The sequence below is a fragment of the Lepisosteus platostomus genome, chromosome 8, assembly GCF_059453375.1.
Source record: "Lepisosteus platostomus isolate fLepPlt1 chromosome 8, fLepPlt1.hap1, whole genome shotgun sequence".
NCBI lineage: Eukaryota > Metazoa > Chordata > Actinopteri > Semionotiformes > Lepisosteidae > Lepisosteus > Lepisosteus platostomus.
Window position 1 is genome coordinate 28641704 of NC_142618.1, and position 126147 is coordinate 28767850.

General features: G+C 37.7%; 2 protein-coding genes across 5 annotated transcripts; both read left to right on the forward strand.

The window, feature by feature from the left end:
* Positions 1–43673: 43673 nt before the first annotated feature.
* Positions 43674–107385, forward strand: gjc2 (gap junction protein gamma 2). Of its 4 annotated transcripts, XM_088643053.1 has the most exons (3): positions 43674–44096; positions 53845–53936; positions 101478–107385. In XM_088643053.1, the coding sequence occupies exon 3, from the start codon at positions 101498–101500 to the stop codon at positions 102746–102748; it is 1251 nt and encodes a 416-aa protein (XP_088499179.1). In that variant the 5' UTR covers positions 43674–44096; positions 53845–53936; positions 101478–101497; the 3' UTR covers positions 102749–107385. The 4 variants fall into 4 exon arrangements, with proteins under 4 accessions (XP_088499179.1, XP_088499181.1, XP_088499182.1 ...); XM_088643055.1 differs by lacking the exons at positions 43674–44096; positions 53845–53936 and adding an exon at positions 81764–81976; XM_088643056.1 differs by lacking the exons at positions 43674–44096; positions 53845–53936 and adding an exon at positions 95468–95512.
* Positions 107386–113771: 6386 nt separating this feature from the next.
* On the forward strand, positions 113772–115986 carry iba57 (iron-sulfur cluster assembly factor IBA57). Its single transcript, XM_088643057.1, has 3 exons — positions 113772–114270; positions 114859–115211; positions 115363–115986. The coding sequence occupies exons 1-3, from the start codon at positions 113918–113920 to the stop codon at positions 115755–115757; spliced, it is 1101 nt and encodes a 366-aa protein (XP_088499183.1). The 5' UTR covers positions 113772–113917; the 3' UTR covers positions 115758–115986.
* The last annotated feature ends 10161 nt before the right edge of the window (positions 115987–126147 follow it).

Below are 126147 nucleotides of genomic sequence, written 5' to 3' on the forward strand. Positions count from 1 at the left end.
TGAAAAATGAATAAGTGCCAATGAGAATCAAATCAGATGAAACAAAAACCAGCAGATACAGGGGATTTCCAGTACAAGGGCAGGATACCAGATACCAGTGGAACAGGGTTGCCATGCGATGCAGGATCTCTTTACTGATGTTTCTATAAGAGAGGTGATACATCCGATAGTCTTCATATTCTTAATTCTTAATAGTCTTAATTCTGATGATGTTTCTTTCCATCAGAGTTCATGTCATTTGAAATGGTGAGTTTACATCTCAGCAAATGCTCCTGAAATTGTCCAAAAAAAGTCTCTTTTGCCCATCTCTTCTAATTATTCCTCCAAAGGTTGCATAATAAATAAATACTGAAACAAAATTAGATATTACTTTAATTGAAGTGATAAATCAATCCAAAGATAATTAGATTGTGGGAGAAAAAATATGTTAAAGAGGAGAGGAGACCAAAAGGCCTTATCTCATTTATTATGAAGAGACTCTAGTTTCTTGATGCACGACTTTAAATACACTTTTGCAAGAGAGGTTAAACATACCCCCACATATCTGTGAGTCACAACCCCCTCACTCTACTTCTGAGTATTAAGGGGGACCTGCAACATTTTGGGGTTATAATGAATCGGGAATGATGAGTAGATTTCAAACCACAAAGAAACTACCATGTACACGGTAATGTGTACAACCTCCAATTTACATCACAAAACGGACAAAAGTTTCAATGTGTGTAGAGCCATTTTGCCGTCATTGTCTGGGATTCAGAATGAGGCAAAAAAAACTTTTCACCCTCAAGAAAGCGGCCCTTTTGCACCGTAAACATGTCTTAGACCTGAAGCTTAGAGTATTTTAATAAACCGATATAATAGTGTTTTATGTTTATGACAATATGTTTAGGATTTTATGTATATGATGTTAATAGTATTTAATATTTTCATGAACTAACACGTAATGTGCAAGGCATTGCAAAACAAGAGCAACCTGTCAGCCAACTAAAATACACTTTCACGTCACAATTCGCACATTCTTCTTTCACATTCACAATTCGCACCTCTTGCTCTGGCCCTTGGCGAGACCAATGATTTCTCATCTGCCTGTGACAATATAGTAACCATACAGTAGTTTCACAAAGTTAAAGATTTTACACTTTTTTTTGGTAAAATTGTGATACCATCAATTTATTTTTTCACAATTTGAGAAATTTGGACTGCAAGTCCACCTCCTTCTTAATCTCTTGCAACAGTTTCTCGACTCATTCCATGTACAGTATTTAGGGAGAACAGATTCCATTAGCCTCAGTCCTTCTGGACAAAGGCTAACAATGTACCTACAATTGCTCATTTAATTAAATACTCAATAACACGATAATTGCCTGAAGTTTCAGAACCTCTGTATAAAAGTGTGCTCTTCAAATCTGTCATTTAATTCCAAAACCTTTTTTTTTTACAGTAGGAGAATAACAGCGAAGCTGTACACTTTCAGGATGCCAATTTCAAATTGATATTATAAGTGTAAAATCCTGGGTTCGGTGAAATGTTTCAGGCATTCATGTGAAGGACAACAGAGCTTTCACTGGCCGATTATCAAACTTTATTGATAAAAACAAAAACAAAAACTAGCCGACCAAGCCAGAAGAAGACAAAGAATCCAAATAATGGACAGAGCCTGCATTCTCTCCCCAACCATCTACACCACGCTTTTCCCTGGGTCAGAGATTAAATAAAACTTCACTCGCACCAATCAAATTACCACACACTGAACACTGAACATGTTAACCCAAATATGTCTCACTTTAGACCTACTGTGGAAAAAGAAACGTCCTCATTTCTAAGTAACATTCCTATAAGTAAATAAAAACATAACTAAACTTTATAAAAAGTAACAAATACTAGAACAAACAAGTATTAGATGTAAGATCATTAAACAACATGAAACCACTGAAACACTTTGTGTACATTTTTGTTTAACTTTGTTTTACAATATAATCCCTGAAACGGGCTGGCAATTTAACAGGCCTGTGACCTGGCTGTCGTGATGACTGCTTGGGGTTATCAGGGGAGCAGGAGGTACTGTCCATTTGAGATGCTACCTGAGTTGCACTGTGATCTGATTCCCCTGGAAGGTGTTGGACGCGTTGTGCAGTAGACTGTTCATTAATTGTATGTCTGGCAGGATGGTGGCACTGCTTCACACCATAGAAAATGATGGAAGGCAACTCAGGGGTAGCACTAGATACCTGCACATCTGGGTTGTCCTGGGGTGGCACCCTTTGAGTCTGCTGAAGCTCGACAGGTGCAGTTGGAGGGAGACATTCTGTCTGTGGAAAAGCAGGTGTCAAATAAGCTTTCAGACGGTTGTGATGAACAACTTGGGTAGGCCAATCAGGGGAGTCTTTCTGTCTAATGACATACAGCACCCCATCTCCATCAGCAGGACGTATTAACTGTATGATACAGTATGGCCCTTTCCAACGTGGTGCCAGTTTACACTGTAAATGATCTGGATCGTTCAACCAAACTAAGTCTCCCACGTGGTAAGGTAAGTACTTTACTTTTTTGTCATACTGGGTCTTTTGTTGTAGATGTGCAGCTTCACAATGTTCCTGGCTTGACTGATAAATGTGCTGGAGTTTACAACAAACAGATGTAGCATATTTGGCTGGTGTTCCTGGAGATGCAGATGATAGTTCAGCCTTAGGCAAAAATAATCGATGAACTGGCAACCGAGCCTCACGACCATGCACCAGATAGAATGGTGTGTACCCAGTGCTAGCATGTAAACTTGTATTGTAGGCAAGCTGAATGGATCTCAGCAACATGTCCCAAGCTTCATGTGTTTGATATAAACATTTGGCCTGTTGGTCCTTTAGGAACCGGTTAAATCTTTCAATTAGCCCATTACCTGCTGGATGGTAGGAGGAAGTTCGGATTTTGGTCACTCCTAACTTAGAGCAGAGTTCTTTGACTAAATCTGACTCAAACTGTTGTAAGAAAACCGGTTCAGGGACGCCAAATATGTAATCATAGTGGCTCTCTGAAGGCACCAGTTCTGTTGGGTTTGGGCATTTACTGAGACAATTATTAATTGTAGCAGTAAATCACAAAGTTGATTCTTTTGATGGCTTTAGAATCCAACCATGCGACATAACTCAAACAACGCACACACACAGGTACTAATACACGAGGATACATTTATTAATACATAGAATATGCATGTAAAACTAACAGATCTTATCGAGAGGGTTATCAGAATACAAAAGGTATATTCAGTCAGTTACAAAGTGTTACACATATCAAGAGGACATACGTTCAGTATATCATTCATTTAGACCATTTCATAAATGAACTTGGTTATAACTTCTACATTAGATACTCAAACAAGTACATAACTCTTAGGAATTAAATTGATATCAACTGGTTTGGATAACAATTGAATTCTCGAGCTGTAATGCATTGAAGTTGAATACTCATCCAATCTCTGGGGATTCAGATCTCCTGCGGGCACAAAGAAACAGTTGCAGGCTGTTGCTTTCCAATCCGCGCTCTCTGGCTCCGTGCCAGGCTGTGCTGTGCGGCTTGCGACGGTGCGCTGCTGATGCTCACTGTTGGCTTTAACTAGCAAAGTTTGTGCACAGGAGAAAAGATGACTGTGGGTCCCAGCAAGTCAGGAAGAGGACCGGTTCGTTCCTGATGAAGAGCAAGTTCTGAATAGTGATTCAGCTGTCCACAGTTCTGACCTGTTCACGAGGCCTGCTGCTGGTGCTAACCTCGGGTGGATCCTCTGGTTACTCTCTGGCAACCCCCGCTCTCGACTCTTAGAACAAAGGAAAGTTCTGGCACTCGGACACACTGGCCGTTCCGTGGTTGTCCGGGCTGAGTCTCAGGATGGTCAGGAGGCGCGCTGCGAGAATGTCCTGCCCTTGGGAGCCTTCTGCTCCTGGGCCGTCCTGCCCTGGAATTCTCCTTTGAATTCCCTTTAGAACAGTCCACAGAATCCTCTCCAGAATCTTACTGAATCTTACTGAACCTTACTGAATCTCACTGAATCCCTTCTGAATCTTACTGAATCTCTCGAATCTTTCAGGCCCTCTGTGTTGCCTGTTTTTACCTGGAGGAACTTCAGCTCGTTGATTGGCTGAAAGTTCCATGGGCATCAGAGTCCCACGTGGGTTACTCGGCCCTACCAGTCCCTGATTGGTTGATCAAGGTGAGATATGAGTCACTTACTCCTGACATTTAGTAATGCAGTCCAGATGTCCAACTGGCACTCCCTAGACAGATAGGCGCCAATGGATGACCATTGATCATGATAGCCAGGCTTATCTAAGTGCATCCCCCTTTGGGAGCTGTCTTTTATCAAAGGAACCCTAAATCAGCCTGCATGGTTTCTCATGGGGCTGCACCACAGAGATGAACAGAGAAATGAGGCCTAATTTGGGAAAGCTCAGAAACACTTAATTCTGCCTTATTAATAAGCCTCACCGCTACACTGTCGACCTTGATCTGTGTGGAAATATTCTGGAACTCCATGCTCACTTATGTATTGTTTAAAAATAAAGTGAGCAACTGTGACTGCACGGTGGTCTTTCATGGGATACAGGTTCACATACTTAGTAAAATAGTCCTGTATAACAAGAACACACCTGTACCCACTGGGTGAGATAGGGAGTTCAGTTATGTCTGCAGCCACTTTCTGGAATGGTTGACTAGCTTCAATTGTCTGCAGGGGAGCAAGGTTATGGGGTACTGGCATAGCTCTGGATTGACATGCTACACAATGGTGACAATAGCTCTCAATGTCCCTCGCCATAAAAGGCCAGTAGAACTGCTCTCGAGCTTGATGAAGTGTCTTTCTGTGGCCAACTGTTTGGTTTCCATGTAGGAGCTGTAGTACTTCCGAAACAATCTTATCGGGAATTACAATATGAAGAGTAGGCTCCTCCCCTGGTTGCTTACATGAACAGCGATAAATCAGGACATTCACTAAATGCAATTTATAGAACTGTTGCCACAAAACTTTAAGTGGAGGTGAACATTTTTTCATTGCCCAAGCTGGAGGTCTCTTTCCTATAGCTAACCACGCTCACACTGTGCGCAGTGTAACATCATCCTTTTGATATTGGAACAAATCAAATGACAGAGCCTGTGACAAGTCAAGAACCGAGTTGACATTTACAGCAGGATGTATAGCTGGTTTTGTGCACTTTTCTTTGCAGGGTTCATTACAGTTTGTTCACTACAGGCCCTACTAGTGATGTCAGGTGGAGGGGACCATTTGTTTCCCTGCCCTTGGACCTCTGTGAAGTGTACATGACACACACGTGATGGTGTTGGACTGGGAGAACGTTGTCTGGAGTGCTCTTTACCTCTGTAGCTGTCTCTCTTATATCTGGAACTAGAGCTGGTTATGTCATCTGAATAATGCCTGTACCTCTGCTGAGACATTGCAGACTCTTTTTCAAAGCTGTCAGACCTCCCCCGCTGATGATGGCCTGACACCTGCCTGTTCCAGCATAAAGGCTTGTCATAACCGTGGTGTTGTTGGTATGACCTGGCACCAGGACTGGGGCTGCAAAAAGGTCGACTTTGACTGATGGAGCTGCGTGAAGGAGATCTGCCTCTGCTGTATTACTGACGAGCAGTAGAATCTGGTAGATGTCGACAGTCACAGCAAGGACTACAATGGCTATCCCAGGGCCCCTCTGGGGACTGTGGTCTCCTACGTGCAGCAGATGAAGACTGGACCTCTGGGGAATGAGAATGGGTACATGTCTGGGAGTCAGTGATGTTACAGCTGACTGCAATCTGTCTACTTGAAGTGTAAGTTTGTCTAGCTGGGCTGCTAGCTTGTCAGTACTGGTATTAGACAAGCTATGGACTGGGGTGGAGAGAGCAGGCGGTGGAGTAGTCATTGACACTCCAGCTGGAAAGATGCCATGGAATGTGGAACGTGCTCTCACACTGGCCAGCTACCTTAAGAGCTTCATCAAGAGTGGTAGCACCAAACTCATACAATTTTGCTTGTAACTTAAAGTCAAGTCCAGCAATGAAATGCCTCAGGATTTCTCCTGAAATGACAGTTTGCCCATAATCTGGGAAAGCTTCCAGTACAAGGCAATGCAACTCTGCTGCATACACCTCCAAAGGTTCATTAGGCTGAAGAGGCCGTGAATTCAGATACAGTATGTTTGAAATGTCCTGAGTTCCTATTTTTGTCCAAAAACGGATTGCATGTGCTTGCAATATTATCATAATCACATTTCACTGTATCTGGGAGACTATCCAAATAACTAAATGCAGCACCTGCCAATCTTGATGGAAGAATTTTAGCTATTTGTGTTTTATCCATACCTGAAGTCTTACAGCACACTTGAAGACGTCTAACCCACTGTGAAAAACTTTCGGTTCTTTCACCAGTGAAATTCGCCGGCAAAACGGCTTTGAAGTGCACCACAGCAGTGACTGTGTCATCGTCAGACATACTCAATTTCAAAACTGGGACTTTCTCCTAACGGATTCACTCCAAGAACTTCAGAAATATTATAGTGATTTTTACCGGACGAAACCCCCCCCCCAACAAATCCGTATGCAATCTAAAGTCCAGAATAACCGTGTCACAAAGCCAAAAAAAAGTAAAATATCCAAAATGCGATTGGAGATGGTAGTATTAAAGTTAAAAGTTCTTAACTTGAAGATTTTACTTGTGGCGAACAAGTAACGAATTGCAATACGCTTCGTTTCAAGGTAATATTGATAAAAACATATATCCTAAAGTTATAAAATTAATCAGTCAGATAATGATGCTCATCCTACTGAATACATGAAATGCCAAAGTAGTGTAGTAAACTCACGGTGCAGTCCCTTTGCGAACAGCGAATCATCCAAATGAAATGTCCAAACGGCAAGACACGGTGCTGAAGTTTTTGTCCGTGAAGACCACACACACAAAAAAAACTCGCTGCTGCCACCAAATATATGTAAAATCCTGGGTTCGGTGAAATGTTTTAGGCATTCATGTGAAGGACAACAGAGCTTTCACTGGCTGATTATCAAACTTTATTGATAAAAACAAAAACAAAAACTAGCCGACCAAGCCAGAAGAAGACAAAGAATCCAAATAACGGACACAGCGCGAGCCTGCATTCTCTTCTCAACCGTCCACACCACACTTTTCCCTGGGTCAGAGATTAAATAAAACTTCACTCGCACCAAACAAATTACCACACACTGAACACTGAACATGTTAACCCAAATATGTCTCACAGAAGTATTTTACTTTACAGTATATTTGTCTAAAATGTGGCAGTGTTAAAGAGTTACAAACAAATGAGTAGAGCTCAAAGTAGAGCTGAATTTCACCCTAAAAGTATAAAGAAAAAATGCTGTGGATCCTTTTTCAAGAATTTAGGGGAATGAGAGGAGGTACAGGAATAAACATAATAATAAAGTAATAATAATAATTGCTTACACTTATATAGTGCTTTTCTGGACACTCCACTCAAAGCGCTTTACAGGTAATGGGGACTCCCCTCCACCACCACCAATGTGCAGCATCCACCTGGATGATGCGACGGCAGCCATAGTGCGCCAGAACGCTCACCACACACCAGCTATCAGTGGAGAGGAGAGCAGAGTAATGAAGCCAATTCATAGAGGGGGATTATTAGGAGGCCATGATTGGTAAGGGCCAATGGAAAATTTGGCCAGAATGCCAGGGTTACACCCTACTCTTTTTGAGAAACGCCCTGGGATGACCACAGAGAGTCAGGACCTCATCCAAAGGACGGCACCTGTTTACAGTATAGTGTCCCCGTCACTATACTGGTGCATTAGGACCCACACAGACCACCACCCCCTGCTGGCCCCACTAACACCACTTCCAGCAGCAACCTTAGTTTTTCCCAGGAGGTCTCACATCCAGGTACTGACCAGGCTCACACCTGCTTAACTTCCGTGGGCTGCCAGTTGTGAGTTGCAGGGTGATATGGCTGCTGGCAGGACAATGTAAGGACAACATCAGAAACACAATGTGAGACTAGGTAAAAGGAAGTGAGAAATAGAGTCCAAAGATATAGAAATCTGGATGAATTCTAGAGGAAGATTATTTTTGGATAACTCAATTAATTTTGCAGAGGCTCTGTCAAGTTGGTTAGAGATTGTTGATGGAGAGAAGGTTTGAAGGATTGTCACAGAATTTTAGCAGATTCATATCAGGACATTCACTCTCTTCTTGTTAAGCAACTCCAGTGTGCTTTCAGTCTTGTTGAAAAGTGAATTTTCTTCTCAGTCTTTATGCAGTCTAAAGCATTTTACCTTTAAGATTTATTGTACTTTACTCCTTCTATTTTCCTCACAATCTTGGAAAGTTTTGTTGTGGTAAATCCTTCATCAAAGGTGCAGGACACAGTCTTGAGTGGATTCAGTTGTTTTATTGAGCTTGTCGTGGAATTTTATCGAAGAAGAGCCAGGAGAGGTATTCTCATTCACTCAGTAAGGTCTTTATTCATATTGCAATATGGGAAAAAGCCATCACCCATCTGTGCAGAGAAGTGAAAGCTGATTCAAAAGCAAGCAGGGAGAGCCCTTGTTTCATATCTTTTTTAAGCTGATGCAACACTTCAAGGACAGGCAAAGCAGTAATTTTCCATTCCTTACAGGTTTTTGCTTTAAGCAAAGAAGAGCAGTTATTCAAATAGTTTCTCATACTCCCTTCTTCAAGCAGCAGAGATAAACATTATTAAAACATCCTGTGCCCTTGACGAGTTGGGTGCAATCACACTTTGTGCAGCACAGCTCTGTCTGTAAACAACATTTTTAGGATAAAACACCTTTTCTCAGTAACTTTCCACTACAAGCTCAATAATTACATAAACACGTGTTGGGTCTGCCCTGCAGGACAGACAATCCTGCAAGGGTTTCCCAGTTCTTATATACAGTCAGGAGAAAGTTTGTTTCACAATTTGATTGCTTGTCCTGTTCTTTGATATGTAATAACTTCTTGTCGTCTTCTTTGATCTAGATTCTGTCCTTTGATATGCAGCAGACATTGGTCTGCTGTGTCCTGTTTGTGGGTGTCATTTCTGTCTTTTATTATGTAGCATTAAGCTACTGGGGCTGCTTAAGCAAGTCAGCTTTATGGCATCTTACTGTAAATTTTGTTTAAGGCCAAATAAACTGACCCCATCAACAGCTCTCACAATGTGCTTAAGTGGTGATACTTTGATGCTGGATAAGTGAGATATATACGTGTCCAACTTCAGTCCCTCCTGTTAACCACCTGACGATAGCCCCGGTAGGTTACCTATTACCCTTCACGTACACATCAGCAGAGCCCGTCGACTCATTTGACCTGACGTTTTGGGTAATTTGCACTCCTCTTACAGCCTTAGCCATTCCCTATTGGAAGGACCTGAGCTTGGGAGTTTTAGATTTGATTTCCTGAACTCTGTTGAAGAACTGGTGGTGTGGGTGAGGGGTCAGTGGTAAAACCCTAGTTTCTCTTATTTGACTAGAAGGCCAATTACTATTTCATGAATAGAACTCTCACAGTTTGGTAATAATTAATTATGCTAGTCACAGGAACTAGCACTGAGGCTCCTGATGTGGCAACTGCACAATGTCTCACCAATTGTGTGAAGAGCTATATACACACCACATCACAGAGTCTGCCAACCTCATCACTATTCGGTGATGTCCAGACTGACTTTTAATTTCCTCTTCTTGAATAATAATAATAATAATTGCTTACACTTATATAGCGCTTTTCTGGACACTCCACTCAAAGCGCTTTACAGGTAATGGGGACTCCCCTCCACCACCACCAATGTGCAGCATCCACCTGGATGATGCGACGGCAGCCATAGTGCGCCAGAACGCTCACTACACATCAGCTATTAGTGGGGAGGAGAGCAGAGTAATGTAGCCAATTCAAAGAGAGGGATTATTAGGAGACCATGATTGGTAAGGGCCAATGGGGAAATTTGGCCACGACGCCGGGGTTACACCCCTACTCTTTTTGGGAAACGCCCTGGGATTTTTAATGACCACAGAGAGTCAGGACCTCGGTTTTACGTCTCATCCGAAGGACGGCGCCTGTTTACAGTAAAGTGTCCCCGTCACTATACTGGGGCATTAGGACCCACATGGACCGCAGACTGAGCGCCCCCTGCTGGCCCCACTAGCACCTCTTCCTGCAGCAACCTTAGTTTTTCCCAGGAGGTCTCCCATCCAGGTACTGACCAGGCTCACACCTGCTTAACTTCAGTGGGTTGCCAGTTGTGAGTTGCAGGGTGATATGGCTGCTGGCTATGGCTATGAATGATTGTCCTGCCTGTTAATTACTGGACACTGCAGGCTAAACCACCTCTCCTAGTTCTCCATCTTCAGTCAGCTCTGCACTCCACCAGGGTTTAAATGACAATAACTCACTAGTGTGAAGGAGCCTGACACTTGTGGGCAGAACGTGGATTCCAGTGGCACCAGGCAGCACAGACTTTGCAGGCACACCATGCCTCAGTAACGTGAAAAACAGCACTGGGTTGGCGACATATGTACAGCCCTTAAAGAAGTAGTGATTAGCTCAGAACAGGTTATATCAGAACTGGTATTATTTAACATATAAACAGTGCCACAAGAGAATGTAATCTAATGGACTGACTCAGTGCATTACTTACTAAGTGATCACCGCTATTCCACAGACTATATTTTATAACCTCTATGGTCCTTGTGATAAACTCTGCTTTCCTGGATAAGCTTAATTACCAAAATATTACGCAGAGCTATCTGAGGAAGGGTTTATCAGTAAAGGATTCATAAACGTTTCCACATTTCCACAACATTGCACAAATCACCACCAATTCACTACTAAATTAATTAATTACCTTAAATTATCATGTTTAACTTAGTCCAATTGGTATCACACTCTCCGAATGCTTGACTTGTCATTGCTCAAATGCAATGTAAATAATCCAGTTACTTCGGAATTAATATAAAACTCAATTTCAGACACTAGACTTGACTAGACTTCAACATATAACACTTTCCATGGTATCTTATAACAAAGAATATCATCAGGCGCCTCTGCAATAACAGGATATTGCACAGGCCCCCAATGTGCACAAAATAAAATACAACACTTATACCTATACTGTACCTATATTTACATTTACCACCTGTCAGTTTATTCTCCCCCCCCCGCCCCCCTCATAGTTCAGTCCAGTTTCCCAGATAAATGGGGGATCTCTGTTCAACCTGAAGATTGGGATCCACAGTTCGGAAAAGAACAATAAATCCTTCATGTTAACTTGAGGTCGTTGGGGTGATAACTTGGTGATCCACTAGGTCAAGTCCATCTCGGAACCCAAAAGGCCAGGTTATTTTGTCAATCCAGTCCCTCCTGTTGGGAGTTGAACACACTTTCCCAAGCCTCAAGCAGATTAATTAGAGTTGTGTTTTACGACTGATAAGGTAACGGAAGCAAGGCCTTCACTCTTCGAGCGCTCAGATATTATAACATCTTTTTTTTCATCAGTTTTCCTCTCTACTTTCAACTTTTTCTCACAAGATGTCCAAACAAACACGGGTCATTATTCATTAAGACTTCATGTTGATCTGGGTAGAAATCCTTCCCAATGGACTAGACGCATGCTTTTCCCTTGGCTCCTATCTGAAGAAATTATGATTGGTCGCCATTTACCTTTCAGCTCTGATCAGCCAGGCCCTACTGCTTTGTGCTCCTTCCGTGAGGTCACAGGGCTCATGGCATCAAATTCCATCACTTAGTAAAAATCCCAGGGCGTTTCTCGAAAAGAGTAGGGCTGTAACCCCGGCGTCCTGGCCAAATTTCCCATTGGCCCTTACCAATCATTGCCTCCTAATAATCCCCATCTATGAATTGGCTTCATTACTCTGCTCTCCTCCCCACTGATAGCTGATGTGTGGTGAGGGTTCTGGCGCACTATGGCTGCCGTCGCGTCATCCAGGTGGATGCTGCACATTGGTGGTGGTGGAGGGGAGTCCCCATTAACTGTAAAGCGTTTTGAGTAGAGTGTCCCAAAAAGCGCTATATAAGTATAAGCAATTATTATTATTATTATCATCATCATCATCATCATCATCATCATCACTTAACAGGCCAGATTTTTATGACTCTGTCAACTCCTCAGAGTTCCTCTATCTTTCTGCTGAGAATCCCTCCAGATTCCCTTCTCTCCAGGTGTTACACCCTGCTGCTTTCATTCTGTTTCCTCTCTGAGTGAAGCTCTCTGTTGGATGTCTTGGATATTTAAATTTCTACTCTGTAAGGGCCTGAACCTAGCATCAGTGATCAAGTACTGAAGTCATGTGTTAGAAAACTATATTGCATCCCTGGCATCATGTCTAAAGGCCATCAGGTGTCGAAGACGATACTTTCATATTACTAAATCTCTCATATTTACAGATAGAAGGTAACAAGCCACATTCCAGACTTTATTTATAATATATATATACATATTACCTTTGACCAACAGATCACAAAGAGTGAGACCTAAAGGTGTTACAGATGCAGCCATTCAAAATGGGTGAGGTATTTCGCGGCATACCCCGGTGGGCGTGTCACAGTATCACGCGGTATCACGCATTTCACGTGTGTCACGTGACTAACTATCCGGCGTCGCCTTGTAAAACCGCCAGGGGGAGCTTAACCTCTCATGTACAGCATTTGAGCCTTTAATTTTGAACTGTGTATTACAGCATGTTAATCATCAGTCATTAAAATGTTGGTATATATTATGAAAGCAAGATTGCTCAGTTGGACAGAAGTACACAACCTACCTTTATCAGAAATATTTATGCATCAAAGCCTTTACTGAAGATATTACTAATAGTATTAATAATGGATGACTTTGGACAAGCTGTATACTCAAAGTATAATTTCTTTAGCACATTTGTACAAGCACTTGGAATCTGTCCAAGCCATACTTTGTCAGGCATTTTGTTTTACTTCAACGGGGCATAAAAACTTCCTTGCTTTTAACAGGGCGTTTCATAATTTCTAGCTACGAAAATGATTTAAAATGCGACACCTATCATTCAACTAGAGCTTAAAATATCACAAGGAAAAATACACACCGGTATTCCATTTCTCCCTAAACATTGTAAGCTTCGAAGTCTTTAACTAACGTGATACCGGAGTCAACAAGCATACTTTTAGAATTTGATTAAAAGGGAATATAATATGGAATCGCGTATCTAAAGAATTTAATAACGGTATGATTATATCCGTGTACTGCGGCAGGACTGTGTAAGGCTGTTTCGCCTACCTGAACATGCGAGCTGTCTTGTAGCCTACTGGTCTAGGTGCGTGACTTCCAACTGGTAGGTTGTGTGTTCGAATCCAGCTGGTGCTGGACTTTTATTTTAACAAACATTTCTTCGAAAAAATAGGTAAGCGATATTATGGACAATCAATTGACTTTTATATTTCAAAATATCGCAACATGATCGATATTTGCGATATTTTGAATATATCTTCCCTTCTGACAGTGGTTCCTGCTTCTATTGTGTGTGTGTGTGCAACAGTAAATTTTTATAGAGAAATGGAGGCGGGACAGTATGCGTTACAATATAAACATTTATATTGATTTAAATCGTGTTCTGATTTAAATCGCAAACGCGTGTTTAATTATGTGTTTTTTAATCATGATCAGGCTAATGCATTTCTACATTTTCTGTATGAACCAGCTTAGAGGTTCATACAGAAAGACAGCTTGTGTTTAAATTGAGTGTAAGGTAATTTATGCTTCTAAAGTCATGGTCAGTATTGTTGTACTGTGCTGTACTGTGTCACATTATTTTATAGCGTTTTTATTGCGTTATTAAATCCGGTGGCGCTGTGTTAGTTTCCTGACTCACATTATTTAAACTGCGACACTGATCATTCATCTCTAAATAAACTTTATTTTATATAGCATTTTAAGCGAATAGGTAATTAGATTGCTCATAAACCTAATCACTTTTTCTTCATAAACACAGCGTGATTGCTCTCTGAAAATGCTTTTCCTTTATTTTTAAAGTAGGCTCAGATTTCAACTATAGATCGTATTATTATAAACTTTCCTGGAAAAATGTATTTTATGTAAACCATGTTTGCTATTAATTCATTTAGGGCTAAAATACGTTCATTGTCTTCTAATCGAGTCGAGTTGACATTGGAAGCCTGCCACACCCGGACCGTTAACGCATTAGCACGTCAAAGCCCATTGAGCCAGTATTGGCTTTAGCATCCCCCCCTTCTCCCCTCAATTCAATTCAATTCAAGGTGTTTTATTTACATGACAGATGGGTACAAGCAGTGTTGGGTACTGTATGTATATTGTAACGCTTACGGCAGACAGGCACTGTGTAGGAGCCGACGCACCAGAGCAGCGCCTGCAATTTTTATATTTATAACTTAGTTTTTAAAATTAGTCAAGCAATACGAAGCATCTCCTTTTACTTAGTGCCTGAGCATACTGCAACGCGTGTGAAGCCCATAAACGATATTAATTTTGGAACTTAAACATACAGTATATGGCTGGTCTCGGTACTTTAAAGAAAACATACACACCAGTATTCCATTTCTCCCTAAACATTTTAAGCACCGAAGTCTTTAACTAACGCGATACCGGAGTCAACAAGCATACTTTTAGAATTTGATTAAAAGGGAATATAATATGGAATCGCGTATCTACAGAATTTAAAGACCAGACAATCGCAAACTCGTTTTCAATAAAATTATTTTATTCATTCAGCAGTTTGTGAGAGGGACATCCAGCAGGGAGAGACACACACACCGGTTTTCATTGACAACATTGTTTTTTTTTCAATTCCTCTTGTCTAACAGGAATGTTTTGTTTGTGGACAGACTGTTAGACAAGAGGAAAAGACTGCCTCCTCCTACGAAGCATTTCGTTGATCCGATCACGAATTCTTTTCCAGTCGTACGCAGCAAGGGTTGAGAATCTCCGATTCACCATCGTACTAATGGTTTCCCGGAGATTGGGTTAAAAAAAAACAAAAAACATACTAACAACTGTGCCATCCTACTCCTTAGTTAATACATTTTATTATTCATAAACAGTTAACATTGTTAGCAAAATATTTTGAATTATATTTAACCCTATTTTTTCTTTAGTTTTGTATTTAACTTATTATATGATAGTCAGACTTAATGTATATTTGAACAATGAAAATATATTTTTACAAGATTTTACATTAAGCACTTAAAATTAATATGGTTAATAATAGTAAACTGTAACATGCTGTAACAAGATCGGTTACAAGAAGAAAATGCTTTCAGAGAAAATGTTTCAACCAAACTTATTCCCACACACCCCGCCCCCACTACCATTAGAATATACACAAACATTTTAGCGTTTCATTCTGAGCAGAAGACCCTCACACCTGAAGAGTGCTGGCTGTGACGAATTAAACCGGTTTTACAGGTTTCAATCACAGACCATGTGACATGGGACTCAGTAAACTACAGTAACACCGTATTTGATAACGCTTTAAAAACGCTATAAAATAATGTGACTTGGCACAGAACAAGTTTACAACACAGTACAAAGATAAATGCTGACCATGACTTTAGAAGCATAAATTGCCTTACACTCAATTTAAACACAAGCTGTCTTTAGCCCTCTAAGCTGGTTCATACAGAAATGTAGAGATCTAGGCTCAGAACACACAGCTTCATTAGCGAATACATATGCAGGACAACTAGAGAAGACGTTTTACAGAGGGTGGATTTTTAGAAACATCCCATCAGACATCCCATCATATTCACAACGTGAAATCTAGAAAATAATATTACGTAACCAAAATCCGCAATATGGAAACAGAACCTGTGTAATTGTTGATAGATGATGTACTCGTAACATTTTTTCAAGACGAACTACAACATTTAAAAAATGACTTGTATGTACTTGATATCTCTAATCAATCCACGGGTCCCAGCACAAAACGAAAGTAAAACGCATACCGTTTCTCGCTTCTTATTGCTCAAAAGTAATTTGACCGTATGAAATGCATAATATAAACCTAGAAACATATACGTGAGCAGTACTTAAGCACTGTAGTATCGGTGTTAAGACATACCTCTCAAATACTGTAAATCAAGTTAAAAATATCTCAAGACCGATTCTGGTCGTAATGAAACCATGCAAGGGAGTTTTTATGTCCGTTGCAGTTCTTTTGCAACATGAATATAATTATATCGTTATTAATTTCTTGAGATACGCGATTCCATATTATATTCCCTTTTAATCAAATTCTAAAAGTATGCTTGTTGACTCCGGTATCACGTTAGTTAAAGACTTCGAAGCTTACAATGTTTAGGGAGAAATGGAATACCGGTGTGTATTTTTTTCTTTAAAGTACCGAGACCAGCCATATACTGTATGTTTATGTTAAGATTTCCCTTCAGTGGTAAAATTAGATATGAATATTCAATACTTAAACGGGCACAGTTAAGACATTAAATATACATGTACATATTGTATACAGTACAGTTTGCATACGGTAATATGTTTATGTTACGCGATTAAAAAATAAATAAATAAAACTGGAAGGTCCAGCACCACCATTATGTTTATATGGTTGTTTTTGTTGGTTGGTTGTTATTATGGTTATTAATAATTCGATCTATAGTTGTAATCTGAGCCTAAATAAAAAGAAAAAGCAAGTGATTAGGTTTATGAGCAATCTAATTACTTATTCGTTTAAAACGCTATATAAAATAAAGTTTATTATTAATTTGCTGGACAGAGCGGTGAACATTATTATGCATAAGACAAAGATAACGATCCTGATCAGTTTAGAAATCTGTGTACGCTGTAAGGTTTTTACTTCTTAAACTTTTAAAATACACGTTTAGAATTGAAAGAAATTCTCTTCCTGGTATAGCAAACCAGCACGTCTTTTTTCTCCAATCAGAGGGGTGTCAGATGGTGTCAGCCAATCACCATTCTGCGTTGGGTAGCAACGGGTGACTGTTCTCAGGCGGAAGATGTAAACAGCTTAATGTTCGTGTTAAATATTTTTTTTTAATTAAAATTCATTCTATACAGCAATCGCATATTTGGGTACCATTTCATAAAACTTTCATGCTTAAAATGTTTAGGGAGAAATGGAAGACTGGTGTGTATTTTTTCTTTAAACTACCAAGACCAGCCATACACAGTACAGTTTACATACATACAGTAATGTTTTAAATTAATATCGTTTATGACCTTCAGATGCGTTATGCTCCTCTTCTTTTTATGCTCAGCTACTAAAATTTCCCTTTAGTGGTAAAATCCATATAAATATTCAAAACTAAGCGGATTAAAATGTGCACAGTAAAGACATTAAATGATTCAATCTTTGCACTACCAACCAATGCACCACGAGTGCCCCTGTCGGTCATTTTGGCCAGCCAATCACTTGCCCTGCGGTATGCTCTGGTGCCCCGCGGTGGCTTGTGGGTAGGTTACCGTACCGCGGGTTTTTACCGCGCATTTTGAATGGCTGCATCTGTATATCAGAGCAGCTTTGTTCTCCCGCTGGATTGCCTTAGAGCTCTGTGTTGTCCCACACCCTATACATTCTGCATACAATCAACTGTAGAATCCCTTTTGAGAACACATTGTTAAATTTGCTGTGGCTCTGTCATTGTCAGTCTTCTCCTAAACATAGACGACTAAGGCTTTCAGACATCTAAGTCAAACATAAAGTGAGAAAGACCACATAGTTATAACTGCCAAGACCACCCTTTACACAGTGCTGCAAACACCCTTACTCATGGCTCCATCACACCTCAACTAGATTACTGTAATAAGTTTACAGTGGGTCTCTCTATTCACCTTCTAAATAAACCATATGGTTAAAATTCCACTGTGGGACTCCTAACACATTTAAGGCACTGTGGTCACATCGCCCCAACTGTGGCATTTCTGCACTGGCTCTCCATTATTCAGCACATTGACTTAAAATTTTTAACTTTTACCCTCTGCAGTCTTATACTCTGAACCCTGCAATTCTTTACATTTTAATTACTGTGAAAAAAGCAGGGCCTAACTCTCTGCTAAGGCACATCTTTTAATAGTTTCTTTAGTATTTTCAGGACGTGATTTTAGCCACCTTGTTCCACAGCTCTGAAGCTCACTAACTGTCAATCTGAGAACTATGAACTCTTTTGAGGTCTTACTTCTAAATTGAAGATGAGGGATCCTAATCTTATTTTTCACCTGTTCCTTTTTTTTTACTGCTTTATCTATCTCAGCTTTGCAGGGGATCTGGAGCTCATCCCTGTCTAACACCCTGAATGAGGCACCAGTCCACCACAAGGCAAACACGGATACAGGGCTTTGTACACACTCACACCTAGGTCAAACGTTTTCCTTTTTTTTTAGATACCATTTGACCCACCAGCATGTCTTTGGACTGTGGGAGGAATCCAGAGCGTAGGAACAGAACCACACAAATATAAGGGGAAGATATAGACTCAATGCACACGGCACCCCATTAATTGAACCCAAGGCTAAGCTGCATGAGGCACAAATGCTAATTACTGTGAGATTGTGCTCTCCTCATATATTTCAACTTTGTTTCAACTAAATTTATATAGCTAATTTTATACAAATACTATCTGGCTCATTTATATATCTGAGTCATTTAGGTCTACCTGAACTCTGTTAATATTTGTATTTATACATTTTAGATGTTCTTATATTTTTCTGTTCACGTGAGTTGCTTCTTGATTTACTTTAATCAAGTCTCTAATGTCTAGCCAGTCCGGCTAGCTAAACACACTCACATAGTCTTATTTTGAAACACGCAGTCACACACTGAGCTCTTTCACCTACACACACATGCGCACACACCTACACAGGCCGGCAGACAAATTAATAAAAACACACGTACACATCTATAGTGTTTTTGCATTAAATTTGGAAATTGTTGGATCATGTGTCGTATTTTACAAACATTTTAGTTACAATTTTTATTTATAGTTTTAGTGTAAACGCGGTATTCATTTTACTTTTACATGTATCTATTTGAACAGCTGTGTAACTTTAAAAACACAGCATCGTGTATTCATTTTTTTTTTCAACAAGCAATGTTTGTTACTTCCAATCGGGTTGATCCATTTTTTTTACTTATCGTACTTTTGAGCACACGTTCTGTGCTATTGTGTGCTATATTATTCTTTCTCGCCTCACCAGGGTTACGTGGTGGAAGGCGGAAGTTTATTCTTCACATTTATACTCCAATTTTTTATATCACATATCCAAACTTATACTTCTGTCCTCTCCACACCTCACATTCTTCGCCGTCATCGCTACCTCTCGCAGCCCGTCACTACCTTTTTTTTACCCGTTTTGTTCGTCGCACAACCCCTTCTTTTAACTTTGCTTTTTAAGATGTTTGACTTCTTTTCTTGACTTAGCAAAGTTAAACAACATTCTTATGAATTCCCTTTCCATATTCTCATAATTTAACAACACAACTATTGCCATTCTGTTTTATTTCAATCTTAATACACAACTTATTTTTCCATGTTCCAATTACCATCTTTTCTTTAGTCCTTATAATACTCCTCAAGTGGTCTAGAACCAACCCTGTTTTATCTGGACTAGAAACCATCTCCAGATCTATCAGTGCTGGCAGCGGAACTGCCGGCACACTTACAAGTACCCTTGTGAAGCAGTCAATTAGTTAATATGAGTCTGGTGTTAGCATACAGGACCAACTCCTCGCTTAACACTCAGCTCAGCAGTCACTGGTGATTAAACTGCTAGCACAACTGGTCTATAATCATATTATTAATATAATATTAACTTTAGCTTCCTTAGGGGGTGCCTGCCCAGACTCAGAGGGAATCTTGCTGGCACAATACCGTCGCTCAGCTCACCTTATTCCGTTTAGGGACTTTGCCTCGCCCCAGGTGGAAAGCGCCCTGGTTTAGAAACCTGCCCTGAGCTCAGAGGAGCCACGTCTTGTCTTGGTTTCGAAACCAAGCTCAGAGGAATCGTGTCTTGTCTCGGTTTAGGGATTTTTAAATTTATTTATTTATTTTTATTATATACTTGCTCGTTTCCCTTTAAACTATTCTTTTATTCTCCCTGTAATCCGGTCCTTCCCTTACAGCTACCTAATTGGGTGGTAAGAGTAGAAAATATACTCACCCTGTGTGCCGTCTGGGAATCATCATAGACTTTGGAGATCCTGTTCGACTACGCCAAATTGTTGTGGGAAATCCTTCATCAAAGGAGCAGGACACAGTCTTGCATGGATTCAGATGTTTTACTGAGCTCAATAATGACATCATAAGGACAGACAATCCTGCAAGGGTTTCCCAGCTCTTGGGTGGGTGTTGTTCCTGTCTTTTATTATGTAGTGTTAAGCCACTGGGGCTGCTAAAGCAAGTCAGCTTTATGGCATCTTACTGTAAATTTTGTTTGAGGCTAAATTAACAGACCCCATCAACAGCTCTCACAATGTGCTTAAGTGGTGATACTTTGATGCTGCATAAGTGAGATATATACATGTCCCACTTCAGTTTTCAAGCACCTACTGATAAGAAACAGCTCAGGAGATATTTTTAGCCAACGGATTCATTAAAGGCAATATCCAAATAAATCTCCCTTATGACATATAATAAAGTTCAGATTCCAATACTACTATTAGATGATAATAATGTCTGCTACTGTATTAATGCCATGGTCAATTCCTATTGTAGTGATTCATAACCGTTCAGGGACGCCAAATATGTAAGAAAACTGGCTCAGGGACGCCAAATATGTAATCATAGTGGCTCTCTGAAGGCACCAGTTCTGTAGGGTTTGGGCATTTACTGAGACAATTATTAATTGTAGCAGTAAATCACAAAGTTGATTCTTTTGATGGCTTTAGAATCCAACCATGCGACATAACTCAAACAACGCGCACACACAGGTACTAATACACGAGGATACATTTATTAATACATAGAATATGCATGTAAATCTAACCAATCTTATCGTGAGGGTTATCAGAATACAAAAGATATATATTCAATCAGTTACGAAGTGTTACATATATCAAGAGGACATACGTTCAGTATATCATTCATTAAGACCGTTTCATAAATGAACTTGGTTATAACTTCTACATTAGATACTCAAACAAGTACATAACTCTTAGGAATTAAATTCATATCAACTGGTTTGGATAACAATTGAATTCTCGAGCTGTAATGCATTGAAGTTGAATACTCATCCAATCTCTGGGGATTCAGATCTCCTGCGGACTCAAAGAAACAGTTGCAGGCTGTTGCTGTCCAATCCGTGCTCTCTGGCTCGGTGCCAGGCTGTGCTGTGCGGCTTGCGACGGTGCGCTGCTGATGCTCACTGACCGGCTAGTTAGTGTTGGCTTTAACTAGCAAAGTTTGTGCACAGGAGAAAAGATGACTGTGGGTCCCAGCAAGTCAGGAAGAGGACCGGTTCGTTCCTGATGAAGAGCTAGTTCTGAATAGTGATTCAGCTGTCCACAGTTCCGACCTGTTCACGAGGCCTGCTGCTGGTGCTAACCTCGGGCAACCTCCACTCAAGACTCTTAGAACAAAGGAAAGTTCTGGCACTCGGACACACTGGCCGTTCCGTGGTTGTCCGGGCTGAGTCTCAGGATGGTCAGGAGGCGCGCTGCGAGAATGTCCTGCCCTTGGGAGCCTTCTGCTCCTGGGCCGTCCTGCCCTGGAATTCTCCTTTGAATTCCCTTTAGAATTCTCCTCAGAATCTTACTGAATCTCTCTGAATCTTGTTGAATCTCTGTGTTGCCTGTTTTTACCTGGAGGAACTTCAGCTCATTGATTGGCTGAAAGTTCCATGGGCATCAGAGTCCCACGTGGGTTACTCGGCCCTACCAGTCCCTGATTGGTTGATCAAGGTGAGATATGAGTCACTTACTCCTGACACTAAGTAATGCAGTCCAGATGTCCAACTGGCACTCCCTAGACAGATAGGCGCCAATGGATGACCATTGATCATGATAGCCAGGCTTAGCTAAGTGCATCCCCCTTTGGGAGCTGTCCTAGGACCTTAAATCACCCTGGGAATAGTCTCTCTGTGGCTGCACCACAGAGATGAACAGAGAAATGGGGCCTCATTTGGGAAGCTCAGAAACACTTAATTCTGCCTTATTAATAAGCCTCGCCGCTACACTATGGACACAATATATTACATTAAGAACAACCCAGTCACTGTCTTCTCTGCATGAACAACAAAGTCTGAGTAATGAAATTCTTTTCATTATGTTGAAGATGGAAAGAACCTTTTCCTTGTGTTTCAGTCAGTGGGCTTTGTAGCTACAGTTTATTTCCAGTTCCAGAATGAGAAGGGAAAAAAACACTTAGTTCTCAAATCAAAATTAAATTCATTCCAAAAATCCCTGTAAACAGTCTGTGGGCTAAATGACTATGTGACAGAATAGTAACAAGTAATAGGTTTATTCCATGCTGAAAAAAAGAAGAAGGAAAACAACATTTCGGTCATGGAGCCTTCTTCGGGTGTGTTTCGGAAGGCTCCACGGCCAAAATGTTGTTTTTTCTGTCTTCTTTTTTTCAGCATGGAATAAACCTATTGCTTGTTCCTTTGCAGCCTACATCTTGTACCCACCTGAACTATGTGACAGATAGCCAATTGTACCAAATTAAGAACGCACTGGTTGTCAAACACACCTTAGGTACTGACGCATGGAGGAGTTGCAGGAAAGCAAACAAAGAAGAGATGGGGCATACTCACAGTTCTCAAATGGCCCAAGCATCATCCTGATAATGTACTGGGCACACCCACCCCTGACAGAGACAATGGAAAGCCCCCTGAGGGGTAATGGCTAATAGAAGGATAAAAAATATCTGAGCCTGGACAGAGGGGGCTGTCTCTCCTCTTCCCACGAGCCCCTAGATACTGTACAACACAGACAGCGCAAGGGAAGCCGCAGCCTATAAGACCACAGAGGAGAGGAACAATTGAACTTGGTCCAGAAACTGCATACCAAGGGAGACATTGGCAGTGGAACAGAGGCACTGTGCAGAGACCCTTAAGACCTGGAGGCAAGGAGCAAAGAAACCGACCAGATGAGCCGATACTGAACTGAGAGTAATGTAGTGCAGCCTGCAGGAGGACTTCCAATACAGCCCAAACTGGACTAGGTGGCTGTTCTTCTCCATACCATCGAAGACTTTTACAGATTAAGAAAAACACTTTTGTAGCACTCTCTCCTCATTCCCTAAAAGGACTGCTGACCTGCTGGAATCCATTGTGCCCCTTGGAGTTACCTTTTGTTGCTGCGGATCCTGTTTTTTTCTGCTTGCAGTAATTGTGAATGTTGAGGTATTTCGAAAATAAAAAGGGCACTTAGATTATACTGAAGAAAGTTCTGCGATTTAAAATAAACATTTTTTGCTAAAACACTTTTGTAGCACTCTCCTCATTCCTTAATGATGGGGCATATATCATATATGGCACCGTCTTAGTGGCAGCCTGCTACAGCAGCTCTGTGTCTCTTTGTTGTCTTTTTGTTTCTTTCAGTTAGTGCTAGTGTGTTATTTGAGATTTCAGATCACAACATGATGGATACTAGGAAGCTGAGATACTTTTTCTTGTTTTTTCCGATGCTCGGACGTCTGTTTCTATCGGGTTGGAATGCCGATAGCTACAGAGGCATTGTGTACATGTGGGACCAGCTGATTGCGCTAGCGCATCCTGAGGCTGTAGGGCTGGTGCGACGCGAAAGGCGAAGAGAAGGAGATTTAAACCCTACCTTCCTTCGATAATCATGGGAAATGTGAGGTCCTTAGCGAACAAGATGGACGAACTGGGAGCATTGGTGAGGAGCCAGAGGGAGTATAGAGAATGCAGTATCATGTGTTTCACCGAGACGCGGCTACAGGAACTTCCGGACTCGAATGTTACTATCGGCGGCTTTCAGACGGTGCGGGCAGACAGAAACACCGAAAGCGGTAAGAGGAAAGGAGGGGGGCTCGCGGTGCTTGTCAACAACAGATGGTGTAATCCTGGACATACTCATGTTAAGGAGCGCGTCTGTAACCCGGACATCGAACTGGTAGCCATAGGACTGCGTCCATACTATCTGCCGCGGGAGTTTACATGCGCCATCTTTGTTGTTGTTTACATTCAACCTATGACAAACGCAGAGGCAGCATGTGACGTCATAAACACAGTCACAGCCAGGCTACAAACAAAGCACCCTAGCGCTTTTATGGCTATTTCAGGGGACTTTAATCAGTTCTTTTGAGTAGACAATACCATCCCCACCAAAGACGTACACTGCTTTACCAATAACAAACCCTGGATCACCAGCCACCTGAAGGCTCTTCTGAATGACAAGAAGAGAGCCTTTAGGAGGGGGGATAAGGAAAAGGTCAAGCGTATACAGAGGGAACTATAGCAGAAGTTAAGAGAGAGCAAGGACGCCTACAGGAGGAAGGTAGAGGACAAGCTGCAAAGGAATAGGGTGAGAGATGTATCAAGCAGCATGAGAGAGATCACTGGTTTCAAACAGGCTGGGGGTGCAACGGAGGGGAACCTGGAGATGGCCAACGAGTTGAACCAGTTTTTTAACAGGTTTGATTCAGGGCCCTCTGTGGCTCAACACCCATCCCCCCACAGCCACACGCTCCCTAACCCTTCACAGCTGCGACTGCCCAACACCTCCTTCATCCCCTCACAATCATGGCCACCCACAGCTACGACCCCCAACAGCTCGGAGTCATGACGGTCTCTGAGCAACTTTTTAAATCGGCGTGTACTACAGGCAAACCGGGCTCCTTTGTTTACACCAGAGACCAGCTCTTCATGTTACGGAAGCCGGCAGTGTTCTCGGGTGAGCGATTGGAGATCCCCAGAGAACTAATTCAACAGAGTAGAAGCTGTAGATCCGGAGCAACGTATCGGGCTAAAAAAAGGAGGTACAAACCTTCTTTACCCTCCATCATAATGGGGAATGTACGATCTCTTGCCAACAAGATGGAGGAGCTAGCGGCGCTGACGAGGAGCCAGTGGGAATATCGTGAGTCCTCTATTATGTGCGTCACAGAGACTTGGTTGAATGAACTGGTTCCCGACGCTAACGCTACAATAGAGGGTTTTCAGATAGTGCGTGCGGATCGGAAAATCAAGGAGAGCGGTAAAAAGAGAGGAGGAGGGCTAGCAGTGTTTGTGAGTAACAGATGGCGTAACTGTAATCATATAACTGTAAAAGAACAGCTCTGCACCCCGGACATTGAGCTACTAGCAGTTAGCCTGCGGCCATATTACCTACCTAGGGAGTTCACGCAGGTTATTGTTGTGCTGGTATATGTCCCGCCCTCTGCCGACGCAGCCTCAGCGTGTGACGTCATTCACACTGTTACAGCCAGACTACAGACTCGTCACCCACAAGCCATGTTCTTGATAACTGGCGATTTTAATCATGTTTCGCTCTCCTCTACCCTGCCTACTTTTAGTCAGTTTTTTAAATGCCCTACTAGGGGATAACAAGACTTTGGACTTGCTGTATGCTAACGTCAAGAATGCCTACAGCTCCACATCACTCCCCCCCCTTGGCAGATCTGACCACAACCTTGTTCACCTCCTATCTCTGTACAAGCCTCTTGTACTACAGCAACCAGTAACCACCAGGACAGTGAAGAGATGGCCAGCTGAGGCTAATGATGCACTGATGGACTGTTTTGAAACAACGGACTGGGAGATTCTCTGTGAGCCTTATGGAGATGACATTGATGGTATTACCCACTGCATCACTGACTACATAAACTTCTGTGTTGACAGTGCAGTGCCCACCAGGAAAGTGTGCTGCTTCTCCAATAATAAACCCTGGGTCACCAGTGATCTGAAGGCCATCCTAAACAGGAAAAAGAGGGCTTTCCAGGCAGGTGACAAGGAGGAGCTGAAGCGAGCACAGAAAGAGCTGAAGGTGAGAGTTAGGGAGAGCAAGGTGGCTTATGGAAGGAAAATGGAGGACAGGCTGAGGGAGAGCAATGTGAGAGAAGTGTGGAATGGCATGAGGAAGATCTCCGGATACAAGTTGTCCGGCGGCCAACAGAGTGAGGGAGGCCTGGAGAGGGCCAATGAGATTAATCTTTTCTTCAACAGATTCGATACAGGGTCCACTGTCCATTCACCTCACAGGCCTTCACCCCAGACACCCTCTTCATGTCCTCAGTCACCCCATCATGTGATCCCTCCTTCTCCTACTCCTACTCCATCTTCCCCTGCCCTCCTTGGCCTATCCATCACAGCTGACCAGGTCAGAAGGGAGTTGAGGAGACTCAATGCAGGGAAAGCAGCGGGTCCTGACGGTGTCAGCTCCAGGGTGCTAAAGATCTGTGCGGACCAACTGGGTTCAGTGCTGCAGTACATCTTCAACCTCAGCCTGAGATTAGAAAAGGTACCGATGCTCTGGAAGACATCTTGCCTGATGCCAGTACCCAAAAAGGGGCACCCTAAAGTCTTGAATGACTACAGACCAGTGGCACTTACATCACACCTAATGAAAACTCTGGAAAGGCTTGTACTGGACCACCTCAGAACCCTGGTGAGTACAGCACTGGACCCCCTGCAGTTCGCCTACCGGTCACACCTGGGAGTGGGGGATGCAGTCATCTATCTGCTACACAGAGCTAACTCTCACCTGGAGAAGACAGGGAGCATTGTGAGAGTTATGTTCTTTGACTTCTCCAGTGCCTTTAACACCATCCATCCCCCTTTACTGAGAGATAAGCTAAGGGCGGCGCAGGTGGACACTCCCCTGCTGTCCTGGATTATAGACTATCTGACCTGCAGGCCACAGTATGTACGGCTACAGAGCTGTGTGTCCGAACAGATTGTTAGCAGTACTGGGGCTCCACAGGGGACTGTCCTTGCTCCATTCCTGTTCACCTTTTACACCTCTGACTTCAGCTACAACTCTGAGACATGTCATCTGCAGACGTTTTCGGATGACTCTGCAATTGGGGGGTGTATTAGAGAGGGGAGGGAGGAGGAATATAGGAGCTTGATTACCAATTTTGTGGAGTGGTATCATCTTAACCATCTCCAACTTAACACCAGCAAGACCAAATAAATGATTTTTGACTTTCGAAGGAATAAGTCTCCGCTGAACCCTGTCTCCATCCAGGGTGAGGACATAGAGGGCGTACATTCCTACAAGTACTTAGGGGTACACCTGGATGATAAGCTGGAGTGATCTGGTAACACTGATGCCCTGTACAAGAAAGGTCAGAGCCAACTCTATTTGTGTGGAACACTGCTACACATTTTTTATGAATCAGTGGTGGCGGCGGCCATCTTCTACGCTGTGGTGTGCTGGGGCAGCAGCATCATGACAAAAGATGCAAATAGGCTCAATAAACTCATCAAGAAGGCTGGTACTGTGCTGGGGATGAGCCTTAACCCCATGGAGGTGGTGGCTGAGAGGAGAATGCTGAACAAGCTCACAGCCATCATGAACAACACCTCTCATCCGCTTCATGGGACTGTTACTGGGCAGCGGAGCACTTTTAGCAATAGACTGCCCCAGCTACGGTGTTCAAGGGAACGTTTCCGCAGGTCTTTCCTCCCGGCGGCTGTCAGGGTGTATAACACTGCCCTAGGCTAGGACTGTTATCCCTTCATTTGCTCCTCTATGGACAGCATGTTTACTCCATTGTACTTTTTGGACAATCAGTCTGTATAAACCTATGCACATTTTGCACATATTTTATTGTTTTTACAGCGACTATGATCAGCACATTTTGCACACACCTATGTATTTATTTATTTTTATTTTTTTTGTCTTTTGTTTTATAACTATTCTGATGTCCGTTTTGCTTGTCTTGCTGTAACACATCAATTTCCCTATGGGATTAATAAAGTATTATCTATCTATCTAGCTACTCACCCCCCCATCCCCCACAGTTGCCATTCTCCAACACCTCCACCATTAACACCTACAGCATTGACAGCGCTATGAGCACCATCCCCCAGGCCAGGCTGTCCATCACGGCTGACCAGGTGAAGAAGGAGCTGAAGATGTTGCACCAGGGTAAGGCCACAGGACCAGATAATGTCTGTCCCAGAGTTCTGAGGGCCTGTGCTGATCAGCTGAGTGGAATGCTCCAGCGACTGTTCAACCTGAGCCTGCGCTTGGAGTGTGCTCTGGAAGACATCATGCCTGGTCCCGGTACCAAGGAAAGGGTGGTCCTCAACGACTACCGACCAGTTGCACTGACTTCTCACGTCTTGAAGACACTGGAGAGGCTGGTCTTATCCCACCTGAGACCCCTGGTTAGCTCATCACTGGACACCTACAGTTCGCCTACCAGCCCAATGTTGGTGTGGAGAATGCGATCATCTACATGCTGCAAAGGGCCTACTCACACCTGGACAGGGCTGGCAACACTGTAAGGATCATGTTTTTCGACTTCTCCAGTGCCTTCAATACCATCCAGCCCTTACTTCTAAGGAGGAAGCTGGAGGAGATGCAAGTCGATGCCTCCATGACCTCATGGATCACTGACTACCTGACAGGCAGACCACAGTCTGTGAGACTTCAGAACTGTGTGTCTGAACAGGTAGTGAGTAACACAGGGGCTCCTCAGGGGACGGTTCTTTCTCCATTCCTCTTCACCCTCTATACTTTGGACTTTAAGTACAACTCAAAGTCATGCCACCTGCAGAAGTTCTCAGATGACTCTGCAATTGTGGGATGTATCAAGGGTGGGCAGGAGGAGGAGTACAGAGGACTGGTCAGCAGCTTTGTGTAGTGGTGTGGGGAGAACCACTTGGAACTAAATGTACTGTAACAAAGACAAAGGAACTGGTGGTAGATTTCAGGAGGAAAAAGGTCAAACCTACTCCTGTCTACATCCATGGGAGTGGTGTGGAGATGGTGGACTCGTACCTGGGAGTGCACATCGACGATAGACTGGAATGGTCTAAGAATATCGAGGCCATCTATAAGAAGGGACAGAGCCAACTTTACTTCTTGAGGAGGCTCAGGTCCTTCAATGTATGTAGTAAGATGCTACATATGTTCTATCAGTCGGTGGTAGCGAGCACCATTTTCTACGCAGTGGTATGCTGGGGCCCTGGGATTAGAGCAGTGGATTCTAAAAGGCTGAACAAGCTCATCAGGAGAGCAAGCTCTGTCATTGGGTCACCCCTGGACCCCTTGGAGGTAGTGGCTGAGAGGAGAATGGTTTCCAAACTAGAGGCCATCATGGACAACGTCTCCCATCCCCTCTATGACAGACTTGTAGAAATGAAGAGCACGTTCAGCAATAGAATGATTCACCCACACTGCGACAGGGAGCGCTACAGGAGGTCATTCTTGCCTTCTGCCATAAGACTGTACAACGCATCCACCTTGCATCTGGGCAGAGGCAACATTGACAGTGACCTGTTTCTGGACTGAACAGTAAACTGCTACATCTGTTCTTTTTCTTTTCCCGTTAACAACTGTTTTTTGTGCAATATATGCCAGGGACCCATGCAATACATTTATATTTATATTTACATCTATATTTATATTCATATGTGCAATACAATTTTTCTGCGTACTGTTCTGTTCTAGTTTGTTCTTTGTGTGTCCTGGAATGCGAGTAATTCTTTTAGTGCACCCCTCACTGCACTGATTGTATTGTATGTATTGTATTATTATTATTATTATTATTATTATTATTATTATTATTATTATTATTATTGTATCATTCATTGCACTGTGGCTGTGTTGTCTGTGTTAAGCTGCTGTTGCACTGCAATTTCCCTCACGGGATCAATAAAGTATCTATCTTAAAAGGACTGCTGACCTGCTGGAATCCATTGTGCCCCTTAGAGTTACCTTTTGTTGCTGCAGATCCTGTTTTTTTTTTTTTTGCTTGCAGTAATTGTGAATGTTGAGGTATTTAGAAAATAAAAAGGGCACTTAAATGATATGAATCTTAAATGATGATGAAGAAATAAAAGGATGTTTTTTTATTTAAAATAAACATTTTTTGCTATAGCTTAGACCTGCTGCATCTTACTTTCACATAAGAACAAGTAATAGGTTTATTCCACGCTGTAAAGAGAAGGGAGAAAACACAACGTTTTCGTGATACTTTTACATAATTGGCTTTGCAACCAGAACATAAAAGTGAAATCTGTCTTTGTCAATAAGCCAAGAGACACGACTTAAGTTATAAAATGCTTGTTTGGCATATATGCCATCACCTTTCACTTGTACAAGGAAGTTCTGCTTGTACCTGTAGATTTGAGCAGTTTGTCATGTATCACCAGGCAAGTTCATTGAGACACAGCTATATGGGTGGTGCACTAAACAGCTTGCTTCACTAAACTTTGCATAAACTTTATGTAATATTGGAACAAGTAATAGGTTTTTCCCATGCTGAAAATAGAAGCTAGAAAACACAATTTTTCGGCTATGGAGCCTTTTTCGAGTGTAAGAAAGATAGGGCAGTCAGTTAAGATAATATAGCATGGGAAAACAAAAGCCAGGAGAGAGGAGGAGGCGGGAGCAGGGGAGAGGCAGAGTGGCAAAACAAGTGGTGCGAGGTTGAGAGAGGTGAGGAGAGGTGTGAAATGAAACCTACAAATGAATAGAGAGAATTAGAAGAAAACAAGTCTGTCGTTGAGAGAAGGGGGAAGGTGTGAACCAAGTTTCAGGATAATTTAAGTTTCTGATGTCTTTCTGCTATAGGAGTTAAGAACTGTTGGGGGGGTGTCACTATAGCTTGTTTGTTTGTTTCACTGTATAAAAGACCATCTTTTTTTACTTTTCTTTGAGTCTGGTTTGCAAGAGCTTGGCTTCCATATGTGTATGCAATAAAGAAGACATATGCTACACGGACACCCGAATTGCTGTCATTTTGTTTGGCATAACAATACTAATGTCTGTTGCTGGTCTGTGTCTGCATTGGCGATTCTGGGAGATGAACAGAACATGTGGTAAAGCTTAGGGAGCCTAGCACCCTGTCTGTATTTGGTACGTGGCGTAGTTGTACATGAGGCAGGAATAATACTTGTTTGAGAAGTACCTTACCGTGACAGCTGTTTGACTGCTGAAAGAAAGAAATGAACGATAATTTAGTTTTAGGTTTCTCACTTCTATACTTCCATAGTCGGATCACACCTCTCAATGCTTTTGTCCCTTTCGAATTCATATATTTTTTGTGCATTGCTTTTCACTTCACCACTTCATACCATACCCTGACTCTAACAGTCATGACCTTTTTAAACTCTTTAGAGACCTTATCTTATTTGTGCATTGTCAACTATTTAGTTAATTTGTCATTTAGAAAAACCTTATCTCTACTAAAAATTCCACAGATTCCAAAACCTGCCTATCTTGATAAACCTCATGACTAGTAGGATTATGTTCTGGAAGGAAACACTGTTGGGCAAGACTGAGAGCACACAACTCCAAAACATCTGATTTACTGGAATTTGATTATCGCTGTCCAAAGAATTCCTGAAATCAAAATATAACTACCAAATACCTGAGGCTCTCAGAAATGAAATAGCAAATGAGTTTAAATCATGCATATTATGTTACTAACCGGATCACTTTTTTCTAGAGCTGTTAAAATACCTACATATCTGCTATCAAGTATTCTTGATTTGTTGATGGGCCTTACAAGGAAAACTTGCCTTTCCTTTTTTAAGTATATATAATATTAAATTAATGTTGATTACTGATTATTTTAAAAAATGTATTGTAGATTGATACTGGATGACTGTCCTTTTTTTGTTGTAGCAGTTTTGTACTTAGCAAGCAATTATTTGATTATGTTAAGAAAGTATTTACCTAACAAGCTTATCAAACTAGTTTGAAAATAAAATGGATTCTCTATCATAGAAACCAAAATTTAAATTAGACAGCTGGTGAGTATTTTATAGTATCTCATCTGGTACATATTAGCGAGTGTTTTTAACTGGGTGTTCTGTTACAACAGCTTCCTTAAAAAAAAGTTTTCAGTGATTAGCTAGGCCTGAACCAACAACAGACAACTCCAACCCTGATCCCAGAAAACCCCAGTCCAACTGATTGTATGATTAACCAATTAATTAGCAATTTCTAAACACCTGGAACAACTAAATTGTGATCAATTGCAAGAGATATGTTGAAGTAGTTTAGACATCATTTGTAGCAGAACTTGGTAGCTATAAAGACTCAAACCTTAACCCGATTAAGCACATTATTGTTTCCTCTGTACTCAGGTGTTTCAGTTTAGCTGCATGAAGCTAGCAAGAATTGCTTCCAACAAAATGGAACTTCCTATCAACTTATTTTCTAAGTATTTTTAAAAGGAAGTCTTAAAAAATAAAAAATACATCTTAATCATGCCTTTAAATATCTATCTTTTGAACTAGTGAACAAACTAGTTATCTCATTTTATGAATGACCTTTTTTAAAAAACAAAGCTCAACATAGAAGTCAATGAACTTACGTCAACTCACCCAATAAATGCTAAGTCAACAGTTCCTATAAACATTTGAACTTTCAGAATTATTATAGGCAAAATACATCTGTGTTTTGTAAGCCTTGTTGAAATGTTTCTCTTTCCATATGTTTAAATTTTATTCTGTAAGAGACTGACAAAATCTCACAATATAGAATTAAATTTTAAATATAATTTGCTTGGATTTTCAATACATTTTTGAAGCTTTTATTTTGACTTAGAGGCAGTACCCTTAGAGGATGTGCCTTTCTGTTGCTAGAAATTGTTGCTAGCTTGTCACTGCTGTTCATTTGCACCCTCTAGTGGAATGAGTTTCCACTTTATTTGACCCAGGCACTGCGATATCCATCTACACAGTCCTGATATCTCTGAAAGTAGCTGCAGTTAAAATTTGGCAAAGCACCTCAAAAGAACATATCAAGAGTCTGGTGATACTGATGGGTCTCAGACTTGAAGCAGTCATTGCATGTAAGGGGTATGCGACAAAATACTAACTTTACACTAGCTTAATTTACTTGCTGATGTGAAATTGGAGTGGATTGAACACAAAAAAAATTCTAACATGGTTTAAAATATATGCACAAAATTACACAAGTATCTCCAGAACTAAAAGCTGAAGGTCTGTACTTTTGTCTCACTTTAATCTTTTGATCTGAAATACGAATTTCATTAGTACTCAGCAAAAATGACACATCTCATACCACTGTACCAATACTTACACTTTTTGCTGTAGATTGTCTGCAGTGCCACAATCTCTTAGACCAACATCAGATAATTCTGGTGCCTGCTGTTTTGTCTTCTCTCCTTTTAGCTTTTAAGGGAGCTCGTGCAGCTCTTTTTAAGGCTTCTGATCCAGGATGTTCTAGTTTCAAAAGTTGCCAGACATTTGGTGTTATCACTCAGTTCACTAAAAGAGCTACACAAATATGATAATAACTACCATCCACTGAAGATATACATTAAGATTAAGACAAATCTTAATCTTGACCATAGCATGAACTGTACAGCTAAACCTATGTAACTGTACATACCTATGTATGTAACATTTTCAAATAAGATGTTATTAACAAAGAAACACAGAAAGTCAGACAGCTACATAAAAAAACAAACACATTAAAACACTGTGTCCCACAATCCTTTCCCACAGACTTGGCACAAATTCAATCCCTAGTGCAAGCTCAAGTGGATGGTATGGACCATTTGCCTGTGTGTGCTCTTGAAAGCCTGGTCACATCCATATGGAAGCCCGTTTCCGCCAGGGAGTAAAAAAAAAACGCGCTATGGTATCTCAGAATTGCGACTTAGCAACTCAGAATTGCGACTTAGCAACTCACATTTGCGACTTCGAAATAGCAATATTTCATTGTCTGTCCTTTTTTTATTGTAACGGATTCGGGTTCTAGGGCTTGTGCCCTCGCCGCTCCCACCCTAGTTCGTGCCTCGCTGCACTGGCTCACTTTCTTTAAGAACACTTTCTTTAACCCCGGCGGCCAGCATCCCTGTTATGCGCAGGGGAGGGTGGTGTACTGCAACCAGATCGTACAACCTGTATGTCGGCCGTTCCGTTACACTATTTTCATGATTCGTACAGGATCATAGGATCTATAAGCCTGAAGACTTGTCCTGTACAGTGCCCTGATAAAAATCAAATTACACTAATTTTTATAGAATCCCATTTCCGCCAGTGAGGCTTTCATAGTACCCGGATGGAATAGTGCACGGTGGGCTTTTTAAAAATAGGTTTTATTTACGTAGACAGAATATGAAATAAGATACAGAAATAGGCACTTCACATCCAGAAGAATTCACAATTATAAAAGCTGAAACATACTTTTTACGTATTTCCATTGTATGTCCTTTTTTACTTAAAAAAGAAGGTCTTCTTTAGCTCAGCTGGCAAGACTCAGGTTCGAGCCAGTGCAGCGAGGCACGAACTAGGGTGGGAGCGGCGATGGCACAAGCCCTAGAACCCAAATCCGTTACAATAACAAAAGGACAGACAATGAAATATGGCTATTTCGAAGTCACAAATGTGAGATATAAAGTCGCAATTCTGAGTTGCCAAGTCGCAATTCTGAAATGCCAAGTCAGAATTCTGAGATACAAAGTCGGAATTCTGAGTTACTAAGTCGGAATTCTGAGATACCATAGCGCGTTTTTTTTTTTACTCCCTGGCGGAAACAGGCTTCCATACATCCAGTCAAGAAGTGCTGCAATATAATAAAATTAACTATTTTTTAAAAAAGTTACAGTTATAAAAAGATCCACTTAAGGTAACACTTACTATGCGTGCCTTTCAAGGTCATAGCAGGTCATTACATCAAGGAAATAATTTCCTTCAGGTTTATTATGCCTCTGAGAGTAGCTTTACGGAATAGTAGCTGTATAGAATAAATTGACTATGCATTTCTTCCCTGAATCTAAGTTTATTCTGAGCAACATCAAGATAATATTTATTTCATAAGCAAACATTTAACTGTGTTCAGTCAATACCTGTTAGATTTGATAGTTTATGCCCTTCTGTGTAAGTTAAGTGCTATTTTTAGTACGGGAGGAATGTTGTTTATATATAAATTGCTTGTCTTTTCAATGTTTCTGATCCTATGATGGTCTTATGACCACCCCTTTGACTCTGCCATACTTTGCTGAGACACAGCTGTGAAGGGGAGCAAACAATAGGCAGAATGGGGCCAGTGACTGGCTACCACAGTTGTGACAATGCCTGATATTGTGACATGATGTAACTAGGACAGATAAATTGACTTTTGTCACATTGCAAGTGCCAAGTTTTTTCACTATGTACAGAATCATAAGCAGGTTTATGAGATCCATCTATTACTATTTTAAGGGTTAGGTCATAATGTTCCTGGGAAAACTAGGTCTCCAAGTCTGGCTTGGATTTTAATCAGTTTTAAAATTGTGACCCATTTAAAATAAACCCATTTCCCTTTTAGGCTTCTTTTTATATAAATGTAGGATAAAGTTAAAATGTTTACTTAACTTTTACTGATTGCTGATGTAGATTTAGAATAATCCACCGAAGTTATAGCATGTTTAGCCATTTTTAAAATGTTATTGGTTTACTGGCAAACATTTAAAATTGGACTAGTATGATGTTGCTGATCAGAATTGATGAGGAGCTGAATCTGTTACAATGTGGGCAGGAATCAGCAAAAGGAGCATAGATGATCAACATGATAGCATACTGGCACTGTATGGTAGTCTATAATATTTGTATGTTACTAATGACTGTTAGTTGAATTGACAATGTGATCAAATTGTTAAGGGATGCATTGTGGCACAGAAGTTTGCATTGCTGCCTTGCAGCACTGGGGCCCTAGGTTCAATGCTGGATCTGTGATGTTAATGTAATGGTGTTCAGCTTTCCTCCTGCAGTCTGAAAACATACTGATAGGTTAATTGGCTTCTGGGAAAATTCATTCTTTTGTGAATGTCTGTGTTTGTACTCAGGACCTCAATGAGTACCTTGCTAAGTAACAACTGGAAAACTGGGTGAAATACATTATAAATTATATACTGTGTGTATATATATATACAGGTATTTAAGTGTATACTACCTGTATAAGCTTCTAGGACATGCTGTATATGCAGAGCCCTGAAATCATACTAATAAATCAAGGTCTACATGGACATATTATATCAGAAGTAGGGACAGCTGTTTCTATAATTCTTTTCAGTTCAATGCAACTGAGCACAATCGCATTTATTTCGGTTGGGCACCTTTATGTAACTTTATAAGGGAAGTAGGTCAGGTTACTGTTTTAGTTGCATCATATACTGTTTACATATCAAGTTATTTAAATATGCATTTCATAAAAATGATCATACAGTATGTCTAATATTTTGTACACATTTCCTTTAAAAAAAATCATACTTAGGAGAAACATTTCAGCATGGTAAATTTAGAGAGATGTTTTAGTTTTGTGATCACTGCTGTGAAAATGTTGTTAGACATTTTAGACACAAGCAGGAGGTATATAAATGTTATGAACAATGTGTTAAAAACCTCCACCTTTTCAACTAAAAAATATATTAATATAATTTAGTAAGGATGAGAGGAAACCAACAATTAATCTTTAATTCAAATGAAAAAAATTAAAAAGCAAGATCATAGCAACTCACAAGAGGTATATGAACATCCTATGGTATGTTGCAGTGTTGAGTGTCATGGAAGTTCATTATATTTACCACTCACATCTAACTGGTAGCTGTTACACATCATTAACGTCTTTTGTTGCTCTTAGCATAAATGTGGTAGAAGTAGGGAATATAAGACAAAAGAAAACACAGGAATGGGTAGGGGAGAGGAGAAAATTGAGGTAGAGAATTTGAAATCAGCCAGCAGCCATATCACCCTGCAACTCACAACTGGCAACCCACTGAAGCTAAGCAGGTGTGAGCCTGGTCAGTACCTGGATGGGAGACCTCCTGGGGAAAAACTAAGGTTGCTGCTGGAAGAGGTGTTAGTGGGGCCATGTGGGTCCTAATGCCCCAGTATAGTGACGGGGACACTTTACTGTAAACAGGCGCCGTCCTTCGGATGAGACGTAAAACCGAGGTCCTGACTCTCTGTGGTCATTAAAAATCCCAGGGCGTTTCCCAAAAAGAGTAGGGGTGTAACCCTGGCGTCCTGGCCAAATTTCCCCATTGGCTCTTACCAATCATGGTCTCCTAATAATCCCTCTCTTTGAATTGGCTACATTACTCTGCTCTCCTCCCCACTAATAGCTGATGTGTGGTGAGCGTTCTGGCGCACTATGGCTGCCGTTGCATCATCCAGGTGGATGCTGCACATTGGTGGTGGTGGAGGGGAGTCCCCATTACCTGTAAAGCGCTTTGAGTGGAGTGTCCAGAAAAGCGCTATATAAGTGTAAGCAATTATTATTATTATTATTAAATCAGGATCCCAAATTCCAGGAAGAAATTGAAAAATAAAATAAAAAGGTTTGAAAGACTGGACAATCGCTGAGTGCTGGGGTATACAGTAGGTTTCAAATTTTAAGCATAATTTTGGCTCTCTTTTTAGTATAGGATTGATTTTAAAACTAACCATTGAGGAAAAATGTGACAGAGGGATCAGCTTGGCTTTAAAATGTCAACGTGGAGTGGTGCATGCGCACATCTTCCGGTAAAGGAAGTACAATTTTTACAGGAGGTTAAAAATAAGTGAAATATATTCAGGGTTGGTGTTTTTTTTTGTACATTCTGTTTACACTATTCTTTAAAAGAAAGAAGGAATTCCCATGTTGGGGAAATTAGACTATCTGGGGTGAAATGCAGCTCCATAATTTTGTAACAGTGGTACAGTCCAAGGGGCAGGGCTATATGGTACCTATTTAGGAAGGGGGAAGAGATCTAAAGGGGGTTAGTTTCGCTATCGCTACAGTGTGGAGTTGATAGAACCTAAGTGTGCTAGAACTCCTGACCTCTTTCTTTAGAGAAAGAGTTTGTTTTTGTTTTTTTTTGTGTATGTGTACTAGTTCAACTTTGTTGTTTTTTTTTTTGCTATATATAAATAGTCTGTGGGGAGCATTGTCATAATATACCATCATCTTTGCACCTAAGTGCAATTGTGGCTGAGCCATCATTTAGTTTTAAAAGGACTCACTTGGGCACCCCTCCTGCCCTCCCTGTGACATTTGGTGGCAGCGGTGGGATGGCTAGCCGCAAGACAGTGCGTCCCTGGAAAAAACGTGCAGGCCTGCGTTCACAAGGAAAGGCACTGCCACAGCTCAAAGCAGATGAGCCTTGGGACACGGTCGCCTCATCAGAGGAAGAAGGATGCTGTGAAGAGCTGGGAGCTAGACCTAGAGTAACCTCTCAACAAGTAACAGGTGTGAGACATGCGTCCAAGACAGAACCTCAAGGGGAGATGGTGAGCCTGCTCCGAGGCTTTCTGTCTGGGCAACAAAAGAGAGAGAAGAGCGCCTTAGCTTCCTTGCAGGATATATTTGTTTGTTGAATTTTTTTTCTTTTTTCTTTTCTATTTTTTTTAAAAAGCATTCCTTACCGAATGTGTGCGTCTTGGCCGGAATTTTTTCCACTTGCAAGGCTTTGCATTTCTCCGTTTTGCATGATGTGTCTTGGAGGAAAAAAAGCCCTGTTTTGTGTGTTTGTGGAAATAAAGCGAGCTGGAATAGGAGGCGGGTGCCAGTTGCTGTTGTGGGCTGGACTGGCTGCGGAAGGAGCAGTCTACACTTAAGAAGTGTGGATTCTGTGAAGGCCACTATGCATCTTTACCGTCACTACACCTTGATGGAAAGTACCCAGTGACGGGCGGCATCTCATTGCAATTAAATACGTGTGTTGTTGGAGCTGAGATCTTTCTTTATTGTGTCCGACAGCTTCCTCTGGAAAGTTATAACTCTTTGTTTCCGAACTGGCTGGATGTTGCTTGTCAACCCCGCAAATGGATTCTGTCGTGAATCTTCCACTTTGAGACGTTCTTGAGGAGAGACTCCTGCTTTGGCTTCTGTTGGCTTTTCTGATGGTCGTCTGCTTCCTTGGGGTAAAGGAAGTACCATTTTTACAGGAGGTTAAAAATAAGTGAAATATATTCAGGGTTGGTGTTTTTTTTGTACATTCTGTTTACACTATTCTTTAAAAGAAAGAAGGAATTCCCATGTTAGGGAAATTAGTTTATCTGGGGTGAAATGCAGCTCCATAATTTTGTAACAGTGGTACAGTCCAAGGGGGCAGGGCTATATGGAACCTATTTAGGAAGGGGGGAGAGACCTAACGGGGTTTTAGTTTCGCTATCGCTACAGTGTGAAGCTGATAGAACCTAAGTGTGTTAGAACTCCTGACCTCTTTCTTAGAGAAAGAGTTTTTTTTGTGTCTGTGTACTAGTTCAACTTTGTTGTTTTTTTTGTTTTGCTATATATAAATAGTCTGTGGGGAGCATTGTCATAATATACCATCATCTTTGCACCTAAGTGCAATTGTGGCTGAGCCATCATTAAGTTTTAAAAGGACTCACTTGGGCACCCCTCCTGCCCTCCCTGTGACAATACAAAAAGAGATTTTTGAGGGACATTTTTATTCTAATAAACTTGACTGGCTATTTTTAAACATAACTGTTGGACTGTTTCTTTTACTGTAGTTGCACATTGAGTACCTGGATTCTGCCTAACACACTGTTGTAGAGAAAGGGATTGAAGACATCTAAAAATAACTTTTTTATTAAATGAGAATGCTGTGCCACTGCAAGCACGTTATACAAACTCCATTACTCATGAACTCCTCTTACCATGGCAACCTGTGAAAACAAATTGAACATGCTGTCATATCAGTACATGAACTGATGGCACCCCTGGAACACTAAGAACATACAGTACAAAATACCATGCCAACTTCTGTTAACTCATGTGATGGTTTTATAGTGTATCCTAATGCTCATTAAGCCCCAGGCTAGGGCCACCAGCATACTTTGGTATGGGACCCAAAATTAAATGCAAGTCCATGTCCATGGATGAAATCTTGCAGCAACTAGCCTCCTGATGATTCTATTTTCTATCCACTGTTTCATTTTAACATTGCTGAATGATGCCAGTTTTTTTATCATATGTACTGTACATAGAATGCAGAAATAAGAAACACACATTAGTTCAGAAGCTGTTATGGTCCAGTAGACCCTCCATCTGCAATGCTGTGTCTAGTATCCATCATATTAACATACATTTAGAAAATATATTATATATGTTTTGCACCTGCATCATGTATATTTAAATAGTCTGTTAATATAAAAATCAACCACTTTGCAGCTATCAGCCCTATGATGAACCACAACATGTATTCACAAATCAGTGTCAATATGTTAAATGTACAGTAAGATAAAAATATTATTTTTCAAAAGTTCACATGCATGCTTTTCATGTACCAGAAGGGAACAGTTCCAGAACATGATCTGGAAAATGTTGTCATATCAAAAACACACTCCTGTTTAATGTGTCAAGGAAATAATGTTGCAAAATAGAGTGTTTTTAAAAGTAATGAACCCTCGTGTTGATCAAGTGACCATCAGAAGAAAGTCTGAGGCTCTTCCTCTTGCAAACATGATCTCCTGTAGACCACTGCATAATATCTTAGGAAACAGTTTCAATTGTATGTTGCAGTAACTCATCTTTCCTTCTGTATTTTCCATGCATTACCACACTCTATTATTCAGAAATCTTAGGAAGCCTAAGAAGGCGAAGGAGTTAAAATACTAATGGCACTTGACTGCTATGAAAACAAATGATGGTTTGGGCAATAGTCTGTCATTTTGAATCTTCAAAGATTCCCAGAGAAGCTACTGGGCTTGTCACTTACCTAAGGAACTGTCTCTATTGCAGCATAACTGCCCAGCAGTCCATCTCTCTGCCCATCTCTTAGTTACCCATCACAATCCCCTACCAGGCAGTCCTGGAGCCCCCCTGACTCAGTGTCACTCATCAGCCCACTCTATGACAGTATGGCAGCACCACAGGGATTTCCTGACTTTTACTTGCATTCAGGAGAGAAATAAACTATAATGCCTATTTTCGGCAATGCATTGCAAACAATGTTTGCTGCTAGAATAGATCATACGTAATTTAACAGGGAATCATTTTTTTACTTGAATGCCCATTAATATCTTTTGACCTTGTCTAGTTGCAATAGCAATCGTCTGCCCTTGCAAAAAGCATTTCTAAGAAAAATAATCAACATACAGTAGCTCTTAAATAAGTCATAAATAAGAAATGAAATCATAAAGTTAATCATAGGTAATACCTATAATCTGGCTCAGCTCATGCTGAAAACTATTTAGCCACAGTGCCTTAAAGACATAGATTAATTTTATCTGAATATATCATAATTAACCAGCTGTGGTAGTGTGTTAGCAAAGGTATTTCAATTTTATTAAAGTTATTATTTTATTAAAATTATGTCTATTATCTTTAGCCAGGAGACTGCTTTACCATAGTGACAGAGCAGCATAGTTTAGGTATTAGGCTACTACACACACTTGCAAAAAAGTACTGTAATATAAAGCATAATTAAACAAAATACATAAGTAATGTAATCTGTTAAATCAGTTCTTCAATAAAATAACTGATTTAAACTAAGCATTTACCTCTTTTTGTATTGTTAGTTTTACTATATGCTAGAATGTAGTTTTCTGTCTTTTTTACCAACATACAACTGACAAACTGCACTCTGTATAAAGCAAGGGATTATTTTCATTGTCATTTGTGATATACCTACAAATGACTACTTAAGGAATTACAGTATATTTTAAATGTACCTCTTTAGAAAACATTATCACTTTTTTTGTTTGTAAACATTTTAAGTAGAAACCATGCAAAGTACATATACAGTGTAAAAATGAAAAAAGGGAAACAAAAAGAAAAAGTAAGTCCCGCTGTAGTCACAAACTTCAGTAATATTAAATTAAGCTCTTATGTGAAAAATGCTTTTTTTCCCCAAAGCAGCTTCTCCTTTTTCTGAGTTCAGATTATGCCCGAGTCTATTCTCTCTAAGTCTGACTGTAAACATCCCCTGGCAGCAAAGATATGTTGGAATTAATCTTGATCTCTGTTTGTTAGTTTTCTTTCTTTGTTAAAATCACTTCCATGCGCTAATCTTCTATAGCAATTCTACCACAGTTTACACAGTAAAGATTTATAAGGTGATTTGTCAGATATTAAAATAACTAAAATTTTAAATTCTTGACTATAGAATGTACAATTCTTTAACACATATACAGTATATGAAGATAATTTTAAAGGTTTGTGACTACACCAAACATTTCATTGCTTCTACTTTCTAATATTACCTTTCATGAAATGTATTATGCAAATGTTAAAAATCCTGTTGAAAATAATAAAAAGGCAACAAAAAACGAGGAGAAAAAGAGTCACCATTGTTTAAATGCTTGTTGGTCACATGAGGACCATCAGTTCTAGAAGATATCAAATTACTGCAAAGTTCCAGGCTGAAAATAAAGAAGAAACAATGTTTCAGCTGTTATACTGTACAGTATATGACTGGTATTTTCTTAACACGAATAATAAAAAATCCATATTTTGGCATAAAAAATCATTGTCATTACATTTGGTTTTTTGGTAAATCAATTATATCCTATATCCTGACCAAATACCCCCCCCCCCCCCCTCCAGAGACAAAGGCATCATCCCCTGTTGTCCCAGTTGATCAAGTTGCCACCAGAGCACCAGTTAGTTCCTCAAGAAAAGGAGATGCTCTTCACTATATGTGCCCTTGTAGAGGGGCCAGTATTAAATATTCTTTAAATGTTTTAAGAAAGTATTTTCATGACTTTTCAAAACAATGAAACAACATTTTTATATGGATTTTTATATGCATATTCTCTTATCTACTGCATTTTTGCGACTTTCTTAACTCAGAGGGTTTTAGAAATTGAATATGAATTTGCAATTTAAAGAGAATTCCGCCAATCAAGCTTGGTAGTGCATTGAACCATAGTAATGTAGCTTTTGAATTTAACAGGGTCTTTAATCAATAGCAAACCACATGTGTAATAGAGTTTGCAAAAAAAGTAATAGTTTTATAGCATAAAAGTTATATCCCAGCAAAATGTATAACACAAAAAGAAAAAAATACCACTCTACACCAGTACTTATGCTTCTCAAAGCAGCTAGTCATAGCTATTGAGGGATTAGGATATTTCTATACAAACCTTTTGGCTATTGTCCATAAATCCATTTTTTTAGTCCGTTTATGCAGTACTGTACAGGTATATCGAATGAGATCGATAGTATCATCGGTCCCCAGAAGAGGATAAACCGTGGACGTCAAAGACCCTGTGAAACAGTTCAAATCTGGGATTCTTGGTGTCTTTTGTTAACCCTGGGATAAAAAGCGCTATATAAATGACTAATTATATAAAGAGACAGTACATTAAAATGAGTTCCAAAAGGGAAAAATCCAAACACGAAATCCACATTTCCAAAAAGGTTTGACTATAAGAAATGTGACCTTATAGAATTAAACGGGATACTCTCGTAACTATTGTACAATACTGCAGAACTTCTCATTCGCTTTTATTCCGTTTTTACTACATTCAACTCCTCCCAGAGATTCCACACCGGGTTAAAGACCGCGAGAAAGACTTGTTAAAAGTGTTAAAAGAAAATGCCATTTGGTTTATGGAAAAGTAATCTACACCTTGGAAATTTTCTGGTTGCCTGTATGTTTGTGGCGACTGTTGTACAGATATGGTCTCCACATTGACATTAACGAATACACACACGCTTACTTCTGTCTGCTGATACCAGTGACATCACTGTTATTTGCTAGATGGTCTGGACGCATGGAGACTGCTATACTGTAGCCTTCACTAAAAGTGACAATTATTGTCACGAGAGGAAGGGATGCATTATTTTTCTAACAAAATAAAGAGGAATGTATGCATGGAGTTTACCTAATGCACGAGTGCGACGAAAAGCACTTTTGTCTCTTGCTTGTGTTAAGAAGCGCTTTTCTTGTTAAAGAACAGAAAAGGCTATCCTGCACACGTGCATTGTGGTATTTTATCATCAGACACGATAAATAATTTACCGCCGTGGGGGCAAATGGAGTTGTGAGTATATTAATTTGTTACATTCTATGTGAAGATTGTTAAAACCCGGTGAACACGCCATGCCATTTAAATGAATAAAATATGTAGCCTGAAAACTTTTCACGTTTAATAACCGGGAAGTTTAATGTGGGTGGTGTTTTGACTGTGCTTTTGCATTTTTGTTTTTATTATCAGTAAACAATCTTGTGTTAAGGAAAAGGCAAGTACTGTGTTTATTTTTTCGGATTTTGGGATTAGCGATTTATATCTTTAGTGTTAAGAGAATTCGTTTTTGATCAGACATCAGACCTTCCTATTAAACTTTTGTGTTTTAAAATTGCCCTTCACGCAAATTACGTGAATAATTGGAAGTAGAAAACATTTTTTATAAAACTGTTTCAATCATCTGTAAAAAGCGGCGATAACATACCATGTTTCCAATGTATTTCAAATTAATTATCTGTTGTTGCGTGGGTACTGTGTGTAATTTATCATTAGTATCGATAATAATAGGAGAAATAATAGATTAATATACCAATTGATCATATCAACACAGAAAAACAGTAGAGTGTTCAAATAATGGACTTGTAATTGATCAAGACCTCCAACTTGGCCAAGAAATAATTGAACATTTCTTTTTTGAGATTTGCATCCTAAACATTTTATATACAATTTATATTTATTTTTTGCATATTAACATTTTATGTTAATCCCATTTAGGAGTATTTTGTTAAAGGTCTAACAAGCTGTCACCTCTACTAAGGTGACAGCACCTCTACTAAAGCTGTGTAAAGCTTTTTAAGGATTACTCATTTATCGTCTTTTGCCAGGGGCTGCAGACACGGGAATGTCAGTCGTTGCGGTGGACCAATAACTGTTTAAACTTATTTTTAAAATATTATAAAATGTGTTACTAAAAAGGCTTACATTCTTGTTTTGGAAATATACTGTACCAGTATGTTTTCTACACAGTTCGGGAGGTACTCTTTAAAACCTGTGTGTTCATATTGAGTGGTTTCCCGGAAACTACACTCTATATAGTTCTGGTTTTCTTTAACATAATCACATTATACATTATACAATATACCATATTTACCGTTAACTCTTTGTTCTTCTAATATTATTTTTTTGCATTTTTAATGTATCCCTGTATCTGAATCTGAATTGTATCTGAATTGTGCCCCAAAAGGAACTTTGGCTTTTTATGTATCACTTCATGCGTTAACAGAACTTGAAATGTGTGTTTCATAACATTATGCAGAAAAGTAGCTGAAAAGAATAAGTAATTATATAAATCTTCGAAAGTAAAAAATGCGATCTTTAAGTACTGAATTGAAATTCCAGGGTTCTCATACTGATATTGAGAGAAGCTAAGTATGATGATTCTGCTGTGAGAGTTATTTTTACAGTTGCTTATCAAGACTTTATCCAGTTGAAGGTGATTCAATTGTAAACTTGTGGCATGTCAGTGCAAAAATAAAAATGTTAGTTCATTCTCAGAAATAAAAATGAAAGAAATGAAATAGTGCAAATCAAATCACACATGCTTTAGAATTTTGTTTCACTATACACATCTCAAATTGAACTGTATTTCATAAAGGATAAATTAATTGTGCTGTTCATTTATCAAAAGGCCCAGGGCCAAGGTACAGTAGGATACAGCATGAATGGGAAATCAGTTCATTGCATGACACACACACAGACATGGAAACTAATTTTCAGTACCAGTTGTCTTTGGACGGAGAGGAAACTGGAGCACCCAGAGGAAACCCATGTGAACAAGGGGAGGACATACAAACTCCACACAAGTAGCGCCCCAGGCCCAGAATTGAACCCACGGCCTCAATGCAGAAAAGCAGTAATACTAACCATTGCATCAGCTTGCTGCCCATTATAATTAATCATAAATGTAATATTATTAATTATTTTTCGTATTAATAATCATCTCAAAGAATCCCAAAGAGCTTCGACTCCACATTGCCCTCCATTGAAGCAGAACCCACACCTGGGAAATACACTGCAGCCATTTTGTGCTGGCAGCCCTACCACACAGCAGAGCTGGTGGAGAAAAGCAAAATTCCTTTATCAATTGAATTATGTTTGTGCAAGCATGAAATGGAATTTAATGTGGGCATCAGGGTTAACGCGCCTGCTAGAACAGTCAGGACCTCAGTTTAACGTGAAGGACAGCACCTCCTGCAGCACAGTGGTCCTGTCGTCATACTGGAGCATTTATTTGGAAACTCTGGTCCAAAGAGAATAATGATACTGATTGGTCTTCCAACTGGTAACAGCAATCTGGACTTTAGAGGCCTCCCATCCTCGTACTGACAAAACCTGGTCTTGCTTAGCTCCTGAGGTCTGAGAAGATCAGGTCACAGTTTTCCAGGTGGGTCAGTTAAGAACAAATTCACTTTGACAATTACAACCGGGAGATGTGCTTAGTGGAGATACTTAAGTGAAGCATGTTGCTCAAGGACATACTGCAGCATTTAACCTGGGATTTGAACTCATGGCTGTCCAGGCCAGAGGCTTAACCACTGTTAACATTGTGCCAGTTAGTTTAGTCTCCCTTCAGTGTGTCACAAAAAATGAAATATCAGGGTTTATTAATCAGAATTTTCTGTTTATTGTTGGACTATTTTTGTGTCCTCAAAACTTTATCATGTTCACAAATCATGTTCGTGTTCTTTTTTAAATGTTTAAATTTATCTTAATGTATTCATTTGTGTAAACACTAAAAACACAAATTGTTACAAAGCTTTGAAACTTGAATCATGAAACAAAGGAAAACCCTATTTGGAGTGTAAGCAATAGGTTCTTTGATTCTTACTTTGACTGGGAACTGAAATACTGAATTTCATTCCAGATGAGCTCTGAATGACCTTATTGGATCAATTCATTGCTTAAATAGGAGCTGACATGCTTTCCATATAGTATCTCTGTTTATTGACCATTTAATGCTGCCTACACAGAACTTTGGCTTTCTAGGATAAAGACAACAAACAAAAAAAATTACAATTTTCTAAGCAGGCATTAAACATTTCTCTGCAAAGATCTGCTTGTTTTTGAAAGGGATAAATTTCACTTGTAACTGCATTGATCTGAATAACTGCTCCGCAATGGGCTGGTTTCTCATCCAGGGTGTATCCTGCCTTGCATCTGTTGCTTGCTGGTATAGATTCCAGCTCCCCCAACCCTGAACTGGATTAACAGTTAGACAATTATATGTACTGTACAGTATATATGTCCAGTAAATAAGTAAACCATATGCAAAGAAGCAAATTCTGAAAGAATATTATTGTGCCAAGTATGATCCTTGCATATATGGGTCTAAGTACAGCCAACAGGATTTTAGTCAGCATATGTGGAGTATTTTGTATCCAAATTAATTTTACTAAATTCAGAATGTTTAATTGTTGACTAGTTAAAACAGTTTTGATGCCAATATGACAGTAGACTCAAGAAACTTTAATCAATTAACTAGTGGTTGCTTGGGTGGTTTTAGATGTATTGTTGTACTGTTACCTTAATTTTGTTTCAAGGAATGGTTTTATTTCTGTTAGTTAAACCAAACTGATGTTTAGAAGTTGCTAATCTACGAACAAAGCGACAAAAAGTAACAGAAACTTACATCAGATTTGTTATGTACTTTTAAACAGCACTGACATGAAATAAGGCTTCCATTTTTGTACTTTAGGAAACTCCCCAGTCAATATCATGCAGATTTAAACAAAACAGATTTAACATAACAGGTTAAACAGGTTAGCAGTGCTGTGTCAAACGTGTTCATTTCTAAATTTATGAATCCTGTTTTTACATCTTATCAATTACAACATACAGTACATCCCTAGCTAATGGTTCTAGACATTTTGCCAGTGAGGTAACATGCTGTACTTGTACAGTATGTATCTAGGAAAGATTTGAATCCCTGACAGAACTTTCCTACTCCTTGAGTGTGATTGTTTTTAAAGAATGTGTTTTATTTAAGATACTTTTTGATCTATAGAGTTTCTGTTTAACTCTTCGTTTGTTTTTAATTGTTTGTATTTTAACTTGATCAAGTGCCGAGCTGCACTGGTTAAAGCCCATTCATTTCAGTTTGTCTTGTACAAATTTACCGCTTTCTCATGGTTCCTGCATGTTGGTACATTTAAATTCATGATTTTAAAAGCACATTTCCTTCTTTATTAGAATACTTTTTTTCACAAATGATTCTGACTTTCCAAAGATATCTAGTGTATGCTATGAGTATTCCTGATGAGCTGGTACAGTAAATGTATAATTAAAAGCTGGGAGTACCTGAAGGAAGCACACAGTTTGAGTCAGAAGTGGTACATTCCTACCTGTGTACATAGTAGAGGTGTCTATGCCAATTAGACTGTGTGATACTGGGTCCAGGCTCAGACTGGCAACATTTGTGCTGTACAGCTTATCCTGCAGACTGTATAAGCAATGTTACTGGTTACACCATTTAGGAGCCTCCAAGCATCCATACATCTAGAAGTTGATTCAGATATTCTTGTGCTAAGCATGGCATTATTGTATTTGGAAGTACTTTTCTTTACAACCAGTTGATTTTGCATTAATACATACTGTATAAACCAGCCTTTGAACCACACAAGTAACTCTTAGATTTTACACAGTGCTCTAAAACTACATCTTTTAGTGCTATAAATGGCTTAAAACTGGCTTCCTGGCTACAGGTGGCATGCCCTCTTACACTGATCCCACCGACAACATTTCCATAATTTCTGTATGCAGCCAGCTACGGTTAGAAAGCGCTGTTGTAGTTTTTAGCAGATCATGACAAGTCAAGGCCACAGATAGTTGTAATGTATTGTGACAAGCACCAGATGTTTTAATGTAGTGTGTAACTTTCCACACTAGACCAAACCCACCTGTTTCCACTCAAACAATGAACTAGGAGAGATGTGCTTTGTTAAACAATTCTTCTAATGTTTTGACAGTCACAGTACATTCTAAACAGACAGTCATGCCTCGACCATTTCCTGTGGTTTCTGGGAAAAAAAAACACAGCAGAATCATTTGATGCATATTCTTAGATTGCATTTTAGCAAAATGAAAATAAAGAGAATGAGATATTAAAAGAATTTCAAATAGTTGATATTATATTTAGCTTGTTCCATTTTTCAAATGGAAATTTTGATACTTTTTAATTTTCAGTGTTTTAAGAATATGACATTTTGTTGCTTTAAATTAGCAAACAATAAAAATATTGTGTTATCATAGCAAATGATAGTTTTTTACCATAGCATTTTTTAAGCATTAAGCATTTTACCATTATATACAGTTTTATCTACTGTATTTGGGGTAATGATGTTTCTTGGATAAATAAACTAGCAACCAGTACTTATACATGTTCAGTTATAAACATAAGTAATGGTTACTTAACATCATCTGTAACTGTTAAGTAGAAAAAAATACTTTATATTATCATTTTAATTTAACACTATGTGAGCAGCTGTTTAATATGCTGTATACAGTTAAGACAAAAAAAGAATCACATGTATGCTGTTTCATATTCATGATTCATCCATTTTTAAACTTATTTTCAAATAGAAAAAAAGATAATAATTATTATGTTTTCTGTGTAAGCATATGTTATTTCATAGGAACAAGTAAAGGTTTATTCAATGCTAAAAAGAGAAGAAACAACATTTTGGCTGTAGAAGTTCAGGTGGGTAGCTGCGTCAGCATGCGTAGGCTGCAAAGGAACAAGTAATAGGTTTATTCCATGCTGAAAAAAAGAAGAAAGAGAACACAACGTGTCGGCCGTGGAGCCTCTTCACACCTGAAGAAGGCTCCACGGCCGAAACGTTGTGTTCTCTTTCTTCTTTTTTTTTCAGCATGGAATAAACCTATTACTTGTTCCTTTTTGGCTGTAGAGCCTTCTTTGGGTGTCAAATGTATGTTACTTCATGGAAGTCTATTGAATTCAGAGCCAGTAAATGCAAAATTAATATTCCAAGATACCTATCCCAAATACCTTTAAAAAGAAGTTGCACAGTTATGCTTTTAAAGTTAACTGATAGAGATTTTATGATAATGTGGTCACATTCATGTTTCACATTCATCTTTCAACCTATTTCATAATTTGTTCTCAATCAGTATCAAGGCATTTCCCCTTGATACTGATTGAGTAAGCCAAATACAGCATATTGCACTATTGCATGTATTGCACTAAATCCTCATGTCTAACAAACAAGTCTGGTCTAACAAACTCCATGCTCCCAAACAGTAAGAGATTATCACCTGATTTATAAATCCTTCTAATTAACCCCCTGTGCACATTCATATCCAAGATCTTTGTCAGGTAAAGGTACAGTACATGAAAAAGAAAGCCTCTTAGCTCCCCCTAGTGATAATCCCTTTGACGCTGCACCCATTGAATGGGCAATCTACCATATTTTGTAGACTGGAATCTGCACAAGGTTTAAAAAGAGTGAACCATCAAATCAGTGTGGCATGGTGGTACCGTACAGCTCTTAGATCCTGGGTTTGGTCTAACTTGGGGTGGCTTCTGTGTGGGGCTTGCATGTTCTTGCAGTGTTCATGAATGTTGTGTTGTATGTATGTGGCTAATTAGTGTCTTTAAATTGTCCCTGTGTGTATGTGTCTTGTCCGGGGTGTAGTTTTACCTTGCACTCTGTGTCTCAAGTTTGTCGTGATTCTCTGGTGGATGAAATGACTATGGGTGATGAATGATGAATTTGTAAACAGGCAAGATTCATGAGTTTATTGCATGTTTAAAATTCTGTCCTGAACCCAAAATATACAGCTGAGTCGTCTCATGTGTTGTGTTTTTGTTATGTAAAGTGTTTTATTATTTTATTATTCAAAATGCTAACAAAGTAGATGTTATAATTCATTTCAGAATGGAATTATTCATATTCTTTCTCCTTTATAACATCACTTTATTAACCTTATGCAATTTCTTGCATTAGGAATTTGTCTTTCCACATACCCCAGCTTGCCCAACGGAGTAGGATTCCCCTGCCGGCCGTGGGATTTGAACCCCCAAAACATTTTTTTGGTCTAGTCATCAGTATGGTAAACAAATGAACAAAAAGTCTGAAATTATTATGGATACTGGTCAACATCGTCTTACATTTCAGAAGTTGGCCAGTATTGCATCATTTATTGCAGAGGATACATTTCAGACCAATCATTGTCTGGGAATAAACTTTTATAAAGTCATTTATATTATGGGTTCAATGTTCTGTACTCAGGAGTTCTCAGGACAATCATTTTAGGACAAATTGTGAAATAATAAGCAGCTGAAAACCCAAACAATTAGCTGGCTAGCACCCAGGTCTTGCTCTGACTTCAAAGACAAGTAAGCTAATTCCAGAGGTAGTCATGCATACCCAGGTCAATGACTCCTGAGCTTTCACTGCAGGACAGAATGTTGAAGTGTTCAGAGGAAAAGTGTACTTACAGGGAGAATAAACAGCCAGATTAATATAATTTTCTGCTTATTTGCCAAATAACATATTTTAGTCAGTAATTTATTTTGTTTAGCTTTCAACAAGAGTAATTTATTCATTAATAATGTACATTTTACTTTGACTTATAATTTTCAAAGGCTAGTCAGTTTCTCAAGAGGTTCTGAAAAAGTTATTGTAAGCAGGACATCTGACAGCGTTTAAGCATCTGTAGAGAAACAGAAAAGCTATTTCTTATTTCCAAGAAAATATATTTGCTTGATCATGAGTAGTATAGATGTAATACTAAAAAAAAAATTGTGAAGGAACCCTAACATTCTGGCTACTATGCATCTGTGGTAACTACCACAAAATGAAAAAGTTAGTTCCAAGGAGAAGGAGCTAAAAGCACTCAAAAGGTCTCCAAAAGAAATGTCAAAACTACCTTTTGGGGAGGCATGCACCGCTTGACTGTCAGAAAAACAACCTGTACAAACAGACAGAGAATCTGTTCTCAGCTTCAAAAAAATAGCACTCAACATCACCAAATCAATTTGCTACTTTTCAGGATCTGGGCACTCAAGGCAGCAGCTCACAGGACATGACTATTGCCGACCCAAAATCTCAAACACTGGTCTCAACTACATTTACTGGCAGTTCTGCTAGGAAAGCAAAAAGAGAAGTGGCATTTTTTGGAGACTCTATTCTTCAGAACACAGCAATAAAGATCTGCACTGGGGGCCAGGAGACAGCAACTCCAAAATTAAGGCACATGTAGGCCCAAACAACCTTGTTATAAACTGCACACTTTCCATCCATTACAGGTACAACGAAATTGGAAGCAACAGGAGTAAATTAGTGGTTTTCTCATGAATTGAACAAGAACCTGGTCAAGCTGAACAACTACACACATTAAACCTTCACCACAACACATGAGGATGAGGACATCATGTGCTGAAGAAGTCTTCATTTTTCTCCTTCACTGAAAACCTTTCCATAGCAAAGATCATCTATATATTTGTGATATATTACATCTAAATGAGACAGGTACCATTCATCTTAGTAAAATAATCCACAAATCCAGAAACATTTAAACTGAAAGGGAAGTGTGGGAAAAAACCAAAGTAACTTCAAAGAAAAGTCACTCTGGAGGCAAAGACAAAGGGAGAACCAAGGAGAACACCAAATCAAAGACTAGATAATTAAGAGCTAATAATACCTAAGAAAGAAAGGTAGTTAACTTTATTGCCAAACCAACTCTCTGGTTGGGAATGTTTTGTGGTGCACTCAAAATGTCAGAGATACAAACAAAGAAAAAGCATAAATACCATACACACATCATAAACAAATTCTACACAGATCACAAACTAAAATTGAATAAAACAATACAATATAATTCTACATTACAGTGAAAGTAGAAATCAAAAATATCAATACATACTTTTATACCAGTATTGAGTTAAAAGACTGAATAGGACAGCTGTTTTTTTCACAACTGCTCTGGTCTAGCTTTGATCCATAAAATCTCAAACAAGAAGCTCAAACAGTGAAAAAGCTGGATGGAAGTGGTCACTGATAATCTTGAGAGTTTTCCCGATTTAAACGTGTTGCATATAGTATATGGAAGCAACTATTCTTATGATCTTATTTACTGTACCATGACAGATAGTTGGCTGCTGAATCATTAGCATATTACAGTGAATGCTACAGTTATTTTTGATAGAAAAGTAAAGCTAGCTAATTCTGTACTTACTTTATATTAGCTTGATACTAAGCTGCTGGGTCCCTGGGTTCAATTCCTGGGGTACTGTCTGCATGGAGTTTGCAAGGCACTGTACATACTGTACAAGGACGGTTCTGCACAAAATATTAAATACTGAACTACTTTAGAGCCTGTGATCTAACTCTGCCACTCAATGTAGTATTTCTTTGCCATCATACTTAAATAAATCCTTTTAACAAAGATAATGATTATTCTTATTAATACATTTAATTTCCACTTTTGATATTTTTGATTGGACTTTTGATTCCACTATTATATTTGCTTTTAATATTCTCCTTGGTTTGAAAGGATTTCATATGCTGCACTGTCATGTGGATCGGAATAATGATGAACACATTGGTAAAAGATCTGAATGAAATCTAACAAGACTTTGATTGATAAAATAAAAGTACTAGAGAAAAAGAGCCCTGCCCAATGTGAAACAATAAGGGTATTGGGAGAATGCTGGGTTCTTGTGTGTGCTGCCTGTACTTGGTGGTGAGAGGCTAATTGTACAATGCCTTCAGAATGAACCATTGTCTTCCTCTTCTTGTTTAAGGTATAGAACAGCTAACCAAGGTCTGGAACACATTAGAGGATGCTCTGAAGATACTGGAACTAAATCATCACCACTTTTCTCTTTATAGGAAGGTATGTACAACATTTTATTGGAAAAGGCCATTTAATTTAAGTGTTGAGAAGCGCCAGGACATTATGAAAAACAAGTCTTTTTTATTCAAAGGTTGGATAAAAGTTTAAGATTTAGGTATCATATTTGGTAGCTGAATCACTTTTTAAATAGCTGGCTGACTAATAATGTGACTTGTTTTTCCACTGTCGTTATAAATTAAAATATAACAAAGGTGACTCATTTTAATTAGAGCAGTGAATAGTTTTTTTTTTACAAAAAAGTAATTCTAAAATAACCAGAAGTGACAATGGATTGATATTATTTGTGCTACTCATTCTCATCATGAATGCGTTATCCTTTTATATTCCCATTTGAAGTCATTCCCACTTGCATTTGTGAATCTTTTGTCATGCTCGATTAACACAGTATAATCTCTGTATAGTCATCTTGTAGCTTCTTGAGCACAGGAATGGTATCTGTAATTTATTTTTCAGATATTCCAATGGGAATCAGTATGTAGAATCTTTCTGCATGTAAGTGTATCTTTGTCTGCTTGGATGAATGTGTGCACATGAAGATAGATTGAACATATAAATCAGTTAATTGCTTCCTGTTTTTTCTTTGGTACCTTTGGATAGCTGAAAATAATTTACATGCAAAACAGAACTTAACCTTCATTCTTACTAATTAGCTCATGCCTGTACACATCTCTAGCTAAAATCATTGAACATCGAACTGGAACACATCCCCATGGTTAACATACTGAGGAAAAGACCAGTGTCCTGAGGCAGATTGTCCCCATCATGTGATCTGAACACAGGGGTTGGCAAACATTCAGCTACAATCAATGCTGTGCTCTTACAGTGCAGTGCACTTGCACAATTGATGCTTAATATGCGTACTTTCAAGTTTTTCTTGAAAACATTACCTGTTTATCTGTTATTTGTAAGTAAATGAAAAGTGTTCAGCCTCATATGCTGTACATGCAGAAATGCTTTAGTGTACCTATCCTTTAGTACAGTAGTATCAGTTAAATTAAATATTGACAAACATTTATATTACTTATTATGATAAACCACTGAGTTTGTTTCAACAGTATAATATGAATGTAAATAAACTGGAAGTTTAGACTTTATTTGCGATCATTTTATACTAATATACATTAGTAAAACAGATAGTAATATAAGTAATTATAATAATACTATTTTTGTATTTTACTACATATTTGCACTAGTTATTTATTACTTTAACAAACACATTCAAATGTTGATTCAGATGTTGATTGCTTTTTTATTCCAGTTGACATTATCACCTTAATAACATTATTGAGGGACAACATTTTACAAAAAGCTATATACAACATATTAAGATATTATTAAAATATATAGGGATTTTTTATATCTTTAAAATCACACCATGTAGTTTTTATTTTAGATATTATTAATAGGTCAACATTCCTTAAAATAATCAGAAAAAAGTTACATAGTATACAATATAGAATAGCCTATTAATTGCAGTTCTGTGCTTTTATGCACATTTGCCCATTTACATTTTTTCTTTAAGCAATATACACATACAATGATATTGTGATAATATGATTTGATAAGGTTATCATATTATGATAAAATTATTTTCCCACCCCTAATTCAGAATATATAAATTGCACATGCATACAATATGAAGTAAGGCTATATTTTTCCATGTCAACAGATACAGTATTTGTAGCTGTCACTTCTTCAGTAAAATCTGTTACCTGCTGAGTGATGATGCCAAACTCAGTTGCCTTTTGTTCAGATGTATCAGACTTGTCAGAAAAGGCTAGTAAGTTAGGGCACTCATCTTTTATGGACTTGACACTGAAATACAACATTCACAATGACGAGACAATCAAAAGCAATTAACTGATGACAATATATAAGAACATAATTTCTATTATTTTTTAAAATGTTTTAATTATTTCATTATCTTGTAATTAAAGTACAATACTAGCATCCTCACTATAAAGAAGACCAGCTGTAGGAGAGGAAAGTTACTCCAACAACTAAGCTTCGGGGAGAATTGAGGAACCCCTGATTTTGTAAAGTATGTTTTATGCCGTGGGCGGCTCCTGTGCACTGTCACAGTTGTATTGAAAAGCTGAGATCTACACTGGTCTGGCTCTCAAGTTCAGATGGAACGGAAGTACTCGTGGGAATGCCATGGTTTCCCGTGGCAACCACAGGCAGCGAGCCTCTCCCAGCTTGGGCGTAACAGTCTAGAGTAAAACCTAGAAAGAACGCACTAGTTAAGATAAGATCACTTTATTGGCCATATACAATTTCTTGTATTAGGAATTTGTCTTTTCGCATACCCCAAGTTGCTCTCCATGAGACACGCAGACAGGGAGAGAAGCTTGGGGTCAGAGCGCAGGGTCAGCCATTTATACGGCACCCCGGGAGCAGTTGAGGTTAAGGGCCTTGCTCAGGGGCCCAACGGAGTAGGATTCCTCTGCCAGCCAAGGGATTCAAACCGGCAACCTTCCAGCCACAGGCGTAGAACCTTAGCCTCAGAGCCATTGCACCGCCCAGTTAGGACCTCTTCTTTTACTATACATACAGTACCATTGAATCTTTCATTCCAGTCTTTAATGACCAAATAGTAAGGACCTTAGTTTGGTAGCTCATTCACAGAACAACACCTCCTAGCAGTGTCATTAGTCATCATAGCAGAACATCGGTTTTGAAATTCTGGTCCAGTGGGTAGAGGGGAGGAGGGCCACCTGCTGGTCATGTTGTACCACTTACTGTAGCATTCTGGCTTTGTGTTCTCCTCCCATCCCAGTTTTACCAAAGCCCACCATTTACAGTTAATCTCTTGTTCACAGTACTTTGAAGATGATCAACTTTTGAAACCGTGTAAACAAGGTCCTATATGTATTCACTTTGTGTTTTGTATTTAATTTTAATGTTAGATTAAAAAAAAGTAGTTTGGATTGCAGTGAAGGCTGGTTTATGTTAGCACACTGGCTACATGCAATACAAGTGATAGTGCTTTCCATTGATGCAGTAATCTTTTCCTCTAAATCATGTAGTTATCAGGAAGATGGCGCACTTGCGTAAGATTTCTAAGGTTCATGAAGGGATAAATCAGTTGACATCTGTACGAAGTGTACAGTGATGCAAAGTGTTCCTCAGGCCAAACACCTGGTGCTCCTCAGATCGCTGTCTTTTATACAGCAGACATAAAAATATATATTTAATCAAAATGTATAAAAAGAAAAAAAAGCTGCCAAGACGTTGTTAAAAATGACACCCTGACTTCTTTCAAAAAGTGGCTACTACTACAGTATGTTGAAATTGTGCAGAAGGAAAACCCAGTTGTTCTGCTTTAATAGGTTTACTGTTCTTGGACAGTATATTACATGATGAAACATACCTGATTATTCAGCATAAATCATATTAAATATGATGTCTAGTTACTTTCATAAGTACAGTATATTCTTAAGTATTGTGCAATTGAAAAACTGTACAGTGTTTCCATATTTAACTGTCTGAGCCTTTTATATGAACACCTTCAGTAAGATTATTTATAAAAGTATAAAAAACAGTTTAGGAATAAATTCTCAAAGGTCCTATAAAATATTACAACTGATCTGATCTTCTGCCTGAACTACAAGATATTTACATAATGAAAGTGGAAGAAGATATCACATCACTGATGCATTAATATATTCAATGACAAAAACAGAGTGGTCTTGACAACAATGCAAAGGTATCCGTAAATTCATCCATCCATTTTCTAACTGCTTCTTCCAACTCGGGGTCACAGAGGAGCCAGAGCTGATCCCAGCAAGCGACAGGATGAAGGTGTGATCCACCCTTTGTGGGATGTCAGACCATCACAGGGCACACACAGACACAGACTCACCCTTAGGGCCAGTTTTCCCAGTAGCCACTTAACCTACCCATATGTTAATTGATTGTGAGAGAAAAACTGGAGCATCTGGAGGAAAGCCATGTGAATTTGGGGAGAACATACAAACTCCACACAGACAGCTCCCCAGGTTTGGAATTAAACCCAGGGCCCCAGGCTGTGAGGCAGCAATGCCCTCATGCCACGGTGCCGCAGTTGTCATTGTTTAAAAATAATAATAGTTAGTGAGAAATTAATGTTTCCAGTTACAGTATGCTGAACTAACAATGTCAAGGGAGGTCAGCCTGGGTCAAGAAGAACTAAAATCCAGGAAGTCTTTAGGTTTCTCTGAAATCTTGTGATACATTTTGATTATCAAGTTTTCATTAACTTGTAATTGGTACAACTACTGTAAATCAGGACCAGGTCATCCCTGGTATATATTTTTAAATGTAGAATGTATAGTAGATTATTTCAATAGGAGAACCAAGATGACTAATGTCACCTTCAACAACTGTATGTAGATGCTGTATTTTTTAAGCTTCTAATGTATCCTTTCAATATGTACTAATGATTCCCATTCTTAGGCGGAATTTAAATTGAGCTCTTAGTAAATAAGATCCCCGGATTATACATTAGTATTAATTATACATAACCTCTTTTCTTTCTGCATTACAATAGGGAAGAGAACACAGAGTAAAACATGTCTAGGTAAATGTTAAAAGTGATCAGACTGGTATTTATGCCTAAGGCATAGCTATAAGAACTTAAACAGATCAACATTTCAACTTCTGTTCTTTAAAAACAGAACCTCAAAAAATAGATGTGTTTTTTAGAAGGAGTGGGCTACCCGAGTTCAAAAAGTCATTCCCAAATGCAAAAGCAATATTTAGTAACTTTAATAAAATTGTATGCTTTTGATTGGAATAAAAAAGGAAAATAATATTTGTAGTTTATTAAGTGGAATTTCTTAATCAAAAGTATAAATCAAGGATGTGGGTATATTTCCATCATACTGTATAATATATAGTATATACAGTATATATTCCTTGAATGATCAATACTTATTTTTGAGACATTTCAAAATTCCTGTGACATGTCGTATTCTACTATTCCAGAACATGTGTTTTGTGCATTCACTTATTTTAATAATCAAACCTTAAGGCCCAATGTCATAAAAATCAAGTCTCAGTTTATGATCTTAAAGAACATGACATCCCCAGGCACATACAACACAAAGCTTTGTTTTTCTAATTATATTTTATCTCCCTGTGTAAAAAGCAAAGAAGCTGTGTAAAATATTAATTTTTCTAATTGTATTTTTTTCGGTTTTCATTTTTGTATTTTTAGTTAAACTCTTGGAATAAAAAAATAAGTTATTGTTGTGTATTTAAGAAATTAAAGATTTAAACATTTATAGGTTTTGGCTTTGTGGTTCAGTGGTTAGCATTTCTACGTTGCAGCACTGGGGCTCTGGGTTTAAGTGCAGACCTGGAGTGCTATCTGCAAAAAGTTTGTATGTTCTCCCCATGTTTGCTTGGGTATCCTCCAGGTGCTCTGGGTTCCTCCCACAGTTCAAAGACATACTGGTAGGCTAATTGGATTGTTGGAAAATTGTCTCTGGTGTTAATTGGTGTGTGTGTCTGTGTGTGCCCTGTGATGGACTGGCATTCCTTCCCAGCTGTATCCTGCTAGTGCCTTTTGCTTGCTGAGATAGGCTCTGATGAAGAATTGGATGAAGAGATTAGAAAATTGATGAGTAGATGCCATGCCAGTGCATAACTTCGGCCCCATTATCTCAACCTCCCTCATCCAAATGAGGGATAATAAGTGCTTTAGTGAACATTCATCTGTATTGAAACCTTATTGTACCATTGGGATGGTGCTCTGTCATTGAGCTGCTTTCTGACATTCAGCAGTGCTTTCTCAGTACTGGCCTACATCTGCAAACGTTTCACTCTGCCTGAATCTACCTGAAAACTTCCTAATCAGACCCAAACCTGATTTGCCAGAGAATATCATTCTCCTGCTCTACAATGGATGAGTGTCTCCATTTCTCCAGCTACATTCACTCATAGCAGCATAGTTTCCCAGTCCATTGCTGCCATGATGACTGCGTTCACCTTCTTTTTAGTCCTGAACCTCCTTCACTGGATATTTTCCTTCACTATCTCCATCCTTCCTCAGCCTTGCCTGACTTTTCTGACATCCTTTGAATTCCACCTCTTTGGAAATCTCCTCCAGCCTCTGGAGATCACCATCCTCCTAGCATTTGGATTCCAAGCCTGTCAGTAAGATGTGGGTGTCAGTATCAGGAAGCCATGCCATAAAAATAGTGAATTGTCACTAATTTACCTATTACTTTCTTTCTTATTAGCAAGCTTAAGATGGCAAACTTTGTGGTAGTTTTGCTGGTTTACACAGTTACTTACCCATGTTTTCTCATGCTGTGGGTGCACAAGTTGCAAGAACAAATTGGAGACAGAGGTAGGGTAAGGATACTGGATAACAATTAATACTTTAAAGCAGGTATAGAGGAAAGGTAGCAATATACCCCCACTTTAATTTGTATTGGTTTGCAAGCATGTTTACTAGGTTTAAGAGTGAAGAAACTGTTTTCAGGCCTAACTTCCAACTTCCTCCTAACGAACCCTAAGGAGAAAAAGGACCTACAGTATGCTTTTAGTAGGCCTCCTATATGCCTGTGGAGACGGCAGTGGGAATTTACCAATGCAAATGGGAGGGGGTTGAAGTGACACATAAAATGTGTATGTATTATGAAAGATTTGATGTACAGTATGTCTGTATTATACTGTGTTGTTGGTCTTTAATTAAGTGTGTAACAATCTAGATTGATTATGTATGTTTGATGTTTGTCTGTTTTATGATTCATGTTATTCCATTGATAATGGTATGGCTCAAACGTATACAAAGGGATGCTGCAAAATGTTTAGTCAGTAATAGTGACTCAGGAAGGAGAGTTCTAGAAATATTAAGCTAACTGGCTAATGTGTATGGTCTAGTTTTTTGTACTGTGTCTGCATTTCTGTTATCTTTTGTGTTTTGTTTATTGTGGTTGTTGTGGTCCCAGATGGGACACATTGCAAATAAATGAGTCAAGCTATTTTTTTAACCTAACTGTCAACTTGCCATTGTGAGACTCTTTCATTAACATTTTGATCAACATGCATTTTGGCGATAGCTAACCATACAGGATTGTGTTGACCATTCTAGTTAGTTTGCTTGCTAGTAAATAAGTGATTCAAGGCTCTCTTCCATCCATTTATTGAAACAAGCCATGGCATTAGCTTCAGCATATACAAATAAGTTACATTCTTAAATCTGTACAAAGTAAAGGAGCCAATAGTTCTCTCTCTGCCAACTGAACTTTGCCAAAAGCATAGGCAAAGATAAGTATTATTAATTATTTAGTCCTTTTTGGTTTTAACATTACAATTATTCAGTATTAACAAATATTGGAAACCAAAATAAAATGTCCATCTTGGCTGTTGGTTAATTGAATAATAATAGGTGTTTATTTTGTTATTATTTACATCAGTCAGTCAGTTACTGTAAGTATTACTTATTGTTTCTGCTTTAATAATTGTTTAAGCATAGCTGACATGAAACCTTATAAAAACATTTTCCCTTATTTTAAATAGGGGAAGAGTGTTTGCATTTTTATGCTGCTATATATGAATATGTACATATCAAAGCATTTTTTAGAACATTCAAACTTGATATAAAAAATAGCAAATGAAATAATAATTTAATTTAGTCTAACAATTTTAATACTTAAATTATTTTAGTACCTTGCACCTTCACAAAGTTGGAGCCCTGAAGCAAAGTTTTAATGGGAATCTGATCAACATTTATGGTTACCTTCAATGGAGTGGAATATGAGACAATTATGAATTAAATTATTTATAACCAACAGCAGATGGCTGTACACGATGGTAGCCCAAGAGTGAATTGAGGATATAATGTTTGGAAGGACCCTTCGTGACCCCTTTGACAGAGTACCCAGGAATTTGTCAGATAATATTTTTCTAGACACACAAAAGATCATCCCCAAAGGAGCACACTGTTATCATCTAGCATCTTACTATCATAGCCTGAAATATGTGACCCAGAAAAGATAGTGAAATCCTTTTTATACAGTGTAGCTTGCTCTGAGGAGAAATAATTTCCTTAAAGGAGTGCATCAGATAATGGTCACTAAGGTGACTTCTGCTGTTTTTTAGTAAGTGCTACTAATTTCCACAGTAGTACAGTGATTTTTTTGTGTGTGGGTGGGCATAATAGAAGTATGTTAAAATGTAACAATGTTTGTATGTTTTAATGAGGAATGATATAAATTCTTTGGGGTTTAATGTATTTGTTAGTATTTGATCTGTGAACTTGTGGACATTGTGAATATTTGTATTTTCTGGAGGATGGAATGCTGAGAGGAAGCACAATATGCAAAATGTCCAGAATTCAAATAAAATGATTGGTTAACACAACAAAACAATTTAATGAGTTGATTATATACTCTCAGTGATTACATTATGTACTTTATTATGGGTATATTGTGAAATTGTATATTTTGGGTCAGGATCATATATCTTCTGTTTTTTTGCTGAAGACTGATCACTTCCCTTCCCTCTCCAGATGTTCTGCTTTTCTTTCAACTTTTGCCTTTTCCCTCAAAGTGTTGTCTCTCTCACACACAGGACTCTTTCCCCTCTCAGCATTTCTATGCCTGAAGTGTTCTTCTTGATTTGTACAATGAAGCCTAGAGTTTGGTAGATTTTAGTTGTCCTTTTGGCAGCTTTTAAAGCAAAAGATGTTCATTTTAATTTACTTTAAGATGCCTACAGTCCAATCATATACAGCGAGAAGATGTGCAGCTGTATCCTATCTGGAGTCAGGCAAAGGAAGTTACCATGCAGTACATCTGTCTGATCCCTGTATATTACTATACCACCCCTTACAGTACAGTACAGTATTTCCTACCACACAATTTGCCAAGTTCTATAGGCCTGTTAGCCCAGCATGACCACCAGCTCCTTAGAATCTTTAGCACTGCACCTTTCTTCCTGTTCTTTCAGTTGTTTCTTACAATCACGCTCGTCCTGATCTATTAAACTTGATTATGATATATTTGATTTGGTTATGTATATTTTTGTAATATAAACAGGAACAGTAATGAGAATTTTTGATGTAAAATGTTTTTCAGCTTTCCAGCACAATTACTTGAAAAAAATCACTGGTAAATTAAAATTAAGTGACCTAGCTGTCATGGACAATACATTATTGTACCACGAGCAATGAGCATTGTACAATAGTTTTTCAGAAAATAGTCTATGAATGATACTTGTTCTTGTAAAAGCACAAAGACAAAAATGGGCAAGAGCCACAGGATAAACACAGATGAACATGGATACTATTTATGTTTCTCTTTGACTGTGAAAATATGACAAATATTGAAGTTACAAAAAAGCGATTACCAGAAACAGATTGATTTGGATAATCAATAATTACAAATACATAATCATAACCTCCCAAAGTAAAGATTTGACCAAGCATATACCTGAGTAGATGCTATACTTAGAGGCTTCTGTGTTCTCTGACACAGCTTTAGTTAAAAGAATACAAACAAAACAACACACAACATAAACATACAACATAGAAGTTACACTATTTACAAACAAGAAGTCTTGAAGTCTTGAAGGCTAACATCCTGACCAGAAAAACAAATATTAAATGATGCCTACCAGACCCAAAAATAGAGATATACCATCCTTCAGAAAACCAAAAGTTAAATACTGTATCTCTTTCCATAAATGTGGATGTTACAAAGTGAAAGGGAAACTTATGTTCCTTATACACAAACCATTATGTTTTTAACCTATGGATTCTCTGTATAGGAAATCTGAGTTTCCTAAAAACAACATAATGGTAAGTTCTCTTAAGAAGGTCCAAATACATAAATCAAATCTGGTCTTAAAAGCTGATTGGAACAAAGACCCCCACCTAGCTTCTCCTTTTCCATTATATCTTGCTTTCTCCTCTCCCTGCTCCTTCTCCCTCTCTCTCTACCTGCCTGTTTTTATCCTCTGTTACTCAACTGCTGATTGCTCTTAATCATTTACCCAGAACTTAATTAACCCAGACAAACCAGACATCCCTTTGATTGGTTTGTCTCAGACCCTCTTCCAGTCAGCCCAATCAGATACCAAACACTCCAGTTCCTTTCTTGCTTTGAAGTTCTCAAGAACCACAAATGTTGACAGTACTCAGGTGTTAGTTATTGTCTCTAGATTCTTAAGATATTTCAATAACCACTTCCAATAATGTAACAATATTTAAGTGGGTTTTCTCTTTAATTCAGCAGGTTTTATTGATGATGGTAGAAATAAAACATAGCCTTAGCTCCGAATTTGACATTTTCCAGGGGTTATTTATGCGACTGTATACTGTATATTACCTAAATCCATCCGTTATTAGAAACTTGCTTATTCCTCGTAAAGTTTATGGTTACATGGAGCATAACCTGGAGGCATATTGTACAAAACCATATATTATGTTAATTTTCAATAGCTTTCTAATTTCCGAGATTAGGATGATAAAGAATCATCCATATTCTCTATTTTTGCAGCATAGGCCCTGTGACAGTGTGAAAAGTTTTTCCACTGCACACCATTAGAGGGCCCTCCAGCTGTTCCCTCTCTAACCAGTTTTGCATGAGAATGGGTATTAACACCACCCGGATCCTCATTAGAGAACCCTATAAAACACAATTCCCCTTGTGTTCGCCTCAGAATCCCGGCATCAGCTGCAAGACAGCGGACATTCATATAACTTCGCAATCAGTGCCCAAGAGTCTCTCACTATTAGTTTAAATTTGACGGCTAACACATCTCAGAGACTGTGCTTCGGCTCTCTACTTCTACCAGAAGCCAGCGAAAGGCAGCCCAAAAACCCACTCTGTCACAGGTCATAAATGTAATGTCTAAAAGAAAATGGTAACCACAAGCTGGCAAATTTAACGTTTTCAAAATGTCTTTATTCTTGAATGACTCATTCTCCTATATAATGAACCCAAATTTCAGAAGGAAAATATTTGAATGGTACAATATTTAAGAACAAGATTTAAAAAGAAATATGCAGGTGATTTATCTTGTTCATGGTTTTGTTGCTATTTTAAGTACCCAGACTCTCTGTATGCACCCAGTACAGTATCTCAAATAGGTTCTGCCTATCACATCCATTCCTGATGAATTACTTTATAAATAAAAACCAGACACCATATACCAACATATACCCTAACTTAGAGTGACATTTTCACCTTTGAAAGCTACTGTCATGGATGTCGGAAAGGGCGAACCGTGGAATGACAGGAGAGCGAAAAGACCCTATGTGTAGTGGCGAGACGGGGGTTAGCCTGGGCTCAGCTGTTCAGGAAATGTCGTATAGAAACCTATGCCCTCAGGTAGCGGACATGGGGCGACCTAGTGCTAGGCGGGTCTCAGGACATCCGAATGTCAATGCTGAGCGAAGGCAAATGAAAGACCAAGAAATATATAGCCCCAAAGGGAGAGAAACACTGGAAGGACAGCAAAGCACCGGAAACAAGAGACAGGACATAGAAGGAGTGCCCTCTGGCTGCAGAGGGTGTGACAGTACCCCCCCCTTAATGGGCGGCTCCTGACGCCCAAACAAATAAATGAGCTGCACAGCACTGGGGGGAGGAAAGACCTCATTTAACTGAAAGGAAACCTCCGGGAGTCCACGGCTGAGAGCTGCCCCCTCCTCCAGGGTATAAACCTTTATTGGGTAGAGGAAGGCGGGGTTGAGTAGAGCTCCAGAGACTAAAAACAAAAAAGACAAGTACACAAGCACAAACCACAACAAACATAAACCTGGGAGACCAGGGTGACAAACAACAAAAACAGGTAGGAACCAGAAGTTCCGAGACACAGGGAGCAGGGGGGACCAAATAGGAGGGGAAGTGAAAAATCAAAACACCAGGCAAAAACAAGAATAAAAAAGAAAAAACCCTGGGAAAAATACAGCAGACTGGGCAATAGGCACGATCACATTCTAACACGGATATCGGAGTGGACAACCTGAGGAAAGCCAGACCGTAGTCCCCTCACAGGCACGGATGTCCGGAGAGATATCCAGCGAAAAGAATGGAGGAACGGGAAAAGGCTCACCAAACTAACGCTGATATCGGAGTGGACAGCCCGAGGAAAGCCAGGCACAGGACCCGCTCACAGACACGGAAGACCGGAGTGATATCCAGCAATAAGGATGGGAGAGCCAGCTCAACATTCAATCACGGATGCCGGGAGAGACGACCCGAGGAAAGCCAGGTATTCAGGAGTGTGTCAGGATGGCATAACACAGAATGACCTGCTTACAGACACGGGTCAGGAGTAGCATCCTGCGATTAGAATAGAAGAACTGAAAAAAAAAGCCCGGAGAAGAAAAAAGGCAGCGGAAAAAACAAAAGACGCCGCTTGCGGGGTTGAAAAAGGTTCAGCATTCTGTCACGGATGTCGGAAAGGGCGAACCGTGGAATGACAGGAGAGCGAAAAGACCCTATGCGTAGCGGCGAGACGGGGGTTAGCCCGGGCTCAGCTGTTCAGGAAATGCCATATAGAAACCTATGCCCTCCGGTAGTGGACGTGGAGCGACCTGGTGCTAGGCGGGTCTCAGGACATCTGAACGACAATGCTGAGCGAAGGCAAATGAAAGACCCAGAAATATATAGCCCCAGAGGGAGAGAAACACTGGAAGGACAGCAAAGCACCGGAAACAAGAGACAGGACATAGAAGGAGTGCCCTCTGGCTGCAGAGGGTGTGACAGCTATGTACTTACACTCACTAGAAAATCAAGGGGATTCTATGTATATTGTAAAGCCCAGAGTTGTTTTTGCCTTATTTTGCTACTTAACCTTAAATTAATATAAAATGCACTTTTATCAAACTATCTGCAGAATTTAGCAAAGGGTTATTTTATGGTAGACGTACAGTATGTTACTGTAATGAGGTAATACAGTTACCAGCAGTTTGGTACTTAGATGTTTAGAAACATTTTAGTAAACAGTAGTAAACAGTCAAATACGTAACTGGATTTTCCCATTGAGCAAAGTATGAGCAATCTGCCTACTTCACAGGAAATGTATGAGATAATCAGTTTGCCCTCAGGAAAATGGTTCCTGTGATACAATAACAATAATGCTGTTGACAGTTAAATAATATAAATTAAATAATGTGTTTTACCATAGCCATCACATCTTCATGTAGAATGTTATCCTTTTCTAAAATATCCAAAATCGGTTAAAATGGATCTATTAAAATCCTATTATCCTAATTTAAGGGACCATATCTGAACCTTTAGATTTTACAGTTTATATTCACAAATTATTTTTAATTATTTTCTGGTAAATTAGAAGAACATATGTTAAGACGATCATAATGTACAGTATATGATTTGACTTTTATTTAAGAAGGGCTGAGATGCCACTTTAACTATGCCAAAGGTTAGTATGAAGTACTCTTTCATGCAGTTGTAGCCATAATGCTTTTAGTAAACCACAGAATTAAGTGTTGCTGTGGATTTTTCAATGAGGCCCCTCTCCGTATTCTGAACCACAGAATAGCCTATTAATGCTTGCATGCTGGAATGCAAGCAAAGATCAGCTTTTTGATAAGGAGCATCTCTCAGGAACAGTGACAGAACCTAGGACAGTGGTTCCCATGATGGATGCCCACTCTTCGCTCCTGGATGTCTAGCAGAGAGTTATAGGAACATCTGGGCATTGGTCTTTAAGCCACAGATTGTGAGTCAATCATCCAAAAGATGACCAACCAATCAGGGACCTGTAGGGCATGGTGACCTTTCAACAACCGTATTTGTTGTATTTTAGGCCCTGGCTAGCTCTGCTGGTAGAGCCTGAGACTCATAATCTCAGGGTAGTGGGTTTGTTTCCCACGTCGGGCGCCAGGTCCTCCATGTTGGAGATTGGGCACAAGGCCACACGTAAGCAACTCACTTTCTTCCTTCAGAAGTGACTCACCTTGACCAACCATTCACCCTTGTGCATGAACTTTATCCTCATTTAGCTCAACACTAACCAAGAGGTCCTACTGAAGAGGACCAACTCCTCAGCATGAGGCTACAGCAAAACTTTGTCTCTCTCTCTCCTTAACATTCCAAGCAGCACTAGGACTGGTTGACATTGGGCCAGCAGAGCACAGATTGGACAGATTGGACCCCATCAGCTGTTCCTTCTGTGCTGGAGTTGAGGATCTGTATAATTCTTTATTTAACATTATCAATCTCAAGAATTCAATTGCTATCCTAATACATGTTTGATATCAATTTATTTTATCTAAGTAATAGTATTTAATTATGAGTTCTGAAATGATTAACAAGTTGGTATAATTGATGGTATACTATATCCATAATCCTTCTGTTTTTATTTCTTCATAATCTTGATTTTTATTATATCCTGGTAGCCCTCACATAAGAAATCTGGTGTTTCTATATAGGAAGACTGTTTCAAGTATTTGCTTTGTTTTTTTAAAATGTACGCATGTTATGTATTAATACATGCATTCAGTAGGTTTTGAATCTTTGTGACGTCTGCTTGTTAGCCGATTGATTCCTAATAGCCCAAAACAAAACTCACGCAATTTACTGGTACTATTAATAAATTGTGCCAGAAAATTCACACAAACACCCACACAGTATCATCATCTGAGGCAAAGTGTTGTCTTCACATATGTACATTAATATTGATTTTCTGTATATGCGGTTATTTAAATTAATGTATTTTACATGCTCTGTGGAATATTGCAATAATACTTTATACATTGTAGAAGACCTATAGATTCATCATATTTTATCAAGTGGGATGACTGATCCATAGATTACACGGCAGTTGCTGAAGGGAAGGGATCCTACTACAGGGACTCGGTGATCCTGGGCAGCTGACAGAGAAAGCAAAGGTGAAGGCACTCAGGACGCAATGAGGAATAGAGTTGTAGTTGAGCTTTGGCAGACAGAGGGAAGGAATTGGGGAACCTCCAAGCTGGCAGCTGTGGGAAAACAACCACTGGATTGGTGCTAGTATTCAGGACTTCAGGCATGTTTTGGGTGTTAGGTTCCAGATCTCAGGGTCTGAGTTTCCTGGTTTAAGATTTTTTGTGGATATTACCGTGTCCTTGGGCAACCAAGGATAGTGAGCTGCTGCCCACACAGGCATGACAATCATTATTATGTATACATTTTACTGTTGTTTTAATCCTAGGCAATGATATAATAATAATTAATAATTGCTTACACTTATATAGCGCTTTTCTAAACACTCCACTCAAAGCGCTTTAGAGGTCATGGGGACTCCCCTCCACCACCACCAATGTGCAGCATTCACATATGATTTCATTTTTATGTAATGGAACATTATGACCTCAGAGGTACCTGTATAATGGTTGTATACTACAAACGTATATATAGACTAGGAATTCCAGCCCTAGTCCTGTAGAAAAAACTGTGTCTGCAGGATTTGATTCCTACCGCAAGGTGAAAAAAATATAGCAATTGGTCACAAATAGAAAACTGAAATCAATTAGCCTGAGATTAAGAGTTTGGGTATAGCAAAAAACAGAAGATCTTCCAGGACCAAGGCTGGGAAGCACTGGTATAAACCAAGAGTAGGCAACCTTGGTACCCGTGTACCACGTGTTAATAGGTTTTTATTCTATCTATTAGGTGGTTAAGGAGACAAATCAACTGGATTTTCAAGGTTAAATAGGTTCTAATTGAAAGGCATATCTAAATTGTGCAGCAAGGACTAGGGTTGCTTACGAGTGAATGGTTACAGATGGTTAGAAACTCCCTTGTCTGGGAAATGAACAAAAAACCTAAAATACTTGTTTTTAATGTACTGAACATTTTCTGGATTGTGTTATTAAATTATTAACACTTCATATTAAACTATAGATTAAATAGCTCTGCCCATGCTTAATGATATTGACAGATTTATTGTAATAATAACGTCTTGCATATACATATGCTTTTTAACCCAAATCACAAGTTTATATAGCAATAAATCTTATGTACCTCCATTTATAACATTATTGCAATATTATTTTAAATTATGGAATAAATCAGTTTTTATGCTACAAGTGTATAATTTGCAGTCATTTGACATGAGTATTTCCATTCTTGTAGAATCTGAGCCTAAAATCACGTTTAGAGAGTAGCAACGTGTCCTATTACTTGATATTTGAATAAAATAATTTGCTTTTCAATTTTAAGAAACTATTTGCTAAGAATAAATCATTTGTACTTAACTAAGAGCCAAAGACACTCAACATTAAAACTTTACTATTACGAAATATCACGTGTTTGTTGCAAAATATTAAGCTACCCATCCCCCCCTTCACATGCAAAGATGCACACTCGCCAATCCTAGGACAGTGATAGTGTCTCATGCTCATCCTCAGGCTGAAACACTGAGATTCTGCTAAGATACAGGCTTTGTCTCAGAGGTGTCTCTTCATGTCTTCCACTGGTCAAAGAGCCAGGGAAGATTTTCTTCAGATCTGGCTTGCAGGTAAAAATAAATATATTTTAGTCCTTTGTGCATTGTGTTTGTGTTGATTTTTTTGTTTTGTTATTTATATCTGAAACTTAGAAACATGATTTGTTGTGAAGCAAATTATAATTGTGATTATAATTAGAATTTGGGTGCTACTACTGTACTTAAATGTAGAGAGAAAAAATGTATTCTAGATTTTGTTCTCTGCATGTTGATTATTGCAAATCCAACTTATATTGTTGTTTACCAGGCATGTGAAATATTGTAATATTTTAATATGGTATATTATTACTATGTATTTGTTTATTAGTTATTTCCATTTCCAGCATAAACTCTACGGAGGAAGGAGACCTCCACTCAATACTTTCAGTTAAGGATATTTGAGAAGTTTACTTTCCATATTAGTCATGTTTTAGTGATCATAACATAATTTGTTTTTATGTCTGTCAATGTGCATTGTTCAGCTAACTGACAGAAAGCCCGTCTTATTTAAATAACATTTGGCAGCTGACAGTTGAAACTAGTGTTGTGTCTGGTGGCAGACTGAAAAATACCAAAGGCATTAATACTGGTTAAGTATGAGGAGAGGGAACAGTTTGGGTACAGACTCTATTTGCTGTATGATCTGTACCCTGAAATTCAGGTATATCATCTACAAAATTGCTTATCCATAGGTATTATTCTGATGGTGGCAGTTATCACCATTTAGTGACGTAAAGACTCAACTTAAACATCCAGTGTAAAGTGTAAAGCCATTTTGGAAAGTTTGTAAATGTGAATAAAATGTGATGTAATCAAGTTGCTACGCATGTATAGTATACCTAAGTAATAATACAAAATAATAATAAAAAACCTTTTATTTTGTTTCAGTTTTGTATGTTTAAAAAAGGAGGATGTTTATGTTCTTATTAATTTTACATTTTCAATCTTGGTGTGTGGAACTCTTAATGATTAATTTGAAATATTGAAGTCTGAGGTTTCGTTTATAAAAAGAATATGCTTCTATGTCAAATAACAAGTTAAGAACCCTGTTCATGGGAAAAAAAAATCTCCTTAGAATGTTTTCTTCTAGAAATTACTTTAAAATTGCGTTTTATAATGTATTTCAGCAGTACCAGTTGTATTTATAATGTGAATTATCAGGAGTCAAATGCATTTTTCCTGTGGCTCTTTTCTTTTAATGTTTCAAAGAAGGTGTGATTAAAGATTTTTATTTGAAATACTTTTTGGCCTAAACAACCTTGATTATAATTCCAAACACTTTATGTCTTTAAATAAATATACCATATCATTTTGTGGTTGGCACCAGTGCATGTTTTACAGTTCATGTTACATTAGATCATAGTCCTAATGAAGTTAAAAATAAAGTAAATGCATACCAATTCCAACATGAAAATTGCACAATTAGACCATTTTCACCTGGTTTTTGGCAGATCAGGAGTGAAATTCCTAACTAGAAAACTGTAAGCATTTTTAAAGTTTACTAAGCAAATCCCTATTCTTTACTTTGTGAGTGAACAGTAAGCAAATGGAGCTCGCTGCCAGGTGAATTTTGAAGAAGAGCAGTTAGCAATACAGAGCTCATTTTGCCAAGCGGTTTAGTGTGATGAATCCTGCCAAATTTTAAGTACATTGGCTGGTTTTCAAAAAATGACAGGCAGACATCTTGGTATAAGCACGAGCCCTATTTTGAAGCATGTTGACTTAGTTGACCTAACAGTTTTTGGTAGGGGCAGTTAATAGTATGGGTAAGAGATACTGTTAGACTATGCATAACAGAATTAAGTGGTGGTCAAACAGCTGTCTTAGTTTAAGTAGGAATCCTATTTAAATGTATTGAATTTGCACTTTCTGTAAAATGATGCCTATAGTACAAGGTTTTCAGTAAATTAGCCAAACAGAATTTGTAGTAAAGGGGTTACCATTATGGGATTGTGTGGTCAAGCAACACAATGACTCAGTCTGAGTATATAAAGTATTGCTGCAGTCTGTGATGTCCAAAGTATGTCAGAGTGAAACTAGCCAGACTTTAAGTCATTTATTTATTTCTATATATATACAAAAACGCAGGCTCGCTGTGAATTAGTAGTTGTAACATTAACAACACCTTCATCCATGATTAGTACATGAGATGTAGATGTATTGTGGTAGGAGCACAATTTCAGTTGAATATTCCAACATACTGTATATCCCAGCACTGAATGAATAAAAATATTCCATAGTAACATTTCAATAATTAGATACTGCTACATTCAGAGCTTTCCCACAGTGATCCAGTGTTCCACTTAGTATGGTACTGAATTACTTTGTATATAGCAAGAGTTGTACAAACTTAGTTCTGTATCTTAGTAACCTCTAGAGGGCAGCAGCTGTTACTTTGGGATCATTGCAATTGAGAACATTTGGGAACTGATTTCAGCAGATGCATTAACTGCAACTGGTATTTACCTAGTGTGCTAGTTTAGTATGGAGCTGCATACTAACCAATATAGGTCATACTATATTGAAGGAACATGGAAAATTAAATTGAGGAATTGCTTACATGTGAAAGGATCCGGAGACTTCATCAGTAGTTAATCTGAATAAATGCACAAAATAGAGTGCAAATTTATTAGAACACCTCAAAATCTGTCCTTGCATATACCTTTGTACTTTCACTCAACACAACTCATATAGGGCTGTGCTCATTCACTAAAAAAATACTGTTTATGGCTTAGGCAAACATTTGAATTTCATTAAAAAAACTAAACAACACACTTCTTATAGGGACTCTTCTCCATCCTTCCAGTTTTTTTTTGCTATATATTTTTCCTGTATAAACCTATATGTAGAATACAGTGATGAATTAAAACTATGCAGATCCGTGAGTCCGTCTATTTCGTTTGCAAAGCCAAACCTTAAAGAATGAAGATATGAATACAATTTGAACGAAGTCTAAGCTCAGGATTTCAAAGTATTAATAAAATTGTCAAATAATGTTTATTATGAGAGTTTTGACAGGATTTTAATGTATCAATTTTGGATCTGGGGAGGCACAGCGGTGCGGTGATTGGCATTGCTGCTTCACAGTGTTGGGGCCCTGGGTTCAGTTCCTCATCTAGGGTGCTGTCTGCGTGGAGTTTGTATGTTCTCCCCTGGTTCATATGGGTTTCTTCTGATCGCTCCGTTTTCCTCCCACAGTCCAAAAACATAGAGTACTCATAGATTAATCGGTTTCTGGGATCGCCTGCTCTGTGATCGACTCGTGTCCCATCCAGGGTGTACCCTACCTTGCGCCTGTTGCTAGCAGAGATATGCTCTGGCTTCCCTGCAACCAGAACTGGAAAAAGCAGTTAGAAAATAGATGAATGGATTCCATTTACACATCAATAAAGATGTGTAAAAGATGTGATTGCATCAATAAAGATGCAATTAAGCTGCCTAATGATTGCACAATATACTGTATTTAATAAGAATATGGAAATAATATATATTAATTATTGTGATTGCATTTTGACTTGGTGGTTATTACTGCTGCCTTGAAGGTTTTGGGTACTAGGTTTGACTCCAAGCTGGCGTTCCTTCTTTATGGAGTTTGCATGTTTTCTCCATGCATACATAGAAGTTCTTTTTGCACACTAGTTTCCTCCCACATCTGAAGATGTGGTAATGGTAGAGTGTCAACCCATCCTGAGAGCAGCCGTGTGTTCAAGTCTTTCTATGCTTACTTTATTCTTAAAATACATGATTATATTTGCTATTATGTCCTAACCTAATCAATGATTAAACATTTGTATATAATACTCTTTGATAACTTTCTGAGCTCTTTTTCACTCATGCAAAACCCTGTTACAAATAAGTATTCTTAAATGCTTTTTTTTCTTATTTCTGAGAAATTTAACAAAATGAACATCGCAGCCTGTATCACATGATAAAGACTTTCAAATAGTTACACTCATGGCAAAATGCCCATCATCGATATTATCTTACAGTTATGATGTGAACAAGGCAGTGTCAGCTGAATTGCTCACCAGTCAAGCTGAAGTTCTCGGAGCCAGTCACAGATTATTATACGTGAATGCAGTTGTGAACCCAGTCTTCTGCTTCATTCTTCAAAGATCATCTGTGGGCATTTGCGGCAAATGCCTGCTGACTTTGTGACTTCAGCTTCCTGTGATAGACACTGCTGGAATGATATAAGTCTTGGCCTTGGGCTTAGTTCAAGTCAGCTCAGTGGATAGAGCCTCAATCAAGCTAGAATAAGGGCAGTAGTGCAGGGAAGGGGTAGGTCTTCTTTATAAAAATGCATGGTGGAGAATGAGTGTTGACTGAAATGCCTCCAAGTATTCCTCTAACACATGACCTCTGGTAAGACTGCTGTATAGCAGTGTATATATGGCTTGTTTTGGCCTTTGGGTCAATATACTGTATAGGCTCTTTTTTCAGTTTGCCTTTGGGTTACACATATAATCACATGGTGGTGCTTGAGCTATTATGTAAACTGAGATATTTTTTTCATCTTTGCCTAGAATTTGTAGTAATCTTTGAAGGTTCAAGGTTGGTTACATCAGATATTATTGAGATTTGCATGCATATAAAGATGTAAACATTTGAATTAATTAACATGTTTTTGATTTTGTTTAATAGTTAGGGTTTGGATAATAAAGAAATAAAAAGTAAAAAGGTACCAATAATACTAATCCAAGTCAGGGACCAGAGATAGTTCCTCTTTCTTATTTGCCTCAGTGCTTAAAGATGCTAAAACCTGGTTTATATGTGAGCAAGATTTGATACTGTATGTGACAGAAGGTATTTTAGACTAGAGCTTGTCAGATATGCAAGATAAGAGATATTAAGCAAGTAATACTGAATCCATATTATATCTATATGCACAAGTAGTACAGCAATTGTATGAAAAGAAAAGGTCAAATTTTGTAGCCTATTTCAGAAGACTGGGGCCTAAGGGCAAATGTCTGCTCTCACTCTGGAGAGGACATCAGTCCACAAGGCTGTATTACAAGGTTGTAAATATTTTATTCAATTAAATACTACCTACTCATTTATTACTGTGTATGTGGAGAGGAAGAGAATGCATTGCAAATAACTTAATGGTCACAGAAAACTTTCAAGCTAGACCATAGTAGCACAGCTCACTATTTTATTTAAGCTATGTCAAAGAAGACATCACTCTTATTGACCTGTACATTTTGTGACATCTCTACTACTTGAATATTTAAGTAAAACATGGTAATGCATTGCATGTTGATTTCAAATACCTGGCAATTGTTCCCTTGAGCATTCTACACAGTGCCCTCCAACATTATTCATACCCCTGAAGAAATAGAAACAATAAACAGCAAATAACAGACGTTTAACCAATTGGATAAAAAATGTTCTATAGTAACCTTAATATCATTGCACAGAGCAAGGTCATTTTTGTCATAAATATTTAAATCCCCAAATCATGAGGTTCATGTTTATTCACAGCCCTGTAGTTAGTATTTTGTAAATCTTTCTCTTGCAGGGCTTGAACTAAATACAGCCTGTAGTTGCTATGTGGTTCTGGCACTTCAGAGGGGAAATGTATGATCATTCCTCTATGAAGTATTTCTCAAAACTTTGTTTCAGGGAAACCGAGATGTCTAAATTGAGATGGAACATTAATTTTGTTTGCAGTTAACTGTTCCTTTGCTAATTTGAATATACGCTATAGATCACTGTTATGCTGGAAAGTTAATTTTTGGCCAGGTTTGAGGCTCTTAGCAGAAAGAACCAGGTGTCTAAATGTCCTGGTACATGTTGGAGTTCTCGCCTCAGAATAAAGTAACCATGGAACCCAAAATAATCCTATGTTAATGAAAGCTAGGAAATCTAGGGTGGGGGGGGGGGGCGAAGAAAAGCAATTTAATAAATTAAATGATACTGTATAGTAATGACTAAAATATAGCTAAAATCTATCTTTAAGAGAAATTATGTAATTTGTGTCCCTCAGGAAGATGGGGATTAGGGATCAATTAAGTGAACCCTTTCTGTCTGACCTCTGAATCTCCATATGTATGTCCTTGGTGTCATTGCACAGATATGAATAATATAGTTCAGGTGGGTAGTTGCGTCAGCTTGCGTAGGCTGCAAAGGAGCAAGCAATAGGTTTATTCCATGCTGAAAAGAGAAGAAAGAAAACACAACATTTCAGCCGTGGAGCCTTCTTCAGGTGTGAGAGGTGAAGAAGGCTCACACCTGAAGAACGCTCCACGACCGAAACGTTGTGTTTTCTTTCTTCTCTTTTTAGCATGGAATAAACCTATTGCTTGTTCCTATGAATAATATATTCAGTGAGCAACTGCTCTTAAACCCTTTAAGACATTGTGTTAAGAAAACAGTTGTTTTTTATGTTACAAAACCATCAATATCCTGCTGTAGAGAAACTTCTTTATTTAGTCTTGAATTCTAATAAATACTGTGAAATATTTTGTTTGCTTTTATTGTTTGCTTATCTAAATACAAAATAATGCATTGAAGTGACTAGAGTTTATTTGGAAAGCATGCTAGATGAAAAATAAATAATACTTTTATTCTAGGCAGCATTTCTTGTCTGGATTGTCTGGAAAGTTATTATTTGTACTTTAACTGCTTTAGCTATTAATATTATAATATTGTATTTTATGGTGTAAAGAGAGTCAGAGACAAAAAGTACCTTACAGAGGTCTCCATTGCTGATATTGAACTACGAGCAATTTACACCACAGCCACCTCAGGTGGTGCAGGACATTTCAGAGTACGCGAGGCTCCAGTATAGAGTGTGCTCTGTTTGAGAGCGACTTGGAGTCTCTCGAATTTATAGTTCCCATGTCTCCTGTCTCATGCTTGCTTTGGATTCTCTCAGATCACCCCTGTCCTTGTTCCTTTCTATGTTGTTTACTGTATCTCAGCTTAGACTCTGGCTTGCTTTGACCTCATCTCATGGGCAATCCCTTTGTGCTTCTGCAGTGTCGTCCCAGCTTCAATCCTCTCTAGTTTTTACCCTGAAATCTGTTTGCCTGCTTTGCTTGGATACCTAGCCTGCTGCCACACTATGCTGCTTGCAGCTTCCCTGTTTTATTTCTCTCTCATGTGGTTCACCTTACAAATCAAACCGCTGCTTAGTTCCACCTAATTTACACTACACTTTTAGTTCTTAGGTTAGGTTTAGTTAGGATAAATGGAGAAACTACTTGCTAACCACTCAGCAAACACAAACAAGCACTCTGTCCACCTGTTTTCGAATCAAATGACTTTCCAGAAAATTCTTTGCCATGCTCTTTCAGACTCTGTGAAAGACTCAACTGAAAACATTTGCTCCTCATAACATAGGGTTTAAGATAGCTGCTGTTTGTCAAGTTGCCTTCTGGGAAAAGTAGCATCGTCCTTAGTTAGAAGGACTACAAACTTTAGTGGGCAGGCCTACACAGGATTGAGGCTTCTTAACATCCTCAGTCCATCTTACACTACCTGTGGAACTAACACCTTCTTATATTTTGTTGCAAAATGAGTTATATTCTGCAATTAATGAGGTTTGTGTGAATTTCTTACTCACCGAAAACAGACTAATTTGATTTTTTTCCAGTTCCAGTGGTGCACCTCGTGTCTTGCACTGTTATTTCACTTGCATTGCTTGACTCAGATCAGTTGCCTTGCTTCAGGGACACATTCAGAGCCATTAAAACTTAAAATATGTAGGTCATATCCCAGGAGTGTGCAACAGACATGTTATGTACTCTTTGTTCCCTTTCCCCTTTTGGTTTCACCTAGAGAACCAAAATCCCATTGGCTTTTTGACAAAAAAATTCCAACATGTGCCTTTTCAATTTTGTGCTCATTGGAGTGTGGAAACTTACAGAATGTGACAATTTCTTTCAAATGTGGAAATTAAAACCTAATCTCCTCACACATTAAAGAAAGGTACTCTAGTATTTTACTTGCTTCTTTCGTATTCAATAAAAATGGGAACTGTGATCCAAACCTCAAAGCAATATTATTTTGTGATGTGTTTTAATAATGACCCTTTTCAGATCAATTGCAAAGCATGTGTATACAGTACGTGTTGTACAGTGCCTTGCGAAAGTATTTGGCCCCCTTGAACTTTTCAACCTTTTGCCACATTTCAGGCTTCAAACATAAAGATATAAATTTTTTATTTTATGTGAAGAATCACCAACAAGTGGGACACAATTGTGAAGTGGAACGAAATCTATTGGATTTTTGAAACTTTTTTAACTAATAAAAAAATGAAAAGTGGGGCGTGCAAAATTATTCGGCCCCCTTGCGTTAATACTTTGTAGAGCCACCTTTTGCTGCGATTACAGCTGCAAGTCGCTTGGGGTATGTCTCTATCAGTTTTGCACATCGAGAGACTGAAATTCTTGCCCATTCTTCCTTGCAAAACAGCTCGAGCTCAGTGAGGTTGGATGGAGAGCGTTTGTGAACAGCAGTTTTCAGCTCTTTCCACAGATTCTCGATTGGATTCAGGTCTGGACTTTGACTTGGCCATTCAAACACCTGGATACGTTTATTTGTGAACCATTCCTTTGTAGATTTTGCTGTATGTTTGGGATCATTGTCTTGTTGGAAGATAAATCTCCGTCCCAGTTTCAGGTCTTTTGCAGACTCCAACAGGTTTTCATCCAGAATGGTCCTGTATTTGGCTGCATCCATCTTCCCCTCAATTTTAACCATCTTCCCTGTCCCTGCTGAAGAAAAGCAGGCCCAAACCATGATGCTGCCACCACCATGTTTGACAGTGGGGATGGTGTGTTGAGGGTGATGAGCTGTGTTGCTTTTACGCCAAACATATCGTTTTGCATTTTGGCCAAAAAGTTCGATTTGGTTTCATCTGACCAGAGCACCTTCTTCCACATGTTTGGGGTGTCTCCCAGGTGGCTTGTGGCAAACTTTAGACGAGACTTTTTATGGATATCTTTGAGAAATGGCTTTCTTCTTGCCACTCTTCCATAAAGGCCAGATTTGTGCAGTGTAAGACTGATTGTTGTCCTATGGACAGACTCTCCCACCTCAGCTGTAGTTCTCTGCAGTTCATCCAGAGTGATCATGGGCCTCTTGGCTGCATCTCTGATCAGTCTTCTCCTTGTCTGAGCTGAAAGTTTAGAGGGACGGCCAGGTCTTGGTAGATTTGCAGTGGTCTGATACTCCTTCCATTTCAAGATGATCGCTTGCACAGTGCTCCTTGGGATGTTTGAAGCTTGGGAAATCTTTTTGTATCCAAATCCGGCTTTAAACTTCTCCACAACAGTATTACGGACCTGCCTGGTGTGTTCCTTGGTCTTCATGATGCTCTCTGCGCTTTCAACAGAACCTTGAGACTATCACAGAGCAGGTGCATTTATACAGAGACTTGATTACACACAGGTGGATTCTATTTATCACCATCAGTCATTTAGGACAACATTGGATCATTCAGAGATCCTCGCTGAACTTCTGGAGTGAGTTTGCTGCACTGAAAGTAAAGGGGCCGAATAATTTTGCACGCCCCACTTTTCATTTTTTTATTAGTTAAAAAAGTTTCAAAAATCCAATAGATTTCGTTCCACTTCACAATTGTGTCCCACTTGTTGGTGATTCTTCACATAAAATAAAAAATTTATATCTTTATGTTTGAAGCCTGAAATGTGGCAAAAGGTTGAAAAGTTCAAGGGGGCCGAATACTTTCGCAAGGCACTGTACATCCTTGTATTTTCAGAAATACAATCATGACATAAAGCAATGAAAGGAAACATGTTGTAAAGAATATAACATGTAAGATAAAAGATGTCGATTTTTTTTCTGGAAGAGTGACAGCTTTATCGCATAGTCTGACAATTTGAAGGAATTTGTAAACATAATGAAGAAAGCTGTTAATGTTGTTGTGTCTACTCATCAAGTCAAAAATAATAACAATAGCTGAGATTATTCTTGTTTTTTTGTTAAAAAATCAATTAGATGCTTACTTTGGGGGACGGAAGTGCTATTCGGGACTTCCTCAGAGTAAAGTTGCTTGAGGAGACTTCAAGGGCTGCCATCAGCAACTGGAATACATGTACCCCTGACATTCCAGGCACCTGACATTTTTCTATTTCTCAATCTTTAGATTAAATTGAGCTTCAGAATCCAATCAGGCAAACAAGTGGCACAAGATCTTTTCATGCTGCTAAGGAAAATGAGGGGTTGTTTTTTATATTTTAAAGTTTTATGAGATGATGCTGAGTTTTTTTATTATTGATCATGAGTTTTATTAAGTATGTGACCTGCCTGCACAGATCCCCGCCTTTTTTGTTGTCAGTGGCAATCCAAAGCATTTTTAAAAAAATAACTTTTTAAAAATGTAAGGCTCCAGGGAAATAGTTGTGTAGCTTCAAAGGTACCACTCACTGATATCCTGTAGAAGAGCTTTTCACATGTAAAAAAAAGTTTATATGTAATTTATAATGTTTATATGTTTATTTCCATCTCTAGTGTTATTGCCTACCATATACATATTTGTTGAATTTGTTTCTATGTACAATTATGGTTCTAGAATAAGAACTATATGCTTTGAATTGTATATGAAAATGTTTTGCATCATCTGTATGTTTCATGGATGTTTTGATGGATTTAATGCTTGAAACTTCACAAAGAATGCAGAGTGTAAACAACTTTGCTGTGAATGACTAGACAAAATGGAATAGACAGTACAGAGCCTGGCTGAGAGTATATGTCCTGGCTATGTGCCTGGACTGAACGTATAAATATTTTGACACTTGATATCACTCATTCTACCTGTTAAGTAAACATATATGTGCTTTTACTTTCAAATGTGCTTTTAAAGGCATGCCAAATATTCCTGTTCTTATTATAGTTTTCCTAGTTAATATGTATTGTGCATTTCTTTGGTTGCTTACCATGTTTTGCACACATTATAAGGCTTTTATGTTGACTGAGTACAAAAAAGGAATCACCCTCAAAATCAAATTACTGTATGCTACTACAGTACATACTACTGCTGATACTGTATGTGTGTGTACTCTTATGAAGGGGAACAACAGACATAATTCCCATACAAGTAACATATGGGACCACTGTGATGATGAGATACATTTCAACTCAGAAAATACTATAGGATGCAAAGTTTCTGTGCACTGGAAAATTAGTACAGTATGTTGTGTGGAATCAAAAATGATTTTAATGGATGGACTAACTAATTTACAGTGCTGGGATATTAATTAATTTTAGCAGCTAACTGTCCTTGTGTCTAACCATTGGATTGGGGTTATTTGCCAGTGGACATTTGTGTGTGTATGGGGGGGGCAGAATGATGGCGTAATAGAAACCTGACACTGTGCAGGATGTGAAGCATTTGTAAAGGAGGGAGACTTAGGAAAAGGAGAGAAAAGCAGGGAGCCTCTTTTATCCACTTTGACTCTTTGATTTTATACATTTCTGTCTGTGGAATTGATAGTGTAACGTTAGCATGAATCAGGTTTTAGAGTTGATCACCCTCACGTGAGAAACATCTTGTGGCTGGATATGTAAAGAAGCTGCTACATGGGTTGATGAGGAAGAAAGCATGGAGAGTTCAAGTAGGTGTCTCTTTTTACGTACTGTAGGTTACCAGCTTTTCACTGCTTGGAAGAAAAGTTTTTGCTTGGGGGGGAGGGGGGGTCAATTTCAAAAGCATTTTTCATAACAGATAATGAAAACAATGACTATCATGAAGATTTAACTAAGAATTATTGTACTGCTTCTGAAGTCACATATTTTGGTCCTAACAGCAACCCTACAAATAACTGTACTACTTATTTACCTTCATTGTATTATTTGGATTTTTTATGTGGTGGTGGTGGTTTTTTCTTTGAGGTACTAAATCTAGGTATTAAAATAGCCACAAAATTAAGAGTGTTAGAAGAATAAATCTCAGGATAGATTAGATAGTTATAAAATGTGATGCAGTCATGTTTGTTGTAATATTCTGATATACAGTATGCAGAAACATAAGCAAACAGTTTAATCTAAGATCTGAAACTCATACAGTATTTGTAGGGATCTGGATTTTGACAGAAAAGGTCACAGTTTTAAAGTGTATATGACTTTAAACATCTGTCAGGTTTAAACCATGATAACTATGACCCTAATCCTTTTAAGTTAGAAAAGTTATATTTTTGTTGCTATATTTTTGTTCAAAGGTCTTCTAAGTCTCAATATTTTAGTTTCATTTTAATGTTGATACTAATACAGTTATTTACAAATGTAATATGTGAATCAATTATTATTGTTATTGAAAATAGTCAATTTAGATATGCACTGATTGTTTTGAAATTATATATATATATGTACATATTATATATGTACATTAGTTTATGTTCTTGTATGAAAATATATTAAAGGCTAACAAAGCTTGATTTTGTTGTCTTAGGGTAAACATAAGTTTTCTTGAACTAAACTGTTACTAAAATATGAGTTCATGTATGTTTCTGATCCTTGTATTTTTCTATTGAAGATTATACATATATAGAAGCATTAAAAATTCAACATTTTTTATTGTTTACATTTTGATAAATATTATCAATGAACGCATATAATGTTACAAGTACTGTTAGGCCCCATTCAGTCTATGGAAGAAACAATGCTAAAAAATAACCATTTAGTGGAGATGATATTGTGATTCCTTTTATATATAAATAATTTGATTGTTAAAATAAACTGAGAGCATTACATAATATTGAAAATGATAAGTATTAATAATATTTATTTTCTTATATTATTATTTTACTTTTAAAACAGATGCTAGATAGACAATATGGCGTTTTTGTCCAATGTTTAAAGAACCCTTAGCAACAGAGCAATTTTAAAATATCTTGTAGCTTTGTAAGTATATAAAGAATTTCATTTTAAACTTTGCAATGACAAGAAAAATAAAAATATGTCAAACAGAGTAGACAGAAATAATCGTGAATGTTCTTTGCAGAAGAAAATGCGTACCTGGAAATTGAAAAGGGATTTCAGTAATGCAGAGCTGGCTATTTAAATTTGGTAGACAGTTGTCTGAAGAGACACTTTCCCTAAAATACTAAAATATGAGTTCATGTATGTTTCTGATCCTTGTATTTTTCTATTGAAGATTATACATATATAGAAGCATTAAAAATTCAACATTTTTTATTGTTTACATTTTGATTAATATTATCAATGAACGCATATAATGTTACAAGTACTGTTAGGCCCCATTCAGTCTATGGAAGAAACAATGCTAAAAAATAACCATTTAGTGGAGATGATATTGTGATTCCTTTTATATATAAATAATTTGATTGTTAAAATAAACTGAGAGCATTACATAATATTGAAAATGATAAGTATTAATAATATTTATTTTCTTATATTATTATTTTACTTTTAAAACAGATGCTAGATAGACAATATGGCGTTTTTGTCCAATGTTTAAAGAACCCTTAGCAACAGAGCAATTTTAAAATATCTTGTAGCTTTGTAAGTATATAAAGAATTTCATTTTAAACTTTGCAATGACAAGAAAAATAAAAATATGTCAAACAGAGTAGACAGAAATAATCGTGAATGTTCTTTGCAGAAGAAAATGCGTACCTGGAAATTGAAAAGGGATTTCAGTAATGCAGAGCTGGCTATTTAAATTTGGTAGACAGTTGTCTGAAGAGACACTTTCCCTTGTTTGTAGAGCCAATTGTAATTGCCTTCAGATGGCTTGACATGGAGGTGACCTCACTTTGTGAAGTATTCCTTGTATTCCTTGAACTATGACCCCTGTGGTCTACCGAATCTCTTAAAAAATTACATTTTTCAAGACAATAAACAGATCCATATGGAATCGACCTGGATATTGCAAATGCAATGATGAGACCAAATGAAGAGGTAATACAGTATTTCATCTGATATGAGGAACTTCCTTTCTCATAGCGTTGATACACTGTATTTAAGGATCTTCTCGATTTCATAACGTTTGTAACAGGGCAAACAAAAAGAGGTATTAAGAGATTGTCAATGTTTAATACTTACAGTAAGAGTGTGTATACTGTAATTTTAAAAGTTTTGATCCATGATGTATAAATATCTTCTGTCTATGGATTATGCAGATTGTAAAGTACCTCACTCGAGGGTACAACAGCAGAATCTGCAACATACCTGGCAGTTATGAGTTTCTACCCTCATTCAGGCTTAGCCAATTATGCACTACTGCTTGGGGAATGCCACTGACAGTGGGCTAGTCACATGACACAGGCTGATACTTGTAATACCTGTATCACACAGCTCATTCAACACTTTGGTGAGTAGTTTTACCCTTTGGTGATAATTATTATTATTATTATTATTATTATTATTATTATTATTATTATTAGGCTCCTAAAACAGTTCTAATTACTTGCAACAGTAAAGGTCAATGATGGTGAAAAGATTCCTACACTTATCTACACTGCTAAAGTGCTTTTCCAGTTCTGGATCCGGGGTGGGGTCTACATACAGTTTGGATGTTCTCCACGTTTTTGCCAGGTGCTCCGGTTTCCTCCCACACTCCAAAGATATACTGGGAGGTTAAATGGCTTCTGAGAAAATTGCTCCTGGTGTGAGCATGTGGTTGTGTCTGTGTGTGATCTACGATGGACTGGTGTCCCATCCAGGGTGTACAGTATGTCTTGTGCCCGTTGTTTGGCAAAAGGGTCCAGCTCCCCTGCGACCCTGGATTGAATGAAATGGTTCGAAAATGCATGGTAGGATGATTGTGTATCTACTTTTTGATAAACATAAATTTGAATACGGTAACTTTGGATTACAATATTTCAAATTCTCTGTTTTGGTTTGTATTTTTTTAAAATAAAAAAGTAACCTGATGAACAGTGGCAGTGGAGTAATAACACCTTCACAGCTGCTGCAGTCACACTCACATACTGTAAATAATAGAGCAAAGACCCACAGACATACACATTTAATAAAATAACCCTGTAGCCAGAGACTGTGGGTGTGCAGTCTTCTTTCCACAAATCGAGCAGTCATCTTAGTCCTACAAAAGCCTCTAGCCTGGCAGCTCTGTGCTTGTTCTGTGGGTGAAGACTGATAGTGAGTCTACTGGGAGCTCCTATTGTGCTAAAACCATCTGGAGCACATTCTTGCTTCCCTAACTGAAGTTAGTACATTAGGATTTAATTTACTTTAAAAGATAAAGAAATATCTCTTATTTGTGGTTGAGGTTTCATTCATTACTGTAGCATATGAAAGCTGCATTAAATATAAAACCCACAAATCCTTATTTCCAGTTCAGGCTTTATTTTAGACTATATTTAGAATTAATTGTACAGTATATAGTAACTTGTTTGTGGGGGAGGTGAATGCTGCAGTGTATAATTGTATTATAGAATAAGTTAAATCAAAATTCTTTTTTTTTAAGTTGACGTGTACTGTTGTACTGTTGTAAAGATTTATTATTTGAGCATGCAGACTACTTGTACTCTAACTCACTCCATTTTTTAAAGATCACTCTGTTAACCCTGTATACCCAGTCCTAGCTCTTTGGGGGCTCTAGGCAAAATTTTGGAATGCGGCCACAATTTGCACATACACTACTATTATCAGCTCCTACCTGAACTTTATTTTACTATTTAGAACAATTAAATAAATGAATTAAATAAATGAAAAGAACAATTACATAAATTAATTCATTAACCAGCTTTGAAGAACACGTAATAAATAACTTACAAATAAGAATAAGGAGCACTCATTTTACAAAAATAACGTATTTTAACATTGAAAGTAATAACGTGAAACATGAATCTGCGAACATCTAGTAAAACACTTCAAGTTGTCTATGTGTCTAGCTAGAAAATCTCTACATGGATTCAATAGTTCAATACTTACATGGATTGACAGATTCAAAACCAAATGGATTTCAAATGCACTATTACAGTGACTTGATGTGGTGTAGCTCTGTTTTGAAATCACTTGTCCTGCTCTTCTTTTCTGAGCTTCCTTCTTGAGGACATTATGCATTTATCAGTTGCAACTACTGTACATGATTTGAATTTTGAACCACTACAACATAGTTTAGAACACAAGTAAAAGGTCACTTGTATTGTTTAATTACATGCTTGATGTAATGGAAGATTAATAAAGATTAATAAAACTGACATTCACTACTTCCCAAAATTAAACAAATAGCATTTGGTGTAGTAGCTGCTGAAACTGCACTGATACTTTTAAGGTGAAAAGCGACAGTATGTCAACAGTGGAATAATAATAATAATAATAATAATAATAATTGCTTACATTTATATAGCGCTTTTCTGGACACTCCACTCAAAGCGCTTTACAGGTAATGGGGACTCCCCTCCACCAATGTGCAGCATCCACCTGGATAATAATAATTGCTTACACTTATATAGCGCTTTTCTGGACACTCCACTCAAAGCGCTTTACAGGTAAAGGGGACTCCCCTCCACCACACATCAGCTATCAGTGGGGAGGAGAGCAGAGTAATGTAGCCAATTCATAGATGGGGATTATTAGGAGGCATGATTGGTAAGGGCCAATGGAAAATTTGGCCAGGACGCCAGGGTTACACCCCTACTCTTTTCGAGAAACGCCCTGGGATTTTTAATGACCACAGAGAGTCAGGACCTTGGTTTTACATCTAATCTGAAGGATGGCACCTGTTTTCAGTATAGTGTCCCCGTCACTATACTGGGGCATTAGGACCCACATGAACCACAGGGTGAGCACCCCCTGCTGGCCCCACTAACACCTCTTCCAGCAGCAACCTTAGTTTTTCCCAGGAGGTCTCCCATCCAGGTACTGACCAGGCTCACACCTGCTTAGCTTCAGTGGGTTGCCAGTTGTGAGTTGCAGGGTGATATGGCTGCTGGATGATGCAATGGCAGCCATAGTGCACCAGAACACTCACCACACATCAGCTGTTAGTGGGGAGGAGAGCAGAGTAATGAAGCCAATTCAAAGATGGGGATTATTAGGAGGCAATGTGGGCTTCAGTGTAGCTTCAGTGGGCTGCCAGTTGTGAATTGCAGGGTGATATGGCTTCTGATAACTACATCAGTAGTTAACACACATTCTATACAGAAGAATGATTACACTCACATTCACAACTAATGACATTTTAAGTTGTAACAAACAAACTTTAACAGCCTAGATTAACACAGCAGAAACAGAAAGACCCACTGAGGGAATTTTTTTTATTCTCATTTGTGAATGTTCCGATTAAAAAAATAATATGTTGCATTGCACCCTGGTGGCCATGGGGCTTTATTCAGTCGCCTAGTTCACCTAAGCCAAGTGCTGGCCCTGGCTGTGGGTACAACTGACAGGTAAAGTGACAGGTGAGAAATGTTCATGTTGTAATTTTATGATAGTAGGAGGAGGTGTGCTGCTTTGTTCTTATTCTTAATCCTAATTAGCACCTGACTGACTGCCAGCTCAACCATATAGCAAATTGAGTTTGACACATTGCACCACTATTCAGAACTCATCATGTGCTACGATAAACACTGATCTTACCATTCCTTAACATTAAATCAGATACCCCCCCAAAACTGATCCAAATGATGGATTCTTTCACCCAGAAAAGAACAGTAGGATCATTCAAACTGTACTCAGAATTGTGTGTTTCCTTTGCAAATGATTATTTCTGATTGTGGATGTGTTCATGTGATTTTTGTTTTGTTTTTTGTGTTCGGTGTTCAGAGCATGTCTGGCACGGTGGCACAGTGGTTAGCATTGCTGCCTTGGGGCTCTGGTTTCAATTCTATACCCGGCCCGCTATCTGCTTGGAGCTTGTTTGTTCTTCCCATGTTTGCATGGTTTCCTCTAGGTGCTCCAGTTTGTTCTCATGGTCTAAAAACACACTGGCAGGTTAATTGGCTTCTGGGAAAATGAGCCCTGATGTGAATATTTGTGTCTGTCTGCCCTGCCTGGGTGTACCCTGCCTTGTGCCTGTTACATGCCAGGATAGGCTGTGGCTCCCCTGTGAACCTGAAATGGTTGAAACAGTTCAAAAATGAATGGATGGAGCATGCCACATGGTCTTGGTTAACTCAGCTTTGCTAAGAAGCATTTTAAGATGATTTTGAAAGCTACTGTAGCTAGCATTTTTATTAAAATTTACTTACTTAGCAGATGTTCTTATCCAGACATAGGGTGCAAAACAGCAAAACGTTTTATTTGGTTTATAATATAATGAGGCAGTCCTCAAGTTGGTGGTAATATTAATAAAATAACACAACATAAATAAACCCACAAGATGGGGCCTTCATTTCAGATGCAACACAAATAAGTGGTGTTTTTTTGGTTTTGTGGTTCAGTTATAATTCTTGCCTCTTCTTTAGGGCAGTGACAGATAAGCTGCAAGGGAATTTTGCAGGATTACTGGGATATACTGTGCTCTGATTAGCTTTAAATTGCCTCAAGAACAGGACTCATGAGTGGAAAGCTTCATGTGCGAAAGCTCATGTGAAAGCTGCTGCTCTTTTTTCATCATTTTCTGAAAAAAAAAATTCTCATCATCGCTCTGGGTGTGTTCCACCCTCAGCAATGCTGGAACACTGAAACAGCATGTTGCTAGCAAGCAGTAAGCCAGAGTTTGAAGCTTGAATGCATTCCAGAAAATTATATTTATTTTAGTCAGTGTGGCTGTGCCTCAAACTGGTCTTTTTGATATTTCTCTGCAAAACTCCATGCTTTACTTTTGTAGCACAGGTAAGCTAGTATGACTTCAGGTATTGTGGTGCTGACCCACTTGTAATTAAAAACAAATGCTGCAACGTCTGGTTTTATTCTTCTGTCATTTTCCAGTAAACCTTCCATTTCTAATCAGCAGATTTAAATACCATAATCAGTACATTTCCCACAGATGTTTGCAAAGAGAGGGTAATGTAAGTATTGTCAATTACAAAAAGCTAGTTAAGGGAGTTTTAAATTTTATATCCATACACTGAAACACAGATCTAAACTTGGCCTTGATCAGATTCATTCTGTTCCAAGAAAAACATATCATCAAGCAAACAACAAGAGACTATTAAAGAAATCTTATGATTGTGACAGACATCCCATATTAGTAGCATAAATACAGGTTAATCACAATTTGCATATTTAAAAAATGCATTTAATTTTCTGAAACAAACAACATGAACTCATTTTGTGTCGTAGTTAAAATCAGGCCAATACCTAGACACAGTAGGGGGGGGGGGGACTACCTTCACCAGTGCTCTAAGCCACACACCTGCAGTTCAAACTGACACAGACAACTTGGAGAGACAGCTGTTCTCTGTCACAGTAGCATTTGTAGTGAAAACGTTTGTTTGAGGCGCTAAAGGCAATGTCTGAAACAGATGAATCTGAGGAATCTGAAATAAATCTGATGGAAGAGACCTATGGTCTATGAATGTCACAAATAGAGCTGTGTAAATACATATTTATATACAGCATACAAAAACATGAAGTATATATAAAATTATTTCCACATATACTTAGGTTTGCAAATAGGAGGCCAATCAACACATTAAAGCCATTTCACTTGACTGAACCGAGGATCTCATCATCATGATTCCATCTACAATACATTCTCTTTAGATTGTGGTGGTGAATTTAATCTTCTGACAGAAATAATAGCAGAATTATGTATCTTTTATACTTGTTTATTTACTGTATACAGCATAGTAATGATTCTAAGCTATTTAAGAGGTTTGAGTGGGCACCTGTGTCAGCTTGTGTTGGCTGCAACAAGTAAATGTTAATTTCACCCTGAGAAATACAAAGGAGAAATACATTATTTCAGTTGTTCTTCAGTTGTGTGTGAGAGAGAGAAGGAGTGAGGAAAATAAAGCACAGGAGAATAAAGGACGGAGTAGGTAATAAGGGGAAAGTAGGTGATAAATCGGTGATTAAGAGTGTCCAGAAGAAGGGAGGTCTAAGAATATCAAAAACTGTGTTATTTAATATTATCTTGGCTTTAAGGAAATTTATTTCAGACTTCCAAAAAATAATTTGGAAATCTGTTTTTTTATTTTTTGCAATTACCTTAATATAACCTTCACACTTTAATATACCTTAATATTGGGCGGTGCAGTGGCTCTGTGTCTAAGAATCTGCACTTGTAGCTGAAAGGTTGCTGGTCAAATACAGTAGTTTGCTTTGTGTTTTTATTTTTTAATGTTCTTTTTCTAAAAACATTTTGACAGTCTCCTCTGCAAATCTGTATGCTTCAAAATGATACCAATGCCTCTAAGGAGTTTTTGGTTCCTTGGCGTGGGTTAAATCTGTCTTCTGGCTAAGGCAGCAAGCTGGTCAGGTTAGAGTGTAAATAAATATGTCACTTTGTCAAAACACATCTGATAGGTAAAAGAATCTGAAACAGTAAATGCTATGAACTGAGAGAATCTGTCAGGTTTACCCTTGCAGTATACCACGAGAAACCTATCTGTAAATATTTGAGTGATTATTCTGCATTACTGTCAGCCAATTTCTAGTAATTAGAGATACCTCCATCCTGCCTGCCATTCGGAAATGCCTGTAGTACAGCTGTACTGGACAGAAGGAGCAGACTAATGTACTGCATAAATTGTTGTTCCAAGCCACCTCTTTGACTAACGTACTGATACTCTCCAAAATTAAGCATGATAGCTACAGTATGCATTTATTTAGCTTGACATATCCTATAAAATTAACTAACATTCTGTACTTTATCAGGGGACATGAATAATGTTGGGAAGTTGTAATTCTGAAATTTTGCTTTATTTTTTCATTGTCGATTAAGAGCTTCAGTACAAGTTGATGTTTGACCATTGCCCTTTTACGACTGTAATTTCAAAAAGTGTGTGGTTTTAAGTTGATTTTGGAATCACTCTAAGTAATCATCCAATCAAAAAGATACAGTAGAAAACTAGTATGAACAGGAGCCATTGTAATCCTTTACAGTGTATTATCCCATTTCTTCAATTATGTTAATGTGTTTATTTGAAAGTCAGTGATGCATTAAGTTAATTGTTTTATGCAGACTTTGATTAGCTCTGCCTCAGTTCTTCCTGACTTTTTCCAGAAGCCTAGTAAAGTAATGTATGGTAAATGAACATGCTTCTTGTGTTAGCTTTTCTAGGGATGTGATTTTTATAGTCTGGAAGCTTTGTCTAAGATAGAACGTTTGTATAACATGGCTTTGTATAGTATCATAAAACATGTTTATTTGAAACTGTTGAATTATTTTAATAACAAAATCACTAAAAAGAATTTAAAAAATACATTTCATTTTTCCATTTTAACACCCATTCATGGAATGATTTTTTTTTTACTTTTATTCTAAATGCTGTCATTTAAAAAAGTGTTTGAAAATTTGTATGACAAATCAACTAAAAACTTTTTACTTTATACTCACCAAAAGTTATGAAGATATAAAGGTTCACATACCTTTAAAAACTCTCCTTGCTTTTTCCAATACAAATATTTTTGTAGTCAAGCATTAGTATATGACTGAATAATTTGAGTTTTTTTATTTCTCTGCCAATGCATTAGCTTAATGTTTACTAAGAAGCAAGTATACATGCACACTGAAAAGTAAAAGGAAAATAAAATTTTAGTTGTGAAGCCTTTAGGAGAAAAAAACAGCAGACAACAGAAAGATAAAGGACTGTGATTGGAAAAATAAGTTGAATAGGTGAATGTGTAGGAGGGGAAAGGTATGAAGACATAGAAAGATGGTGAAAAATTCCAGAAAGCAATCTATTAACAATAGTGGAGTTTAGAAAGAGGTTAGTCAGGTGTGTTGTTGGAATTTCTGTGTGGACTATGAAGAGACTGCAGTAGCAGTAGACATGCCACTAGAGTTCACTAAATTCATCCATCCATTTTCTAAACCACTTTGTCCAGTACAGGATTACAGGGGAGGTGGAGCCTGCCTGACAAACAATGAGCAGGATACACACTGATCAGACACCAATCCATGGCAGGGCACACACACCGTGTTTTTTGCACAAGCTAATAATAATAATAATTGCTTACATGTATTTAGCGCTTTTCTGGGCACTCCACTCAAAGCGCTTTACAGTTAATGGGACTCCCCTCCACCACCACCAATGTGCAGCATCCATCTGGATGAATGAATTTACCAGTATGTCTTTGGATTGTGGAAGGGAACCTGAGCACTCAGAGGAAACCCATGTGAATGTATAAACTTTACACAGATAACAACCCAGAAACTGAACCTAAGGCCCCAGCTCTGCGAGGCAGAAATGCTAATCACTGAGCTGCCATGTCATCTGTAGGTGCTTATTAGTCACTGATGGGATTACTAATTGATGGTTTCAGTGCACATTCTCACATGGGGGTAACTACTGCTGTATGGTATGTGTATAAAGACATGAATTCATGATGACTGGGTGACTGTAAGTTAAAAAGCAGTCAGGTTGATTGTGGGAGCATGTAGCTATTAAGAAGGGGGCTTCTTAAGAATCGTCAGTGTGTAAGGTGTGGTAAATGTATGAAATAAAGCATCCAGCACCTGGAACTACTGTCATCATCTTTTTTTTACTGTATGTTTAGACTCCTGGAGCCACTTTATCACAAGGTGGGGCTATCATATTGTGAATCAAGTGGGAGGATAACTTTGGTTTCTCATTACTTTATGGTATAGATATTTTTTAATTCCTTTACAAGGAAACAGATAGAAAGGTCACTATTCAAGGCAGATGGGTGAGGGTAACCCCTCTTCAGGAGACTGGGAAAAGAATCAGAGTCCAGTCTACAGAGGTGAAACGATCATCAGGCCTTTATTTCAGCTAAAGTGAAGGCACCATACAGCAGCATGAGAGGAAGAAATGTTCTCTCCTTTTTCTTTCTCTGCTGGTTTCCTATGGCAGAGCTGTCTTTATAGAGAGATACCAGACGTTAAAATTCTCATTCCCACACAGCCCCCTCTTCCAGCAGCTGGATGACTTTCCTTCCTTGCCTTTCTGTTATTAAATACTTAATTTGTAGCTACCTGCAGTCTACAAGTTATGTCAGAATCACAAGGACTTTTTAAACACAAGAAGCATTTTAAACAACTTTTTAGAGATGTGAGGTCATTGGTGCTTTGAGTACTTACTGCAATTTTTGATATTATCATGGTGTTATATAAAAAAAAATAGATATATAAAAGTAAAAAAAAACCTCAAGGCGAGGTGTCACATACTGTATATACTGTAGAAATTCACCCCAACATCTCTTTTTAATTGTATGAAAGACATTGTGGTTATTATTTCTAAGGTATAACAAATATTTTTAAAAGTTTTTTTAAACTACTTATCATGCAAACATGTACTGTATGCAAATTATTGTGCAAAGTAGAATTTTTTTAATTAGAAAGTTTGTGAAAATTAAAAAAAGGCAAGATTGATTTGAAGAAGTTATTTCCTGGTTTTGCTGATACGTGTAACTAAACATCATTTAGTGAAAATAGTTTAGTTTTAGTTACTATTACAGTACAATAACTGTATTCTGTTTCTGCTCAGACATTTAAGTAGCACAATAAACTGATGTTTGCCACAAAACAATCAGACAACAATGTAGAATGTATTGAAATAACACATCCAAGCACAGATAAATGGGAACACGCCACTCATCTTCCTCAATTATTTTGTCAAGTCTGATAATTCAACTTCTGGTGAATCAACTGTGTTTTAAAGGGGAAGGCATTAGAAGTGAAACACGATGAACTAAAGATGAAGGATCTACACCAATTATACAGTCCTCAGACAATGAAGTAAACATAGAATGGGATGTTCGTGCTATTTGTTGTCCACCTAAAATCCAGTATTAGCACAAATTCATGCATCTGGTTTGTTATTAAACAGGTATAATTGAGAATTAACTTAAAAAACTGGATGTTTCTTTTTTATCATGTGTGTTGCTCAGACGTTCTATTAGACCTGGATTTTTAAAGCATAATCACAATTCATTCTAAATGTATGTTTTGGGTGTTATCATCATTTTATCTTTTTTTATCTCATTTTATATCTTGGCAACTTTTAGTCTATCATTAATGCCTGATATCTAACGGTAAAGCCACATGCTCTTGAAACAAACTTTGCTTGATTTTGGGTGGATCTAAGGATAAGAGAAAACTTGTTAATTATTTAAAATATATGCATACATTTTTTAGTTTAAGAATTTGGACCTTGAAAATTCAAATGAAAAATTATTAAAAGTTCATACGGAATTAGAGCCAGCATTTTACAAAAGCAATACTGCCATTTTGTTTCACATACAGTACATCTGTTACAAATACAAATGAATTTATATAACATAAGGGGTGTAACCCCGGCGTCCTGGCCAAATTTCCCATTGGCCTTAACCAATCATGGCCTCCTAATAATCCCCATCTATGAATTGGCTTCATTACTCTCTGCTCTCCTCCCCACTAATAGCTGATGTGTGGTGAGCGTTCTGGCGCACTATGGCTGCCGTCGCATCATCCAGGTGGATGCTGCACATTGGTGGTGGTGGAGGGGAGACCCCATTACCTGTAAAGCGCTTTGAGTGGAGTGTCCAGAAAAGCGCTATATAGGTGTAAGCAATTATTATTATTATTATAAGCTTCAGGTAATGATGCCCCCTCAGAGCACAGCCTGGGCCTTAAAGGCCTGAAATTATCACTTTGTATCTACTGTATGCTGTTAGCAGAATTGTCCATCTTGTGGCACACAGTTGTTTGAGAACGAACCGGATTTGTTTATTTGAGTTTTCTCAGAGCTTGTGAATCTGTAGTGTAATCTGAAAGATAGTTCTGCACTGTTTCACTTGTATGTCGGATGCCATAAGTTTGCCATAGCCAATGTATTGTAGTGCTTGCAGTGTGAAAAAAAAATCGATGGCCTAACAGTACAGATCTACAAAAGAATGCATATGTTTAACAAGGTTAATAACTAAGGGCATAGTTGATATAGAGTTGATGACAACAAATAGGAGTGTTAGAAAAAGAAAATAAAAAAATCCTGCATCAGTTAGCAGCTACTATTTGGATTAGTATTGTGATGCACACCTACTTTTCACCTTTCAGATCGATTTATGCTCATCTTTATTGAAATTGCCTGAAGGTAACAGAATGAAGATGTGAGGTAATGAACTGTGCTTACTGTGGCTTCAGAAGTTTTCTCAGTGCCATTTCTATTTGCCTATTTGTATATTAAATACTATTACAATACAGTTGATTGTTGTTAATAATATTTACTTATTTACATGATTATTTAACCATTTTAGCTATTAAATTGAAGTTGTCTTTGAAGTCCTGTGAACAAAAAACTTATTACAGAGAATATGTTTTATTTACAAAAACAAATATTTATTTACATGAGTGCAAGATATCTTTCAATTAAATGTACGATAATGCACCTTTTACAATAACTTTCTAAGATGGTACTGAAGACCTAGGTTTGAAAACCACAGCTATTTGAATCTTGCCCTCAGTGGTCATTACCTATAAATCCTGAGTGCAGTATTGTTAGGTAAGAGAATATGAGGTGAAGAAGAACTTTCTCTGTACATATGTAATTTTGTACAAATTTACCAAGAAAGTTATGAAAAAACAATTAATCTCTGTGATTAATGTGAAATTAGTATATATACAATAAAACATTAGAAATTTAATCCCTCTCTTTGATAAAGGAATGATCCATTACGTTGTCCATCATACCCTTTAAATCATTTGAAAATTTGTCTAAAACAAAAAGGTTACTCCGTCATCTTATTTATAGTGCCTTCTATTTACTGCAACACTGAAGGTTAATCTAATGTTTTATTTTTCAGTACTTGTTAGAGGATTTGCTTAATGGAGGATTTTACCTAGTCTATGAATAACAATTGACAAATAGTATTCATCACATGTAATATCTTTGTTTCACGTGTCAAAATTCTACAAATTATCAACGTTCTGGTCTTTAATGAAAATGTTATTTATTCTGCATTAGAAATGGCTTAATGCTATCAGCTTAGAACATTTTTTGTCAATGGATGGATAGACTAGACCCATTTTTTTTACTTGTTTTGTCCTGCTTTGCATTCCTTCAATTCCCAACTTGTCTAGACTGAGATTTGTATGGAACTAATGAAGAGTGTCTTTCTCTATTGGTATTGATGCCTGGTAAAGCTCCAGCACATTCCTGCATTCAATAAACACATGCAGTCTTCATGCCAACGGAGTAACAGTAAATACAAAGTATGGATTACTTTTCTGAAACAGGGCAAATCTTGCTATTTTTTTTATAAAGGATCCTTTTTTAACTCTTTTTCAGTAATGTTGTAAAAAAGTAGGCCATTCTAACATATATCAAGAAAATAATCTCACAGAAATTTTTTGGAAAAAGGAAGAATACTGTAAATATTATACAGACTGGATGGCCAAAAATCAGGCATTACTTTGTGTTTCCATTTAAAATTGTTATTATGCTGTCATTATCATTTTAAACATTTAAAGACTATAAATGTTTTAGTTATGTTGAATATGTGCCATTTAAAACTTTATAACATGGTTTTAATCATTCCTAGCTCAAAAAAATGTACTTGTCTTACATTCTACATTACATATGTAAGGCTATGAATGTGTTATGAACATATAATTTTAATATATAAAATAGTGGGTGCAAGTGAAAAGTCCTGGGTTTAGAATAGCCAATAAGGCCTAGGCAAATCTTTGGCCAATGCAAAGAAATTAATACTCCAAAACCACTCCAACACTGGGAAAACATTACTGCCAGACTGATAGAACAGTTTAATCAAATCCAGGACCCTGGACCTGCCAGACATCAATCTGGCAGCAAACCACACCACCACTCATGTCCCTGTAACATCTACAAAAGAATATTGTACAACGTTTTGGTTATCATTGTACAAACAGTTGCTGACCTGCAGTATAAAGAATGCAAAGAAGAACCACCAGAACAAGCCCTCATCTTGAAGATGTGATACACAAAGAAGCATTATATTCTGGTTTGTGCAACAATGAAAGAGCTTAAACTGCATGCAATTCTAATTGAATTAATTTGCCTTGAGCTGTAATATTAGAACCCAAATACACAAAGCGTGTATCACCTCAAAGTACTATCAGGCAGGAAAAGGAATGTGAAGTACTACCCATTTCACTATGTATTCTTTTAATTAAGATCTGCTACCTTGCTGTTTTCATGTGGTTCATGTCAAATTCTACCAATAATATTGTACTGACACATACAGTACTAAGGCCTTTTAAAACCAAAACTGTCCATTAAGGATATAAGAACATAAGAAAAGTTATAAAGAAGTGCCAATTAGGGTGCTGTGGGAAATTTATTCAGTTTTCTCATTTAAGTGTTTATTAAAAGAAGCCTTGTTCCTTCTAGTGGAAACATGTTATCCCGAACTGAACTCCCAGTTATAGTGGTCATTTTGGTTAGATTGACTTGATCTGCACCAGAGTCTGAGAGACTTACTTTTTAAAGAACTATTAGAAATATAATTATTGTACTTGTTTAAAAAAATTCTAACTCACCTAAAGAAGAACAACAGAAACAATGATTTATTGGTGTTCCTTAGTTTAAAATGTCACATATAAAGACTAGATTATTTTAGCCTTTTTTGTGTGGTATACAGCATATACAGTACAGTATATAAACTATTATTGTAGTCACACTGTGTTTCCATAACAGTAAGTTTCATTAAAATTGCATGTCCTGTAAACTAAAAAAATATTTTAATAACCTGAATATGAGAAAGGTGTATTACTAAATAACAAATGCGCACAATGTGTAACTGGTACATCTGTTGTGGCATTCATGCCATACATACTAGTAAATGATAAATGTTTTTTTTTATGATTTATGAATGGTGTAGGACAGTGTTATCATTCATTTGTAACTGAAGTGCACTATACAACAAAATATGACTTCTTGGTGGATGAGTGTAATGATCACAAACAACAAATGTCAAATGTGATACACGTAGGCTTGTTTTATAAGCGTCAAAAAGTAAAGTTAAGACATTTAAAACTTTTCTATGTAAATGTACTAAACTTGTTTTTTTGGTAAATCTTCGCACTCTACCTTTTTGTTGTTAAGCACAATCATGTCATTCTCTAGTCATTGAAACGTAGAGGGTACTGTTGGTTGTTTATGAAGAACGATCCACTTCAAAGCCACCAAGATACATGTCTTATGTGGTCTAGAGAGTGTGAGCATGTCTTTTTGGGGATCCAGTCATCCCCACTGCCTCTAGTGTCCACTCACTGCCTACAATAATGGGACATTTGTTGTGTCATTCTTTGAGTTTGGAAAAACTGGCTTTATTATTTTAATTGAATTTATGAATACCTCTTCCACAAATAATATACATTTTATTTAAATTACATACAAAGAACCTGTTGACACAAAAATCAAATCAGATGCAGGATGATGGAATTTCAAAGACAGCTTTGTTGTAGCATAAAATCAAGTCATAAAGTCATGTCTGGACAAGACATTTCAGATGTAAAGAATTGGCAGACACTTGCAAAGGTGGAGACCAAAAGGTATTTTAGTAGGCGGAACTTCCTAAATTTAAATTCCATCACTTGAGTTTGTAATCTCTTCTCTTTGGAAACAACTGTGGTAAGCTCTGTATTTATCTTTTAAATGTGTCAGCTTTCCTTATTAAGGATTGTGTATAGTCACTGTTCTGTAGTTATTGTTCTAAAATGTTCAGTCAAAGCCATTATTTAGATTTTTTTTTAATTGAAAGTTTAAGACTTAATTCAACTTGGAAACACTCTTCTGTACATCATTATTTTAATTAATGTGTCCATCTAGAAACTTCCCAGCTTTTTAAAGTAGGGAATAAGTTAAAAATGTAAATGGAAATAGGGGCACTTTCGAGGAGCTGAAACAACCGTTCAGTTGTTTCAGTTGTAAAATTTGGGAGCTTGAGTCTGTATAAAATTCAGGGGATTAAAGATTTGAAAATGTTTAGATTCTCCTTCAGTTTCTGATGACTTCTTTTACTTTTGTGCTATGGATGTGTTGCTTTGTTTCTCATCACTTGTCATTTTTATTTCTACTATATATATTTTACTTTCAGTGACATTCTAAAGCTTGAAAGTATCCACTTTTATTTCAAATATTTATTCCATGTAGCACATGTGGTAATTTTGTGCAAACCTTTGTTTGTTGATTTTTATGGCACAGTTGTTTTAAAATTTGTAAGATACTGCTTTTAACCATATACTGTACAGTATATTGTATTTCAATTTTATCTAAAAGTGTGCTTTGAAAGCTAGCATGCCAGTTAGGTATAAGGGAGCTGACAAGATCTAGAGTCACTGCACTATTTTCTTCTAAAGCAAAAGACAATGCTAATGTAGATTAGTAATACAATTAGAAATAACCTTTTAAATGTAAGCAAATACAATATGGATGCATTTAGTGAGGGAAATTAATATTTAAATGTCTATGTAGAAAACAAAAAGGTATGTTACATGTAAAGAAAATGAAAAGAACAAAGTTACAGTAATTACCCTGTAACTGGGAGTTCTTGGAAGATCTACAGTATCTGCCAATTGAAAATATATGACTATGCTATATAATTGTAATCTTAAAGGCCTAATTAACTTAAATAGGTGTAGTCTTTCTCTTAATTGCCACAATCACTCCAATACACAATAAAACCCGAGTCAGATCACATCTTCAGCTCATGGTAATTGCAAAACACTTATAGAGGGACCTGTAACAGAATTAATTTAAAACATCACACAGATTTCTCTGTTCTATTGATTAGAAAACAGCTTGGCAAAGACTCACACCAAGTAAATACTATAATTTGTCTTTTAAATTATGCTTACGTTCAATTAATCACTTCATTTTCTAATTGGAAAAGAACAATACATCATATATACAGCATATATCATATAGTAATACATACGTATCACAAATCTAATGATACATTAGATTTAATGGAATCCTTTTTCATACCTTCTCACTCACAACAGCCATATTATTTACTCTAAAAACGAAAATAGTTTTTAGAGTAATATCTGGAGCCTACCCTGGCAAGCAACAAGCACAGAGCAGGGTACACTCTGGATGGGATGCCAGTCTATCACAGGGCACACACAGACACATTTACACCAGGGCCAGTTCTCTCAAGAGCTAATTACAGTACCAGTATGTATTTGAACTGTGGGAGGAAACTGGAGCACCTGGAGGAAACCCACACGAACAGGGGGAGGACATACATACTCCACAAACCGCTGTACCACAGTGCCGCATACATAGATTTTCACTAAGCCTTAGTAAACAAGAATTTATATTGAAGTATATATGAATTATAAATGAGGTTTTTAAATTTTAGATAGGCCTTTTAAATACAACATTGCAAGCAGTAAGTCACTGTCTAATGCAAGGTCTACCACATTTAGCTAACTTAACTGACACACGTATGTCATGTATTGTAATTCAGTGTTCACTAAGGAAAGGGTATTGTTGCCCTTTATGTTTCTAATTAGCCATTTACTGTATTTACTTAACTATAATCTTACCAGCAGCTCTGAAATCTTCTGTGGCAACAAACCCAAGCAAGTGTCTGTTTCTCATTTGCTGTATTTGCAAGAAAAGATTATTTAAAAAGAACAGCACTACCCTTTGAAGAAAAAGTATGCACAATGCAAAATTAAATAAAAAATGTCTTTAAACTGGATGTGTGTAGTACCACTGTATGTCATGGATTACACAGTTGATCTTACAAAAGTGTGAGATAGTCAATTGAATTTGAATTTAAATTGTGATCAGTCATTTTATGATTTTGTGTGCTTTATTAATACATAAATTGCAAAAGAACTGTGCTCACAAGTTGCTATTAGTGTTAAACTCCATGTAGAAGCCTTTTGTATGTAAAACAACTATTGCAAAAATAAATAAATGTAGCATGAATGCTGTCAGTATTGTCACAGAATTTTGGAGAATTTTTAAATACCATCCACACACCACTCTGCTTTTAATAATTTGAGTCCTTTAGATTTCTTTCAAAAAAATATCAGTCATTGCTAATTTTATGATCTTGCTTTTCTGATTTGTTATTTTCTAGATTTTTGTTGAACAGCCCTTATGACCAACATGAGCTGGAGCTTTCTCACCCGTCTTCTGGAAGAAATCCACAACCACTCCACCTTCGTGGGGAAAGTGTGGCTGACCGTGCTTATCATTTTTCGCATTGTGCTCACGGCAGTAGGAGGGGAGTCCATCTACTCAGACGAACAAGCTAAGTTCACATGCAACACCAAGCAGCCCGGCTGCGACAACGTCTGTTATGATGCTTTTGCTCCTCTCTCCCACGTCAGGTTCTGGGTCTTCCAAATCATAATGATCTCCACCCCTTCCATAATGTACCTAGGCTATGCCATTCACAAAATTGCCCGCAGTTCTGAAGAGGAGAGGAGGAAGTTTAAGAAGTTCCGGAAGAAGCCCCATGCCATCAAATGGAGAGCAACTCATACTCTCGAAGAAGTCTTGGAGGAGGAAGAAGAGGAGCCCATGATCTATGAGGAAACCCTGGACGTCCATGAGATCAAGCCAGAGCACAAGCCACCAACCAGAGAGCAGCAGAAGCATGATGGCCGCCGTAGAATAATGCAAGAAGGGTTGATGAAAATCTATGTGTTACAGCTTCTGGCAAGAGCAATTTTTGAGGTAGGCTTTCTGGCTGGCCAGTACCTCCTGTATGGTTTTAGGGTCAGTCCTTCATATATTTGTTCCAAGAATCCATGTCCTTACAAAGTGGACTGCTTTGTGTCCCGACCCACAGAAAAGACCATCTTCCTTCTCATCATGTATGTGGTTAGCTGCCTCTGTCTGTTCTTAAACGTGTGTGAGATGTTCCATCTAGGTATTGGCACCATCCGAGACATCATCCACAACAGGAGGAACAAGGACAAGCGCCCATCCTACAGCTGCCCATATCCCAGGAACATCCCTGCCTCTCCACCAGGATACAATTTAGTGGTGAAGTCAGAAAAACCAAACAAGATGCCCAATAGTCTAATCACACATGAGCAGAACTTGGCAAATGTGGCACAGGAGCAGCAGTGCACTAGCCCAGATGAAAACATACCCTCAGACCTGGCTAGCCTTCATAGGCACTTAAGGGTGGCACAAGAGCAGCTGGATATGGCCTTTCAGACCTACAACAGCAAGAGTAACCCTCAGCCCTCCAGGACAAGCAGCCCTGCTTCAGGAGGGACTGTAATGGAACAAAACAGGGTTAATACAGCTCATGAAAAACAAGGGGCCCGGCCCAAATCTAGCATTGAGAAAGCAGGGTCTATTATTAAAGATGGAAAGACTTCAGTATGGATTTAGAAATTATTTAAACGTCCTTCTGACATTTTTTTGGTTTTCAGATGGTCTAATTTTTTTAAAGAGGTAACAGCACTGTTTCAAGGGTTGCTTACAGCTGCTTTATGACATTAATTACCATGAAAAAATGTTTGTGTGGGTCCCTGGAAAGGTCTGTAAATAAACTTTGCTGAAGAGAGTTTCGAGAATGTGCCTGATCTGGTACAAAGACATAAGAGATGTGTTTTTTGCATTTGTTGCAAACTGAAAAGTGTTGAAAAGAACAGCTGCTTAAATGGTGGAAATAGAGTTAATTTAAAATCAGATTTTTAAGGTTCATACTCACTCACTGCATACTCAGTCACATAGATGAATATGACAGCTTTTATACATTTACACTGCAGTAACAGAAATGAATAATAGCTTAGCTCAGAAGGTAAGAAACTTTCTGGATACAATGTATCCAGTTTGTTAAAGTTTAATAAATATGATTTTCTTTCTACGTAACCTAATTGAACTGAATAGAAAATAGGCTTAAATAATATAAGAGAAAACAACTGACATCCAGATAAAGCAACAAAGAGAATTGAGAGGATTATGTTGATAAAGTCTCTATAGCTTCATCCGTTCTATTTTTTTCCTTCAACCTATGTGTTTCAAAATTCCAAAAGATGCAGTACAATTTTTCAGTGGAAAATTGGCACGCGTATAAACGGAAAATGGTTGATGTTCTGTTTAAGAATCCATGCCAAAATTTACCTTACAAGACAAGATGTGCAAAGTACCATAATTTTTTATTCCCACTGAAATAACAGTGCTGCATCTCCTGTAAGCCTCAAAGGTATTATTTATTATTATACAGCAAGCATGGCTTAGACAGCAAGCCCTCCCTAACACAGATGTTTTATTAGAGTTAGTATATTCCTCCCTTGTGATCAGTAACTTAGCTTACCTGTCATTATCCTAGGCAGCTAATAACAAACCTAGTGTCAGAGCCTCTGGCTTATGTTAGGGCAGCATGGTGGTGCAGTGATTACCATTGCTGCCCTGCAGTGCTGGGGCCCTGGGTTCAGTTCCTGGGGTGCTATCTGTGTGGAGTTTGTATGTTCCCGCTTTGTTTGTGTGGGTTTCCTCTGGGTACACTGGTTTCCTCCCTCAATCCAAAGACCTACTGGTAGGTTAATTGGTTTCTGTGAAAATTGTCCCTGCTGTGGTTTGTGTGTTTGTATTTGTGTGTGCCCTGCAATGGACTGGTATCCTGTCCAGAGTGTGCCCTGCCTTGTGCTTGTTGTTGCCAGAATATGATCTGGGTCCCCCGTGACACTGAATTGAATAAATATCTTAAAATGCCAATCAGAAAAAAACAATCCAATTTGTAATCAGAATTTCTAGACTGATTAAAAAGTATTTGTTTTAGACATTTTGTATGGCTCTCCCATATTACTGTATGACAAACTGTTTTATATGTGGTAAAGGAAGGTAAATTGCTGTGTAAAAAATGATCATGGAAATTAGTAGACATTAATTTGAATTTAAATTCTAATGAATACATGAAAAGCAGGAATACAATTGCAAGTATGATAGTGCTCCAGTCAAATCAGTAAGTCAAAGACAAATTCTTAACATTACATTTTCATGTTTTTTGTTTGATCATTTGCCTTAAGGCTCATTTGATAGTATTTTCACTTTTACATACAACACATTTCAGTGTAATTTATAGAGTTTTAAGACAACAGATTATTAATTTCGCAGAGGCACTGAGGCTCTGAGAACCAAGTTAGCACCAGTGTTGACATACGTACTCCCTGTGAACAAGTATAACCTTTTGATCTGCAGTATGGCAGTGTTGCACTGACAGATCACCTTGTACTTATCCTGGCATTACCCTGTTTATCTCAATAATTGCACAAATGGAAACTGTTACAAGTGGACACAGGGACTTAGAAATGCAATCAGTTTGATCAAACAGTCCCTACATTAAAAACACTGGTACTCTATCGCATGTGTTAAGAAATATCGCAGAAATTTATCAAAATTCAACAATTGGCTGTATTTGTCACATACAGATTATGGCAGTAGTTTCTATAAGGAATATTTGTACTTTTTTTTGAATCAGCACAATATTGGGTACTACAGATTTGAAATAGATTACCTGCTTTCATATACACCCAAAACAGTTTTTATTCTAAAATAGTATATGTTAAGTTTGGTTAGAACATTGTACACAATACAAGTCTTTCAGGAATGCTTTTGGAGGCAGAAGTGTTCAGAATGAGCAATGGGGATGATTAATTTGCCTTGTGCATCAATATATTGACAAAGTGTGCCTTAAACATCAGCAAATACAGTATGTTTCTCTTTTGTATTTTCACTTCAATGTGTATTTAAACGTTTTGAGAGACGGATGCAATTTCTTTGCCTATACAGTAAATAAAACCTAAATGGCAATGTTTTAAAAATCTTGATTCTCAAACAGAAATTCAAATAAGGACATTTTTATTTTGAAAGTGCTAAATTTCAACTTCAAAGGAAATTAAAATCACTTTACCTTGAAATTAAGATACTTTAACTTCACAAAACTTAATGATTAAAACTTAATGAAAAAAATACTTTCTTTCTCAACAATAATAACTTTCTTTGAGCAATAATAGAATTGCATCTTTCTTTTTGGTTTTCAATTTTGTGTAAGAAAATCATTAATAGAATTCCATTTGCCCAACAGACTGTAAACCTTTAAATGTATAAATAACTACAGGGATAAACATGTATGTAGAAGGTATGTACAGTGCATATGTGGTAAAAACATATTAATGTATGTGTATAAGGAATAATATTTTGGGCATTAAAAAGCTCTGTTTCATTAAAATATCTTTTACAATGTCATTCATATCAAAATAATGTAAATTATTTCATCTTTGGAGCTTTGGAGCTACTAAATGAAGAGATTCAATTTAAAGTGAACATTTGCAATTTCATGATATATGTAATTGATATGTCCATGTGTAATTTTCTACTACATAATTTGCACTATGGAGGTATGTGTGGGAATGGGCTGTGAAATAGCACAAATTAATTATTAAAGTAAGTGCTTCAACTTCCACAGCTGCTCCTGGCAGACTGCAGTTAGGCTGATTGTGCTTTTCTTTTGTGTTGTCTCACATTGTGCCAGGCTTCTACAGATTCATGTGTTACAAATATGAGAAAACACATGGCCACCTTCTCTCTCTGCAGCATCTTGTATTAGTATGAAGGAAGAAGGAGTCCTGACCTTTGAAACCTCTCTTCAATATATTTTCAGAGACGGAGTCCTTCTCACTACTTCATCTAGATAGCTCCGCTGTTTGGCTTCTGTCCCACAATTGTACGTTACTGTTACTAATTCAACACTTTTTGTCAGTGTTTTTACTAGTAAACAAAAAGTACTGAAGTGTCAGAAACTAAATAAATTAATGGAAAATCAAATAACAAGCATGCTTAAGAGTACAGTCAGTTTAAGATTAATAAGAAAGCATACCAAACATGAAAATGCACAAAACCAGGCATATGAGTTACTGGTCTACAAGATAAATACTGGAGATTAATAGTGTTTAAGTGTTTAGAGAGAACAGAAATGGAATGCATATATTAAATAAAGTGTTGTATCTCATTGTATATGCACTGCAATAACCACAACTACTTTGGTTGGCTGAATATCACATTTACAACTTCTATTCCCACTGTATAGTTCAGTACAATTACAATTATAGTGCTCCTACTAACCTGTAATATATAGCTGTCATATGGTAAGTAAGTCCCAGAATCTTTGGAAAATTTCCATCAACAAATAACAGTAAAAGAATATAAATGGAAAATATCTTTATGCACATCTCCTTTTGCCACACTGATCCTGCCAACACTAGAATGAGGCCCCAAACAACTCATATTTACTGCATGTAATCAGTTTAAGCACAGCAATTGTAGCTCCCAGGCTACTAACAAAATTAAGATCAATTCATGAATTGGGAAGGATGTTTCACATCAGACAAGCCATTAATTTTATCTGTTACTTTGTCACATTCCTAGTATGATCAATACATTCTGTTTAAACCAATAGAGTATCTGATTGTCTAGTTCTGTGGTTACATGAAAATGGGAGTTGCAGAGTTGCTCTGTTCATAAAAGAAAAAAAGCCGCAGTAGACTATGGTATTTTGAATGGATTAGATGAATCTGTTTTCCATTAATTTGTGGCATCTGTCCCAGAAACTGCTTACTTTAATGTGAGACAGTTCAACCAACCTGTACAGTGACAAACTCCTCCATTCTAGTGGCTAAATTATCTCCTTTGAAGCAAAGCAGATCTGCCACACAAAACCTAAAAATCCTAACGCTACCTACAGGAAGAACATTAAGGCAATAATCTCCTTCCAGACCTTCGAACTTTAATGGATGTTAAAAAAAGTTAAAGCTATTTCTTCTTTTTTCCTCAGGAAAAATATGTAGTTTGAAGTTAAACTTGTTAGAATTAGTAAAAAGGATGAATAAAAAGAAAAAAAAGTGTGGTTGGTTTTGAATTTAAAATAAAGGAACTTTGTTTCTTTGTATTTCATTTGTAGACTTCAGTATCTAAGTATTTTTATTTTTGTGACTACAGTTTCAAAATAAAAAGATCTTACTAATGAATTGCTATATTCATTGAACATCAGACATTTGGATGTTGTAAATAGATGGAACTAGGGAGGTTTCAAAGGTTACATTCCTTTATACAGTATGTGCATTTAATTGTCTTGCCTATCTTTTGGTGTAAGTATTTGGGTTTGCCTGTAAATATACAAATACCTTTTACAATAGCATTCATAAAGGGAAACAATAAGAAAAGTGTTAATAATAAGGTAGCTGTCAGTTAGCAAATCTAAGAACTAGTAAAATTACTGTATAACTGCCATTGTTGAATTTAGTGTTTGTCTCTGGAAATACTTGAATTAACAACACAATAACATAAAACCTTGCATGGGGTTTGAAGAAGCCATTTGTTATAGCTGTTGTGTTCAATATAAAATTTATATTTTAGATTTTTTTAGGTACACAATGTCACAATTGTGACAATGCAGGCCCTGTTGTAAAATGAAGAATAATGTGTAAATAAGAATTTTATTTTATTTTTATACCTCAGTATAAAGGAAGATGTTAAAGTCTGTATGTCTTTTTTGTTTAGCTGTTTATTTGCTCTCAAATTTCATGGCAGAATCTGCCTTTAAATAAAGTGCTAAAAGTTATTAAAAAAGTGTTTTAAGATAATCACTGTTCAAATACACTGTTAAATATCTCACAACCTGTGCTCTGTTCCCTAGTATGTGATGAGGAAAATACACAGTTTAATGTTTTCCAGATATCTACACTATATACAGTTTGTTATCCCCAGCCAATCCAGAGTCTCTACAGTAACCAGTCAAAACAGCTCCTGGTGCCGCGAGAAATCGTTCAGGATCTCTGTCCCAGCCACCTGCCCCCACTTAACGGGTAATTATCTCATTAGCTCCAGGTAACTTACTGTAAACTCTGATCTGCCCATGGTTAGGTGTTCTGTTGTTGGGGTTCCTACTGAAAATTATTCTGCCTGATTCACCCTGTCTGCTCAATCCTAGCACAGAACTGTTCTGTCAACCTGATGCCTGTTTGCCCCCTATTCACTGCTCCTGCTCAGCAATCTACCAGACCAGCAGCATCATGCAGCTTTCCAGTGCAAGTAGGGTCCTAACCTGAGAGAAGAGGGTGCACGAGACACACAAGCACATTCAGACAATTTAGAGATAGCAAGCGAGTTAACCAGCATGCCTTTGGAAGGCCAACAGTGATAACCACCATACCATACAAGCCAATCTGGCTTTTTACCTTATAAATTACAAATAAATTGGCAAAAATGTGGGACAGAAAATATCTATTTTTCCACCTCTCTTCTGACCTTTGCCATTTCTGACATTGTCTGCACACAAAAGTAATACATTTGTGTTTATATACTGTAGCTCACTTCCACTATACATATTAAGCCAGTGTCTTCCAACAGATTTCTGACATTCTTCAAAATCATCATGTTATTGTTAATTTATTTGGCTAATGTGTTTACCTAAACATTTGTACTCGTTTATACAGTTGGATATTTTACTCAAAAAAAATATTTCTGAGTGAATTACTATCAATCTGATATTCTATTTGGTAAAAATAAGAAAAATACATTATTTATTGTACAATCATCTTATTTTGTCTATGTAAAATATATATACTGATGGAAAAAAGAAACGCAACATTTTCTGGAATGAGAATACTATAGTTATAGTTTATGTACTTTCACAAAAAGTTGTCAATTTGTTTTAAGCCCTCTGACCAGCAATACTTGTACAATTCAAATCTTAGGTCACTGCAAGAAGGTCACACTTAGTCAGTTTTCTGTGCATTCCCTAATGCCTCGAATTATGAGTGAGAGGGTCATTAGCATGCTGCAGACAGGCATGTCAGATGCCAGTGTTGCCAGACACTATGGAGTAAGCCGCTCCACTATGTCCCGACTGCAGAGAAGGTTTCAGCAGACCAGCAGGACAGATGACTGCCCAAGATGACCACACCAGAGCAGGACCGACACATCAGACTGCTCCACCTGAGAGATCGTATCAGATCTGCCACCTGTACTGCTGCTGAAACTGCCAGCAGACACAATGTTCGCATCAGTGACAGGACAGTGAGGCTCCATGCTGCTGGCCTTAGAGCAAGGCGACCTGTCAGAGGCCCTCTGCTCACACCTCCTAGACATCACACCCGACTCGTCAGCAGTGGCATCAGGTCCTCTTCACAGATGAGTCACTTTTCAGCCTGTTTCACGCAGACGGGAGGGCCAAAGTGTGGAGGAGGAGGTGTTGCATTTCTTTTTTCCATCAGTATATATACATGTTCAAAGAAGATTAATTGTCCCAATTTTAAACTGCTCAAACCATTCTGTAGCATTCCTGGATGTTAAGCAGGTTAACCATGGAAAAGCATGTTTAATATAAAATATAGCAAAAGAGAAATGACAGCATTATTTTGCATTTGTAGCCTCCCATGACATAGTTCAAAGCAAAACACAAATCAAGGTGAAAATGAAAACAGTAATGGTTGAATCATATTTTATATGTTAATAATCCAATTGCATCAGCCATGTAAATATCGGAAGCCCTGGATATGTAACATAAACACTAGATCTCAAATATTTTTACCAACAGAAATAGCAAAAGTATTGATTTTAAAAGCCCCCCTTGGGGACATGTAATAGCCATGGTATATTCGAAGTCTGACTAATTTCTGGACAGCAGTGTTACAATTTTGTAACCTGATCACCTCTGTAAATACATATGGCCTGGTCAGTGTTAGGATGGGAGTTCTCTAACAAAAGCTAAGTTGATGCTTTGCGTGCTGTTGGTGCATTGGTACATCGCTCTCCTCTTCTCTCAGGACCAAACCAGTGTCCCATGATACTAACCAGGGACACTATTGCATGAGGTACTGTTCTTCTGAAGGGATTTGCAACCAAGTTCCTGACTAATTAGTCCCTTAAAAATCCACAGCACTGTCTGTAAAGGTAGTGGTTCTACCACACTCTTGGCTTGAACAATTTAAATTAACTATATTTCCACCTGAATTCACCTGTTGAAATAGTTTCTCACTTCTCTACTTGATCTGTGCACGGGGGAATGGCACTAGGTCATATTAGTATGTACAGTATATGAATAATCCTTCAATGTTAAAAATGCTATATAAATGCAATTTCATATTATTCACAAAAATATTTTTATTTGTTTCCTTCAATGTAAATAAATTGCACACGCAAAAAAGAGAACGTTTTAGAAGAGGATTATATTAATGGACTGGTAGAGCTTTAGAGCAGATGTTTGCTTGAACACAGGGTGCCATGAGCTATAAAAATGGACAGGATTAAACAATTAAAAACTGCTTTTGATTCCAAGATTCATTGAAAGCCCTGATCCTTCTTTTCTGCATTGTTTAAAATGATTTATATTAATGAAGCTGCTTGAAATTAGTTTAAAAGAAAATCATTTGGAAAGTTGGAGAATACAGTAAGTGGTTCATGTCATGTTCTTAAAGGCATGCAAATGCTTACTGACACTTTGCCTCTGGCTTTTGCTATCCCAAGGTTCAAGAAAAATCTGTGTATTTCAGGACAACCTGTTCCTCTGGGATATCTTTAATTACTAACAGATCAATTGTCACAAATTGCTCTGCCCTTCCACAACAAGACCCATATTTCAGCCATTCTTTAGCAATATTGCAGTTTCCTCTGCAGCCATGCCATGTCTTGTTCTTTCTCTTTTCATATTTTTATGGGTTTTTTTTCTTCAACATTTCTTATTCACACACATATTCATAAACCTTTTTACTTGCAAAGATATTATAAGGAACGTGGACATTGTATTTGAAAATACACTGTGAATACACTTCATACAGTATATACTTCACAGTTGCCATTTCTCACACTGAATCCGTGCCTTAAAAGAAAAAGTTAGTGTCAATCAGAAGACTGAAGTGGCTCTCGGGGACGATAACTTAAGCTCACTGGTGCTGATCACAGAGGTCACTGGCGAGTGCAAAACTAAAAAACACCTAACCAAAATTTCCACTCACCGCAAGCAAGATATGGGGGATTCCAATCACACTCAGCTAATAACACAGCTCAGACTTAAACCAGAATTGTCTGGGAGATTTCTCTCAACCTGTGCTCTTTCATTTCAACCTCCTTCTCTTTCACCGTTTAATCAATTTCTTGTTTGGCGAAATATTGAGAAACGTTTAAAACACAAACCTTTTTTAGTCAAAGATTTATAAAGTACAGACACCACAAATTACAGAACCATAAAAATGTTAAAAAAACAAGAAAATTACTTAAGAATGTAATAGCCTTCAATTAGTGTTGCAATATAGAAAGAGTCAATTGATGAGGAAACTAGATGCCAAGCTTTCTTCTGTTCATCAGGTGTTCTCATTCAATGTGTTATAAGGATGAAGCAAATACCATGCATTACAGTCAGCTAGTTAAGTCAGCTAGGTTATGAATCAAAGCTGCACTGTTTTTTTTTCTAATTAGATTTGAAACAGTGGAAGGGTATCTGTTTTGTGCCTTAGTTGCTATGTTATGATTTATTATACAACCTCCCGAATAACTGACTTATTTTAAGAATGTGTGAAGATTTGTACTACAATTGTTGTTATAATTCTCTACAACATTGTGTTTAATAGATTACTCCAGTAGTTGGAAAGAACCAATTCTGGTCTAAGTTGCTAAGCCCTAGGCTATGGACTGGATTATTGAAAAATACTCTTTGTATGTCTCAAGTAATCAAAAATGGAATACAAGGTAAAAAGTACCACACCTAATTAATGAAGATCTTTAAAAGCACAATGAAGCTCGTAACAGACATTTGGTGAGGACAAAACGACAATATTTGAAAATCATCTCTCTAGAGTTTAAATACAAAGACATCAGACCTTCCTTTCTAGCATTCTTTCCTGAAATGTTCTTCCACCACCTTTGCCTGATTTAAGGGAATCCATCTGCCTCATCATCATGGCCAGACTGTCATTTCTCAATTCATCTAGCCTAAGAGATGGATTAAAAATGATCACAAAAATCAGAATTAATTACAGTACAATTGCAGCACATAACAAATTAATGACATCTCCTGGAATGGTCTGTAACACATTTTTTTGGTTGTAATGAAAAGCATAGGCAGCACAGAGGTGCAGTGATTAGCATTGCTGCCTTGTAGCATTGGTTTCATTTATGGACATTGGGTGCTATCTGCTAGTAGTTTGTATGTTCGCGCTTTGTTTGTGTTGGTTTCCTCTGGGGTCTCCAGTTTACTCCGACAGTCCAAAGACATACTAATTGGCATCTGAAAAAAATGCCACTGGTCTGATTGTGTTTGTCTATGTGTGTCTGTGATGGACTGACATCCCGTTCAATATATCCTGCTTGCCGGGTTAGACTCCGGCACCCCCCATGACCCTGTACTGGACAGAGCAGTTAGAAATCTGATCTGTATACAAAAGAACCTGCCACTTCTCTCACATAAGGGCAAACCATTTTATGACTGTATTTGAAGTGACAAAAGGTGATGTGAGGCTTGACAGGCAGCAGCTGAACATCAGAATCCTGCTGTAAGAGACAGTGCCCTTATTTCCACATTGAAGTACACCTCACACCATCATGTTCAGATCACAGGTCATAGAAAGCATCCAAACCCAGTGGCTCATTCTAAATATCTTGGCCTGAAAGCATGACTGCTGTATTAATCTGTCATCAATTAAGGTTCATTTAACAAAAAATAGCATAGTTGTAATGATAAATAGGGCCTTCATAATGCCCAAAAATTGAAAAGGTGAGGCCGTGAATGGATATTCATATAATAAATAGTAGTTAGGAATAGTGTATCATTTAAAATAGATTTATGTCACAGGTGCACAGATCCAACCATAAAAATAAAATGGCTACAATTAAGCAATGATCCAAGAACATTCAGACATATTTCATACAGCATATTCATGGACATTAAATATGGTTTTCCGTGACATTTTTCATAATTTATTCGTATGTTCTTCTCAGTTTAAGTCACTGCTACTACTAGTAATTCAAGTATACACATTAATTGTTCATATCAACAGCAGAACTGAAATGTTTTATTTTAGTAATCACACACCTAATGCATTTTAACCATGAGTAAATTTAAAGGATATTTTATTTTTTAAAGAAATGTCTGATTTGGTATTTTTTATATACCAAAGAGTGAATAAAATGCCCACTGTTGTCTGGGTCATTAGTTCTTGTTATTGTTTCATTGAAAATTGTCTTCAAACATAAAAACTATTTTTATATAAACAGACAAGTGAGAGAATTACAATTCATAGCTTTTTTAATGTCCACTTTCTCGCAGCCTTTACACTTTTAGACCACTAGATGGAAATATAGCAGAAAGAGCCAAGGCTTTAAAAACAGCAAACGAGGAGACATGTCTCATTCTGCGGCTTTTTCATAGCACGCAAAGACTTCTGGGATTTAAAATGGCTTCAGTTTTGAAAAGTTAGTTATGGAAGATTCTCCTTGGAGAAAAGAAAACTTGGTTTTCTTAAACGCTGATTTTTATCTGTTGTCTTAGCACCTTAAAATATAATAATGTATAACTCTTGTGTGTTTCATGGCATCGTTGGGACGGCGGTGTATAGAACTGTGTTCAGGTTGAACTCCACTCATGCAATGACAGGCAGAGCCCGGTCCTGCAAAATCATTAAAGATGCTAAGAGAAATTGCAGGCAATTGCATGACAAAGCAGGATCGAGCAAGTTTATCCTGTACAACCTGACCCACAGGACTTTGTTGAAACTTCAAGGAAAGGACACCAGAATTTTTCTACAGGGTCTTATTACCAATGACATCGAACGCCTGGCGGTTAAAGGAGAGCAGAGAGCTCTCTACGCACACATGCTGAACGTTCAAGGGAGGACGCTGTTTGATGTCATTATATACAGGTATAATGTACCTTGGGTTTTCAATTTAGTAACGTTTCTCACGCTGGCCTTTATTAAGGTTGTCGTTGGACAGTATCGTGACAGATTTAGTCAGTGTGCATATTTTTGCAGTAAGTAACGCATACCGTTAAAGGTTGAGTTTAGCTGTCAAAGGCAGTTATATATGGGAGTAATACAGTTTGGAGGAGGAGAGAAACATGCTATTTATCGAAGCAAAGTGAAATATTATCTCGACATTAAAAGCCAATTGAGTTCCCTTTAGTATATTTTGCAGTGAACAGTATAATTGTAGCAACGAGGCAAAATTGTATTTTAAACATCATGTAAATTGTGGGCGTGTGGGTTATTGCGCATCCAACTTAAGTTAAATGTGTGCTGCTGAAAGCTACAGTTGGGCTGTGCACTAGAGATTAGTGAGTTTAGTCCTGTCTTCTAAGATAACGTTGGCAGCAAAGGAGAACGAGCAAATGCAAACCTTTACAGTACTTATTTCATTCATTATCTTTATGTGTTACATTTGTTAAAGTTATTTCATAGTTTTGACTTGGTTTAAATCGTCTCACCCCCTACCTCCTTTTTTAATTGAAGCTTGACAAATAACGAAGAGGGTGAATGCAGCGTACTCTTGGAATGTGACAGCACAGTGACAGACTCCCTTCAAAGACACCTGAAGGTCTATAAAATCCGTCGGAAGGTAACTGTTGCACCCTGTTCAGACCTGTCGCTGTGGGCAGTAATGCCTCAGGGAGGAGAGGAGGACAGCAAGACTGCTGACCTGGAGCTCACGTGTTCAACTAGCGTGCGGGTGTGGGAAGCAGACCCTCGTGTGGCAGTGATGGGCTGGAGGCTGGTTGTGGACAAGCAAGTGAATCCTCAGGAACTCATACCACAGAGCCAGCAGGGGGACATTGATGACTACCATAGATACCGATACACAATTGGTAAGGACAGAACTGTTGTGATAATGAGTAGTCTAATGTAAAATGAGTATGGTATTTGCTGCAGGTTTTCAGCTAATATGTAGGAAATTGGTGTCTTCTCATGGTGAGCTACTGCCTTCTCCTCACCTGTGTGTGTGCTGCTTCTTTTCAGGGCTCTCTGAGGGTGTGGAGGACCTTCCTCTGGGGGTGGCTCTCCCCCTGGAGTCCAACCTGGTCTACATGAATGGGGTCAGTTTCACCAAAGGCTGTTACATTGGTCAGGAGCTGACAGCCAGGACTCACCACACTGGCGTCATCCGCAAGCGCCTGATGCCTGTGCGTCTGTCTGGCCCTGTCCAGGAGCCCGATAAGGACATCTGTACTGCGTCAGGGAAGTCAGCGGGGAAATACCGTGCCGGCTTAGGATCCCTGGGTCTGGGGCTGATCCGCCTTGCTCATGCTAACGAACAGCTTATCCTCCAGTCCTCAGAGGGTGTCAGACTCACGTTGAAGGCTTCTGTACCTAACTGGTGGCCAAAGGACCAAAAAAGTATTAATGAATCGTAAAGGAAATTCTTAACAATGTAGGCGCAACACTCAGGATGGGCTCAAAACTTTGCAAATGCTTGTGATAATGACAGTAAAGTAATGGTATTAACTAATATGTGTTAAACTATGTACATATTATCTATCTCTTTGTATAGATAACACTGGTGTTTGTTTCTTGGAGTCTGTATGAGTTTGAATCTGATTCTTTTGCAAATTGAACCACATAAATAAACTTTAGTTAAATTAACTATATTCTCTAGTGAAGTGCTATATTGAGACCATTAACTGGCTAAGCTTATCATCACAAGTTTGTCATCACAGGCTCTGAAGTACTGTGTTGATATGCAGTGCATTTTCTTTCTGTTCTGTAGGTGATATCTCTTCTTTTCTGCTGTTTATATTTTACACCGAGAAAATGCTACCCAAATGGTATGTTTTCCTTCCTTTAAGTATTTATGTACAGTATGTACTTTTAAGAAGTATTAAAATATAGTGCAAAATTATGTTTTATTGCTATTCATAATAGTATAATTTACAATTAAAATGGGATATTCACGTAGTAAGTTAAAAATAAAAATAATTCTCAGAATAAATGGAAGCAAGAAGATAAATGTATTTTATTTAGCTAAATTGTGTAATCTTGTTTCTACTATTCAATACTACGGTATATTTTCTTTCCATGTTTTGCAGAGCTGTTCTGTACTGGATTGTAAAACTCCGCAGGGATTATAGGGTTCCAGTACAATAGCTCTGAATTGCTATCATTTCTTTGGCAATATAGTTTCAGAACACAATTGTAAAACAGGCTACTTTAGAGTGAATATATTTATATAAAAATCTGCAAACCTTAGGTGCTTCCAGTAAATTCACACTTAATTGGGATGGCAAAGTGTTTCACTAGTAAGTCACAAGCATAAAATCAGCTCTTCAGTCAACTAAACAATAAACTAAAAATAAGATCAAATAACAGCGACCAACATCATTTTTTACTGTGCAAAGCAAAATCATATGGTCTCTCCTGAACTGAGGTTATAAAGAGAACACTTTTTTTTCTTGCTACAGTGGTATTCTAAGGTGGATAGATATACTACAGTCATATGAACTGTAGAAACAATACAAGTGTAAGTAAGACTAAATGCCAGTAGAAATCATAAATACACTGGAGTACCATTGGTAAATTTTGATACAATTTTAGTCCTACTCTTTTAAAACAGAGAAGTATTTATTATTATTTCTGTATTTTTTGTAGTTTTAATGTGGGATTTGCTGACCAGTTAATAATTCACGTGAAAAAAAAAACAGTGTTAAAATAATCTTGTTTTTGACCTGTATTTATAAGACAATTACATAAGTTTAAATTAGTTGACTAATCTAAACTAAAATTATTTAATAATAATTAATTATAATAATTGCTTACACTTATATAGCACTTTTCTGGACACTCCACTCAAAGCACTTTACAGGTAATGGGGACTCCCCTCCACCACCACCAGCATTCACCTGGATGATGCAACGGCAGCCATAGTGCACCAGAACACTCACCACACATCAGCTATCAGTGGGGGGGGAGAGTAGAGTAATGAAGCCAATTCATAGAGGGGGATTATAAGGAGGCCATGATTGGTAAGGGCCAAAGGGAAATTTGACACCCCTACTCTTTACAAGAAATGCCCTGGGATTTTTAATGACCGCAGAAAGTCAGGACCTCCATTTTACGTCTCATCCGAAAGATGGCGACTGTTTACAGTATAGTGTCCCCGTCACTATACTGGGGCATTAGGACCCACATGGGCTGCAGGGTGAGCACCCCCTGCTGGCCCCACTAACACCTCTTCCAGCAGCAACCTTAGACTTCCCCAGGAGGTCTCCCATCCAGGTACTGACCAGGCTCACACTGCTAAGCTTCAGTGGATTGCCAGTTGTGAGTTGCAGGGTGATATGGCTGCTGGCTTTTTTTAGATGTTTAGATGTGAAAAAATGTACAAGTCACATTACATACACATTAACAAGTCTTTTAATGTTTAAAACTGGGCAATTCTGAAGGTTCTTGATATCTTTTGACAATGCCATATTCAGTCAAATACAGTGGTACTTAACTCCTGCATCACTTAAATGCATCACATCCTGTGATGTAGCCTTATTTAAAAACAAAATGGTAGTGTCTGCAGTGATATGTTATATTTGAGACCAGCAGAATTGAGCAATGCATCAATGAAAACTCATAGCATGACAAAGTGAATTATTTAAAACATTTCATTAAAGACATTTTGAACCCACTGCTTATGCCTCACATTTCAGTTGATCTTTCTTTAAATTTTAAGACTGGGAGCATTGCACAAACTTAAAGTGGTTAGGTACCATGAAACAGAGCTCCATATTTTAATTTTCAAACATTTATCACCACAGTTCAGTTCAAGAAGAAATCTTGAAGTAAAAAAATGATGATGCCCAAACAGTATCAGTGTGCTTAACATCAAAATCTATGTGATCTTGAAGCTTTTTGGCTTAACTTTGAAATTCAGATGGGTTGATAAAATGCTAGATATAAAATATACTGCTATGTAAATGAAACTTTGAATTCTGTGAGAAAAAGAGCACTAGCTTAAAGCTGTTGATAGAGATAAGAAGGTACACTTGATGAAAAGATTGGTGTTTTTAGGGTGCAATGTGAAATTTTACTTCCAGGTATCCCAACTAGTAAAATCTTTAAAATTTAAACTGTGGCTTATCCTTTCACTGTGTGCTTTTATCACAAAAGGTGTATATAGGAGATAATTTTGTTACAGCAACCGAGCCCTAATTCCTACTGTGTTGGGAACTAGCTTTGATCATTTATCCTTATATGTATTCTTGATTTATATTCTGTAATAATTTCAGCTTGTTTGGTTGCTGCATAGTCATAAATGTTTATTAAAAATGATAATCTTGAGACCTTCACATATTTATTGTAACTACACATTTTCTAAACTGCCTTGTCTGTTTAGAAATTGGACTAGCTACCATATGGGACTACTGATATTGGTGGCCATAAATAGCTTAAAGAAAGCTTCAAGACACTAGAATAAAATAGTTATAAATTTGGGCATGGGAAATACCAATTACAACAAAAGGAGTATTAAAAGTAGGAAATCTTTAACAAGTATAACTTATTAGTTATAAAAAATCTCCTACAGAAAGAAATGTTTCCAATTCTCAGTCCCCTCAAAGATGGACAAACCTTAATGCAAACTGAGACGGTTAAGGGAGTTAATGCTGGTTTCTGCACAAGAAAAAACCCAGGACAATCTGCTGTCTAAAACTAATGCCACATTGGGAGAACTGTTTCTCTAAAGCAGATACTGGGATCAGATATGAATCTGAGATACTGTATCTCTGTATCTCAGAGAGTAAGCTGTGCCTAGTGGGTATAGAAGGAAATAAATATTTCCTCAAATATCTTCACCGCTATCTCAAGGTCTTACCTGTTAGGTTTTAGTCCTCGAAAAGGAGGCTCAAGTTGTGGAAGCTTTGGCCTGTAGGATTGGTAGAGCTCCCTCACTAAACTTTTGCTTCTAAAGTATCCAAGATAGTATTTTTATGGCCGAGTGTCTTCTACATGGGCCACTCACTGACCATTCACCTCTTAGCTTGTAATAGCATTACTTTATTTGGGTGTCTTGTATTTCTTACACAAGTCTCTGCCTATTTGTCAACTTTTTGTTCCTCTTTATAGGCTATTCAGAACTTGGTTTTACTTTATAGTTTAATATGTTATCCAAAAAATCAAGAGAACAGCAGGGGAAGAACAACATTTAAAAAATAGTGATAGTGATCAGCAGTATTTTTGTATTTAAACTTATGGTTTGGGACTGAATACATCCTTGCTCTCTGAATTTAATTTTGTGCTTATTATACAGTTAATCCTAATCATGAAATGATGAATGAGGACTTTGGGAATTTCTTTGCATTTAAAAAATCTGTATTGCAGTTCATCAGAACTTGGCCTTGATAAATTAATAAGCAAGGCATTTCATTCGAAAGCTACAAAAAACACTTAGAAGCATTCTAAGCAGAATACCTTCTTACAGAAGAATCTTGAAATATGATTTATTAAAATATAAAACAAAAATATATTTTTGCTTTGAAATACTGTGAGAAATAGACCTAAGAGACCTTCTGAAAATTGAGGTGGAGATTAAGTGTCTATTCCTATTCCAGTTCTGAAGGTGGTTCTGAAACCAAATTGCTGTTCAAGCACCTGACCAAGAACTCTATTATTTCCCCATCTAGCAATTGCTTTGGCATCAAAATTTCATCACAATCAATGAGGCCCCAGCTGAGAAAAAAAAAAACTATTGATATGCATTGAAACTGGACACATTGTTCTCCAAGGGAAAACAAAAATGCATTTGAAATGTTTGTTTCAGAACAGGTATTTTCAACTGTTACCTCTGCAAAAATCAGTTTAAGCTTTCAAAAGAAGGAACAAAAGTTTCTGCACACTGAGCATAGAGTGGAAAGCAGTGAATAAAAATGTAATGGAAATACAGTATTTTAAAAACTAGCATAAAACATGAAATATTTCAGTAATGCAAACATTTGGAAAAAATGAACAAAGTGCAATAATGCAAACTGTATTTTGCTATATATGTATGAAGGTATCAAGAACCCTTACATGAATGAATATTTTTCTTATGTTTTGATTAAATATTGGTGGTGGTGGAGGGGAGTCCCCATTACCTGTAAAGCGCTTTGAGTGGAGTGTCCAGAAAAGTGCTATATAAGTGTAAGCAATAATAATAATAATAATAATAATAATAAACTACAGTGAAGTATTGTTAAATCATTAGACAATGCAGGACATCGAATGTATAGGAGATCATATATACTTACTGTATGTACTGTAAGTCAAAGACAAGGCTGTAACATTTTACAAAGAGTAGCTGTAGCAGAGATTTGTACACATAGTGTAGAGTGCATTAAATGTTTTTTGAAAACTGCTCAAAAACCATCAATAAAAATAATTGTTGATGGTAGTGAAATTGAAAACAGAACCTTATGAAAATCATCATATTTGTTTTCACCAGGTCTTCTCTTTTGGTATGGCAATGCAATAAATTGGACTATAAAGAGGGAAGCACAAATTATAATAAGCACAAATTGCAATCATTCTCTATCTTCATTACTTCATTACTTCAGGGCATGAAATAGGATCCAGCAACCTCAAAAGACACTTACAAGAAAGTCAAAGAAAAAGTACAAAAGCAGAAACTTGCCTATAATAAAGTGTTTTGTTTTTACAAAAGTTCTTAATTTTTTATATTTTCTATAATAAAAACCAAATTCCATCCATGACATCCTACATCCTGTATGATAAGCTATTTAGCTGACTTATTTATGATAAACTATTTTTAGTTTTATCCTTTAAAACAAACTGTAAATACAAATTGGGACACACCTAGCTTGAATAGGTAGAAAAGACTTGGGTGTTTATATTAACACATCATTTACATTTTCCAGACAATGTGGGAAGCAATAAAAAGATAAACATTTGCTCAAAAAGTCAGAATTGTGCAATGCCTCATTATTACAATTGGTCACCAAGGATATTGATGCTCTGTAATCAGTCCAGACAAGAGAAGCCATGTATATTCTGGGGCTTATGGGAATGTCCAATGTCCAGGCTGGATACAACTGAACCTTTTTAGTCTTAAACAGAGAAGACTAAAAGGGGACCTTATAGAAGTACTCAGGATCTTCAAAGACATTGAAAAAGCAGAAGATTTCTATAGAATGAACAGTGATACTAAAAGAAGCACAAGACCAAGAAATTCCTTATCTAAAGGGTAACAGGAGGATGGAACATACTACCCAGCCATGTGGTTCAATCTGATACCCAGACCTCCTTCAAGAAAAGACTGGATTAGGTCCTAGAATCAATACATTAAATGGGCCAGATGGCCTACTTTTATTTGTAACCTTTCCTATGTTCTTCAAATTAGACTACCTGTATTTACAGTAAATAATTAAAAATTACCAAAAGAATATTGGAACATAATTCAATGCATCCATGCTATACTGATGGATTCTTTATCTTTATTTTGAAGTTTTTCTCTTTTACAAGGAATGCTTAATGTTATATAATGGTTTACAGCAAATGACCCTTATCCTGTATTTTCACTCTATTGTCTCATTGCATACATCTAAAAACAGATTTTGTAATACCCATATTTTGTGCATTACACAAAATTACATTTATTTCCCATAGCTTAGAAAATGTTTCATATATAAAATGAGATGTTTTGTTCTGAATTCTGTTTTAGACTTTCTACACTGCAGAGCAAATGTATTCAATAAAAACAAGCTTGACAATTGACAGAACAGCTCTGCAACAAGAGAAACTGACACCCAACTGTAATTTCTCCTGACCACCTTAACAGTACAGTTGGTCTTTAGTTGTCACCAGTGAATTCACAGTAGTGGTTACAAAAAAGCAGGAGAGCAGACTGAGCTTCTGAGACTAATTAGAGAGGCAGTCTTTAGCCCAAGGCTTGTCAACAGGACACCTTTTGTCAGGCAGGCTGCTTATATACTGTAGAATATAAATAAAAGCAGCAAACAGATCCAGCTATTCCTCTCCATGTGAGACTTAAAATTCTCAATAAAAACCGGACCTCGCCAAATCTACTACTTTGAATACAGTGCCTTGCGAAAGTATTCGGCCCCCTTGAACTTTTCAACCTTTTGCCACATTTCAGGCTTCAAACAAAGATATAATTTTTTTATTTTATGTGAAGAATCACCAACAAGTGGGACACAATTGTGAAGTGGAACGAAATCTATTGGATTTTTGAAACTTTTTTAACTAATAAAAAAATGAAAAGTGGGGCGTGCAAAATTATTCGGCCCCTTTACTTTCAGTGCAGCAAACTCACTCCAGAAGTTCAGCGAGGATCTCTGAATGATCCAATGTTGTCCTAAATGACTGATGGTGATAAATAGAATCCACCTGTGTGTAATCAAGTCTGTATGAATGCACCTGCTCTGTGATAGTCTCAAGGTTCTGTTGAAAGCGCAGAGAGCATCATGAAGACCAAGGAACACACCAGGCAGGTCCGTAATACTGTTGTGGAGAAGTTTAAAGCCGGATTTGGATACAAAAAGATTTCCCAAGCTTCAAACATCCCAAGGAGCACTGTGCAAGCGATCATCTTGAAATGGAAGGAGTATCAGACCACTGCAAATCTACCAAGACCTGGCCGTCCCTCTAAACTTTCAGCTCAGACAAGGAGAAGACTGATCAGAGATGCAGCCAAGAGGCCCATGATCACTCTGGATGAACTGCAGAGAACTACAGCTGAGGTGGGAGAGTCTGTCCATAGGACAACAATCAGTCTTACACTGCACAAATCTGGCCTTTATGGAAGAGTGGCAAGAAGAAAGCCATTTCTCAAAGATATCCATAAAAAGTCTCGTCTAAAGTTTGCCACAAGCCACCTGGGAGACACCCCAAACATGTGGAAGAAGGTGCTCTGGTCAGATGAAACCAAAATCGAACTTTTTGGCCACAATGCAAAACGATATGTTTGGCGTAAAAGCAACACAGCTCATCACCCTCAACACACCATCCCCACTGTCAAACATGGTGGTGGCAGCATCATGGTTTGGGCCTGCTTTTCTTCAGCAGGGACAGGGAAGATGGTTAAAATTGAGGGGAAGATGGATGCAGCCAAATACAGGACCATTCTGGATGAAAACCTGTTGGAGTCTGCAAAAGACCTGAAACTGGGACCGAGATTTATCTTCCAACAAGACAATGATCCCAAACATACAGCAAAATCTACAAAGGAATGGTTCACAAATAAACGTATCCAGGTGTTTGAATGGCCAAGTCAAAGTCCAGACCTGAATCCAATCGAGAATCTGTGGAAAGAGCTGAAAACTGCTGTTCACAAACGCTCTCCATCCAACCTCACTGAGCTCGAGCTGTTTTGCAAGGAAGAATGGGCAAGAATTTCAGTCTCTCGATGTGCAAAACTGATAGAGACATACCCCAAGCGACTTGCAGCTGTAATCGCAGCAAAAGGTGGCTCTACAAAGTATTAACGCAAGGGGGCCGAATAATTTTGCACGCCCCACTTTTCATTTTTTTATTAGTTAAAAAAGTTTCAAAAATCCAATAGATTTCGTTCCACTTCACAATTGTGTCCCACTTGTTGGTGATTCTTCACATAAAATAAAAAATTTATATCTTTATGTTTGAAGCCTGAAATGTGGCAAAAGGTTGAAAAGTTCAAGGGGGCCGAATACTTTCGCAAGGCACTGTACATAAACTGCACATATCACACTTGAGAATTAAGTTATTATTCCAAACAAAACAAGAATTAATCCTAGAACGTAATCATAGGAATGTTGTGATGTGGTGTGAGAGTTATTATGATTACAATAACACAAATATTATAGTTAGAATATCTGATCCCTGGGAGTTCAATTTATATATTGTATTTACTCTTGTACTGGTTTGACACATATTTCTTGTATGAAAAAATGCATATTTTCTGAATAACTGTGTGCACCATTTGTTTTTACTGATAGATTCCTAGAAGCCACAATTCCATAAGGAATGTCCTTCCCAATTTCAAATTGTGTCAGCAAACTCACAATATTGATAATTGCACTGGTGACCAATAAACCATTTATGGGATCAACACCTTAATTAGCAAGCAGTTTGGCAAGAGAAGATAGCCACAACTCAACCTTTGTCAGTTGCCTGCAGTGGTAAAAGAAGAGCATCAATTAACAGCAGTCTAACACATTAGTGCAAACAGGTGTGATCCGCAATACTATCAGAATATTTTAAAAAACAATTTTTACAGTTACACTCCATACTGAAAACTTTTCATTATTCTTTAAACTGTATATTTAAAATATTTAAATCCATTAGACACAAGTATAGTATTTTTTCCGCAAAACTATATATTCTGAAGCATTTTAATATGCATATCCCCAATTGTTAATTATGCAATACCGACTGCTGACTGTGATATTCCGTATTTTTGGAATACGCCTAACAAAAAGCAGTAGTTTACATCTGTTTATTGCAGACTATCCCTCTTTTGAATGATTGTCAGACTTTTTTCTGTATTCTTATTTACAATGCAAATTTTATGATATTTTAACATACAAAAATGTCCAAAGGAAACTGACTCACTTAAGGAGGCGATAAGGTTTGCAACATGCTGAGAAATGTACTGGATAACCACAACAGACCTAGATAGCTACTGGAAACCAACATCTTGGTATTAGATGATTCCACGGCATCTGTTCAAAACTCTTTTTACATTTTCCAAAATCTGTAGCTTTCCAACAACCTGTTTCAAACCTAAAACAAATGCTTTAAGATAACAGAGAAAGGGTGAAGCATTATGTCTTGATATAATTTCTCACAGCATTTCTTTCAAGATCTCAATTTCTTCTTCAGAAATTATAATGAAGCGCATAGTGAATACCACTGTCATGTCTTAATGACGTCATATATGTGTAACATAACTGACTAACTCACTGTTTAATTGATTGAATAAGCCCCCATTTCAGATAAATGTTATTGTTTATAAATATAAGTTCTGCAAAATACACAACAGTTCTGGAGAAAAAGTAATAGAACGTCCTCAAAGAAACAAAATCAAGTGAACATAAAGCAGTTTAAGTTTGTATTTAAGAGAATTGTATGCACTAAACTTCAATATATTCTCTGAAGGTTAACTCTTGAAAATTAAAACCTTTCAAAATTTAAATACATTTTTTCATTTCAAGAAGGTGCCCTTCTTCAATAAAAAATAATTGCTTTTGTGAGAGCATTTGTTGCCATTTGTATAAGATGCTGTATTTGAAAAGCTAAAAAACTGCAAATAAATGAAACATGAAACAATGTATCAACTGTAATTTCTGATGTGATTATCCAATTATGAAAACAAAAGGCAAATCCATCCATCTTCTAAAAGCTTTAATCAATACAAGGTTGCAGGGGAGCTGGAATCTATCCCAGAAAGCAACAGGTACAAGACATGACGCACCCTGGACAGCGTGCAAGTCCATTGCAGAAGACAGAGACACACACACACAACAAATATCAGGGCCAATTCTCCCAGAAGCTCATTAACCTACCAGTACGTCCTTGGACTGTAGGTGGAAACTGGAACACTTAGCAGAAATCCATGTGCACACCACAGGAACATACAAACTCCACACAGATAGCATCTCAGGAACTGAACCCAGGGCTCCAGCATTGCGAGGCAACAATACTAACCACTGTGCCACCCTAATCACAAATAATTTTGCAAGTAAAGTTAAAGCTACTTTAAAAAATAGCATATTTTTGTTTGGGGTTTTCAAGAGGGGAAAAAAATCTGTTAAATTAAAAAAATGCTTA

Bases quoted from the DNA above. Each gene is read 5' to 3' on its own strand.
- gjc2 (XM_088643053.1), top strand. From the start codon at position 101,498: ATGACCAACATGAGCTGGAGCTTTCTCACCCGTCTTCTGGAAGAAATC.
- iba57 (XM_088643057.1), top strand. From the start codon at position 113,918: ATGTATAACTCTTGTGTGTTTCATGGCATCGTTGGGACGGCGGTGTAT. The intron at 114,271-114,858 runs GTATAATGTACC...TTTTAATTGAAG, and splicing joins TTTGATGTCATTATATACAG to CTTGACAAATAACGAAGAGG. The intron at 115,212-115,362 runs GTAAGGACAGAA...GCTTCTTTTCAG, and splicing joins TAGATACCGATACACAATTG to GGCTCTCTGAGGGTGTGGAG.